The sequence below is a fragment of the Antechinus flavipes genome, chromosome 2 (genome assembly GCF_016432865.1).
Source record: "Antechinus flavipes isolate AdamAnt ecotype Samford, QLD, Australia chromosome 2, AdamAnt_v2, whole genome shotgun sequence".
Taxonomy (NCBI): domain Eukaryota; kingdom Metazoa; phylum Chordata; class Mammalia; order Dasyuromorphia; family Dasyuridae; genus Antechinus; species Antechinus flavipes.
This window is the reverse complement of record NC_067399.1, coordinates 44395141-44533612: the sequence shown is the minus strand read 5'-3', so window position 1 is coordinate 44533612 and position 138472 is coordinate 44395141. Positions and strand designations below refer to the sequence as shown.

Genomic DNA, 138472 nt, shown 5'->3' with positions numbered 1-138472 from the left:
TCATCCTTATTCCCATCTTTATTTCACTTCTTCTCTGAGAAACCACCCAGGTTATAATCCTCTTATAAAAGATACACTTATGATGAAGACCTTTGCTAAGTCCTTTTTAGGACTAAGCATACTATGAAGTACTCTCTCCCTCCCTCCTCATTGCATCTTCTCTTTAATGGCATCTTTCTCCTTAGTACAGCTAACTCGAGTTAGTCTGCTAAATTCCTTTATGGATTTAATCTGCCATTCAATGGCATACTCACACCTCATGGCATATTCCTTGAATGGCTTCTTCCAAATCCCTTTCCTTATTAACTATTGCTCTCCCAAATACTCCTGATGCCTATTTTACTTCTACATTTTGTCTGTAATGTCTTTTGTTTTTTTTCTTTTTGCTGAGGCAATTGGGGTTAAGTGACTTGCCCAGGGTCACACAGATAGGAAGTGTTAAGTGTCTGACATCAAATTTGAACTCAGATCCTCCTGACTTCAGGGCTCTATTCACTGTACCACCTAGCTGCCCCCTGTAATTTCTTCTCTTAAATAAAGTTATTTGTTGGTAAAGAGAGAGCCTTAGTAAATTTGTCACATGTGCCTTGTGCCTTGAATTTCAAACTAAGAATTGCTTCTCTAACCTCATCACATAAAAAGAGTGGATTCAAATTAAGAGTACAATAATAAAGAAGGAAATGAGTAAAGTACACATAAGTAAAAAGGAACTGATAAATTTATGCTTCCTCTTCACAGTCCTACTTTAAATTATCAAGAACTATAATTTTCGAAGCCGCTTCTTCCCTCTAGTGACTATTTTTCTGTACTTGGGTCCATTTGTAGCATGTGTCTCTGCTCTTCCTGAATATAGTTTTTTGTTATTCTTCTCACTCTGAGGACATAATGAATAGGGAAGGAAAAGAGAAAAAAAAATCTCCCTGTAACTTTTGCCTTCTATAATAGTCTCATAAGCTTAAATTTCTCCTTCACAACTGCTTCCAATTCTCAAATTCTTGACTATTGGTTCTTACTTTGTAAAATGTAATACATTGTTAACATATTAGCAACACATTGTGGTTATTACCTAGTCAAAGTGTTCATTGAATGGTCGGTCAATAATAGCCCTCAGCCTAGGCCTTCCTATCTCAATGTTTAGGTTCTGATGGCATAGGATAAATGTAAATAGCATTTGCTTTCTATTGTGGCCTGAAACTCTTAGAGTCTCCTCCCCCCATTGTCATTTTTTGTGATGGTAAAGTAGACAATTTTTTTAATCTCAATTCTTAGTCATTTACTGGGTGTTGCCTTAGACAAGGTACCTGGGAAAGACCTTAATTTATAAAGGTAGACATCACCCACTGCAACCTGGACCACTGACAGTACTGTTGACTATGTCTTGCCACTGGACTTTGATGACTGGAGGAAAGAGGATGAGGCTGGGACATGGAGCAGTTGAGTCTCATTTAAATCCAATTCAGTATAAAGTCAACATATCATCCCTGTGATGTCATTTATCCCAAGAAATAAGGACAAACAACAATAATAGCTGAGGAAGGAAACAAAAATTTCCTACGTATGCACATACACATACATGCACACATAAGATATATTTATTAGGAGAATATGTTGTATCCTTTCAGCAGTACATAAATTCTTCAAGGGTAGGATATGTTTTATTTTAGTATTTGTATGCCCAACAATAAGCACAGTACCTGGAGTATAGTTGGTGCTTAATAATTATTTAAGAATTTGGTTAATATGTTCTTTTTATAATTTTCCCTTTTATTCAAGCATTATGTAATTTTGGTTTTAGTTTCCAAGTATTGTTGATTGCATTTTTATTTACAACAAAATGTATTGCATTATGATCTGTAAGTATAGATGATACAATGACCTTTTTTCCTCTATATTTATTACCAAACAACAAAAAAATCAATTGACAAGTATTTATTGAGTATCTGCTACATTCTAGGTTTTGATTGGTGCTGAATTTATATTTGATCCTAAAGATAACTGGGGACACTGGAGCTTGTTGAGTAGAAGTAGGCTTTAGACTGCTTTGGCAGCAGTGTGAAAGATGGATTAGAGATTGGAGATAAGAAAACCAATTAGGATATAACTGACATAGGGATAAGAGAAAGAGGTGATGTGTGGCTGAATTAGGATGGTGGCTGTATGAATAGAAAGAAAAGAAAGATGTTATAGAAACAGAATTTTTAAAAAGTTGGCACTGATTGGGCCCATGGGTAATGTCATTTTTGTGTCCAAGGATAAGAAAAATTTTCATAAAAGTTTTGTCAAGAAAAAAGAAATATTAATTATTTGCTTTTTCCATTGAATCTCACTTTACAGTTATTAGATATAATTTTAAAAATGTATTCATATATTTAATTTATTTAATTTTTTGCTTAATTTTATCATCTTCTGACAGTGTAGTATTTAAATCTCCCACTGTTCTGAATTTTGCTATTTTTTTCATACAAGATTATGAAGTTAAGAATGTTACTATAAATGGATGCCCATCAATTGGAGAATGGCTGAATAAGTTATGGTATATGAATGTTATGGAATATTATTGTTCTATAAGAAACAACCAGCAGGATGATTTCAGAGAGACCTGGAGAGACTAACATGAATTAATGCTAAGTGAAATGAGCAGAACCAGGAGATCATTATACATAGCAACAAGAAGATTATATGATAATCAGTTCTGATGGACATGGCTCTCTTCAACAATGGAGTGATTCAAACCATTTACAATTGTTTAGTGATAAAGAGAGCCATGTACACCCAGAGAGAGGACTGTGGGAACTGAGTATGTTTCACAACATAGTATTTTCACTCTTTTAGTTGTTGTTTGCTTGCATTTTATTTTGCTTCTCATTTTTTTCCTAATTTGATTTGATTTTTCTTGTGTGGCAAGATAATTGCATAAATATGTATGCATATATTGGATTTAACATATATTTCTACTATGTTTAACATATATTGGACTACTTGCCATCTAGACAAAGGGGTGGGGGAAGAAGGGGATTGGAACACAAGGTTTTGCGAGGGCTAATGATGAAGAACTGTCCACTCTTAAGTTTTGAAAAACAGAAAGCTTTAATAAAGAAAAAAAAGGATGTCACTGTTACTATAAAATAACTATATATACACACACATACATATACACATTTTATATATAAAAGTTGATTTAATCTAATTTTGGGCAAAATATTTTGCATAATATGATTTATTTCTCATTCCTTTCTTGATTTTAATTCAATTTTGACATCATTGGTGGTATTCTGGCTTTTCATGATTTTGCAGGGGCATGGGAAGTACTGGACTTTTTATTTTGAATCTATTAAAATTTTCTAGGTTTGATTCTCTCCTCCCTCTTTTAAACAACATATTTTTGGATTCTAGTTTTTAATTTATTCCATAGCTCATCTCCTTTTTCTTGAAGTATTTAATCCAATTATGTTTATTGTTGTAATTGTAGGGTTTTCCCTCCTCTTTAATCATTATATTAGAAGGGACCATGCACTTTAAAATTTATTTCAGTTATTAATTCAAATTTAACAAACACCTTCTAAATTAAATTTTTCTATCATGTCAATACTATATAGGCTTAATTAATTTGGTTTGCTCTTTCTCAAAGGAAGAAGCTTCACTTTGTGGTTGATTTTTCCCTAATCCTTTCCCCCTTTTTATCCTTTCTCTCTATGCCATGTTCTTTTGTTTATTGAGACTACCTTCTGAAATATTTAGTGATTTAGCTAACTTTTGAGAATTCTTTATTTTTGTTATCAACTAATTTATTTTATTTTGAAGTAAAACTTCTTTTAATTACTTAATCCTGGGATGGAAGATTTGGCTAGTCTTCAAAGATTTCCTTGAATTTTATTTACCTCTATCAAGAGCTGAAAGATTCACAAATGACCATTTTTTGCCTTCATATACCATACTATGTTTTGAAGAGTAGATAAAATGTAACTCAAGGTGCGTGCTTTTTCATTTTGTATATATTGTATTTCTATTTCTGTGGTCATACCTTGATTTCTCAGAACTGTTGATTGTGATTTTGATTGGTCTTACTTGACATTTAATTTCAGTTTTACCTTCAACTATTTTAAAAATATTGTTATTGTGCTTATTGAAATGTATTGAAAGCAGATAGGTAGTGCAATGGTTTAGAGTCATTAGGCCCTGAGTTCAAATCGGCTTCAGACACTTTGTAATTGTGTGCCCTGGGCAAGTCACTTATCCCTGTTTGCCTCAGTTTCCTTACCTGTAAAATGAACCGGGGAAGTAAACACCAAACTACTCTAATATCTTTGCCAAGAAAACCCCAAATGGAATTATGAAGATTCAGACATAATCGAAATGACCAAACAACAACTAAGTATATTGTGTTCAAAAGTGTTGAATGTTGGGTTCTTTCTGGTCAGATTTCTATAGATCTTTTTATTTGAAAATTACCATTTGTTTTAGCTAAATCTGGGAAGTTTTCCTTAACAATTTCTTATACTGTATATTTTGACTTTTGTTGTTGTTTTTCTTCATTTTCTACAATGTCAGTAATCATGAGGTTGCTATATTTGACCTATCTCCCAAATCTATGTCTTGAATAGGTTTCCAATTCCTTGAATATTTCAGGGATTTTTTCAGTCTGCTTTTCTACTTGGTCAACTCTGCATGAAATTCTGTTTCCTCTGTGATCAATCTGTGGCTCATTAATTATTTCAGATTTCTAAGCTACTTTATAGGTAGTTATTTTAAAATGAATTTCTTTTATTTTTAAATTTCTAGATTTAGTTTTTCTCATATTTTTGTTTGATTTCATTTCAATGAAGCTCTTTTGCTTTATTATCTATTGAGATATGTGTTATAGGTAGGGGGTATTAAATAGCAATAACTCCTTCTTGCCTAATTAGATGTTTTTGCCAAGGTTGATTAATTCTTGCTTACTTTCTTTAAATATATCATTTGAGGGTATCTTGAACTGTTTCTGTTTTTCCTTTTTTGTTTTTGGTATTCTAACTGTTTCTGCTGCTTTGTAGCATTTTTTAAAAGTCATATTAGCATTTTGCTTTGGATTTTTGGTCATGATTTTTAATTTTTTTATTCTTGTGATTTTTAAACTGATTTTCTTCTCCTTTATATTAAAGCATTTCTTTTTGGAGGGAAAAAGGGAGAGGTCATGTGAAGAACCTGCTGTTCTTTGAATTTTTACTCACTTCCATCTTACTGGAAATCCTGATTTTGGGTTAGAATTAACTCCTCCTTAATTTCTCTTTTTCTCTTCCTCTCCAACAAGGGAAAAGCAGTGTGCTGATGTGTTGCTTTTACTATAATAGCTTGTAGACTTCACCCTTATTGATATCTGTGGGATAAAGAGAAAGTGCATTCTGGGAGTGAAGGGACAGCTTGACCAGAGCCAAGAAATGAGAAATGGAATGTCATGTTTAAGAATAAGTAGATCAATTTGGTAAACCCTATATGCTATATATTCTTTAGTGGGTGGTGGTGGTAGCAGAAAAGTAGCTTAGTAGAGGCATCCAACATGAGAACTATGGTTCCCATGGGAACTTTGAATAAGAATAAAGATGAGAATATCAACTTCTATATTTAGAGTAAGATTATTAAGGGTGGGAGCAAAAATTACAGAGACTATAAGACTAAAGGTGAAATTTAGGATTTCAGGACAAAGGAGAAAAAGTGGGAATGAGAATTATAGCCTCTAGTCTGGGGCTGGGGGAAGCTACTGAGGAAGGAGTTACGTGGTCTTCTCCATCAGGCCAAATATAGGATCTTTTGAGGTGAGGGACAATGATTAATCAACTAATCATCAAGCATTAAAAAGGCTACTATATTAGCACTAGAGATACAAAGATAAAATGAAACAGTTTCTGCCCTCAAATAGTTCACATTCTATCAAGGGAGACAACATGTAAATGTAACATCTTCTCCTAGGAGTAGCAGATTGGATTCTCAGAGGGTGGTTGGTTTCTTCATCCCTCAGGATTCTAGGCATAATCTTAAAAGGTTGGAGTATTCTAGTACTGCTGTTCATGAGCTCCCATCTAGTGTACTTCCCAATGATTATTAACCAGCTCTATTAAGTTACCCTTTTAGAAAAAGTATTTACCAATTTGACATAGTAAAAACAGTGAATACAAAAACAGCACCCCATATTAGAGGCATACTTTCCCCCTTTCCCCCTTCCCACACAAAGTTCCTAAGGAGAATAGACATAGAAAGGATCCATCCAAAGTGTACTTACAACTCTTGATTATTAAACATCTTCTTCCATTGTATAGTCTTCATGAAGTTCCCCTTCAATACAACTCTGCTGGGATACAAGGATCAGAACATTGCAGAGTTCTGAGGTTGCTTTTCTTTGAAAGCAATGTGTTGGGTGGAATAGAGAGGAAAAAGATTAAAAGGAAACCAATTAGTAGCTTGTTGCAAAAGTATAGTTGAGAAGCGAAGAGAACCTAAATCAAGATGGTGGCTCAATGAATAGATTAAAATGGGTGAATGCGAGAGATGTCATGGAACTAGGATCAAAAAGACTATAGTTGAGTATGTATTTTAGGGGAGGAAGAGAGATTAGAGGACAGAACAAGGTAATACACTGGATAGAGGGCTGGACCTGGAGTTAAGAAAATGAAATCAAAGACGGCAAGGCAAGCCTCAGTCACTTAACCTCTGTTTGCTTTAATTTCTTCATCTGTAAAATGGGCGATAATAATAGCATCTATCTTCCAAATTGCTATAAGGATAAAGTTAGATATCTTTATAACATACTTTACAAAGCTTAAAACTCTTTTCTTCCTCCTCTTCCTTTTCCTTCTTGGTTTAACTTCTATATGAAATTGGTATGGTTGGTGTCATTATAATTTCTATTGTCCATTTTCCATTTTCAATAATTTGTTTGAATTAGTTAGGATTAAATCTTCTCCATTATATACCATATCTTTTTTTTTCACTCTTCTTGTTTATTATAAATTTCACTTTCAGTTCTGATGAGTTGCTGATCTAACCACTCCTACATCAATAAGAAGTCTGCTATAATAAATATTACATTGTTTTCCTTATCAATGGGTGGGAGAAGGACAGGAGGGCAGAAGAGAATTTGAAATTCAAAAAACATTTTGCAAAAAAATGAATGTTAAAAGACATAACGAATAAACTTAAAAAATGAATAAGATACTCATACTCATCACCTACTAATTCTTTTTTTGGAAATATTTATGATATAGAAGTATGAGACTTCTATGAAATCTATAGGATTTTGCCTCTCTTGTTTATCCTGAGACATGCTTTCCCATATATTTCTCCCCACCCTCACCTTTTCCCCTATTTTCATCAATATCACCTTATATCAGACTATTATTTGATTTGGAGCATCTTATTTCTCTGCCACTTTGTTCTCAGCAATTGACAATAATGTGAGAGCTGCAATTATTTTCATGGTAGTCTTTTTGCACCATTAGTTGGTTGGTTGGTTGTTGTCCTTTGTTCTTGAAAAAGACCAAAATGACATCATTATATTATATTATATTAATATTATTACATTAGAGTTATGTTACAGTGTGTCTGACTGTGGCTGTTTATATCAATATAAGCTGGAAATGCTCTACCCCAAATTGGGTACAAATAGTCCGTGTGAATATTTGGGGTGGATCCTCTAACTCTGTGCATGTCATATTTCTTTTGAGCTACTTCAATTTTGTTTTGCTTATAAGGGAAATGCTGTGTGGTCCTGTACCAGTGTCTCGCATATCATGCAATCAATTCCAAAGTTCTTAAGAGAGACGCTGAGAGAGTTCTTGTATTGGTTTTTCTGACCACCAAGTGAGCACTTGCCCTGTATGAGTTGTCCAAAGAAGTCTTTCTGACAAGCATACATTTGTTATTTGATCAGTGTGACCACTCCAATAGATTTGTAATCTCTGCAGTAGATTTGTATGCTTAACAGTTTAGTTCAAGAAAGGACCTAATTTGCCAGGTGATTGTCAGAATCTTTCTAAGACAATTCAAATGGAAGTAAAACTTTGCAAAAGTTTTTGTGCAATATATACTAATATTGTATTTAATTTCTACTTTAACATATTTAACATGTATTGGTCAACCTGCCATCTCGGGGAGGGGATGGGGGGAAGGAGGGGAAAAATTGGAACAAAAGGTTTGGCAATTGTCAATGCTGTAAAATTACCCATGCATATAACTTGTAAATAAAAAGCTATTAAAAAAAAAGTTTTTTTTTTTTTTTTTTTTTTTTGTTTTGTGTGTGTGTGTGTGTGTGTGTGTTTGTATTGAATGCAGGGTGGGATCTCTTCTTGCCAAAGTAAGCAGGGGCTTGGGTAAACAGACAATTTTTAGGGCACTTTTCTTTATTTTTTTGTTGGGAGTTTTATTTATTGTTTTATTAAAGCTTTTTATTTTCAAAACATGTGCATGAATAATTTTTCAACATTAACCCTTGTCAATTAACCTCGTGCTCCAAATTTCCTCCCTCTTTCCCCTCCCCCCTCCCCTAGATGGCAAGTAATCCAATATATGTTATGTTAAATCCAATATATGTAAACCTATTTTTACAATTATCTTGCTGCACAAGAAAAATCAGAACAAAAAGGGAAAAAATGAGAAAGAAAACAAATGCAAATGAACAACAAAAAGTGAAAATGCTATGTTGTGATCCACCCTCAGTTCTTAGGGCACTTTTCTAGTCCCTTCCTTATGATGTAATATAGCTTCTAGGGGAGACAGCAATAATAATTTAATAATTTGTGTGGGGAGCCCACACAGCTTTGCCCAAATACCTTCCCAGCCGGGCTTGGGGGAATGGGGATGGAGTGGAGGTCATGTCCCATGGTCAACATTCCCTGAGCCCTGGCACCTGAAACTATCATCAAAGGGATATCCTGGCACTAGTCACCCCCGCTTTCAACATGTTCTGTCTAGGAACTGCCTGGGAAGAATCTGGGTGCCCCTGATACCATCCATCATGGCAGTGTGAGGTGAGAAAGCCAGTCAGCCTTTACTTTTGGTAAGACAACGATTCTCTATTTAAATTATGGATATGTATTAATATACTGATAGTATTAACATGAGAGTTTGGGAACTTTAGGAAAACAGAAATGCAGTTTGCTACTACTTTAAAAACTCTGACAACAAACAACCTACTTTTGAGTTATCTAGAGTCAGACTTTTGAAGGCCCTGTCAGTAAAAACTGGCCCTTAGCCCTTTTCCTGACTTACAAAAGAAAAATGATCTGTGTGAATTGGAAAATAACCAAATGGCATTTCAATTCATCTAGAACATTTAATCAGAATCTAGGGAATCTCAGTAACTAAAGTTGAGTCAATTTTAAAGTCTGTTCTATCTCAATTTAAAAAATGGTCTTGTTTTTTTTTCCTCTAAAACAAAAGGGAAACATTTAAAGGAATAGAAATTATAGCTAAGACTATTTGACTCTTAGGAAAATTCTAAAATTGTTAACTAAGTTATTTGGAGTTATTGTCATCATGCTAAATCTAAAATTGGTAATTACTGTGTGTAGAACAAGAGGGATGAGATGAAAAAGCCTTATCAGTTTACCTCCAAGTATGAGGTGTGCAACATCTTTTCCCCCTTCACAGAGTGAGGGAAGTATCAAACAGCACAGCTCCTCCCCCCCACCAAACACTAACAATAGTTGGGTGGGCAACAGCAAATTCAGCTTCTTCCCTAGGATCTCTATAAACTCCCTTTAATTTGAAAGCTTGACAGTTTTCTTGAAGCCATCAAGGTAAGCAAGGTCATCAGCCTGAGAAATGAGCCTGTTTAGGATTTATACTTTCTAAACAAGGAAGTGTTTACTAAGAATCTAGAAGCCTGTATGATGAGTGATCCTTTACCAGGATAAGTTTAAACATAAAACATGTTAAACAAAATTTCCTATGGGTTTAAATTCTGGGAACTTTTAAAATAATGTATCTAGCTCTAAGCTGTGATTAGAAGAATTTGCTATTAGATATAAAATCTCTTGGGACTGTAAGTGATATTCTTTTGAGTTTTGAATTTGATTGCCTGATCATTAAGTTAATAACCCACCATTCCAGAGGAATGCCATAAGTTACTCAGAGGGATGCCTTCCCAGCTGTCTTATATGGGCAAGAGTTGGGAGGACAACCTTGGCTTCTGCTTAAAGTAGGATCCTTCTGACTCAGTTTCCCAGTTCTGTTTCTGTTTCCCACCTGATTATTCCTGCATGATCACTTGTCAAACAGAGTTAAGGATGCTTTATCCTGTCATGTGTATCTCTCAAGCTGAAGCCTGAAGGACCTGTTTTGATGCTATTATAATCATGTCCCTGTTATTTCCTCTTATAGAAAATTTCTATAATCAGAGCAAATGGTCAGTTAAAACCATGAGCCCAATACATGTATCCCAGGGAACACAATGGTTTTCTACTTTAGATCTTAAAGATGCTTTCTTTTGCATACCATTGTATAAAGATTCATAATTTCTTTTTGAAATCAAGGGAACATAACCCCCCACCAGTGAACATGGACAGTCATGTCCATAACATGGAGATACCTCGGGGCTTCCATGACAGCCCCCACATATTTGGACAAGCCTTGGCTATCCAGTATGTATCAGGGGTCCTCAAACTTTTTAAATAGAGGGCCAGTTCACTGTCCCTCAGACTGTTGGAGGGCCGGACTATAGTAAAAACAAAAACTTTGTTTTGTGGGCCTTTAAATAAAGAAACTTCATAGCCCTGGGTGAGGGGGATAAAGTCCTCAGCTGCTGCATCTGGCCTGCGGGCCATAGTTTGAGGACCTCATTGTAGATGGTATCTTGACCTGCAGCCCCACCTGAAAGGCTTTTCTGGCTGCAGCCATACAAATTCCTAACTTTCAGCCCCTCTCCCCCCATGCAGAGCTATAAAGTTTCTTTGTCTAAAGGCCCAACATTGTCTATCAGTTTGTTAATCATTCCCTGAACCATTGTGTAAATGAGGAAAGGAAGGCAGGTTATTCTGTGGTGACCCTCAATAGCACTTTGGAGGCTAAGCCCCCTCCCTCTCCCAACCTTGGGACTTCTGCCCAGAAAGCTGAACCCATTGTCCTTACTCTTGGACTTTGGAACTGAAGAAAGGAATGACAGTGAACATCTACACAGATTCCAAATAGGCTTTTCATATTTTGCTCACTCATGGAGCTATATGGAAAGATAGGAGACTTTTGATGTTTTTTAAAGAACACCAGAAGGGAGATTCATTTCAGCTCAAGGGAAATATGCCTGCAGATTCAGCTGCCTGTGGTGCTGTCCATTTGCCCCTGACCATGGCACTTTTAATTCCCCAGTTCCCTGCCTCCCTTCATATATCTCATTGTGTAAGAAAGGGGACATACTCTTTCTCCTTCTTGGTGGTTTCAAACATCCTCAGGCCAGTTTCTAATCCTAGAGGCAAGTCATTGGGAACTTTTTTTTGCCCTACACTCAGCTACCCACTTGAGGAAAAATGCTTTCCAATCCCTTGTGAAACCTATCTTCATTGTTCACAAGCTAGGAGAAACAATAACACATATACCCACTTGGGGTATCGTTGGGTGTGCCCTCAGCATCCTCAAGGCAGCTCACATATGGCATTATTTGCAACGGCCTCATTCTCAAATGTCACCATCTCCACCCTGGATGCCACCCCATTTGTACTAGCTATCTTCCCAGGGGATTTAACTTTAATCTGACTATTCCGTTTTCTTGCTGGAAAGGCTCTCTTACCCACATAATAATTGTAGGATATGCCTTCCAAAATTATTCTGGCAAACTCATAATGCTTCTACACCACCCTTCCTTGAAGCTTCCTCATAAGTTTCTGAGAACATTGCTATTTGTAGATTTGTATCCTCCAGACTCCAAGCTATGAACTTCCAACTATTTGTTCACCATGAATCCCATCAACTAATTCTGACTATCAGCACTCATCTGAATGCTGAATGCATCTTCAAGTCTCATGCCTCCTCCTCCTCCTCCTCAGTCTAGACCCCACTAGGTAGTACATCCCTTATCAACATGAAAGAGCTTCAGAAGATGAGATCTCTGTCCCTTTGTCCCAAATGAATTTGGGGTGCAATTGCTTGAGAGGGGGAAATGATGTAACATAGCTTCTAGGGGAGACAGCAATAATTTTAAGGTCCCTGACCTAGGGGGCTTTTATTCTAACAATCTGTCAGTGATTCTAAAGTCCTCTGGATTTGGAATCTGTGACCAAAGGCCCCTCCTCCCCCCTCAACCAGCCTGAGAATACTATTATTCTAACAATCTATCTGATTCTAAAGTCTTCTGGCCTCGGGAGAGTCCCATAAATCAAACTCCTGAGACAAAAGTGAATAAACGACTCCTCAGTTCATTGCTGACTGCCAAATGGATAATCTGTTGGTCAGTAACAAACAAATTCCAGAGACCCCTCCTTGGTTCTACTTCTGGGCCATAAAATTAACCTATCTGTAACATGAAGGATTAGATAAATGTGTCTTTTTGCTTCTGTTTCTTTGCTAAATTTGCTTGGAATTTAGACCACTTCAAATAGTGTTACAATTACAATAAACTTTACTCCCTTGACTTGGACATGGGTTCAAGCCTGCAAATTCTTTTGAGACACCTTGTAACACCAGTCTATGACCCCAACCTTTTGGGGTCCCTTCTCAATCTCAACACTTACACCAAGAGGTGAGTGATGTAATATTTAAAAGACTACACAGATACCCAGAGAGCTGTCAAATCCCATGGGCTACTTCCAGTAAGAAGATGACCCTGTGACTTGCATTGTGTGTGTGTAAGGTTGTGACTTCAGTTCTCAGAGTATCCATACCTGCTGTTTCATCAGTCCCCAGTCATCAGAGGACTTTGAGATAGGTAGAAATGATAAAATGGTATATGGTATATGATAAAATTCATTCCACCAGCTCCTCTTTTGTCTCTTCAAGCAGTACCTGTTGATGTGACTTTCTGTTCCTTCCCTCCCCCCAATCCACACTTACACCCCCTTAGGAAGTACCCTAAGTCCTGTCTATATAGAATAATATGAAGTCAAGGTCTATTGTTAATTCATCCATCCTATTTCCAATCCAGTTAGCATCTTTAAAGATGTTCGCAACAACCTTTGGGACATCTTTGATAAAACTTAGTTTTCCCAGACTGACTTATTACCATAATTGTAAACTCTATCAACCATAATTGCATGCAAAAAGGAAATTAGTTTTCCCAAGCTATCTTGATTGCCATATCTTTTTTTAAAATAACTTTTTATTGACAGAACCCATGCCAGGGTAATTTTTTACAACATTATTCCTTGCACTCACTCTTGTTCCAACTTTTCCCCTGCCTCCACCCCCTCCCCCAGATGGCAAGCAGTCCTATACATGTTAAATAGGTTACAGTATATCCTAGATACAATACATGTGTGCAGAATCGAACAGTTCTCTTGTTGCACAGGAAAAATTGGATTCAGAAGGTAGAAATAACCCAGGAAGAAAAACAAAAATGCAAACAGTTTACAGTCATTTCCCATTGTTCTTTCTTTGGGTGTAGCTGCTTCTGTCCATCATTGATCAATTGAAATTGAGTTAGATCTTCTCTTTATCAAAGAGATCCACTTCCATCAGAATACATCCTTATACAGTATCGTTGTTGAAGTACCTAATGATCTCCTGGTTCTGCTTATTTCTCTCAGCATCAGTTCATGTAAGACTCTCCAAGTCTCTCTGTATTCATCCTGCTGGTCATTTCTATTTTTTTTTTAGTTGGACAAGGATTAAATATTTTAATAATATTTTTAGATAATTGTGGATAGTCTTTTTTTTTTGTTCTCTAAATAACTTTTTATTAACAGAACCCATGCCAGGGTAATTTTTTTTACAGCATTATCCCTTGCACTCACTTCTGTTCCAATTTTTCCCCTCCCTCCCTCCACCCCCATCCCCAGATGGCAAGCAGTCCTTTACATGTTGAATAGGTTATAGTATATCCTAGATACAATATATGTGTGCAGAACTGAACAGTTTTCTTGTTGCACAGGGAGAATGGGATTCAGAAGGTATAAATAATCCGGGAAGAAAAACAAAAATGCAAGCAGTTTACATTCATTTCCCAGTGTTCTTTCTTTGGGTGTAGCTGCTTCTGTCCATCCTTGATCAATTAAAACTGAATTAGCTCTCTTTTTCGAAGAGATCCACTTCCATCAGAATACATCCTCAAACAGTATCGTTGTTGAGGTATATAATGATTTCCTGGTTCTGCTCATTTCACTTAGCATCAGTTCATGTAAGTCTCTCCAGTCCTCTCTGTATTCATCCTGCTGGTCATTCCTTACAGAACAATAATATTCCATAACATTCATATACCACAATTTACTCAACCATTCTCCAATTGATGGGCATTCATTCATTTTCCAGCTTCCAGCCACTAAAAACAGGGCTGCCACAAACATTTTGTTGATTGCCATATCTTAAAACAGGTCTGGGACCTGGTTTGCCAGGTGCATTCCATCTAGCTCTCTGCCCCTTCTTCTTGATTTCCAGCCTTTGCACCTGAGAGGCTGCTTTATAAGGGAAGTAGAATGTTCTACTTCCCTTATAAAGCATCTGATTATGATGAAGATCTTTTCAGGACTAAGCTTACTTCAAGGTTACTCTTCCCCATCCCTCTACCCCCCATAGTGCCTTCCCTCTAATGTGTCTTTCTCTTTACTCTGGCTAACTGGTTAGTTTAACTTGTCAGTCAATGGCTTTTTCCCATCTCATGGAGTACTTCCTTTCTCCTGGTTAATTGTAAATTCCCCGAGGTAACTTGTCTTTTCCCTTTCTAACTATATGCTTTCCTAATTGAATGGGATAAGTAAAGATTTCTCTGGGACAATAAGGTAGAGTAGATCAGAACCTAGGCCTAGGTTTCAGGAATTCACATGATCCCTATGAAGCAGAAAGCATTGTTGTCCATTGGTCAATAGCTATTTCCTTGTTCCTGAAGAATTCAGTTCCATTCAATGAATTTAAAAATCAACAGGATAAGGGGTGCACCCGTGGTTTTGGGGCTGTATAACCCAGCTTCTTCTTCTGCATTGGGCTACACCATGCTGGACTGCCTAGTGAGTGTATGCTGGCCACATTGAAAGAACAGAATAAAGTCTTTCTGTTTATATCTGGAGATGCTTCCAAAAAGTCAATTTGGGTAAGTGCATCTGGTACTCTGTCTCACATACAATTCTATTTCATATTTACCATTCCTGGTGTCTATTTTACTTTTCATTTTTATCTGTAAACTCTTCTCCTAAATAAACTTTTCTTTTGGCAAAAAGAATGACCATTGTGAATTTGTCACATGTTTACTTTGAATTAGATATATTGCTACCTCAACCTCATCATCTGTGAATTATTCTTCCAGTTTCTTTCTTTTAATTTCATCCAAAGCAAGAATACCAAGGTTAATATGATTCTACTCCTCCCTTAATATGTGTCTACTCATTGGACATTGGATTGGATTTCACATTTAAATACCAATTGTCAAAATAAAGTTTGCCAATTATCTAAAAACTGTGTTCCTTAGGACTTTGTATTGTGCTACAATTCTCTTCTAATTGTCCTCCCTCAATTTCCCTTAATTGTTCTGCCTCAACCCCCCAGGTTGCAACACCACCCTTCCCTCCTAATCATTACAACTGATATAATTTAGGGCTGGCTACACTAAGATTATAAATTATAAATGTTTAATCCAGATAAGGAGAAAGACCTTCTATCTTAGACATCATGACCTCAGACTTTCCCTATTTATCAGAATGTCTGGTGCCTCTCCTCATTCTGTCATTGTTCTTCTTGATCCTAACTTATCAGAATGTCCCATGCCTCCCCCCACCCTGCCAGAACCAGATTGATAGTCCTTTCCCATTCTCAATGCTCTGACTCTGCCCCTGCCTTGGTTTACCCCGGTAGTTTGGAGCCATGTGTGTATATATATTTCATGGGAACCTTACATTCGCTGCTGGATGCTTTGAGACATCAGCCCCCGGGAGCAACATTCACTCAGCACAATCTCTCCCTCTCAAATATAATATTAAAAATTCTCTAATCTCTATCTTGCTTTAGTTTCTCTGGCATTACATTTGGGCCCCTTTCCCATCCACTTGACTTTCATTTATGCAGAACCATTTGCTCATCCTCATTAGCTATATATATTTTTTTAAAAAGCAAGAAAAAGAAAGAGAAAAAATATGCTTCAGTCTGCACTCTGAATCTATCAGCTCTCTATCTGGAAGTTTTTTCAAAGTAAAACAACCCCAAAGGTTTAATATAAAAGTTCTAGTTTTCCAGTAATTACTATCCTCATGTCAATCAACACAAATTAGAAGTCAGCTTTTGCAAACTGATGAGAAAAATAAAAATTCTGTTTTTTTCTTCTTTACTCATGTTTCTCTCTTGACGCTCTGGAACAATGCACAATGAATTTTACTGTTTGAGCCAGTCAAACACTTTTTTTTTTTTCCCACTGCTTAGGAATAGTTATTCCTTAGGGCCACCCTTAAGGCATATTTAGCTATCATTCCAGGAAAGCTTCCCAGCTGGAAAGATCGCTTGTGAGAATGTATGATGGAGGTACCTTTGCTTTCCTCCCATCCCAACACTCATTGAAAAATATGTTCATCTATTTTCTGACTGGTTTCTCTCTGCAACGATGACTCAGAGGTTTAAATTGTATGGAGGCAAAAAGTCATTTAATGGACTACTAATTAGGAATTCTGTGGATATACTTAACAGGCAATCCCTGCTTCCTGAGACCTCCTCTTTCATCTGGTATCAAAGTGTGAGGAGGGATGAAAAAGTTTTGAAAAACCACTGGGGAGAGTGGGATGATGAATTGATAAGGGTGATATAGAAGGATTGCCCAGCAGCAATAAGGGCTCAGCAGGTTATATAGCATAAATTTGTAGTGGATCGAAACAGAATAGTTGTATGATTTTCTCCACCTTTATTCAGCAGCATGTGTATAGGAGTGATGACTAGAAGCAAAATCAGTTGTTCTTAAAGCATCCTGGTTGGAGTCCTGAATTGACAACTGTGAAAATGGGGCATCTACTTCTCCTATTGACAAACCAAGATCCCTAAGTTGAATCTAAACAAAAAGTCAAGACTGATGGAGAACACAGATAGGCACAAATCACCATCTACTGTGGCCTTAGCTGAGTGATATGTGGTTTACCAGTGAGCTAGATTAAGCTACTCAGTTCCTCTCTTTTTAACCCTCTGCTATCTGACTTTTGATCTCATCATTCAATTCAAATTGCTTTTTCCAAAGCTACCAATGATCTATTAATTGTTGAATCTAATAGCCTTTTGATCTCGTTCTGAGTTCTTTTTTTTTTTTTTTTAGAATTTCAAGTTTAGTGTTTGACTGGGGGTTTTTAATTTGTTCCTTTTCTAGCATTTTTAGTTGCAAGCCCAATTCATTGACCTTCTCTTTCTCTATTTTGTACAAATAGGCCTCTAGAGATATGAAATTTCCCCTTATTACCACTTTGGCTGCATCCCATACATTTTGGTATGATGTCTCATTATTATCGTTTTCTTGGGTGAAGTTATTAATTATGTCTATGATTTGCTGTTTCACCCAATCATTCTTTAGTATGAGATTATTTAGTTTCCAATTATTTTTTGGTCTACTTTCCCCTGGCTTTTTGTTGAATGTAATTTTCATTGCATCGTGGTCTGAAAAGGATGCATTTACTATTTCTGCCTTACTGCATTTGAGTTTGAGGTTTTTATGTCCTAATATGTGGTCAGTTTTTGTATAGGTTCCATGAACTGCTGAAAAGAAAGTGTACTCCTTTCTGTCTCCATTACATTTTCTCCAGAGATCTATCATATCTAATTTTTCTAGTATTCTATTTACCTCTTTGACTTCTTTCTTATTTATTTTGTGGTTTGATTTATTTAATTCTGAGAGTGCAAGGTTGAGATCTCCCACTATTATAGTTTTGCTGTCTATTTCTTCTTGCAGCTCTCTTAATTTCTCTTTTAAGAATTTAGATGCTACACCACTTGGTGCATATATGTTTAATATAGATATTGCTTCATTATCCATGCTACCCTTTAGCAAGATATAGTGCCCTTCCTTATCTCTTTTAATTAGATCAATTTTTGCTTTAGCTTGATCTGAGATCAGGATGGCTACCCCTGCTTTTTTGACTTCACCTGAAGCATAATAGATTTTGCTCCAACCTTTTACCTTTAACCTGCATGTATCTCCCCGCTTCAGGTGTGTTTCCTGTAAACAACATATTGTAGGATTCTGGCTTTTAATCCATTCTGCTAACCGCTTCCTCTTTATGGGGGAGTTTACCCCGTTCACATTTATGGTTAAAATGACCAATTCTGTATTACTTGCCATCTTGTTAACCCCGGTTTATGCTTTTCTCCCTTCTTTCCCCCTTACCCCCCTTTCCAGTATTAAGCTTGTGAGCACCACTTGCTTCTCATAGCCCTCCCTTTTTAGTATCCCTCCCCTGGCCTTAGAGTTCCTCCCCCTATCTTACCCCTTTCCCTCCCAGTTTCCATATTCCCTTCCACTTAGCTTATTCCTTCCCTTTTCACTTTTCCCTTCTCACTTTTCAATGAGGTGGGAGAAGTTTCACCATAGATTGAATATGTCTAAAATTTTTCTCTTAAAGCCAATTCTGAAGGCAGTAAGATACCCACTATATTCATCCCCCTCCATTCTTTCTCTCAGATATAATAGGTTTCCTTTGCCTCTTCATGAGATATAGTACCCCCACTTTACCTTTTTCTGGTACAATGTCCTTTCCACATCTAGTTTCTAGAACAAGGTATACATGTATTCTTTATACATCTTTATAGCCGAAATATAGTTCCCAAGATTAATCTTTACCTTTTTAGATTCCTCTTGAGTTCTATATTTGTAGATCAAACTTTTTGTTAAGTTCTGATTTTTCACCAAAAATAGGTGAAATTCGCTTACTTCATCGAATGTCCATCTTCTTCCCTGGAAAAAGATGCTCATTCTCGCTGGGTAAGTTATTTTTGGTTGCATACCAAGTTCCTTAGCCTTTCGGAATATCATATTCCAGGCCCTTCGCTCCTTTAATGTGGATGCTGCTAGATCCTGGGTGATCCTTATTGTGGCTCCTCGATACTTGAATTGGGTTTTTCTAGCAGCTTGCAGTGTTTTTTCCTTCATCTGAGGGTTCTGGCATTTGGCCACTATATTCCTTGGTGTTTTGATTTTAGGATCCCTTTCAGTAGGGGATCGATGAATTCTTTCAATGTCTATTTACCCTCTGTTTCTATGACTTCTGGGCAGTTCTCTTTGATAATTTCCTGGAAAATAGTGTCCAGGCTCTTTTTTTCATCATACTTTTCTGGGAGTCCGATGATTCTCAGATTGTCTCTCCTGGATCTGTTTTCCAGGTCTGTTGTTTTCCCCAGAAGGTATTTCACATTCTTTTCCATTGTTTGATTTTTTTGGATTTGCTTGACTGATTCTTCTTGTCTCCTCGAGTCATTCAATTCCATTTGTTCGAACCTGATTTTCAATGAAGTATTTTCTTCACTCACTTTTTAAAAATCTTTTTCTAATTGTCCCATTGAGTTCTTTTTTTCTATGGAATTTTTTTCCATTTTGCCAATTTTGTTTTTTAGAGAGCTATTTTCTGTTTCCAGTTCACCAATCCTATTTTTCAAGGATTTTATTTCTTTATCCAGTCTCTCTTTAAATGAATGAGATGACTTCTCCAGGCTCTTTTGCCATGCCTCCCTCTCCTTTTCCCAAGTCTCCCTCTCCTTTTCCCATTTTTCTTCTAGCTCTCTTGTGAGAGCCTTTTTAATTTCCTCCATGAGATTCATCTGTGCTGAGGAACAGATGATCTCCTCCTTTGGGGATTCACCTGGAGATAGTCTGTCAACAGTCTCCCCAGGATTTAGAGTCTGCTCTCTATCTGTATAAAAGCTGTCAAGGGTTAAAGTCCTCTTCAATTTTTTGCTCATTTTGTTAAAGAATCAAAGACAAACTAGCAAAGAAAAAAAAAGAAAAAAACCCTAAATAGAGACTGCTTTCTTTGGGGGGAGGGGCTGGGTGGTGTTACCGATCTTTTTCTACAGACTGCGGGGGGCAGTAGTGAGGCCCTAACAGGACAGCGATGGCTGTGCTGCGTCTGTGCTCTGAGATCCCAGAGTGTGCTGAGACACTGTGGGGGAGGGTTGGCCAGGTCCCGAGAGACTCCAGGTGTTTGGGGTTGTATTCTTCAGCCCCAATGTTTTTAGCTTCTCTGCTGGGCTGCTGACTTGCTGCCGGAGCAAAGTATCCAGTCCTGTAGCAAAGCTCTCCCCTCAGAGACGGCTGCAATCACTCCCCACCCCCTCTCCAGTCTGCTCCCGTGCTCTCACTGCCGCTGCCCTCAGCCTGCGCCCGATCTAAAACCGTCCCCACCCTCGAGCAAAAACAGACCTTTCCTGGTGAATCTCAAGGATGGCTTCTCTTGGTAACTATTTGTGGGGTTTTTTTCAGTCAAGCTTTAATTCAGAGGTTTGTAATGGAATGGATTCTGAGAGAAAAACGCGGAGCTTACACAGCTATGTGTCTCCTCTCCGCCATCTTGGCCAGAAGTCTAGTTCTGAGTTCTTGAGTCAGAAAGACCTGAGATGAAATCCAGCCTCAGATATTTACTAGCTGTGTGAGTCTGGGCAAGTCATTTAATTTCTGCCTCCCTTGGGTTTCTTGAGTTCTAAAATGAGGAGACTAGCACCCACCTCATAGAGCTGTTGTGAGGATCCAATATTTGTTAAACACTTAGTGGTGCCTGATACATAGTAGCCACTAATGTTTCTTTCTTTCCTTCCCTCCCATCAGAAATTGGGATATCTAAATTCTAATATCTATAGTTGTGTTTAATTTGAATTGTGTGGGATTAACTGAATGAAGACACTCTCATGGGATTATAGCCTTAAAGTATACATTAATTGTGACTTGAGACTTTATAATAACAAATAGCTATAGCTATAAAAAAAAAAAAAGTTGTAATTGTTTGTCCCCTCCAGTTTCCCATCACTTCTTAATTAGCATTTAAGTAATTTAAACGTGATGATAGCTTTGGATTCTCTTATCTGAGGATATCTGAGGATATAGCAGTTCTCTAGGGAAATTTAAATTGAGTTTATTATTATTGCCTATTCTTTTGTTTCTGGGATAAATTTCTGAGTTCAGGGAAGCCTGGACTCCCCCAAACAATGGGGGAAAAAAGTCAAGGGGAGGGGCTTCTGTTCTATGTTTTGCAGTTTATGCTTTGTGCTCCTTTTAGTGATACTTTTGTCAAATGGAAGATGCCCTTTCTCACAAGATTGTAATAAATCCCTTTTTGCTTTTTCTTACTCTGAGAGTCTCTGATTGTTTTTATGGTTGCTACTGTCCCACACAGCTTGTTTTTACAAGTCAGTTATCTGAATTCATGTTCTTACCTCAAAAAAAAGATAAGCTTTTTGAGGGCCAAGATTTTCATTTCGGGCCTTGTAACCTGTACTTAGCATAGTACCTGATCCAGAACACATGCTTAATGAATGAATGAATGAATTATCAAGCTAGTAGTAATAAGAACAGGACATTGTACTTTCAGCTAGTATACTGTTTAGTGATTGGGGGGCGAGGGGGGGACATAAGATGCACCTAAGAGAGTATAGCAAAAGGTGTCATAGATGGTATTTCAATAGTACTCTGCATAGAAGAGGGAGAACACCAGTGCTCAGACTAACATTGCCAATAGCAGCATCCTCAGAGAATGAGATAAGATAAATAATAATATTCTTATATGTTCACCTTTCAAATAAGTGCATTTCCAAATTAAGACAACACTACATACCTATCAGATTGGCTAGAATGACAGGGAAAGATAATGGGGAATGTTGGAGGGGATGTGGGAAAACAGGGACACTGATACATTGTTGGTGGAATTGTGAACACATCCAGCCATTCTGGAGAGCAATTTGGAACTATACTCAAAAAGTTATCAAACTGTGCATACCCTTTGATCCAGCAGTGTTTCTACTGGGCTTATACCCCAAAGAGATACTAAAGAAAGGAAAGGGACCTGTATGTGCCAAAATGTTTGTGGCAGCCCTGTTTGTAGTGGCTAGGAGCTGGAAAATGAAAGGATGTCCATCAATTGGAGAATGGCTGGGTAAATTGTGGTATATGAATGTTATGGAATATTATTGTTCTGTAAGAAATGACCAGCAGGATGAATACAGAGAGGCTTGGAGAGACTTAAATGAACTGATGCTGAGTGAAATGAGCAGAACCAGGAAATCATTATATACCTCAACAACGATACTGTTTGAGGATGTATTCTGATGGAAGTGGATCTCTTCGATAAAGAGAGCCTTAATTGATCAAAGATGGACAGAAGCAGCTATACCCAGAGAAAGAACGCTGGGAAATGAATATAAACTGCTTGCATTTTTGTTTTTCTTCCCGGGTTATTTATACCTTCTGGATTCAATTCTCCCTGTGCAACAAGAAAACTGTTCGGTTCTGCACAAATATATTGTATCCAGGATATACTGTAACCTATTCAACATGTAAAGGACTGCTTGCCATCTGGGGGAAGGGGTGGAGGGAGGGAGGGGAAAAATCAGAACAGAAATGAATGCAAGGGATAATGCTGTAAAAAATTACCCTGGCATGCATTCTATCAATAAAAAGATATTAAAATTTAAAAAAAAATCAAATAAGTTCATTTCAAGGCTAAGCATCCATGATTCTGGAAAATGGAATTATCTTTAGATCGTTTATTCCTCACCACCATTGCAGAATAGGTGATTGAGTTGATTATTTAAAATTTGAATATATATCAATCGACTGCTTGAGGCCTCGGGCATGGGCATAAGACCCAAGAGCAGAGTGGATCCTAGAATCCTCAGCCCAAAAAAAGAGACAGTAGTGGGAGGAGAAGTAAATTCGGGGTAGCATTTCAGCTTAGCAGATGATACCAAACAACAAGCAATGGATCAATAGCCTCTCAGACATCAGCTCTCTGAGTCAAAGTTACAGCCTTCCCAAGTCAGTTATGGTTCTGGGTCTATGCCTACTCACATCCACAAAAGATAAGAGAAACATTTGTTCATTTTAATTTAATGAGATTTGTATTTAACTATTTAAACATATTGATGCAATATCAAGTAATAATTAATTTTTGTTGCAAGTTCTTTGTTTTTTATAAACTCTTGCTCCATGTACCAAATATTCTTTTTTTTTTTTTTTAATAGCTTTTTATTTACAAGATATATGCATGGGTAATTTTTCAGCACTGACAATTGCAAAACCTTTTGTTCCAATTTTCCCCCTCCTTCTCCCCACCCCCACCCCCAGATGGCAGGTAGACCAATACATGTTAAATATGTTAAAGTATATGTTAAATACAATATATGTATACATGTCCATTATTTTGCTGCATAAGAAGAATCGGACTTTGAAATAACATAAAATTAACCTGTGAAGGAAATAAAAAATGCAGGTGGACAAAAATGGAGGGATTGGAAATGCTGTGTCCTGCATGTACCAAATATTCTTGCTATGGATACTTGTAATAACTTCAGATCAGAAAGCAGCAAGGGGAATGTAGGAAACAAAATAGCCTACCAAGAACTTCACTGATGAAACCTGTGTTTTATCTTACATTCTTTCGAGAACCAATGTCTAAGTTAGAAGGCATTTTAGAAGCCCATTAAGGCAGTCTTTTATTTCCTATCCTCAAGTGCAAATCCATTCCCAAATTCCCCATTAACTGGGTGTTACAAAAATTACAAGAATGTGAATCTCCATCCCTCATTACAACTCATTAATATTTCTTATTTTAATTCTCCACCTTTGATTATATCCTTTTATTATGTGCCAAACAAACTCTAGGAATACAAATAATAAACAAGAAGAAAATCAAAGTCTGCCCTCAAGGAGCTTACTCTCTTAAGGGGATAGATAATACCTGAAAGAACCAGAGTAGGGGAAGAGGACAAAGTATAGAGGGTTTTTTCAAATCTAAACCCCCCATTCTTTGTTCTGGGTCTCAGTTTCCCATTTCTTTGTTTTCAATTTCCTAATTTAAGTTTTCTCTGTAGTAATTTTCCATAACTATGTAAACTAAATACCCCTCCAATTCTCACAGGGAATAAGTTGAATTCCTTTTTAAAAAAGTGTTTGTAAGATTAATTTGATGGAATATGGCTTCTAGGGGAGACAGCAATAGGGAGGTCCCCCTGACCTTAGAGTGCTTCTGTTCTAACAATCTGTTCTCAATGATTATAAAAATCTTCTGGCTTAGGAATATAATAATATTTCTTCCTTTAGACTTTAGGGAAGATATATTAGTGTTCCTGAAACTCTCTAACTTTAGAGTGCTATTGTTTTGACAATCTGTTTGTCCATGATTCCAAAGTATTCTAGACTTAGGATAATTCTAGATCTTCTGGTCAACAATAACCAAATAACCACTCCTCAATTTTACCTCTAGGCCATGAAATTAGCTTATCAGTGACATGAAGAACTGGATAAATGTGCCTTCTTGCTCCTGTTTTTTTTTCTAAATTCTTTTGGAATTTAGGCTGTTTCAATTACAATAAACTTTGCCCCTTGACTTGGATATGGGTCCAAGCCTGCAGATTCTTTTGAGACACCTCACAGTCCTGGAATGTGATCCCCAACCTTTTAAGGTCCTTTCTGAACCTCAACAAATTGACACCAAATTAAATTAGGGTGCTTAAATCAGTCAATGGGAATTTACTAACAAATTTGCAAGATGTTGCATAGAGGCTAGAAATATAAAAACAAAATTAAGACATTTGCTGTTATTTACTAGATATTGCATAGAGGTTAGAAATACAAAAACAAAAAATAAGACATTTCCTAGCCTGAAGGCACTTATATTTTAGAGGTAATAAGAACATGTTTATGAAAGTCTCTAGGTGGCTTGGCAAGGAGAGCCAGAAGTACTGAAAAAAATTACTCCCTAAGGCAAACAAAGAAGAACACTGATGGAGATCAGTTTAACCTTATAGTTCCACCTTCCATGTAGGTCAAGGGTAGCCCCACCCTGTTGTGTCTAGTTAGAAAACCAATTTATGTCAAAACTCCTCTCCCCCCGGATAAATTTCTTCTATAACATATTATTTTCTAGTTTTCCCAGCAATTTTTGTGAAATAGTGAGTTCTTCTCTCAGAAACTAGAGTTTGGGGATTTATCAAATACAAAATTACTATAGTCTTTGGTTACTATGTTTTGTGTATCTAACCTATTCCACTGATATTCCATTCTATTTCTTAGCCAGTACATATGGTTTTGATGCCTGCTGCTTTATAATATAGTTTTAGGACCCCTGCGAGTCTACCTGATATATAGTCTTAGTTGCCTGGAACACTGCAAGATTAAGTGACTTGCATAATCACAAATCAGGGTGATCCTAGGTTTTCCTGATTTGGGGGGGCCATTCCTTTCTGTCAAGTATACTCATCTCTTTCAGAAGATTTACTTAATAATAATGCTAGGACACCATCCTTTATATTTTTTCATTAATTCCCTTAGTATTCTTGACCTTTTGTCCTTGCAAATGAATTTGTTATTATTTTTATTTAAGAGCTTTTCTTTCTTTCTTTCTTTTAGTTTTTATTTTATCTATAATAAAAAGACATGAAATCTCATGGAGAAAAATGAAGAAAGACTATTTATTCTTTAAGCCATGGGATGTCTGGTGGATGTTTAAATGTCTCAATAGGACTTGGACAAATAAGAAGCAACTGGTTTTGCATGCAGAAATTGGGATACTTATCAGAAAGAGCTCTGCTTAGATTTTGAAGCTTTTCTCCGGATATAATATCTCTTGTCTCAGTTTTGGATAGAGTATTGACTTTGAAATTAGGCAGAGAGGAAAAGAGAGAGAATCAACAACCAGTCTTGTATTTCTCCAGGATCATAGAAATCTGCCATTTCCTAAAGAAATTGCTGCCTTTGGAACAATTTATGCAGCTGCAGAAATTTCCAGGGGAAGAGAGGTTGTTTTTTTCCTTAGGCTCCAACTCATCACCATCCTCCATCTTGCTGGCACTGCCATCTGGAGCTCAGCCTTTTTTCTGGATACTAACATCAGTGTCCTGGCCTTACCATCCAACACTCAGGTGACTGTCAATTCTCACTTTCCCTTCTGTTTGAGAAGGCCTGTAACTCTTCCTGTAGAAAGGAAGATTTGACTGGAGAAAGTTTATGCTTTCTGAGTAATTTCTATGAAGGCTCAGGGTTTGCCATCTAAGTAACTTTGCTCTTTTAACACCACAGGATACAGGTGAACTCCAAGAGTTCAAGCTTGCAAAAACATGTGAAAATAAGTCTTAATGACTATGCTATGTTGTTTTTTCTCTATTCCACCCCAGAATCATCATGAATAGAATCGTCTATGTCCTCTGTAGACAGAGTTAGAAGAGATGATGAGCCCTTGTCAGAAGTGGAAGGTGCAGGAAGGAAGAAATAGCATCACTCTTGGATGATGTTTGGAATTCTTTCTCTAGAAGGTCCTTTAGGTCCACAAAAGGCCCAGTTGCCAACATACTGCAACTATTCCTACTACCACAAACCCAGTAACCACTGAGTCTAATGTTGGACAAGGCATTAATCAAATTTAAGTAATAGATTTTGGGCAAGTTTGATTATAATTTTCTTTGAAAGTTTTCATATTATTCTGAAAAGGCTTTCTATTGCTGGGCAGAGAAGTGGCTATTGCTAAGATGTCATCAAGATTCACTGACAGCGACAGAGTTTATCTTCATGATGAGAGTGAGACAAATAAAATACTCTTATCCTTGAAACATTCTGATATAGGAGTCAGATCAAAACAGAATCCTTTCAAGGAAAGTTGGATTCTCCTTCCAATAAAGTGCAATATCATTGTCTAGCTCTCCAATTGATAGGGAAAGGGGCCAGTGTTTTAGATTTAATAAACCCTAAAGTGCCCAGTTTCTTCCTTAAAAATGGCCTGTCTACATAGAGGTATTTAGGTAAAATAACAATATGGAAACAGCATGAGCAATATCAATCTGCATAAAGGGTAAGTCATTGAGAGAGGAAGGGTAAGAAACCCTAAAATTATATCTCTAGTCATAATCAGGTAACAAGGAATATTCAGACCAGGGAACACAATAAAATACAAATCTCACCTTTAAAAATATCAGTCACTCCAGATGCATCTGTTCACCTACATACTTCTGATCTGGCAGAAAAAAAAAAAAGAACTAGGTCTCATGGAAATCAGAACCTACTCTTATTTTAAAGACATTTCTTGCTCTGTCATGGCTATTTAGCTCCCTAGAAGAATAGCACTTTTGTACTTTTATCCTAGAAAAAAGACTAGGTTTCCTGAAAGACTGAGTATTAGGAGTATAAATGTTAGAATTCCCTTCCATAGCATGTCTTGATGTTGGTTGTCCTTGTTAAGACTCATCTCTGCTTTTTCCCATTGGACAAGGCCAGGAATCTCCACTGTCCATAAAATGAGAGCTGAGAAGGCATAGGAGAGGTGGAAGGGTTAACCACAAAAGAGAGGTAGCTCCATTTTTTGGGTTCTATCTGGCTTTCACTGAGCGCCTGAATCTAATTTTGCTGATGTTTGAACATAAATATATATGTGAGTGTATATGTGCATGTATGTGTGTGTAACTACATTTAAGCATATGTAATCACATACAACAGCAAGCTCACATGGATGTCCATTCAGAAACATAATTAGATCTAAAAGCATTCAGCTGGCCAAAGTCATTGTACAAAACCAGATCTTCATTCAACTCATTTGGTTACCTAGCTTTAGGAGATCTCAGTAGTAGATAAAAGATCCATTGATAAATTTCTCTGGTCTTCCTCAGACAGTACAGGAAGGTAGCCCATGAGGTCCATGGTATCTTTACAAATTTTCTGTAATTTGACTACCCTGTCATGTGGTAAGGACCAGCGCCAGGCCTGAGAAATGTTTCGGGCATTCCTGGAGTCTGTGTCGAAGGGATGCTTTCCCATGCCCTTGCCCTGTGTGACGTTATGCACCCAGATTTGGAGATGAGGCAGGAAGAGTAACCCTGCAAATTCATACAATTTGGCGGTTTGGGTCAGTGGGTCCTGAACCAAGTCTTCATAGCGTATCAGCAGGTAGCGTCTCCGGAGGGAGTCTGGTAACAACTGAGCTGCCTCGTAGATCTCCTTGTGGCTTTGGCAGATGGTTTTCATCATGTGATAGGGATGGTCCTCTTTCTTTATTGTTTTCCATTGCTTCCCCATGACAATATGGCTGTCACGCAGCAGCTCCTGTTCAATGTTTTGTCGAGAGCGAAACATAGCCCTGGGGTCTCGTATAAGGTGAATGATCTGCAGATTGAGGGAGGGGTCAGTCAGCAGTGGGTGGAGGGGCTTCAGGCTGAAGAAGCGCACCTCCTTGACTACCACATGACTGTAGGATCTACAGGCTTCTTGTACGGTGCTGAAGGGCTGCTTGCCACATAGGGTCTTGCAGTCAGCCTGGGGGATGATGGCTTCCCTATTAAAGAGATGGCACGCAGGTGGGGAACACAGAGCCCTGCTAGTCTGCCATTGGAAGAGGCTGGACTGTTTCCTTGGACCCCAGGCCATGTAAGCATCAAAGACACTCATGTCACAGAGGAAGACTGAGCGAACCAGGTCTCTCACGGCCATCTGCAGCTGCCCAGCACTCTCAGAAGAGAGGTTCGTCCACACGTGCCAGGCCGGCTCCATCAGGTAAAAGACGTCCGGGTGCTGGCTGAAGAGCTGGCCCACAAAGGAGGAGCCCGAGCGCCAGGAAGACAAGATCAATACATGCTTAGGGCTTGACTTCTCTGTTGGAACAGGACAAGGCTGGGGACTATAAAACTGCTGGAAGAGGAAGAGGAAAACTAAAGATTGGAATACCAGAAGTAATAACAGACTTATTTTTTTAATCCAGAACATTGTGCAGGAAACAAAAAGGCAACCTGTTGGGGACAAGAAAAATGGATTGTATGAGACTGGTGGTAATCCATCTGCTTGCACATCCTCATTTTAATTAACCAATTTTAACCTACCAACTCCTACTTTGCCATAGCTCAGACCAACAAAGCTTGAATACAGTTCCACTTCACCACTTCTCCCCTTCCCCAGTTACCTCCTGAATTCTACAAATGTGAATAGATCCTGGAGCTCAATCTCGTTGACCATATCATTTAGAGTAGGAATTCTTAACTTGGGGTCCATATGCCCTCAAATGGTTTAGAAATAGATTTCAGGAAATCCATGAACTTAGATGGTAAAGACAAAACAAAACAAAAAACCCACAAAACCCCCAAACTAATATCTTTATTTCAATAGAATTGGTTTTCTTTGTGTAATCTTGAGTAATTTTCATGTATTTAAAAATACTATTCTAAGAAAGGGTCTATAAGCTTCCCCAGCCCACCAGAGGGCTGGTCCAAGATACCAAAAAAAAAAAAAAAAAAAAAAAAAAGGTCAAGAATCTCTAAGTTAGAATTTTATAGAGAAAAGGCAATTGTGGCCCCATTTTTTTTCCCCATTCAAACACTCCCTTAGGTCATCAGAGAATTTGATATCTCCTCACTATTTCTTTCACAATGTGAAAAAACAAAGAGAAGAAACTCAACCAAAAAATTCTCTACCACAAGCTCGGTTTTAAGAGAGAAGAAAGATTGGTCTTCTTGGAATCTGCTGGAATTGGTGAAATCCAAAGGCCATTGCTTGATGACTACTATCTTAAAATCGAGTTTTCCTTTCATTTCTTTTTCTTTTAAGAATTTAAAAAACAATAATGAAACTAGATATGGTATAAATCTTTAAGGAGAATTTTAAAATTCAACTTGTTTGTATTTTGATGAAGAAAAATATGAAATATAAAAAGTCAAAATTTGAGCAATAACACTACATATATTTTTATTCCTTTTTGAATCCTGCTGTATAACTAAAGACCTATTCCCTTTCTTTCTCTTGATTAAAATATTGTAGTAAATATGTAAGCTGTACTCATTCTGCTGTTCTCACTTTGTAAGCACTTCACATGAGTCTTTCCATTGTTCTTCACGTTCTCTATATTTTTCTTTTTAAAATTTATGTGCTTTTATTTCTTTCATGCTGTCAACTTTTTTAATGAAGCTGACTAACCATCCCTCTAAAGTCAGGGAACAGAAATACAGCAATATGAAAGAAAGAATATATTTTAAAAGAGCAAATAAGAAGCCATAGACAAAGAAAAATCTAATAACTGGGAGATTCAGGGATACAAAATAAGGCAGCCACGAGAATTTGACTTTGGTTATGACATGGGAAGTTGCAGGCTGATTTATGTTCAATTTCTTCACAGACTTCCTTTGGAAAGCCCCTTGTTCACTCCCATCCTGAAGAAATGATAAAGTTGCCATTTTATCCAGGACAAAAGAAAATTCTACATCCCATTAATTCTATCATTTCTCATCTATCTGCTTCAGAAAAATGGAGTGAAGCCAATCAATATATCACTTTTTTAAAAGTGTGTGTGTGTGTGTGTGTGTGTGTGTGTGTGTGTATGTTATTAAAAGTAATCAGCTGTGTAGGAGATATAAGGATATATTTAGGAGCAGGATTATTGGAGAGATGAAGAGCAAGGAAGATAGGCAAGTTTCTGGTTGTCCCCATTTGAGTTAATTCCAGCTAGGTGTTTGAGGAAAGGAGAGATTAGAGAGACTATGTGATTGTTCAGTTATCTCAGTCCTGTCTGACTCTTTGTGAGTCCATCTGAGTTTTTCTTGGCAAAGATACTGCAGTGGTTTGCTGTGTCCTTCTCTAACTCATTTTACAGATGAGGAAACTGAGACAAACAGGGTTAAGTGACTTGCTCAGTCACATGCTACTAAGCATCTGAGACTATATTTGAACTCAGGAAGAAAAGTTTTCCTGACTCCAGATCCAGCACTCTATCCATTGTATCAACTAACTGACCATAGAATGACTGTCAGTGTCTAAATAACCACTAAGTTTGCAAAACAGTCTTTCCCCGAAGCAGAAAAATTTTCCTTTTCTATTCACAGTTCTCCATCAAATTAAATTAATGAAAATGCATTTATTAATCCCTTGGTGTATATCAGGCATTGTACTAGGCATTGGGGATAATCTAAAAATGAATCAGGAATAATAATATTTATAGGGAATTTATAAGGGAATGGTAACCTGGGCAGTCATAGAGATTTTTAGTGGAGGGGAAGAGGAGACAAAGGAAGAGGAGGAGGCAAAAATCATCTCTGGATTTTCAAAATATTACACTCAAACTCCAACCTGCAGCCTCCTCTATTTTGTTCCTTGCTCTTTGCAATCTTATTGCATGTTTTCCTTGGATTTTAAAAAGCCAAATGGATACAGAAAAATAGAAAATTGCTCTTGTTTCTGCCATATAGTGTGTGAACCAGAAAGATGACTCTTTTCTGGCAAGAAAGGAAGGAAATAGGCATTTATCAAGCACTTTCCAATTAATTTACTTTTCAATTAATTTTTGTCTGTTTTTCCATGATCCTTTATTACATGTACTTATATTTGCATTATGATCTGAAAAGGATGCATTTACTACTTCTACTCTTCTGCATTTGATTGTGAGGTTTTTATGCCCTAATACTTGGTCGACTTTTGTGTAGACAGCAGAGATGTTTTGAGGAAACAAAATTGTTTTATATAAGAGAAAAACCATGACCATCTTCTTTCTATCTCAAACCCATTTTCATTCATATTATTGGAAATAGCTTTATGCTGCTGTATTCTGCAAAGTTTATAGCTTTTACCAGACCATATTGAGGCAAGAAAAAGAAAAGCATTTCTTTAATTTTTTCAATTAAGGAAAAAGAAATATACCTGAACACTGAAGTTCACAATTGTAGATTTGGTGTCTTTTGTGTTATTACTTTGAGAGGTTACAAATCAATTTGTTTTTCTGCTTGTATTTTTATACAAAGTACATTCTCTATATGGCTACTAAATAAAAGCTATTTAAAACACTACTTTGTAACATTTTTCCTTTGAATAAGGATAAATAAAAAAGGAATACATTGCAATAATTATTAGGAGAAAAAACCTGATCCCTGCCTATGAATTTCTAGTTTGCTTTATCAACATAAAACTAAGAAATTTTATATCATGGGGGAGGTGGGGAGAGAAAGGGGAAAAAAAGAATAAAGTAAAAGAGAACAAAAGAAAACCCACAAGGAAGGAAAGAAAAGGACAGTTATGAAAACATGTCTTTGATATTATATATGCATTCTTGAAATGGAAATTTATTATTATGTATTTTTAGTCCTCCCTGATGTTCTTTTAGGCACATAATAATTTTTTTTCTTTTTCTATTTTGTTTTTTCTTCATGACTCTAGGTCCATCTCTCTATCAATGGACATATTATGAAATATACATATATTATGATATATACACATATCATATATATATAAATCTATCTACCTCTTATCAATCTCTCTCTCTCTCTTTCTCTCTCTCTCTCTCTCACTCCTCTTCCTTCTCTCTCTTTCTATTTACCAGTGTACCACCTAGTTCCCCAATACAGATACATTGGGTCTATCCCATATTGATAAGTGCTTGCAAAAAGAAAAAACAACAACAACAACGTAGTTTCTCTATCATCATTGTTTGCTTGAATGAAGTGGAAGAAAAATTCCATGAAGAACTTGATGTTCCATTTTCCTCCAAATCAAGTATTATACTCTGACCCATGGGAACATCAATTCAAATGTGGGGGAAAAGAGAGGATGGGGAAACTAAATAAAAGTGAATGGTTAAGGAGAAAAATGAGAGGTCAAAAATTTTATGAGGTATGAGGTTGCTGTATAATCTCTATTAAAAGCTTCTTAAACAGTAGGGTGCAACCTCACATCAAGCATCACATAACTGAATGAGGTAGTCCTGAAAAATTTAGCAGCAGTAAAAGGTATCAAATATCCCACCAAGATTCAATTCTTCATGTAAAAATAAATAAGCACATCCAAATCATTAGTATGCAATTTGCTTTAATCTTTAATAAGTGGTAAAATTATATGTATACCAAAAATTGTTTTAAAATAAATTTCTTCATGGTTTATTATCAGGGAATGTTTGATTTGCTTACCTATTTTATATACTTATATACCAGAGTCATGTAAAAATTTCTTGGGGGAAAAGAGTTTGTGAATGGAAAAAGAATGGAAAGAATTGATGGATGCTAGCCATGGTGGGCATCTAAGAAATTATCCCAAAGAATGAAAATGAACAGTTACAGCCAGACAAGAAATGAAAAGATTCCCCCTCTCCCCACACAAAATAATGCCTAACATTTCAACACTGTTTCTCTATTCAGGATAGTAGAATTGCCACATTTAGATCCTAACTTTAGAGATAGAAAGAAAGAGAGAGAAGGAAGAGGGGAAAGAGAGAGAGAGAGAGAGAGGAAGAGAGAGAGAGATTGATAAGAGGTAGATAGATTTATATATATATATGATATGTGTATATATCATAATATATGGAAGAAATGAATGATGGGACAAAGATTTTAAAAAAGAGAAAGATGGAAGAGAATAAGGATGGGGAAATGGCCATAGTAGATCAAGTACATGTAAAGAGGAGATACCTGGCTGGAGGAAATTTAATTGCAAGGGCATAAGGTATCAGTATCCTGAAGGAAGTGAAGACACAAAAGATATTGGGGGAAAATCTACAACCATCTTAATATTCAGAAAAGGTACTGAAGAGAACATCAGTAACAACCAATTTAAATGCCTTCTTTCTTATCTAAACAAAAGTTTTATAAGGATCATCCACACACAAATTGACTGCAATACAAAATGAGTATTTTAGTAGGTGATTCCAGAAGGCTTTTGCAAACACTGCTCAACAATAGGCCTCATCTTTATCATCTCACAATTGACTGAAAGATGTAGAGAATATAAGATCCCATCATGCTTTTCATTTATCAATTATTGCTTCTTCTCCTCCCCCCCAAAAAAAAATTCAGCTTGGGAAAACACAAAACACTGCCCCATAGGGTATTAAAAGTTATGAGCTATTTGCCACTCATATATTAAGATCACTCAGGACTTCTTGAAAGTGTAACTTGCCCTTTTCTAAAATCTCTTCTATTGGCTAGGATTGCTTCTGATTGATGCTGTAAGCAGATAACAAGGTCAAAGGTAATTCCTGTATGAGTCAGGTAGCTTCATAACAAGGGAAACTCTACTGTTGAATCACAGACTACACCCTTAATTTAAGCTATCCAACTTAGTAAATAGTTAATAATGGCTCCTTTTGCTAACTGGATCAAGTCTGTCCACTTTCATTTGGAATTCAAGATACTCCATAATTCGATCCCAAGTTTCCAACTTTTTCTTTTATGACTTCCCTTGACAAATGGGAATATTTGCCATTATTTGAATATAGCCAGATTTTGTTACTTCCTTTCTTTTATTCATATCACCCCATATATCTGGGATGATCTCCCTTCCCCAACATATCTCTTCTCCCCCACCCTTCCAAAAAGGATATCTAACTACTGTTAGGACCTACTTCTTCCAGAAAGTCTTTCCTGATTTTCTAGATCAGAAATGATTATTTTTTCTCTCTGGAGAAGAAAACAATGATATTCACTGATATTTATGTAACACATTCACTTGAGAAAAACACTTTATAGTATATTTCATGCAGTCCTGTGAGATAGCTGCTATTATTACACATTTTATAGATGGAAAAACTGAGCCTAAGAAGTGTTAAGTGACTTGTCTGGCAACCCACAGCTAGCCAATAAGCGTTTGAGACAAAATATCTATATATCATAATGCTTCAATGTAGAACTGTCCTAATATGTAGATAATAATAATAAGACACATCTTCCCAAGTTCAGATTTGGCCTCAGACTTGTCCTAGCTGGATGACTGTAAGTCACTTCAATCTATGTGCCTCAGTTTCCACATATGTAAAATGAGCTGGAGAAGGAAATGTGAAACTGCTCCAGTATCTTTGCCAAGAAAACTCCAAATGAGGTCACACACAGTCATATGTGAATGAAACAGCTCAACAACAACAATAACAAAATATGTCTTTTTATTTTCCAATTTGTATAGGTCTTTATATTTTGGTTTATTTAACTATTATTGTTTTATTTTACTAGCCCATGTTGGAAGTGGAAACTAATTATGACTATGGAATTTAAAATTAAATTGAATTAAGAAATGAATGGGAAATTCTACAAAAAGCTTAAAACCAATTTAAGAATTTTAGATCCCAGGACCCACAGCATTGCCTCAGTTCACTATTGCCAGAATTTCTGGATTTTCCAACAGAATTGCCATCAAACTAAGAAATTCAACAAGAGGGACATGGTGGGAAGCATGTAAGGAAGATGAGCAATAATAGAACTTTATACTCAAACTATTGCAATGATTGGAAGAAGGGACAGACATGGTACCACAATGACAGTCACTAGGAATCTATTAGAGAGATAAGTATCTCTAATATGGAATGCCATACAGCAATCTCTGATGTTCATATGATCCTGTTAGATATAGTTCATTTCATTTTCACAGCATCTCTCTAAGGTGGACAGGGTAAATACCATTCTGTTTTGTAAATATAAAATTTAATGTATACATATATTGGATTTAACATATTTTTTAACATACTTAACATGTATTGGACTACTCGCCATCTAGGGAAGGGGAAGAAGGGAAGGAGGGGAAAATTTGGAATAGAAGGTTTTGTAAGGGTAAATGTTGAAAAATTAGCCATGCATATGTTTTGTAAATAAAAGGCTATAATAAAATAAAATTTAAAAATATTTTATAAATAAAAATATATGTATATAAAATTTACTTAGTGATTAATTGGTGATTGATATATAAAGAAGCCCAAGGATTTAGAGCTTATACTCACAGAACTTTAGAAACTAGAAAGCATTTTAGAATTCACATTTTACAACATAAGGAAACTGAGGCTCAGAGTGGCTCCAAAGTAGACCCTGACAATTTCTCCCACTGTGACTTTGACCAGGCTTCTTCCTTTTTCTGGGTCTCAATTTTTTCATCTACAAAGACTCTGAAATGCTCTTATTCTATGATCCCAAGAACTCTTCTGGCTGAGTTAGGAAAGAGCTTCCTGAACCCAATCAACACTCCCCACCTCACCCTGTGCCTCATGCCCTGCCCCTGGGCACAAGGGAAGCTCTAGCAGCCCAAGGGCAGGAGATGCACACAGAAGAGCTGTGTTCTTACCCTCTTGCCCTGTCTGGCGCCTTTCCCTGCTTGGCAATGCTGGCAGCTTCCTTCTGTTGCCTCAGGATCTCCTCTCCTCCAACTGTCAGCCTCCCACTATATTTTGCATAACTGTTTCTAAGCCAGCTTTTTTTCTGGGAGCGGTTTTAGTGTCTTCTTGCAGCCAGGAAATGACCCCACCTTCCAAGACTGGTACGAGATGGAGAGACAGATGGCAGAGCCTGTCAGGGAGCGGTGTTAGGGACAGCTCTGAAAGCCACCTGCCACAGGAGAAAGTGACCACAAGAGCTAGAGTCCGGGGAAGTTTCCCTCCTACTGGGCAGGGAGGGGCAGGGGAGGAGGAAGCAGGATGACTCTGGAATGTGCACTCCTCCTGGGTCAGGAGGTTGCTGACTGCCTCAGGAATGGGTAAGAAGCGAAGGAAAAAAGGCCCCAAAGCCCCAGATCCTCCATGCATCATTAGGATGCCCCCGCCTCCACCCTCCTCTGATAATAGAAAGCTTGCATCTCCTAGATCTTCCCAGAAGAGCAGAAAAGGTGAAAGCTGGGCTTCTCTCTTGTGAGTCACTGATATCCAAGGAAGAGGGCAAAAATAGATTAAATATCTCCTGCCCTCTACTCAGTGGGGAGCAGAGCTTCTGCCCTCCTCTTACAAGAGAAGAACACTAACCTGCCTGGGGAGGAAGTATAATGGAGTATGTTTGGGGAAAGGGTGGAAGAAACAATCTTTTCTCCAGCTGTTGGCTAATGTCATCAGACCTAATAAATTTTATTACATTTCCATCCCTTTATGTATCTCCTAAACAACTCTTGGGACCTGGGAAAGCTAGCTTTGGGCTCATCCTTTTCTTTGATCTGTTTCAATGCATATTTTAATTTGCTTATCAACCTGCAGAAGTGCTTAAACCTCATCACTGCTACAAATCCCCAGAAGCTATGGCTATACTCCTAGTTGTTTTAATTTGTTTTTCTCTCAGTAATTCTTGCTGGTTTTATCTCCTTAAAGATGGGAGAGGCTTGGGAACACTCTTTGTCCTTCAAGCCAATAAATATTTGTTAAACATCTTGTACCTATTTCTGATTTTACCTAAAGAGAAATCATTTTTTAAAGAGTCTTAGTCCTGTTCAAGTTAACAATTCAAAGGGATGATTGTCTACAACTCAAATAACTATATAATGCAAAAGAGAACATGAGGAACATAAAACAGACACTAGTCAAAAGTCATTCAAGGTCTGAGGAAGATAAGATCATTTCTGACTCATCCTTTTCCAAACAATTTACTTCAAAATGGTTTATAAAGAGTAACTTCAATGTTCTGTGACACCAGAAATTTGTCAGTTTCCTCTAGTCCTTTTAGTAATCATATCAGCTTCATACCAGGGATTCAAGAATGATTTAACAATAGAAAAACAATTTTTAAAATTTTGACATTTTTTGAAAGGTACTAATCTTTCTTAATTCTATGTTTTCTGGTGTTTAAAATAAGAATGGGTGCTGAATTTTGCAAAAAGTCTTTTCAGCATTTATTGATATAATTTTGTTTTTAAATATCATTTTGTTATTAAAATGGTGAATTATATGTGTAGTTTTCCTAATATTGAACCAGCCCTATATTCCTGGTATAAATCCAACATAGTCATATTATGTAATCTTTGTGATAAGTTGCTATGGTCTCCCTGCTAATATTTTATTTAAAAAGTGAGTGCCAACATTCATTAGTGATATTAGTCTGTAATTTTTTGTCTGTTTTGACTCTCTCTGATTTAGGTATGAAGAACGTACTTGTGTTATAGGAGGAATTTGGTAAGACCTCTTCTTTTCCTACTTTTCCAAACAGTTTATTTAGTATTGAAATCAATTTTTTTAAATGTTTGATAGAATTCACCCATAAGTCCATCTCATCCAGTATTCTCTCTTCTACCCCTTTGGGAATTCAGTTATTATTTTTTCATTTTCTTTTCTTTCTTGTTTCCTTTCTCTCTCTCTTTCTTTCTCTCTTTTTATATTTTTGAGATAGAATTATTTAGCTAATCTATTTTTAGTTCTGTTTATCTGGGCATTTTATATTTTTTATAATATCCATCCATTTTATTTAAATTGTCAGTTTTATTACCATTTTTTTTTTTGCTTCAGAGACCAATTTATTGAATATAATTTTATAGCAATTGTGTCTACTAAATGTGCATTTAATAGTTCTGCTTTTTTGCATTTGTTTATCAGGTTTTTATGCTTATTTGTAAAGATATCATGTACAGCTAAAAAAGAGACGCATTCAGTATACTCTAGAGGTCTAGCATATGCATTCTGATGCCTCTTTTTTGTTGTTGTTGTTTATTTTATAATTAGATTTACTTAGATCTGAGGGGGGTGAATTGAGATCCCCAATATTATAGTTTTATTGCCTATCTCTTCCTGTAATTTTTCATTTCCTTTAAGATGCTCTATTTGGTGCATATATGTTTAAGAATAATATTAATTCATAGTCTTTAGTAGTTTTCAGCAAGATGTTATTTTTATATTATATCTCTTTTAATTAGGTCTATTTTTGCTGTTGCTTTGTCGGAGATCATGGTTGTTACTCCTGCCATTTGTTGTCAGCCAAAACATAATGGATTTTTCTCTGTTTCCTTTTTAACTCTATGTATAACTTTTTGTTTCAAGTTTGTTTCTTGTTTTCTTGGGGTCTGGTTTCTAATCAGTTCTATCTTCTCTCTGTTTTATGGGTTTCTGAGACCCACTCATCATTTTTTATAGAACAATAATATTCCATTACATTCATATACAATCATTTATTCAGCCATTTCGTTTTCATATTATTAACTGTGCATTTTTCCCCCATTTTATTCACATATACTTTTTCTTCTCATTGTTTCCCATTCTCTCTTTAAAAGTTTGTGTTGTCTCAAACTAATCCCTTCCTTTAAGCTTCCCTCTTTAGTCAGCCTTTCCCTTAAAATACTTTTTCTTCTGTTTCCCTATTGGATGAAATTTGTTTCTGTAAGGAACATAGTTGGAATGTTAGAATGATTCCAAGGGCTTAAGACTGGGGAGGATTAGTTTCAGAAATTCTTGTGAAGAGGATTTTAAAGAGAATTTTGAAGGATAAAAAGGGTAGGTTTTAGTGTCTAGATAAAAAAGAAAGGCCTTTCAGGTAAAAGGAATTGTGAAAGTAAAGAAATGACAAAGCAAGACTTTTTGGGGGGATATGCTGAAGATGTTGGGATACCCAGGTGTAGGTTATAGTATTGTCTCTGAAAGAATTCAGGCTCAAACCATCTTCAAATCAAGCATGAGCATCCTGTGGGCCTCCTCCTTAAGGGAGACAGGCAACCCAGCAAAGTGAAGCAAGGGTTTATATAAAGAAAGGAAAGGAATCAAAGCAGGGAAATTGGATGACCTCAGAGAAGATTTTGTATATATTTGGGTAATCTCAGAAAAGTCCCTGTGCATGCAAAAAGTAAAATACTCTTTTGTTCTAATGAAGCTCATGAGAAAGTGACAGGATTTTTGGTTCTGGGGCAGCAACTAAGATTTTATCCAGAGTACATAAAAAGAACTTAATGATAGAAAATAAACTTCCTATGGACACTGATGTATTGTTAATGGAGTGTGAACTGATCCAGCCCTTCCTGAGAGCAATTTGGAATGCCAAAGGGTTATAAAACTGGGCATACTCTTTGATCCAGCACTGTCTCTACTGGGTCTGTATTCCAAAGAGATCATAAAAGAAGGGAAGAGGAGAAAGAACCCACATGTACAAAAATATTTGTATAAGGTCTTTTTATAGTGGCAGAAATTGGAAATTGAGTGGATGGTCATCAGTGGGGAAATGGCTGAATAAATTATTGTATCTGAATGTAATGAAATATTATTGTTCTATAAAAAATGATGAGTGGGTCTCAGAAAAACCTGGAAAGACTTACATGAACTGATGCTGAGTGAAGTGAGCAGAACCAGGAGAACGGTATATACAGTAACAGCAAGATTATATGATGATTAACTACGATAGACTTAATTCTTCTTAGCAATTCAGCAATCCAAGATAATTCCAATAGACTTGGGAAAGAAAGTACTATGTTTCCAGAGAGAGAACTATGGAAAGTGAATATAGATTAAAGTATACATTTTCACCTTTTTGTTGTTTGTTTTTCTCATTTTTTTCCCTTTTGTTCTTTTTTTTCACAATATGATTAATATGGAAATATGTTTAAAATTATTGTACATATATAACCTATATTAGATTGCTTGCTGTCTTGGGGAAGGGAAAAAATTTGGAACTCAAAATCTTTTAAATAACCCCATTTTAGAAATACTTAAAAGTATACTATTTCCTCTTCTGTTAATCTGATCAATTGATATTTTTGGAAATATTCACTCAGTTCATTTAGATTGTTGGTTTATCAGCATATAATTGGGCAAAATAACATCTAATAATTAATTTCATCTTCACTGGTAATGCAATCATCCTTTTCATTTTTGATATTAATAATTTGGTTTTTTTTCTTTTTCTCTTTAAAATAACATTAATGGTTTATCTTAATCCCCCCTCAAAACCAATTTTTAGTTTTTATTACATCAATTTTTTTTTTTAATTTTCAACTTTTTAAACCTCTCTTTTGATTTTCAGGATTTTGTTTTTGGTGTTTAATTGGAGATTTTTAATCTGTTTTTTCCTAATATTTTTATTTTTATTTTCATTTAATTTTACTTATTTATTTCATTTTAATTTAATTTTTAATTATGTGCCCAATTTATTGAATGGTTCTTTCTCTCTTTTATTAATACATTTGTGTGTATGTATGTGTGTGCACATATATATTTTCCCTCTACGTACTGTAAGTGGCATGACACAGATTTTGTGTAATGGGCTGAGGCTTGAATTGTTGCTCTGAGGTCCCAAGCACATGAGGCTAAATAGTAATTGGACCATACTCTATTAATATATAAGTTTGGAGAAAGAATGGCCCCCGCCCACTCTTTGTGCAAGTCCTGATGTGTTGTATAGGAAATGACGATTTTGGTGGGTGGAGGCAGGGGAGTGGAAAAGGAAGGGGAAGGAGAGACTGCTTGCATTGCCATTGTGACGGCTTTTCAGCTCAGATCCCCCTCTGTTAGCTGGCTTCCTGTCGCAGCTGCCCATATTGCTATCGCAATCTTTCTTGCCCACATTGCTATCGCAATCCTTATTCACCTCTTCACTTCAATAAAGATGGAAGATTTTTCCCTTAACCTGAATTCCTGACTCCGGCTGATTTTAAATATGCGGTCATTACAATTTTGGAATGTTTTCTCATTGTTGTTATTCTCTTTAATGAAATTATTGATTGTTTCTATGATTTGTTTTTGGTTCACCCATTCCTTAGGATTAGATTATTTAATTTCCAATTAATTTTTAACATCATTTATGTTTTGTTATATTTTATTTTATTATCTCCCAATTATGTTTTTCTTTTTAAAAATATTTTTACTTTATTATTTATTTTCAACCATCTTTTCTTTTTAAATTTGAGTCCCAAATTTTCTTCTTTCCTTCCATACCTACCCCCTAAGAAAGCAAGTAATATGACATCAATTATACATGTAAAATTGTGTAAAAAAAATTCCATATTAGCCACATTTTTAAAAGCAAGAAAAATAAAGAAAAAAATTACATTTCAATTTGCACTCAGAGTTTATCAATTCTCTTTCTGGAGGTTGATAATATTTTTTCATTGTGATTGCTTTGGAATTGTCTTGGATCATTGTAATGGACAGAGTAGCAAAATTTTTCACAACTGATCATCATCCCAATATTGCAATTACTGTGCATATTAATCTCCTGGTGCTTCTTACTTCCTTTGCCTTCTTCCTATTGATCTTGCCATGTTTTTTTTTTTTTCTGAAATCATACTCTTCATCATTTTCCATATTACAATATCACAGTCATATGCCACAATTTATCCAGCTATTCCCCAACTGATGAGCATCTCTTCAATTTCCAATTCTTTGCCACCACAAAAAAAGAGTTGCTATAAATATTTTTGTACATAATGATCCCTTTCCTTTTCCTTTGATCTCTTTGGGACACAGAACTAGTAGTGCCATTGCTGGATCATAGTTTTTATAGCTCTTTAGTCCGAGTTCTTAATTGCTTAATTGCCCCAGAATAGTTGGGGCAGTTCATATTCAACCAACAATTCATTGGTGTACCTATTTTCTCTCATCTTCTCCAACATTTGTCATTCCTCATAAGTATGAGGTGGTATCCCAGAGTTGTTTTAATATGTCTTTCCCTCATTGATAGTGACTTAGAGAATATTTCATGTAGTTAAAGATAGCTTTAATATCTTCTGAAAACTGTGTTTATATCCTTTGACCATTAATCAACTGGAGAATAGCTCTTATTTCTATAAAATTAACTCAGTTCTATGCTCAGTAGATATTTGAGAAATAAACACTTTATCAGAGAAACTTGCTATGACATTTAAAAAAAAATATCACTTCATCGTATGACAAAACTTTTTAAACCATGAGACACAACTCCATTTGGAATTGTGTAACTGAATATGGGGGGGGAGGGGGGTGTCACTAAATTATTATTTATTATCAGTAAACATTGATTTGTATGCCTACTTTATATACCTATATACTTATTTGTCACATAAAAATTTCCTTGGTGAAAAGGTATCATGTGTGGAAAAGGTTTAGGAAACCTTGATCCATGGTACCTTTTAGCAAAATGTAGTTTCCCAGCTTATTCCTTTTAATTAGGTCTGTTTTTTGCTTTTACTTTGTCCAAGATCATGATTGCTATCCCTGCCTTTTTTTTTTTTTTTTTTTTAGTTCAGTTGAAGTATATTAGAATCTGGTCCAGCCCTTTATTTAATTTTTAATAGTATTTTCCAAATACATGTAAAGATAATTTTCAACTTTTTGTTGTTGTTGTTTTTGCTGAGGCAATTGGGGTCTTGCCCAGGGTCACACAGCTAGGAAGTGTTAAGTGTCTGAAGTCAGAGTTGAACTCAGGTTCTCCTGACTCAGGGATGGTGCTCTACCCACTGTGCCACCTAGCTACCCCTCAGCATTCATTTTTGTAAAACTTTGTGTTCTAAATTCTTGACCTTCCCTTCTTTCCCTCCCTCCCTTCCAAGAGTGCAAGGTTAAATATGTGCAATCCTTTTAAACATATTTCCATATTTGTCATGTTGTAGAAGAAAAATCAGACCAAAAGGGGAAAAAAAAATACAAGAAACAAACAACCAAACAAGTGAAAATACTTTGCTTCAATCCACATTCAGTCTCCATAGTTTTCTCTTTCTCTGGATGCAATTGGCATTTCCATCTTATCTATTGGAACTGCTTTGAATCACTGCATTTCTAGCCTTTTATTTTAACACTGTCTTTTTCTTTCAAGTGTGTCTCTTGTAAAGAGCAAATTGTTGAGTTCTGGTTTCTAATCCATTTTATGATTTACTTCTTTTATTGGAAGGATTCATCTCATTCACATTCTCAGTTACAATTACTATGTATTTCCTTCCACCCTATTTTCTTGTTTTTCTCTCTATTCTTCTGTAATTTTTTATCCTTTCCCTCTTCAAAAGCATATTATGCTTCCAAACACCATTTTCCTTAATCTGCCCGCTATAACACTTTCCCTTTTTTCTTATCCCATTCTCCTTCTATTTCCCTATTGGGTAAGTTACATTTATACATAAATGAGTGAATATATTCTTCCCTTTTTGAAACATCAAGTCCAATGAAAGTGAGATTGAAACACACTGTTCACTATCCCTTTTTATATTTTCTTGTGCATCTCTTTTATGGGAGAAGATTTTTCCTATTCTACCTCTTCCCCCCCTCTCCCCATCTTCCACTGCAACCCTCTTTCAACTTATTCCTTCCTTCCTCCTTCCCTTCCTTCCTTTCTTTTTTTTCTTCCTTCCTTTCTTTCTCCATCCTTTTTTCCTTCTTTCTTTCTTTCCTTCCTTCCTTCCTTCCTTCCTTCCTTCCTTCCTTCCTTCCTTCCTTTTATTTGGAGATCATTCCAAAATAATCAACTCACATCCATGCCCTCTGTCTATGTAGACCCCCCTATGTTATGAAAAAAAAGTTTATGGAAGGAAAAGTCATGGCAAATTTGGACAGTGCACTAAAAACACAGATATCACCTTATTAACAAAGGTCGGTGGAGTCAAAGCTATGGATTTTCTAGTAGCAATGCATGGCTGTAAGAGTTGGAATATAAGGAAAGCTGAGTGCTATAGAATTGACACTTTCAAATTATGGTTCTAGAAAAGACTTTTAAGAGTCCCTTGGATAGGAAGGGACTGATTTGAAGATCAAATCAGTCAATGCTTAGAGAAAATTATTGAGGATATTTACTGGACCAAGAACTTTGGTCACATAATGAGAAAATGGGGGTCATTGGAAAATACTCTGATGCTGTGAGAAATTGATGGCAAAAGGAAAAGGAGATAGCAGAGGATGTGATGGATGGTCATGGAAACAACGAACATGAACTTGTACAGACTTTGAGAGATAGTAGAGGATAGAAGGGGCTGGCATGCTATGGTCGATGGGATCATGAAAAATCAGAACAACTGAATAACTGAACAACAATGACGACTTCAAACTCATTTTCTGCTTCTAATTTCTCCTACTTCTTTTGCTAAAGGTCCTTGACCAGTGGAATCCAAATGTTTCCGGAACTAAAGATTAGCCCAAATTGTTTATCTAAATCCCTTGGAAACATCAAGGATTAGAATATTTTTCAAGTTTTAAATTGTTTCCTGAAAGATGTTTGTTCACTAAGAATTTCCTCCTTAGTCAGTCAACCTTCATTGTCATGGCAGGAATAATTTGTAGGGTGTGTAACTTGGGGAGATGTGTCCTAGACTACCAAATAAAGGAGGATGATTATCTAGCTTAGTTCAGATATTGACCTTGGGTTTTTTTTTTAAAGTTCTGTTTCAAATTAGGATCATACCATCTCATTTACACAGTACCATTTAGGGAACACTTCTTCTCTGGATTTTGCTGTTCATAGGGAAAGAACTTCAGAGATCATCTAGTCCATCATCTTTAATTTATATATGAAAAAGCTGAAGTTCATTGTAAGATTTAAACTCAACTCCAAATCTAGTATTCTTTTTGCTATAATAACATCTCCTACTTAGTATGCTTTAGAATTGTTTGCTTTGGGAGTTTATTTTTAATAATGAATTTCTTTGTATTTGAAAAATTTTTGTTGGTGTGGGTAGAGTTTTGAACATAGTAGTCTTGTGACCAGCAAGTGGTTAATATAAATCTTTGTCTTAATATAAATCTTTATTGAGTCTAATCAATAGTCAAGAGTTCTTGGTTCAAATCCCAACTCTGATCATTATTGTGTAAACATGAGCATATACCTTTACTTTTCTGAGGCTGAGTTTTTCTAATTAATGAAATATGAAAAAATTCTTCATCTTACATCACCTTTTCTTTTTAAAAATAGTATTTTAATTTTTCCAATTATATGCAAAAATAATTTTCAACATTCACTTTCATAAGATTTTTGAGCTCCATGTTTTCCCCTTCCTCCCTTCCTCAAGATGGCAAGCAATCTGATATAAGTTATAGGTGTACAATCATATTAAATATATTTCCACATTAGTCGTGTTTACATCATTTTTCTTACTATAATCATGTAAGACATGGTATGTAAAGTTGTTGTAAGTAAAGTAATTTATACTATCATTCTCCAAAAGATATATTCTCATTAATGTGGGTATTTCCTATAGTGATGCAGATTGTGATCCATTCATGGTCTCCCTCTTGTGTGACTTTCATTCTTGTCTTCCCATAATTCTAATGAAGAGGTATACTCAACATACCAGAGATTTTACTCAAGTTCTTGTGATATCAAAAGGATGCTGAGGCAGCTAGGTGGCACAGTGAATAGAGCACCAGCTCTGAAATCTGGAGGTCCAGAGTTCAAATCTAACCTCAGATACTTAATACTTCCTAGCTGTGTGACCTTGGCAAGTCACTTAACCCCAATTGCCTCAGGAAAATAATAATTAATAATAATAATAATGTCAACAGAATGATCTATCCTTCATTTATCCCTCATTCTCACAACAAAATTAACTTATCTTCTCTTAACAACACCATTTACATTGTTGCTATTTTATCATTTCTTATAATCTACATAGGCAGAAATCAAGAGAAGAAAACCAAGCAATATTGGTGGAGCTGTGAACTGGTGCAGTCTCTCTAGAAAGAAATTTGGATTTACACCCAAAAGTTACCAAATTGTGTTAGCAATGCCAATACTAAGCATAGGAAAGAAAAAAATAAACCAAAAAGTCCCATAAATAGAAAAATATCCATGTAGCACTTTTTGCAAAGATAAAGAACTGGAAACTAAGGGAAGGAAATATCCATCAATTGAAAAATGGCTAAACAAACTATAATTGAGAAACTGACAGAGGGAGGAATAGGAAGAAGGATGGTAGCCCAGCTCTCTCCCCAAATGACTCCAACAAAGATCAAAGAATACATGACAAAATGGTACTGAAAAATCCAAGGAGCAACCATGGTGGGATGATGGGGGTCTAACCAGGAAGGCACACATAGAATTGTCCAGCTTGCAAAATGTGACTATGTATGGGCAGGGACCAGGAAGAGGAGTGAAAAGACAGAGTAATATAGCTCTGATCCCAGTAGCTGCATGCTCAATATGGACTGAAGCTGGAGCCTGAAGCCAAGGAAGTGTGGACAAGGGGCCTTCAGGGATCTCAGAGCAAAATTGTTAATTCACCCCAGAGACCTAGGCTGCTGCTGGAAGATGACTGACCAAATCAAGTTCATTTGTGAATTCTTGAAATATAGCACTGAAAAATCAGACTTTGATAAAGTCCTAGGATTCGAATGGAGTTACTTGACCAACCCTTAAATCCAAATCATCCTGCCTCTCATTGATTGGCCAACAATAGGACCCAGCCTAATTTTGCTGGCTCAGAGTAATTGTAAATAGTATTTGTTCTGTTTTGGTCAGAAACCATGAGGGTTTTCTCTTCCCAGATTGATTTTTTTTTTTTTTTGAGTAGATATAAGGAGCTATTTTTTTTTTTTTTGCTTTATTTATTAATCTTAATCACTGATTGGGCTTTGCCTCAGTCAAACTGAGATCTACTTTAAAAAAAAATTAGTTTAAAAAGGCAAAGGTCTCCAACTGCATCTTATATCCTGATCTTTATCTTGCCATTGGACCCAGATGGCTCTGGAGGAGAAAGTGAGACTGGTGACTTTGCATAGCCCATCCTCACTTAAATCCAGTTCATAAACAAGCCAAAATATCAACTTCCTGATGTCATTGGGCTTTTTAAGGAATGAAGAACAAATAACAAGAAGTACAGTAACAACAATCAAGACAAGAATTGTAGATAAGCATGAGCCTATATTTCTATTGCTTTGAGTCTGCAGAGCGTTCCAAAATGTGGTTTGGAGTTGGAGCCAGCAATTATCTACTGGCACTCTAAGCAGAGTGAAACTTGCAATCATATTGCCTAGATATAACCTGATATTGAGAATCTTAAAAAGCTTGGACTAAGAAGACAGCAATCAGACTATGCCTTAGTTTAGATTACATAAAGCACTATAAAACCTTGTAGCTTCCTGACCTGACCATTCCCCTGAGATCCATGAAAAAGGCAGCACACAATACTTAGAAAAACTAGTTGCAGAAATTCAGATAATATAGCTTAAAACCATACATAGACCCAACATTTCCTCCAGAAGTTCCCTTAAAGCCCTAACACAAAATTCCAATCAAAAAATAAAGAGCTATTATGAAGGCAGGAAACACAAAACGCAAAACCAGAAGAAAGGAATAACCCCACAGTGTGTATCTACAAGCAATAAAACCCAGTAGGCATTTAATAAATGCTTATTTGCTGTCCTAATTGATGAGGTCCCCAGTAACTGGGTGCAGTTGACAGAAAGGACTGGAGCATTGATGGAATTGCTCCCTGGGGCAGGCAGGAGAATCCCTTTTAGTGCCTCCCTCTGTGGAGTTTGTGGGAGCCCTTCTTGCTATGTCTGATCAGAAATTTGAGTTATGTTAGCCCTCTGAGGTTGAATTTCCCATACCATCTTTGCTGAATCCCTCTTGGGATTATAGCTCAGCACAGAACTCTGCCTCATGATATCTTTCCCCTTACCCCTCCCTCCATGCCACAGGGTGTCTCTCCTTTGATCCCCCCACCAAGCTTCACAGTGTCTCTCACCTCCCAACCATGGCTGTTGATGTCTTTCTCCTGATACGCAACTAACTCTTTCAGGATGCTAAACTCTATGAATTCAGCCTGCCAGCTAAGGGCATGGTCCAACCACAAGGACATCCCCTTTTTTCTGATTCATTGTGAGTTCCACCAGGAAACTTGTCTTTTCTGTTGTTAATTGTCAAAAGCCCTTTCTTTACACTGTGATCTCCCAACTTTATTTCATATTTACTATTCTCGGTGTCTATTGGATCTTTTCATTTTGATTGTAACCTTTTCTTCTAAATAAACCTACTTTTTGCCAAAGAGAATGGCCACTGCGAATTCTTCACATGATTGAACCCCAACATTGGGGGCACATCAATCTCAACATTCGGTGCTGAAGCTCAAACACAATATTTGGAACCAGCAATTGCTCTCTTAAAGCACATCCCTAACTTTGCTCTTGAAGTCCAGTGAGACTTCTATCAAGTCTGCTGGATATCTACTCATCAGACGCTGGCCAGATTTGTAGAGGACACAAAACTGGGAAGAACAGCTATCACTGGGCATCAAGCTTCAGGATACTAAAGGATCTTTGCAGGCTGGAGCATTGGGAGAAAGAAATTAAGAAGAAATTCAATAGGGATAAATATGAAGTCTGGTGTTGGGTCCAACCTAATGTGGAGCACTATGTTCAGGTCTGGGGACTACCATTAAAGATGATAAAGGGAGAAAATGGAGGAAGGGGAAGAAAGGAATGAGCATTTTAAAGCACCTACTATGTTCGGGGCACTGCGCTAAGTGCCTTACAAATATTATCTCATTTGTTCCTCAAAATTACTCTATGGGGTAGATGCTTTTGTCATCTCCATCATATAACTGAGGAATATAGGACAGACAGGTAAATGACTTATCTAAGGTCACACAGCTAGCAAGATTCTGTAGTTGAATTTGAATTCAGGTCTTCCAGCTAAGTGGTCCAGAGGATAAAATGTTGTTCCTATAGTCAAGAAGATTCCTCTTTCTGAATTCAAATCTGGTCTCAGAAGATTCCTCTTTCTGAATTCAAATCTGGTCTCAGACACTTTCTAGCTGTGTGACCCTGTTCCTCAGTTTTCTCACCTGTAAAATGTAATGGAGAAGGAAATGGCAAATCCCTCCAGTATCTCTAGCTAAGAAAACCCTAAATGGGATCAGGAAGAATTGCACACAACTGAAAATGACTCAACAACTTCCTGACTCCAAATCCAGCTCCAGAATTTTATTCTTTGAACCATCTAGCTGGAATTACTTATTTGAAGTCCCCCAGGAAATGGGGGACAAAGAAACTCTCCCAGGAGTCCAGATGTCGATCCCAGGCCCGTGGGGCATCTGCGCCCAGAGCAGAGGAGCCAAGGGGAATGGCTTGGCTGCAAAGGCAGAGGGTCGGGCAAGGCTGGTTTCTCTCTTTCTCCCTTCCCTCCTCTGCCGATGAACAGTTTGAGGACTTTGTTTTCCATTCCCCTGGCTTCTGTCAGGGAGCTGCTGATAGATCTCACCTTTCCTATTCCAGAAATCCACAGAATTGCTCATCAACAACTTCTCTTTTGGAAACAATCTCTTGCAAGTGTCTGCAATCTTTCAGGGAAGTACTACAAGTGTAGGCAGTGGTATAAGTAATATCACTGTAGCCATGTTTGACCATTGAAGAAAATGGGCCAGTCCAGATTGTGGGAGTGTAATAGGAGTATAGTAGGACTGAAAATCCTGAATTCAAGTGAATCTCAGACCTTCCACATCACGAACATCAGAAGGGAAGATTACTGACTCTCTCAAAACAACTTCTCTTACCCAAAAAGAATTATGAACCCAGATATGAAGTAATTACAGATAAATCCCCAGAAGAAGAAGGCAGAATCCCTGGCAAGGCTTTTTACCTTTCTTAAAATTCCAAAATCCTTTATGAACAAATACCAGTGAATTGTAATACTTAAACTGCTCACTTGGCACCCCTCTCCCATGCCAGCTAGAGTAGCATAAACGTATTAGCAGCTCACCCAGGGCCCAAATCTGGAGTAGGAAGATTCTGGGACTTTGACACTGAATAATCCTTTTGCTCCCCTAAGAAATGGCAACATTTACTCGGTTCAAGCACCGAGTAAGTGCAAGCATATGAAGAAAAAGCGAGCGGAGCAAGAATTGGACAAGCTTAAAACAGCCTTGCCTGATCTGAACACATGGTCTAGTTTAGGGGCACAAGCCTCCTTTTCCCCACCAAGGTGGATATGGGGCTCAGTGACAGTCTAAGAAACAGCCCAAGTTCAGAGAGGTTCAAGAGCAGGCTTAGCTTCAGGGGATTGGAATTTTGGGCCAGAGTACTCCTGGAGACCATCTCAATTTCAGAATGGTTGTGACCTCTGTGGTGGAAGAAGTGACCACTCCAATAAAAAACCAATACCCCAAAGAATGAAGTATAGCAATGGTTTAAAATACTTACCAATTTTACCCACGGGCCAAAGAGATATCTGTCCTTTCAGTCATAAGTCAAGGTTGGGAGAAGAGTCTTAGAGCCACAGCACTCATCAGAATGAAAGTTAGCAATGAGTAAATCCTTCGTGTGGCAATTTTTAAGAAGACAGACATATATTTGAAGAAGGATGACATCGCCCTTTTGTTTTGTACAAGGAAGGGAATTAGAGCTGTCATCTTAATAAATCTACTTCCTGATAACCAACTTTTCTTTCAGACGAGAGCTTTTGAACATGGCACAAGTCTCTGAGCTTTTAATAATCGCTTCCTCACTTATGTGAAGATTTCAGAGAGCTGATATCATGACTTTGAAATTATTTTCCTTGGAGGCTTCCCTTCTAAGTGCAACAGGTCTTTATTACTTACCCAGAGATCTCAATTAGAAGACTCGGTTGCTGTGGAATTCAATTGCTCCCATCACCTTAAAGTGGGCTTTTTTTGGTATGTGCAAGATTCCCAAGCATCATCAGTTTCCAAACAAAAATGAATCTGATCTTAAATAATTTTTTGTGAGATCTCATTGGATCTCTGACTCAGTGTCTATTGGAAGAAAATGGAAAACTTGGTTTTACCAGAAGAGTCTTTTGGGACCTTTTTCTATTTCATGTCATCCATATTAACCATTCATTTAATTCAACAATCTCACTAATGAGAACACACACACACACACACACACATACACACACTACACACACACACACACACACACACACACACACACACTACACACACATCCATTGATCTGTTGTCCTTTGTACTCAAAGACCAAAATGACATCATGATGTTGGGGTTAACATATAGTGTATTCAGTTGTGGTTGGTCAGTCCAAAACAAGCTTGGAAGGTCCTATCCTAGGTTGTGCACAAAGAGTCTGCATAAATACTTGGGATGGAGATGTTTCTAAATTCATGCATTGCACATTTTTTTCGAGCTATCACGATTTTGTTTTGCTCTTGGAACCTTCTTTCATGTGGAGTTCTGTACCACTGTAGCCCATATCTCATGATTAATACCAAAGTTCTTCGGAGAGACCTTGAGAGAATCCTTTTTCTGACCTCCATCTGAGCACTTGCTTTTTGGGAGGTTCTCTGTAAAATAGTCATTTGACATTTGAACAATGTGGCCAGCCCATTGAAGTTGTGTTCTCTGCAGTAGAGTTTGAATGGCTGGCAGTTTGGCTCAAAAAGTACCTCAGCGTCTAGTATTTTATCTTGCTAGGTGATTTTCAGAACCTTGCTACAAATTTAAATGGAAGTTCAGTTTTCTGGCACAGTGCTAGTATAGCATCTCGATTTCACATATAAAAATGATGTCAGAACAAAGGATGTGTAAACCTTCAGTTTGGTAAAGCTAATAATTCTTCTCTCCCACACTTTCCTTCAGAGCCTCCCAAACGTAAGCTAATTCTGACAATGTGAGGATCATCTATGTGTACCTCCCTAGAAAATACATTGCCAAAGTAAGTGAATTTATCCACAATATTCAGAATTTCTCCATTTGCTGTAATCATTGAGTTTACATATAAATGGAGTGGTGCTTGCCTGTAGATGACCTCTGTTTTCTTGGTATCGTCCAAAATTAATACAAATGGCAGAGAACTGATCCATGCTCTATGACTTCTCAGCCTCAGAGGCTGCATCGAGTATACAATTACCCTCAAACAAAAAGGGGCACACTTACTCTGCCCCATTTTACTTTTGGCTGGTAGCTTTTTCTTTTCTTTTTTGCTGAGGCAATTGGGGTTAAGTGACTTGCCCAGGGTCACACAACTAGGATGTGTTAAGTGTCTAGGGCCACATTTGAACTCAAGTCCTCCTGACTTCGAGGCTGGTGCTCTATCCACTGCACCACTTTCACTGTAATTACTGTAAATAATTTACCACCATTACAGTAGATAACCTTGATACATGCTCATTGAAGGTACTGCCCAACATTGCTGGAAACATCATGTTAAAAACTATGGGAAATCAAACACACAACCATGGTTCACTCCACTAGTGGGAAAGACAAGAGCATTATCCGTCCCCCAGCTCTGATTTTGGCAAGCTGATCTTCATTTGCCAGTCTTGTTTCACTCAGGATTACTTATTTGGATTCTATACTTGCTGCGTTTTCTCAGAAGAAGAGCTGTTGTTTGTTTTTTTTTTTTTTTTTCCAATTCTACTAGATTTACTGTGCACTTAGACGTACATAAAATCAACTTCACAAATGTTTTCGTAAAATTTTTTGTGTATTTCAACTGCAGGGTAGATCCCTGCCTGCCACAGTAAGCAGGCTAGGGTTGGATGATGCACACTTTTGGGAGGGCAACTTTTCTAGCCCCTTCCTCACACCAGGAAGTGAGCAGTGTGGTCCTTAAAAACGGTATTCAGACATGTTGGGGGCTGCCAAGTCCCACTGCTGCTTCAGTCTCGTGGGACGACAACCCTATGGTCTGAGTTACCTCTGTGAAGGATTATGACTATAGCTATTGCTTCTTCACTAGCCCACCACAAGTCTTTGAAATAGATAAAATATTAATTTAGTAAAATACTTGTTTTACATTTTAGACAAGGAAACTGAGGCAAGCAGAGGTCAAATGATTTGTCAGGGCCACAAAAAATCTGAAGCTGGATTTCAGTTGGGGTCTTCCTGACTCCAAATGCAGGCTTTTATCTATTTTATCTCCTACTTAGCTGCTTTGGATATTCTAGATCTACAGGCCAGGAAATACAAGAAGTAATATTACTCTCTTGATAGTGATCTGCAGGTACTGATAGAAATGCTTACATGATCAAAAGATGCAATGCAAGGACATACTCAAGGTCTATCCAAAAAACTTTGAAATCGATTGTAACATGGGAGACTGTCAAAAGGACCTCCCAACAAAGCATGACCTCATCAAAGAAGGTGCTGTGTTCTATGAACAAAGCAGAATTCTAGTGGACTCAAAAGATATGTGAGATGTGCACATTTATAGATATAGCCATTCAAATATTCCCATTATTTGTGCTGGACCTGTGCTGCAGCCTTCCAAGCTCATATCACTCTGATGAGTGATGAGAGTCAAACACACTAACTTGACTCTAACATCTCCCCAGAATATTTTAATGAAGGGGCAGCATCTCCAAAGATACACATTAAGTTGAACAACAGAAACAATATCCAATCCTCAGTCATCAAATTCTTTCACTTCATGATGCCCAGAGGCTCATCTCCTGGCTGTATTTATGGTCTGGCCATCTCTTTGTGGTGCATAGCATCAGCCTAGATACTCAACTGCTGTCCTAAAACCAGTAAATCTTGCCTTTGCTATATTCATACACCATCCTCTCACACCACCAAACCACTTGATTTGTATCAAGGTATGAGGCTTTCATAAAAAACTGCCATTATAACCTCCAGTTTTATATTTGTGTGATTTAAAAACAACAGAATGAATAAAGTATAAGAATGAGAATTAGATACAAAGCTGTTTATTTCAAATAAAGGTCAAAGTATGAAATTAAATTTCTGTATGATTTTTACGTCTCAGCTAGTCTTCAGCATAAATCTATTAGCAAATAACAAGGGAAATTCAAATAAGTCTTGAATTCTCTTTTTTATTTAGATTATGTCTCATGTTATAAATGTCAGAGTAAGATATAAATAAGAAACATGGTCCCTACAGAGAAAAAAAAGCAAAAGGGATGGGAAATTTTTTAAACCAATTTTAATTTTTGTTTTTATGTCACATTTTTCAATATATACCAGTATCCCTTAGAATGAGGGTGAAAAACTGCAAACTTATCAACACAAAAGTCTGACATTATATACAGTGTTCCCCATCCATAACTCCCCATCTCTACAAAGAAGTGGGAAGACAACTTCTTCTAACATTTTTCTTCTTTTAGGCCAAGCTTAGTCATTATTATTTTGAAGTCAGTTCAGTTTCAGTAGTTTTGTTCCTATTGATCGTTCAGTTTATATTACTGTAATCTTTGTGTATATTAATTTCTTTCTTCTGCTTTTTTGTCAGTCTTACCATGTTTTTCTGCATTCATTTCTTATATCACAGTGATGTTACTTAGAAACCACAACTTGTTTTATCATTCCTGAAACAATGGACATTTTCTGCTCCTTACTGCTACAAAAATCGCTTTTCTACATTTTGGGAAATATGGCATCTTTATCTTTCTCAACATAAGCTACTTGAGAGTGAGGACGGTCCTCTATTTTGTGTCTCCACAGCATAGCACAAGACCTAGCACACAGTAGGCACTTAATGCTACTGAATTTGTGAATAAATGCTACTGGGTAAGAAAATGAATGTTTGGGCTATTTTCTTCAATTTACTCTAAAAATGCTTTTAAAAATGGTTGGATCAAGCCATAGCTTAGTGGTTGATTTTCAAAGTCAGGTAATCAAAATTTAATTGCTGTTTTCTTTGGTAGTTAGCAAGCTGTATTTAGTCAATTGGATGAGATCTGTGAAATTTCAGGAATCTGTGAACTTGGGTGGGAAAAAAATTACATCCTTATTTTCATTAACTTCTAAGTGAATCTTAGCATTTCCATCAATTATTTGAAAACATTATCCTGAGAAATGTTTTAAAGATTTCACCAGACTTCCAAAGAAGTTCACACCACAAAAAAGGGTTAAAAACCTCTGATCTTTCACTTTGTTAGGTCATGTAAAAACAAAGTGATTTTCTTGTTTCTAAATTTCAGTAGTATTTCATTTTTTCCATAAACATGTATTTTTCCACATTCATTTTTGTTTTGTGTTCCAAATTTTTCTCCTTTCCTCCCTTGCCTCCCCCTTCCCCGAGACAGCAAGTAATATGATATAGTTAAATATGTGCAGTCCTTTTAAACATATTTCCATATTTGCCATGTTGTGCAAGAAAAATCAGACCAAAAGGGAAAAAAAATCATGAGAAAAAAAAGTAAATACAAGTAAGAATACTATGCTTTGACCATATTCAGTCTCTATAGTTCTCTTTTTGAATGCAGATGGCATTTTCCAACCTAAGTCTATAGAAATTGTCTTGAATCCTCATTGTTGAAGAGCCAAGTCCATCACACGTGACCATCACATAATCTTGTCGTTACTGTATATAATGTTCTCTTGGATTAGCTCACTTGACTCAGCATCAGCTCACGTCTTTCCTGGCTTTTCTGAAATCAGCCTGTTCATCATTTGTTACAGAATCCTATTCCATAACATTTGTATACTATAATTTATTTAGCATTCCCCAAATGATGGGCATCCACTCAGTTTCAGTTCCTTGCCACTACAAAAAGGACTGCCACAAACATTTTTGCACATGTGGGTTCTTTCCCATCTTTTATGATTTCTTTGGAATATAGATCTAATAGTAGCACTGCTGGATCAGAGTATGCAGTTTTACAGCCCTTTGGGCATAGCTCCAAATTGCTCTCCAGAATGGTTAGCTCTTTTCAAATTCACTAATAAAGAAGTAGTGTCTCAATTTTCCTTCATGACTCCAATATTTATTATCTTTTCCTGTCATCTAGGCCAATCTGAGATAGTCTGAAATGATACCTCAGAGTTGTCTTAATCTGTATTTCTTTAATCAAGTCATTTAAATCATTTTTTCATATGACTAGAAATGGCTTTAATGTCTTCATCCGAAAACTATCTGTTCATATGTTTTGACCACACTGGGGAATAACTTGATTTCTTAAACGTTTGAGTAAATTCTCTATATATTTTAGAAATGAAGTCTTTATCAGAAATACTGGATGTAAAATTTTTTTCCCCATCTTTTTGCATCCCTCCTAATCTTGGCTGCATTGAAAACCAAGCAATTTTCAAAGGACCCATAACTAGCTTTTAATATTACTAGGTTTTCACAGGTTCAACCAATTTACATCGCTCTTTGCCAAGGGACCCTGTAATAGCAGTGGAAGGATACTGCTTCTGGTGTCAAAGAGTACAAATTCCCATCTATGAGCTTTATTAAATCTGTAACTGACCTTACTTCTTAATTTCCCTAGACCTATTTCCTCATCTTAAGAATGAGATCATTGAAACAGATGACCTCCAAGATCCCAAATCCCCTCTACATCCAATGAGAACAATAGGAATCACATAGTAGAATTTTTACCTTCCTCTGCAGCCTATTACTTTTTTTTTTTTTTTTAAAGTGAGTATTACTGCAGAATGAATAATGTACCAGACTTGGGCATTAGGAAGACATGCATTCAAATCTTTCCTCAGACATTTAATAGGTGTGGGATCCCAGGTAAATCACTTAACTAACCTCTTTGTTTTGGTTTCTTCTATAAAATGAAGGGACTGGAATTGATGGACCCTAAGGTCCCTTCCAGCTTTAAATCTTTGTTACTATGACTAGGCATTCAGACAGCTTTAAGGTCCTGATTATTATTTTTTAATGCACAACATAAATTTATATTTTATCTTGCAGAAATAGCACTAGCTTAATGCCAAAGGAGCAATACTTATAGGTTAAAATAAACTAGCATGCTCTGGCTTAAAAATTTACAATAATAAATATTTCAAACAATTCCTGGAAGACAGCATGCTACAGCAGATACCTGGACATAGGAACCAAGTAAGAGCATGAAAGAAACTCCACCTTCAATATATCTAATTCTGAATATCGATGACTGGGTGGATAAAACATTTGAGGGAATATGAAAAGCACTTTGGGATCTTGAAGTATTATATGACTATCTAGTGTTACCATATTTTCCAAATTTGTCTGCTTTTAAATTTTCTTACATAGTCACATTTGTTAACAGATCAATAATAATACTGGTTACTAATCAAGCATCAGTCTTTTCAACTCCCCCACCTTTTACAACTGCTCATTCTATGAAACTTAGTCTGATCTTTTCTCCTGACATCTTGCACTAATTCTTTCTGAATTCAATCCTCCTTGCTACATTCTTAGCACCAAATTTTTTTATCAATTTGTTTCTAGTATTCTCATCATCTTTCTGCAAATCCACATCATCTTGTCGGGTCCAGATTGGATAACCATCAGATCGCTGGCCTGTCTGCAAAAAGGAACAAGTGGCTTCCAGTTCTCCACTGTTTTTCAAGAAAGCTTGTGTAACTGTTGCTAGATCCACACTAAATTCCTCCATTAAATGTTTGATGACTTTGATGGCAGCTCCCACCTCAGGTGAAGGGCTTGAACTGCTTTCTTCTGCTTCAGGCTGTGTTTCCAATACAACAGAGTCTTCAACGACCTCACTGTCTTTTGGAGCCTCTTTCAAATTAGAGTTATTTTTTTCAGGACTGGTCAGCTCTCCATTTTTAGTAACAGTTAATTCAAGGTCAGGGGTCTGATCATGAACCTAAAAGTAATGAAATCAGAAAACTGAAGAAGTTCATATTCTCTAAGCAATTGTTACAGAATTGCATAACTGTAATTCCCTGATTTTACAGACAAAAGAGACCCACGGTAGCAAAGTGATTTTCTACTCGACATCACCAGTTACTAGCAGAATAAGTGAAAAAAAGACTCTCCTTATTCTAGTTCATATTGTGAACTGTACTGCCACTTCTACTCTTTAAATTCCCATCCACTCTACATGGTAGAAAGATTAATATAAATCATAGTAATATTAAGAGTTTCTACAGTAGAAATATAAAGTCAAATGCAAATCACTGGCTAGCAAGAAGTAGCTATTTCCTATAGATTTAACTTATTATTAAAATTAATTTAAGATTTTTTTTTTTTTTTGTTTCCAAAACAGACTAATATGATCATTTTACTGGCTAATCTTCAGTGTGGAATAGTAGAAATACAGCTAACTCAAAGATGGAGTAGTCCTAGGTTCAAGCCTCATTTCTGACACATGCTGGCTATGTGGCCTGGGCCACACCAAATGCCTAAGTACCCAAGGCAACTCAAGAAAGTGATGATCTATGTAGTAGAGAACCCTATGCCACTCTGGTCCAATTCCTATCCCTGTTCCCGATTGGCTTTACTTTCTGGTTCTTCCACTTTGGAATGTCAGTACATGCTAGATATTGTATTAACCATGGTAGAGAATATATAGACACAAAGTCACACTTGATAAAAAGACAGAAAGTTGACATATTTTCTTTTTTTTTGTTTAAAATTAGGCTTATATTCCTGAGAACTGTTAAAGTTGCTTTTCTAAAACCATAAACCACAATTTAAATAAAGAAGAAAAAATGAGTTTGGGACCAATGCCCAAAGGAAATGTATTTTCTAAATGAACATACCTATAGTATTGTTCTCCCTCCTTGAATGGAACAAGTTTCTAGTTCTAATAAATCCTTTGCCCAGGACTATCTTGAGGACCCCTTACCTTCACAATTACATTCTAAACTGCTCATGTGTCTATGCCTACATTTCTGGTTTGTGCTGAGCAGTAGATCAAAGGAGATGAACAGGAGGTGGAAAAATGTATTTAAGAAAATGCTTTCTACAAACCTCACTTTCTTCAACCTCCTGATTTGCAGGGCACAAAACCTCTTCTTCTGTTGTTTCACTTTCCTGCACTGGCTTCTCTGCATTTTCTTCCTCAGGCAGATCAGGGGCTTTTTTCTTCTGTGGTTCTAAAAAAGACAAAAAAATAAAAACAAACATACCCCCCCAAAATTGTCAAGTATTAGCTATTCTTGCCCATGTACTTTGATCCAAGGATGGATCTCAGGAATATATCTTTTGATTCAACTGATACCTGAGGAAGAAACAATATATAATAGCAAAGAACTTCTACTTTCACTTCTGAAAAACAATTGCCCAAATAACATCAGTATTTCTGGATCATGAAATGCAAAATAAACCCATTTTTCTATTTAAATAAAAAGGCTAAAAATGTTTCTCAATGTCAATTTTCTCAAGCAAATCAATAATTTTAAAAGCTTATCTCATTTTAAAATCAAGGTTTTTTTCAAGAACAAAGGACCTCAAATTTTTTTCTTAAAACTATTGAGAAATATACATACTGGAAATTCTTTTTTTTTTTTAATTTAAAATCCTTGTAGTTTTTTTTTTAATCAATCAAGTGCTATGCTATCATCACTAGGCAATGAGGATCCAAATATTTTTGATAACACGAGTTTATAAAGAACTATATGTATGTTCCTTTGAGTCTAATAGTTTCTTCTAGATACAGCAATTGCCAAAGCAACCTTTTAGGTCTTGGAGCTAAAAGCTCCCCCTTCAGGAATTTGCCACAGGTTATTTCTAGTGAAAGAAAAGGAAAGAGAAGGTTGATTTGGTGATCTTCTACTTAGAAAATTTAACGTTAAAACACTAATGCTTGTTACTATGTGTCTTGGATGACGAGTTAAAACAGAAAAAGTAAGATCTTATACTTGCACTAAATCATACCATTTAAAAGGCCTTTCACATGTTACCTAATTTGATGTTCACAAGCCTCTCAAGTAAGCAAAATAAAAAAACGTATTAGTGTTTTTTTCTCATGAAGAAATGAAGGCTCAGAGAGGCTAAGTGATTTAGCCCATGTCACACAACTCACAGGTGAAGAAACAACCCATTCTAAAAACAATGCTCTTTCTACTATATTTTATGTTAAGTGGATATATATATATATGTATGTATGTATGTATGTATATATATGTATGTATGTATATATGTATACATATATACATACATACATATATATGTATGTATATATATATATATGGATAGGGTCAAAAGAGCAGCTGCTGCACAATTCCATAAACTCCACCAGTGAGTTAATGGCTTATAAAGGGCTAAGACACTTGGTTCTAAAGCACTAAACAAAATCAACAAAGGCAGCAAAGTTGAATTGTTCAAGTGTTTAAAAAAAAAAAAACACCTATAATTGACTCTATTCTTGCTGTTATTTTAAATGGCTTCCTTTGGGTAGTTATTGTCTAAGCTGCCCCTTTAGTGCTTAAAGACAGATGAGTGCTGCATGGGGGCTGGGGGGGGGGGGTGTCATTTCTGGGGACCAGCAAAAATTAGCTAAAAGGCAGTTTAAGAGAGCTAAAGAGTTCTTTGGCAAAGCTGGTCATTGGGTTTGTCTGAGGTCACCAAAGGCGGCAGGTCCAGGGCTCTGGGTTCCTTAACAATTACTATTTGCTTGGAATCATATATACTTGTGTGTAAACATGTCTCATAGTCCCTTCACATCACTCAACACCCTGCTCTGTACAGTGGTTACTGAGGGAGCTTTTGTTTTGGGTTTTGGAGAGGGAACTGTTCTCAGTAAGTGCAAAGGCCCACAAGTAACTTGGGAAAACTTGGCCTCCGAACAATGCCAGACCAAAAAAGGTCTCCTGGATGCCAAGGGAAAAAAGGTGTCCAGGAGGCAGGTGCTTGTGGGGGCGGGGCAGTGTCCAGTAAAAGTGGTCTTTACCACTGTCGTCAGGTTCTGTTTCTTCCGCTTTTCTCTTGGGCTTCTGGGCCGGGCTGACCGCTTCCTCGGCCTCCAGGTACTTCTGCTCCAAACCCTTCAGGTGCTTCAAGTAGCGGTCCTTCATGGACTGCCAGGGCCGCTGGGTGAGGGCTGCTTTCTCCAGCCCCTTCCACAGCGCGGTGCCCGAGAGGGCGTTGGGGGAGCGGGCATTGTCCTTCACGTAGCGGACTATGGCCGCGTCCTCGGCTTCAGTGTAGGCCTCCTCGGGCTCTCTCGAGGTTGCCTCAGGGCTCTCGGGCTCCCGGCGGCCCAGGCGGTAGTCCTCCAAGGCAAGTCGCTCATTGCGCTCTACGCAGTCAGTGATGTACTGCGTGGAGATGAAGTCCCCCAAGGCCTCAGCCTGGGCCTCCCCAGGCTGGGCCAGCAGCACTGCCTCGGGTTCCTGCACCCGGCACAGCGTGCCTCCTCCGTGCAGAATGAGTGTGGAGAGGCGCCGCTTGGCGGGACCCGGCCGCACATAGAACGAGATCGAGCTGCCGTCCTCACGGACAAAGAGCGTCCGCGAGTGGGTCGGGTCATTGGGATCCTTACCCATCTCTAGGCCTTCAGCCATGACGTGCAGGGACCTCCGAGAAAAGTGGAAATGCGGGTGCAAGTACGTCAGAGGCCGGAAGGTGCCTTTATGTACCTGCGTTCACCCAGGAACTCAACCAGCACCAAGACCTCACACTCTTAGAAGAGGGTCAAAAAATCCGCCAATTCCCCAAGCCTTTTCTGCGCATGCGTTCGCCCACAAATGAGTCGCTAAGAAGTCTTCGCGCATGCGAGTTTATTCCACAACAGGAAAAAGCAGCTCCACTCTGAGGCTCACCCCAACCGCGTCCACTCCTAGACCGCGAGGAAACAGCCTGGGTGCTGCCCTCTCCCTCTCAGTACGGACAGGAAAGGGAAGCTGAGGCACTGACTGGGATGGGGACAACCTGACTTGCAGAGCAGGTCGACTCTCTTGGCGTGGTCCAGCCGGCCTCGAAACTGGGAGGGAACAAGAGCAAGCGGGTATAACTTGGAAACTTCCACCCGGAAGTGGCAGACTTCATGGGAGTGACCCGGAAGTAGTTTCCTGACGCTCCCTTCTCTCTTTCCGGTTGGATTCTGGGAGAAAGATGGCGATACTGTAAAGAGCTGCTGTAGCTGAAGATAGAAACAGGACGAAACTGAGAACGAATTTAGGGAATAATCGCTGCTGACTGAGATTTTAGGGCCTGTGGGATCCTTAGGGACTGAGACTTGAGGCCACTTGGGCTTGACGTGCTTTGAAGACACCTCCTTCCGCCTCCAGAAACTACAAGTCCCGTGATGCACCGGGCTCGACTGTTCTGTTTGAGTTCGCTCTAGGGGATTCCGCTGTCCGGGGGCAACCCCTCCTGAAACCTGGTCTCTTAATCTGTTTTCCTTCGCATTTTGGTGGGAGGGAAGAAAAGAGCTTGGGAAAAGTGAAATACTGTATTTTCTTATTGAATTCTGGTCGTTTAACAAGTTTAAAGGCGACCCCAAGTGAGTCGTAGACTCAACTAAAACAGGCGTTTGGATCTTCATGGATGGAATCATTTCTCTTCCGAGGATCCAGTTAGGATTTCCCATAAAAGTAAACGGGTTCTTCATGATAGATTTTGACAATAGGTTAAATTCCATTTTTCTCGAAACAGTCCTCAGAAAAGTACTTCTAGAATCTTAAGCCATTTATAATTTATTATAAATTTATTATTGCATGTAATTGCACATAATGTGGGTATTTCTGAGGTCTAAATGAAAGAGAGTCTTTTACTCAGCAGTAACTTTTAATTTTTCTTTTGAGTATTAATGTGATAAATAGGTATCAGAAGGAGGAAAACTATTTGTTATTCTCAAACAAATATTTCAGCTTAGGCATATCCTTTGAGTTTGTATGCAGACTGAATACTAAATTAGAAAACTTCTGTATGAATTGGGATGACAAAATCTTCCTGATATATTCTACTGCCTTTCATCACCAAACGGATTGGGTAGAGGCAGTAATTACCTACTAGAAAGAAATAAGGTCTGGGAGTCAAAAGATAGTTGATTTTATCCTGCCTCCATAGACATCAAAAAAAAAAAAGTTCCATGATATATTTACTTGATCATCTCATTGTAGTATTCATTATAAACATTTGCAAAAACTTGCTTGCTACTTTGAAGATTGGGGGTGGGGAAAGAAGGGGGGGAGAGAGTACTGCTTGTGCACCTTCATCTATTGATGAGGATAAGGATGTAGAGAAACTTCAATGAGAGATAGGCCTAGGGTGAACAAACATTGCAAATGTACTACAAGCTAGAATTGAAAAGGAAGAAGAGGATGGGCTGGATTGCCTTTGGGGATTGTGCAGTGCTTTTAATAAACTTGTTCTTTAGAAACTTATTCTTAATTATGTCAAGATCAAAAAAATAAAAAGCATTACTCATTAAAGAAAAATGAGAATGGAAAATTCTCTCACTATATAACATTCAGCAAGCACCAGCTGTGTGTTAGGTATCATACAGAATACTAAAGATTCGTGTTTATTTGGCTCATGGGCAAACCCAGACTCCTCTTGTTACCTCTTTTTATGAGAACTTTTTTTTCCATGTAAATAGTATTAAGCCAAACCATTCTTAGGTGTTTTCTAAAATCTTCTTTTCCTCCTTTTTCATGGGAGAGGGAGACTTCATTGGTAGTTTCTAAGACTTGGTTTTTGCCTTGGTTGTGATTCATGGAGTTAAATTCATAGTGAAGTTTTCAATTTCTTTTCTCTCTCCCAGAGATTTGATATCAAGAAAAAACATGGCAGAATTTAGACTTCTTCAACTACCATCATATCCCAAGTGGGTTTTTGTTCTCAATATACTGGAGGAAGATAGTTTCCAAAATTTTCTCATCTTCAATTTGTTAATGAAATATAACTTTATTGAAACTTGGCCACAAATGGACCTCCCTCAAAAGTCTAGGACTGAAAACTCCTTTGCCAGTTATAGACTTGTAGTGCGGGGGTCAACAAGAATCTCCTCAGACCAGAAAGGGACTTTTTGTTTGTGTGTTGACCAGGTACCTCTTCTGATCCAGTATGTCTTTGTTTTCCATTTAGGTGGCAATAATCGGTAGTTCTGGGGTGTCTTGCCATGTTGAAGCAAGCTGCAGTTAAGCTCATTTGGGGGCCTTTGCGCCAAACCTGCTGGACAAAGTGGGGTCAGAGGGAACTTTGTTTAGATCATCTTGTACCTATCTCTTCACTTCACAAGGACAGTGCCCTTTCTGATAAAAGGAGGTTGGTGTGGCTATTATTCTCTTGTCATATCAACAAAATTGATCTTTCTTTCTGAATCGATCTAAGCTGTTTGTAGACCCTTCGCTGTTGAAAAAAAATCTTGTTAGCAACACCAGCAGCTAGTTCTCATCTATTCTTAAGAAATTAAGATACCCTTTCCTCCCAAGCCCCAAATTAGGTTTTGTTTTGGGAATAGCCTTGAGGTCATTATTGTCCCCAGAAGCTGCAGTGTTTGCAGTGATTGTGACTTTTTCTTTTCTGAGCAACTACTTAGGAACTTGTTATTCTTATGCTTAGACATTTTGTTTCTAATTCTAGTGCTAAACTATTAGGGAAATCTTTAGAAGTATCTTGCTGTAGTTTTAAAGAGAACTATCTAGAAAGAAAAATTTTTTCATAACCCAGGAAAAAATAGTAAATTTCCAAAATGCAGTTATCTGAAATGGAGTATTATAGAACTGTACAACTAATTTTGGGAAAATTTGCAATGTGGTAGGGCCAGTAATTAATGGATTTGGATTCAGAATACTCAGAAACCCTGAAATAACTGACTTAATCTGCCATTTATTTATTAGTGATATAACATCAAGCAAATCACTTTATTGCCCTTAGTTTCCTTATCTGTAAAATGAAAGGATTATACTGGATCATTTTTAACATTATTTCTAGCTTTTATGATTCTAGGAATTAGGCTCCTTCACTTAAAAGATTTCATTTTCCTTAATTAATCTTGTTTGGTAAATTAGGTTAGCATGATATGATGTTTATAGCTTCAATCACTGGGCCTAAAGTTTAACAGTCTATGCCTGAATTAATTTTTTTTACTATAGCTAAAGGCTAAAATTGTCTTCTAAATAAGGACCTAATTTTCTGATTTTGAAAGGAAGACAAATTCTATCCTATATTCCCTGCAGACAATATAGAACTAAGGGTGATACCATCCTCTTTAGAAATTGTCTAATTTTTTTGTAGAAATAATTTCTCTTAGGGGATAGAACATCCTTTCTGGAGGGAAAGGACTCACAGAGACAATCTTGTCTTGAAACAATTTGAAGACTGATCACTAGAGAATTAATTAATTTTTTTTAATTTTTGGATCTCAAACCTAGCCCTAGGATTGCCTTTACTTTGTGGGTTTTATTTTTTGTTTGCTTGTTTGATTTGGTCTGGGTTTTTTTGATAGCTTTGGCTAGGTACTGAGAATTAAGTAGTATTTTTAGTGTTTTTTCCAAATCTTTTTTTTTTTTTTTAAACTACTTGTTTGACCTATACTTTCTGTGGCTAAGTTACTGCATTAACTAATATCTTTTTTGATGGAAAATTGCGAGGGATAGAGTACCTTGGGAAATAAATGTATGATAAGACATAGTTAGCGCCTGCTTCTCCCAGGTAATTACCACAGTGAATTTTGTTTTCACCTTTATGTAGTAAGCTGAAGAGACATTTGAAGAATGAAAAGGAGTTCAGTGAGAAGCAGCTAAACCAAGCCTCTGCTACCAATCACTCTGTTGACCATGGTTTGCCCATTGATGAGGAGAATCTTGATCCACATGTGAGTTTCTTTTTACCTCAATTCACCGGTGTTAGAGTTGGCCACCTCTCTGACTCGACTCAGCCATACAAGTTAGGATAGAAGATAGGATAGTATTTATTTAATCTGTTCTGAGAAATTCTAAAGAAGTAATCAAGGCAAGAACTTTTTAACTTGTCACTGGTCTCTTGAGATATTTTTAAGATTGAGACCTTTTTTGGAGATTGAATGAATGAATGAACATTTATTTAGCATTATGTGTCAAACATTGTGCTAAAATAAAATGTGGAAAATGATAATGTCATTTATTTTATTGGAAAGAAGAGGTTAATTGGTGTGTGTGTGTGTGTGTGTGTGTGTGTGTGTGTCTGTCTGTCTGTCTGTATGTATCCTGTAGAAATTAACTGACAGAAAGGATGTTCCAGAATATTTTTAATTCACAAAAACCAAGCTTTATATGAATAAACTTAACTCCAGTGTAGGCAGTTTTTCTTTTATCATATATATATATATTGAGAAATAAGGTCTATAAATAAACCAAAGCACAAGAATTTTTCAGAATGGGAGCCAGTAAAATTTTTTATATGATTGGTAGGAGATCTTAAGACCAAAAAATGAAAGGGATTAGCATTGTACCAGACAGAGAGTAGATAGAAAGGGAATAACACAAGTAGAAAAATAGGGTAAAGTTGTATGTGTTATTGAATTGAAACAGTGACTGTGACATCTGAAAGGATTCCCAAAGCAATCTATTGGAAAACAAAATTGTTAATCTTAATAATGTATTCTTTGTGGGGACTAAGAATCAGAAATTGAGGGGATGCCCATTAGTTAAGGAAGGAATGAATGAACAAGTTGTGGTATGTGATTATGATGAAGTATTATTGTGCTATGAGGAATGACAAGCAAGATGATTTCAGAAAAACCTGGAAAGGCTTACATGAACTGATGCAAAGTGAAGTGAGCAGAACCAGGTAAACATTGTACACAGTAAGAGCAACATTATGTGATGAAGAATTATAAATGACTTAGGTATTTTCAACAATAGAACAATCCTAGATAATCTCAATGGACTCATGATGAAGCATGCTATTTGCTTCCAGAGAATTCTCCTCCTTCCCTCCCTCCCTTTCTCTTTCTCTTCCTTCTTTCCTTTTCTAGTCTTCTTGTACAAAATAACTAGTATAGGATTGTATAGTTAACCTATATTAATTAAGAGGGGAAGGAGAAGGAGAAATAGAATTGTGAACTTAAAACTTTTTTTTTAAAATTTGTTTTTAACATGTATTTGTGGAAGAAGAAAGTACTATTTAAAAATATATATATGTTATTTGATGGACCCATGAATAGACCTCAGGGAAGTGGCTGGTGGAGAAGGGAGAGCCTATGACCTCCTGCTAGAATAGAAGCAACTTTGGGGTGTGGGTGGGCTAACTTTGGTATTCATTGTCCCCAGAACTTGGTATGTAATAGAAACATAGGTAGTGCTTGTTGATTTATCATTCACAATATGAACTTTATTTGAATAACTTTAACTCTGAGTTAGGTTCTCTTCAATGGGGACAATTTTTGTCCTTTTGTCATCCTGCTTGTCATTTCTTATAGCACAATAATATTTCATCATAATCACATATCACAACTTGTTCATTCATTCCTTTCCTAACTGAGGGGCATCCCCTCAATTTCTGATTCTTAGTCCCCACAAAAAAATGCTGTTACATTTTTGTACAAATAGGTCCTTTCTTCTTTTTCTTTGATCTCTTTGGGACACAGACCCAGCAGTGGTATTACTTTGGGCATAGTTCCAAATTGCTCCAAAGAATATATTATTAAAATTAGCAATTTTCTTTTCCAATAGATTGCTTTGGGGATCCTTTCAGATTTTATAGTCAATGTTTCAATTCAATTGTCCTTGCAGACCTTTCATCTGAACTTTTGTGATGACTTGATTGATCTCAAGCCAGTCCATTATCCCATCTGCCACATTATTCCTAACACAATATTCCATAGCATTATTATGTGCTAGTTAATGGGGATAGAGATTCAAAAATAAAACAGTATCTGTGTTCAAGCCTTCTGTTTTCTAGGAATATGTAACATGTTCACAGGGGAGTAAATCATGGATAAATAGGAAACATTTATGTATTTTGTAAAATTTCAGAGCACTAACATTAAAGGAATCAGGGAAGGCCTTTTGGGAGAGATGGCATTTTAACAGAGGCTCAAAGGGAGCTTAGAGTTCCATGAGGAAGAGAGAAGGAAAAGAACTACAAGGATCCTCTGCAAGAATATGGTAGTTGGAGATAGAATGTCTTGAGCAGTCCAGGCTAGCTGGAAAGTCGGGTGTGTGGACAGGGGTAGAGGGAGTGTGCAGCTTCCTGGAAAGGGGGGGGCGGGGAGGGAACCTAACTGTGAAAGGCTTCTGGTGCCAAAAAAAGCAGGTGATGTTTTCTCCTAAGGCAGTACCTTGTCATCCCCTTTACTCAAATATCTTTGATTGTCCTCTTACCTCTAGAATAAAATGCAGAATCCTCAGACTGGCATTTAAAGCCCTTTGCAACCTGGCTACTACTGACCTTTCCAGTCTTATACCATATCACACCCCTTTGTGTTCTGTTACCTGTAGATGACATTTTGTAGTCTACCTCTGGTGTGTTTTATCACAGCAATATTACAAGATCCGCAGTCAGGCGATCCAACAGCTGAAGCTCAATGGAGACAGTCCCTACCCCCACAAATTCCATGTAGACACCTCACTCACCCACTTTATCAAGCAGTACGGTTATTTGCAACCAGGGGACCACCTGACTGATGTCACTTTGAGTGTGGCAGGTAGGTAATCCTCTCCTGTCAGGTAATAGTATACACTAAATTCCCATTGTGGAGGCAGCTTGTTGCAGAATACAAAGAGTGTAGAGTCAGGAAGATCTGAATTCGAATCCAGCCTTGGACACTTACTAACAGTGTGATCATGGGCAAGTTTTCTGCTTGCCTTAGTTTCCTTAGCTATAAAATGGGGATAACAGTAATAGCTATCTCACAATCAAATGAGATGATATTTTTAAAAAGCCTTTAGCTTGGGGTCTGGGCACATAATAGGCTCCATATAAAGGTTTATTCCTTCCTTCCCATTATATAGTCTGCTGTGACCCAAAACAGTGTACACAATAGAGAATGTCCTTCCTTTAAAGAGTCCCTTACAATCTAAAGCAAATTTGGGGAAAGGAAGAGGTCTATCTACTGGAAACATCCCTCCTTTTCCTCTTCATAGATGAAGGTAAGGTCATCCTAAACTATCAGATGATGGTAAGAGGGGAAATAAAAAGCAGTCTATGAAAGAAAAGTCTTGATTCAGGGAAAATAGTGTCATCTGCAGCAGTCTCATTGCCGCGTATGTGCTGCTGGTCCTTCCCCTTGTTTGAAGAGTTATGTGTCATTTGCACCCTTGGGACTAGGGCAGCTCTCTACCTACTAGAAGCGGGACGGTGACCTCTGACTGAGACTGGTATCTCTGCTTCTGGGGAAGAGCACAAGGGAGAGTGTTTCTCTGGGACCTCGGATAGGGAAGATATTCTCCCTTTCCCCCCATGCCGTATTCTACCCAGGAAGGGAATCCTTTGGCATCCATGGGAAGGCAGTCATGAGATAATGGGACTTTTGTTACTTACAGGTCGTGTCCATGCCAAACGGTCTGCAGGAAAGAAGCTCGTCTTTTATGATATTCGGGGAGAGGGGGTCAAACTGCAGGTCAAGGCCACATCCAGGTACATCAGGCTGCCAGCCCAGCACATGGAGGATTGATTTTCCCAATCCTGCTCTTTAAAATTATGGTAAAGTAGAGTGGGATTGAGTGGAAGTGACCAAAATGCAGGTCATTCGTTTAACTAGAATTAATTGCATGCATGGATGGAGAGATCAGTAAAAAGTAGAGGGGAAAATTCTGCCCTCAGGTTGTAATAATAGTAATGGTTACTATTTATATAGCCTTTTAAGTTTTATAAAGCACTTTGCAAAAGATGCTACAAAGGACAATGTTTGTTTAGGATTTAAGTGAGGGACCTAGAGTAAGAACACATATCATTTTGAAATTGGGTTACTGTGTACCGAATTGAATGTCCCTTCCTCTCAGGAATTATAAATCAGAAGAAGAATTTTTTCATATAAATAACAAACTTCGACGGGGAGACATCATTGGAGTTCAGGGGAATCCAGGGAAGACTAAGACAGGAGAGCTGAGCATCATACCCAATGAGATTACACTCCTGTCGCCATGTCTTCATATGTTGCCTCACCTTCACTTTGGTCTCAGAGACAAGGTGAGCTCCTGTGCCTCTTTCTTCTGAATTCAGCCCCTTCTGGGCCTTCTTTTTTACTACGTTCTTAGTGTTCACCTTCTTAGCCTTTGGTCTTGCATCCATATTTTATGTATCAGAATATGATGGCTTGCTAGTGATAGCTTGTTAACTTCTGTGTTTGTTCCTTAAAGGAAACTCGTTATCGTCATCGATATTTAGACTTGATCCTGAATGACTTTGTGAGACAAAAGTTCATCACCCGCTCCAAGATAATTACCTATATCAGGAGCTTCCTGGACGAGTTGGGCTTCCTGGAGGTGAGGAAGGAATCTTTATTTTTGTTGTTGTTTTTTACTAAAACTTTGATTTTAAAAACATATTATTTTTAAAATACGCATAGATAAATTTTCAACATTCACTCTTACAAAACTTTTGTGTTCTACCTTTTTCTCCCTCCCTTCTCCCCATCCTCTCCCCTAGAGAGAAGTAATCCATGTACAATTCTTCTATACATATTTCCACAGTTATCATGCTGTAGAAGAAAAATCACATCAAAAAGAAAAAATATAGAAAGAAAACAAAATGCAAACAAAGTGCAACAACAACAAAAAAGAAAATACTATGTTGTATTCCACACTCAGTCACCCCTAGTCGTCTTTCTGGGTACTGATGGTCCTCTCCATCACAGATCCATTGAAATTGGTGTGAATGACCTCATTGTTGAAAAGAGCCACATTCATCAGAATCAGTCATCATATAATCTTGTTGTTGCTGTGTACAGTGTTCAGGGAAGAATCTTTGTAATGTTCATTCAGGCTTTCCTAATGTGTATATTCCCTACTATTCCCTACTCCCTTCTGAAGATTGTTCTAAGTCTATAGCCTAAAAAAGCTAAAAGGGTCTGGCCTGACTGCTTCATGGATCAAGCAATCTTATGTAACAAGTTTGGTGGAATTTTTAGCTCTTTAGTAGGAAGAAAGAGCCAATATTTTATGAGAAACATTTCTATATGATTCGTGTTGCCTATTTCCTAAGTCAGGAAATGATATGCTTAAAATTAATAACATTCCTATGTTATCCTTTATGATAAATTTTTCTTTCTAGATCGAAACTCCTATGATGAACTTCATCCCGGGGGGAGCTGTTGCCAAGCCCTTCGTCACCTACCACAATGAGCTGGACATGAATTTATTTATGAGAATTGCCCCAGAGCTGTATCACAAGGTCTGAAAAACATAACCTCTTTTCCTTTGTGAAAGGACAGGCAAGTCCTGGGTAGGTTGTTGCAGAAATTAGCTTGACCAGAGTGGGAGATGCTCCCATCCCCACAGATGGCTCCCAGAGCTATAGTGCCCCATCATTCATCTCCTGAACTTAATCTCCAATCACTAATTGCTTCATGGACATTTCGGATAGATATCGCTCATGCATCTCAGTGTAACCTAAGAAAATACTAATTCTCTTTCATCTTAAGCCCACCCCTCTTCCTAGATCTCTATTTCTGATGAGGGTTTCACCATCCTGACAGTGAAGCAAGTTTGTTATTTTAAAGATATCTTTAGCTCTTCCTCCTCTCTCACCTCATTAACTGATTTTCAAGACTTGTCAATTCTTCCTCCAAATCTCCCTCATATCCATGCATCTCTGTCCACTTACACAGCCTCTGCCCTGGTTTGAGCCTTGCTGATTTCTCATAGTCTTTCTTTCTGCCTCAAGTCTCTTCTTCCTAATCCATCTTCCATCTATTGTTTTAAAAAGTGAAAATCAAGTTTATTACAAGAGAAATGGACATGCATGTGAAACCCAAAGAGTTCACAGTCCTTAACAAAAGTTTGCAGGCTTGTTACACATGACTCCCCTTCACTCATTCTTCAATTCTAGATCACCTGGCTGACTTAATGCTCATTGCCCTGTACATTCCATCTTTTGCCTTTGCATAAACTCAAAATTGCTTCCTTCTCCTCTGCCTCCTGCCTCTCTTGACTGCTATTTTCCCCCCTCACAATGAGACCTTTTCTGATTCCTTCAGATCCTATTGCCTTGCCCCTCCACCCCAATTACTTGGCATATATTTACATTTAAATGTATTCATTGTGTTTTCCTGACAAAATATATGTCCTTTGAAGAAGGGGTATGCTGAGTTTTTGTTTTGGTGTCCTCAGCACCTAGTATTGTGTTTGCCACATAAGACACATTGGTAAATCCTTGTTGATTGTTCACTGAATGAATAGAAAATAAGAGGACAAGAGAGTTATGTCAAGAAGAAGGAAGAAATAGATCTCCTTTTAGGATTTTTTCTTAAGATCTGGTTATTGCTTTTTTTTCTCGAAAACCTAGTTCTTACTCCTGTTGAGTCTACATGGGACACCAAGTGAGCTATTATGCATATTTGCTACTATGTCTTTTTCGTTATGTTAGAGCTTATTTGGGTTTTTTGGTATGGGGAGGATTTGAGTACACATGTGTAGTTTATCTTCAAATCACTCTGCATTTTTAGGAAAAAGGATGATATATCAGTCAGTAAATACTGATTCAGTGTCCATGATATGTATAGTAGTCTATTAGGTATTTTAAGTACAGAGATGTCTCTGTATAAACTGTTTTCCTAGCCTCTAAAAAAACTTAGTTATCCTGAGTTTTGTTAGCAAATGTGGGCTTGTAACAAAGCAAGGAAGATTTTTTTAAAAATTTTATTTTTTAAATAACTTTTTATTGACAGAACCCATCCCAGGGTAATTTTTTGCAACATTATCCCTTGCACTCACTTCTGTTCTGACTTTTCCCTCCCTCCCTCCACCCCCTCCCCAAGATGGTAAGCAGTCCTATACATGTTAAATAGGTTACAGTATATCCTAGATACAATATATGTGTGCAGAACCGAACAGTTCTCTTGTTGCACAGGGAGAATTGGATTCAGAAGGTATAAATAAACCAGGAAGAAAAACAAAAGTGCAAGCAGTTTATATTCATTTCCCAGTGTTCTTTCTTTGGGTGTAGCTGCTTCTTTCCATCCTTGATCCATTGAAACTGAATTAGATCTCTTTATTGAAGAGATCCACTTCCATCAGAATACATCCTCATACAGTATCGTTGTTGAGGTATATAATGATCTCCTAGTTCTGCTCATTTCACTCAGCATTGGTTCATGTAAGTCTTGCCAGTCCTCTCTATATTCATCCTGCTGGTCATTTCTTACATAACAATAATATTCTGTAACATTCATATACCACAATTTACCCAGCCATTCTCCAATTAATGGGATTCATTCATTTTCCAGCTTCTACCCACTACAAACAGGGCTGCCACAAACATTTTGGCACATACAGGTCCCTTTGCAAGGAAGATTTTTAATAGTTATTTCAAATCAGTTTTATTTCAATTTTCATTGACAGGATTTCACATATTTAAAGAAAAAATAAGAAAGCTCCATATGACAAAAACCACAAGGGATTGTATATTTAGCCATAAACTTTTGTGAATTACCATTTTTTAAAGATGTCCATTGACTTTAATACAATAAATCTATTCCTTATGAATTTCTCTCTTTTCTTTTTTGCTGCTGTTTTTCTTTACATACTTTCTGTATATATTTTTATTTTTTATTTTTTTCACATATCTTTTCACAAAAATCTTGCCATTAAAAAAAATTTGTTCATCGTTATAATTTTATATGGTCCAGTACCCTAGCAACATTCCATTGCATTCATACATCAAGAGGTGATGAGGACCCAAAAAAGCTGACTATGTGGTTAGACTTTGGTAGATATGAAGTATATATTGGAGGTAAAACTGACAAGACATGGCAACTAACGAAATAGGGTGATTGAGGAAGGGCAAACAATAGGACAAATCATTTTGGTTTTGTTTTTTGTATTTTTTCCATTCTTAGCTCTTACAAATAACAAGATATTTTTGTATATTATAGATCCTGTTATTAACCTCCTGGGGATACAATTCCAGGAGTGGGATAACTGGATGAATAGGCGTACTATTTTTATAACTTAATTATATAATTCCATGTATATTCCAGTCAAAAGGTTGACCAAGTCATGGTTTCACCAGAATCATATAACTACACAAGTATCGTGTCTTTTTTTTTTTTTTTTTTTTAATTTATTTATTTTTTTATTTTTAAGTTTTTTATTTAATAATTACTTTATATTGACACTCGTTTCTGTTCCGATTTTTTTTTCCCCCCTCCCTTCCTCCACCCCCTCCCCTAGATGGCAAGCAGTCCTTTATATGTTGGATATGTTGCAGTATATCCTAGATACAATATATGTTTGCAGAACTGATCAGTTCTCTTGTTGCTTAGGGAGAATTGGATTCAGAAGGTATAAATAACCCGGGAAGAAAAACAAAAATGCAGATAGTTTACATTCGTTTCCCAGTGTTCTTTCTTTGGGTGTAGCTGCTTTTGTCCGTCATTTATCAATTGAAACTCAGGTCTCTTTGTCAAAGAAATCCACTTCCATCAAAATATGTCCTCATACAATATCGTTGTCGAAGTGTATAATGATCTCCTGGTTCTGCTCATTTCACTTAGCATCAGTTCATGTAAGTCTCGCCAGTCCTCTCTGTATTCATCCTGCTGGTCATTTCTTACAGAACAATAATATTCCATAACATTCATATACCACAATTTACCCAGCCATTCTCCAATTGATGGGCATCCATTCATTTTCCAGTTTCTAGCCACTACAAACAGGGCTGCTACAAACATTTTGGCACATACAGGTCCCTTTCCCTTCTTTAGTATTTCTTTGGGATATAAGCCCAATAGAAACACTGCTGGATCAAAGGGTATGCACAATTTGATAATTTTTTGGGCATAATTCCAGATTGCTCTCCAGAATGGTTGGATTCGTTCACAACTCCACCAACAATGCATTAGTGTCCCAGTTTTCCCGCATCCCCTCCAACATTCATCATTATTTTTTCCCGTCATCTTAGCCAATCTGACAGGTGTGCAGTGGTATCTCAGAGTTGTCTTAATTTGCATTTCTCTGATCAATAATGATTTGGAACACTCTTTCATATGAGTGGTAATAGTTTCAATCTCATCCTCTGAAAATTGTCTGTTCATATCCTTTGACCATTTATCAATTGGAGAATGGCTTGATTTCTTATAAATTTGAGTCAGTTCTCTATATATTTTGGAAATGAGGCCTTTATCAGAACCTTTAACTGTGAAAATGTTTTCCCAGTTTGTTGCTTCCCTTCTAATCTTGTTTGCATTAGTTTTATTTGTACAAAGGCTTTTTAATTTGATGTAATCGAAATTTTCTATTTTGTGATCAGTAATGGTCTCTAGTTCATCTTTGGTCACAAATTTCTTTCTCCTCCACAAGTCTGAGAGATAAACTATTCTATGTTCCTCTAATTTATTTATAATCTCGTTCTTTATGCCTAGGTCATGGACCCATTTTGATCTTATCTTGGTATATGGTGTTAAGTGTGGGTCCATGCCTAATTTCTGCCATACTAATTTCCAATTATCCCAGCAGTTTTTATCAAATAATGAATTCTTTTCCCAGAAGTTAGGGGCTTTGGGTTTGTCAAACACTAGATTGCTATAATTGACTATTCTGTCTTGTGAGCCTAGCCTTTTCCACTGATCCACTAATCTATTTCTTAGCCAATACCAAATGGTTTTGGTGACTGCTGCTTTATAATATAATTTTAGATCAGGTACAGCTAGGCCACCTTCATTTGATTTTTTTTTCATTAATTCCCTTGAGATTCTCGACTTTTTATTGTTCCATATGAATTTTGTTGTTATTTTTTCTAGATCAATAAAATATTTTCTTGGAAGTCTGATTGGTATAGCACTAAATAAATAGATTAGTTTAGGGAGTATTGTCATCTTTATTATGTTCGCTCGGCCGATCCAAGAGCACTTAATATTTTTCCAATTATTTAAGTCTGACTTTATTTGTGTGGAGACTTTTTTATAATTTTGCTCATATAGTTCCTGACTTTCCTTTGGTAGATAGATTCCCAAATATTTTATGGTATCAACAGTTATTCTGAATGGAATTTCTCTTTGTATCTCTTGCTGTTGGGTTTTGTTGGTGATGTATAAAAATGCTGAGGATTTATGGGGATTTATTTTGTAGCCAGCTACTTTGCTAAAATTATGAATTATTTCCAATAGCCTTTTGGTAGAATCTCTGGGGTTCTCTAGGTATACCATCATATCATCTGCAAAGAGTGATAGTTTGGTTTCCTCATTGCCTACTCTAATTCCTTTAATATCTTTCTCGACTCTTATTGCCGAGGCTAGTGTTTCTAATACGATATTAAATAATAATGGTGATAGTGGGCAACCTTGCTTCACTCCAGATCTTACTGGGAAAGGTTCCAGTTTTTCCCCATTGCATATGAACAAGCATCGTGTCTTAGCATTGCTTTATTATAATCATCCCCAACTTGAAGAATATAAGGTACTCAATTAGAGTTGTTTTAATTCTTATTTTTTAAACAATTACAAATTTTGAATGTTTTTTTTTCATATTGCCAATGATAATTTGTTTCTTCTTGAAAATTCCCTGAAGAATTTTTACAGAGCCATTTAACTAAGTCTTGCTGTGACTTGTTTTCTCTGTGTTTAGATGCTGGTAGTTGGTGGCATTGACCGGGTGTATGAAATTGGGCGCCAGTTCAGGAACGAAGGCATCGATTTGACTCACAATCCTGAATTCACGACTTGTGAGTTCTACATGGCTTATGCAGACTACCATGATCTCATGGAGATCACCGAGAAGATGGTTTCAGGTGATCTATCCAGCATGCCTTTGACATTTGCCCTCAAGGACTTGTGCTCTCCCGGGGCATGGTAGATTTGGTAGATCCCTCTTTAAGCAGCAGCTTTCTCTCGTAGGAATGGTGAAGAATATTACAGGAAGCTACAAGGTCACCTATCACCCCGATGGCCCTGAGGGCCAGGCCCACGAGATTGACTTCACACCGCCCTTCCGGAGAATCAGCATGGTGGAAGAGCTTGAGAAAGCTCTTGGCACGAAGCTACCTAATACCAGTCTTTTTGAAACAGAAGGTAAAGACATTTTCTCAGTTTATGTTTCTCCTTGACCTTAACTGTAGAGTCAGAAACTGAGATGATGTCCCTACTCGTAACTCACTTTTACAAAGCGCTGTCGTTCTGCTATAGTTCTTTACCCGATTCCTCCCCTGGTGGCTTGGGAGCTCTCCCCTAATTCTGTGTGTTTGGATAACAGAAACTCGTAAGGTTCTTGATGACCTCTGTGTGGCGAGAGGCGTGGAGTGCCCTCCTCCCCGAACCACAGCCAGGCTTCTGGACAAGGTGAGCGCCCGTGACCTTGGGGTTCTGGGTCCCCTCGTTCTAGGATGGAGGGCTGCTTCTGCTTCCCGTGAAAATGGCAGCCCGTGGCTCCAAGGTCCTCAGAGAAGTTGGGCTAGATAAATGGGAAGAGCTGGGGCAGAGACCCAGAGTGTATTGTGGCCTTCCTTGGGTGGGGACTTAGGATTGGGAGTGGGGAAGTGAGATTCCAGCTTGTTCTCCAGGGTGTCCTTCACTATTCAGCTTGTAGGTGAGTTCCTGGAAGTGACCTGCATCAACCCCACCTTCATCTGTGACCACCCCCAGATAATGAGCCCACTGGCCAAGTGGTAAGATAGAGCCCAGCTCTAAGATCAACAAATAGTTGTTATAAGTGCTTCCAATGTATCAGTTCTGTGCTAGACACTGAGCTACAGAGACAAAAAACAAATGGCTCTTGCCTTTTAAGGGGCTTATGTTATACAGGAAAGATGTAGAGGCAGAGGCAAAGGGAGAAAGGATTACTCCATTCTAGGTACTGTGCTAAATTCTTCACAAATGTCATCTCATCTGATCCTTACAACAGCCCAATACTACATATATACAGATATGTAAATATAAAGGAAATTTGGGGTTTGATTGTGAAAGGAAAAAAAAGGTATTGGGTGATGGGGTCAAATGAAGGATTTTTGATAATGGAGAAGATCCGGAGCTTGTTTATAGGAAGTAGGGAAAGAACCAGAGGATAAGGAGAGATTGGAGATGAGAAGAGAGAATGATGGAGGAGCAAACTCCTGGGTAGTTGGAAAGAGAGAGGATCAGAAGCACAAAAAGAGAGGTTACTCTGGTCAAGGAAAATGCCGGTCCCTTTATTAGCAACTGAACAAAGAAAAGGAGAGTTTTGAAATATGAACTAGAAGAGAACAGGTTGCTTGGAGCTAGATTTTCTCCTCAAGTAGCAGACCAGGTCTTATGCTGAGAGAGGGCTAGTAGGAGGGAGGCTAAGAGGCCTGGGGAGAAGACATTTGGAATAGCCAGCCAGTTGGATTGTGAGAGTCAGTAAGAATAAAAGCCTTGGTATACAATGGTGGGTACCCAGCTGGGACTGGGGATCCTGAGTTTGTGATGAGGCCCCAGAGGCGCACACCCATTGGTACCTGAGAGGCACTGAGGCTCTGGGTTTGAAAGAATGTGGGTGTCCCCCTCCTAACAGGCTATCTCTTGTTCCCAGAGGCAAGTGAAAGGTTCTTAACGTAGGGCTATAGGGACCATGAATTTGTATTTTAGATATTCTGATAACGTTGTTTCCACATAACTGATTTCCTTGGGAAATCCTTTCTCTTGATGCATTTAAAAACATGGTTCTGAGAAAGAGAAAGAATGAGCACCATCTTCCCTACACTGCCTCTGGCAGCTCTGAGGCCCTGAAAGCCCCGTTTCTAAGCCAGGCTCTGGGCTTTGGTTTCCACTGCCCAGGCACCGCTCCAAGGAAGGCCTGACCGAGCGCTTCGAGCTTTTCGTCATGAAGAAGGAAATCTGCAACGCCTACACAGAGCTCAACGACCCCATGCGGCAGCGGCAGCTGTTTGAAGAGCAGGCCAAGGTAGGGGGAAGGCGCAGGAGCTCCTTCATATGACCTAGAACCCAAAGCTTTTCAGATAATTGCCTTTTTCCTTTTGTAACTTGGAAGAAGCTGCTATTCTAAGGGAAAACACACGTGGAAATAAAGACTTAGACCATGAGGAAGTGCAGGAGCAACATGGGGTACTGCTCAATCCCACCCTCTCTAAATTACAGGCATGGTCTGTTTCAGAGAAATCTATGTTTATGCAGAAATGGATTTCTTCCATTGGCTAAAAATTATAGGAAAACATTGTCCTCCTAATAAGATCTGGTTGTTTCTAGTTCCCTACAATAGTAGCGCATTACTTTGTACAGATGGAGACTTAAGTATATATCCAGTTCAACATTGATAGGCTCACCTTTTTTTCCTCTCATCTAGGCCAAAGCTGCAGGTGATGATGAAGCCATGATTATGGATGACAGTTTCTGTACTGCCCTAGAGTATGGGCTCCCACCAACTGCTGGCTGGGGAATGGGTATTGACAGACTCACTATGCTTCTTACAGACTCCAATAATATTAAGGTAAATAGCTTAACTCTTCCCATCTCATGCTTAAAGAACTTGTATTCCTGAAAAGGAAAAATTTTCTGAAATTTTTTCTTCCTCATTTGAGGCTTAAGAAACTCAAGTTCTCTACTTCAACAGTTATAAAGAAGCAGAATACAAGGGGAAAAAAAGTCTGTACTTTCCATCTATTTTGTGATAATGCTAGCCTCCTAGAGTAACAACTAGAGGCAAACCGAAACTGGGTTGTTTCTGTTCTCTGTCTAGATCTGTCCGGATCCCTCCCTGGGAAGTCTTTAATTTGTGATATTTGTTCAGGAAGAAAAACTGTTTAAGTGGGCTGGTGGCAAAAGAGTACACACAGCTTCCTAAGCAAAGTACCTTATTTCTCCCTTCTAGGAGGTTCTTCTCTTTCCTGCCATGAAACCAGAAAACAAGAAGGAGAATCCATCAAACTCTGGTTTACCAGAAGGCCCATCGATTGTCCCCATCAGCTAGAGGACAACCTTTGTGATTTGACCATACTTTCTGTTCTTGGAAAGAAAATCCAAGGCTAGAAGGGACTGCATATGGTCCACTTACCACATATACATTAAGCACATAGGATGTGCCAGGCCTTGTGCTGGGTGTAGGGGATACAAGAACAAGAATGAAGCAGACCCTTTCCTCAGGGAGAAACTCCAGGGTCCCACTTTACAGTTTGATTTGTTACAGAAGTAAGGAGGTGCCCTGAGGACAGCTTTTTGTACCTCATCCCCCAATAAATCCGATCAGTCTTGTGCTGCTCTACTTCATTTTCCCCTAACCATGGAATCCCTCCATTCCAGCCAGATCAATGCTTTAATAAGTATAGCTGCTTTTGCAGACGCGTGTAGGACTCAGTGCTGAGCGTGATCACAAAGTGGTCGCCTTTTCTACAAAGAGCCACAGTTGGGTGTGAAAAGCTGCCTTTTCAAGATTCAAGGAAGATTCAGAGAACCCCCAGCGGGAGGTGCAGCATGGCAGAGCCATGATGGTACCTGGATCCTGGCTGTAGATATCTGATCTGCTCCCTACAGGGGGGCGGCCTCAGGTAAGTGCCTCCACTCTGGTCTTTGTGGCCCTCGGAAGAGAAATGGGATTGTCCTCCTGCATCCACTTCCATCCAGTCCAGATCATTTCAATGAGAAGTTCCTGAGCACCCCTTCCATGTTCTATGCTAGGTGCTGGAGTGGTGCAGAGGCCAAGCCCCGGGGGAGGAAGTATATTCTCCTAAGGGACAGAATGCTTTCTGGTAGAGATGGCACCCAGGATGAATGTGGAAGGAGCCTTGTGACTTAGGAGGCAGGGGTCAGAGGGAATCCATCCTACAGTTGGGCAAAGACCTAGAGGTCGAATGCCAAGGCAGCAGACAAATTTGATCAGCGAGGGTTAGATACCTAGAGCAGTAACAAAGAATCCAGTTTAAAGTATTTTGGTGTGTTTAAAACTTTTCTACCAGCAATGACATATTTTTTTCCCTCATTTGTGTATCTTAGCAAGTTAGCAGGTATCATTTTACATTTTAATAGGCTATAATATGTAGGTTTCATGATAGGATATAGTTTTATTAAACTTTAAAGATAAAAAAATTATCTGAAATCCAAAATCCCAGTACTCAGAATTAGGAGGGACTTCAGGGATCATGTAGTCCAACAGACTTGAAATAAGTGCTTATCAGTTCCTGAGAAAGCCTGTCCCACTTTGGGCAGCCTGAACTCGTAAGAAGTTTTTGTCACTAAATTTTGTCACTTCCTGGTTCTGCTCCCTAGAGCCATTCAGAATAAATTAAAGGCTACTTTCACGGGACAGAACTTCAAATACTTGGCATTGTGTGCCCTCTTGAAATCCTGTCCAACTCCCTTCATTGTCCTAGTTGTGTTTCTCTGGTTAACTCTTACAGTTTATCAATTTCTGTCTTTTATTGAGGCACTGAGATGGAGCATATAGGGTTTGATTGGCAGGAGATAGGACCTTCCTCCCTGTTAACTGGATGCTTCTCATCGCAGCCCCAGATTGATGGAGCCTTTTAGCTGCCATAGCTAAAATGAGGATTCCTTGAATTTGCAGTCCATTGAATCTCACTTTTCCAGCCAAACTGCTTTCTATCGAGCTTCTCCCATTTTCTACCTGTGAAGCTGGGGGATTTGTGCCCTTTACAGGTGTAGGCCCTGACATTTGTCCCCACTGAATTTTATCTCAATATTCTGGCCTGTCCCCATCTTTTTGGATTCTGTGAGTTGTCCCTTCTGACTGAACTAGCACAGTGGCCGACTTTGAATTGGGCCCTTAGCCAAAGCTCAGGGCATTTGGAGTGGTGAATAATAAGAATGTCTAAAACCTTTTCCAGGATGTGCTTAATCTCAAGAATGAGCAGTAGGAGTTACTTATAGCGCACAGAAATGAGGGCCAGTAAGGGAGTCTGAAAGAAGCCAAGACAAGAATTGGAGGAAGATTCCAGCCCGACTCTCACAAGTCCACTCTCATCCTCTGCTCTGAGATAGTCTGGGGGCCTGCAGGCCTGATAGCACCCAGACTGTTTGGAGAGCCCAGGTTTTGTCTGAATCCTTCCCTGGAGCCGCTCCCTTCCCTTTCCTTCCCTGCTTGCATCAGTGCATAGTGGAGAATGCTGACTTTTGTACATCCAAGAAGTGATGCTGTGAAGCAGATAGCAACGAAAGAAGGAAGCTAATGAGCATATATTAAGTGTCTGTTGTGTGTCAGGCACAGGGCTAAGCACTTTGCAAGTTTTATCTGTTATGCTCACAACAGCTTGGGGGGGCGCTATTAGTATGCCTATTTTGCCGTTGAGGAAACTGAGGCAAATAAAGGTGTCAAGCAGCTTCCCTGGGCACACACAGCCAGAATCCCATATGATAATAAAGTGCTTTGCAAACTTTGAAATGCCATATACATGTTAACTTGTTATTTATAGAAAGAATATGTAATTCTTAAATACATACATGAATTCTTGGTATAAAGGAGATTATGAAAACACTTGTGTTTTCTAGAGTGAAGGATATTTCCCTAAATATACATGGGTAATAGACATCGAAGAAAGCTACAGTTTTGGAATGAAGAATATATTACTCACTAAATGGGAATTAAAGAAAAAAGACAACCGGGAATCCCTACAGGAGGAGAACGTACCCCAAGTAAATTAAAAAGATTAAAAAATTAGAAACTCACAGTAAATGTTGCATGAAATGGGAATCACCAGATTATGCAATCTGGAAGCCAAGCCAATCATTAAAATTACTGAATAGGAAGCACCTCAGTCTCAAACCCAATTTGGGGATGAACTTTAGAGACTGAAAGTGCTCCAGAAAATTGCTTTGCTGGTGCTTTCCTAGCTGCTAGGGCACAACTTGGGCCTGGATGATATTCTTATCTATGAGGCCAGACCAACCGTCATAAACAAGTGTAATTTTTTTTTGCTCCTTGGGACACAGGCCAAGGAGAGTATTGCGTTCCAAGGTTCTCAATTTCATGTTCTGACAAATAAGTCAGCCTAAGGCTGCTTTGCCCAGAATGTCTGCCCTGTCAAGAAGGCATTAGAACATTAGTGGCCCAGGATTAGATTGTCAGTGAACCAAAGTACCTAGGTAAATAGTGGACACTACAGGTTAAGAGGGTGTTCAGTGAGAAGTGTTGGGCCAATGGGAACTCCACATCTGCTCCTCTTTAGGGCCCAGCCTATAGAAGCTCAATTTTTGTTATTTTTCTCAGAGTTCTGATGGGGCAGAAGGGGGTATAAAAGGGAGGAAAGGGACAAGGCACCTTCTGGCTTTGTTATCACCATGGCTCACAGTTGGAATCATCCACATAGTAGATAAATAACCAGCCTCAAATCCAAGTTCTCTAGATCGAGATAACATTTTCCAGAGTATGGTCAGTCAGGAATACAGAGCAAGAGGGATTTTCTAGAGCCTACTTCATCCTCTCAGCTCTCAGTAATCTCTGATATGTCTCCTCAGCCATAAGCCCAGCTTCTGATCTCCAGCAATTAGCCTCTGTTGATCAGCAACGGATGAGCTTGCATATGAGGTGCCCTTGAGTTGCTCACTTGCCCAGTTACTAGTTACACCCTGACAAACATCATCCCTAACTTACCTTTATTCTTTGCCTTATCCTGTGTTTATGCTGTTGAACCCTTCTGGAGAAAGTTTTATAACCTTGCTGAATGAATTCATTACATTCATGTTACCGTGTCACAGTTAGGTGCTCACTGCTGTACAAAAGCACTTTTACAGAGTGAACTTATATGGGTGGATAGACCACCAGACCTGAATCACAAAGACCTGAGTTCAGATCTGGCCTTGGATACTTCCTAACTCTGTGATCCTGTACAAGTCACTTCTTTTTGCCAAGAGCATCTGCCTCCCAGGCGGAATCAAAGGACAGAATAGTTGTAAAAGAGCCATATAAATGTTACCCATTATCATTCTGAACCTCCTTCTCTCTGTCCCACAGTCTGCCTTAGCCATAAAGTCTCCACTCTCCTAAGCCATTGAGAACTGAAAACACTTGAAGTGGGGAACTCCATAGCTGTGTGGCTTCCTCTGTCCTCATGACATCCGGAGGTGAAGGTTACAGGATATGAATACAACCTGAGATGGTATTGAGTCATTAACAAGCTTCTTTTTTTTTTTTTTTTAAAGAAACACATTAGTTCATAAAGTGAAGCCTACCTGAATTTTGTTTATTTTGGGGATTTCTTGTAAAAAGATTTTAACGAGAAAACGCTTGGTGCATATGGCTGGAAGTTGTCTGCATCCGTGGTGCTTCCTCTCGGGGAAGAGCTCCGTCTATCTAACTCGTTTTGATGGATGTCGTTCCCTGCTAGGAGATCTGTAACACTTATCCACAGGCTCTAGCAGGCTGCGAAGCCTCCAGGCAGCTGCAGCTCAGGGGGCTGTTATGTGGAAAGCTGGGGCTGAGCCCTTGGATCTCAGCGGGGAGAGCAGGTCCAGCGACAGAGTCCTGAGCTCCTGCTCAGAGCGAGCTGGCCGGTAGCCCATCAGCCGCATGAAGTCGCCGCAGACGGCCTGCAGCCGGCTCACCTTTGTGTAGGGCAGCGACCAGCGCCAAGCCCGGGAAACGTTGAGGCCGTCCCGGGAATCTGGGTAGAAGGAGTCGTTTCCCACTCCCTGCCCGTGAGTAACGAACTGCACCCAGGCCTGGAGCGGGGGCCAGAACTGTAACCGGGAGAACTCGTACAGCCGGGAGGCCTGGGCCAGCGGCTCCCGGACCAGGTCCTCGTAGCGCACTAGCAGGTAGCGCCCCCGCAGCGGAGCCGCTAGCCGCCGTGCCGCCTCGAAGATCTCCCGCTGGCTTTGGCAGATCACCCTCATCAGGGAGTAGGGCCGCTCCCGGGCCTTCAGGCCGCCCCAACGCCGCCAGCCCAGCAAAGTGCGGTCGTCCAGCCTCAGTCTGTCGCCCGCGCGCTCTCGGGAGTAGAACACAGCCCGGGGGTCACGCACCAGGTGGACCACGCGCAGGTCGAGCGCAGGGTCGGTCAGCAGGAGGCCCGGGAGGCTGAAGACGCGAACCTCCTTGAGCACCACGTGACTGTGGGAGCGGCAGGCCTCCTCCACGCCGCGGAAGGGCTGCCGCCTGCACAGAGGCCGGCATTCCGAGGCCGACACGAGGGCCCCGCGCCGGAAGGCGCCACAGGCGGGGGGCGAGCACAAGGCCCTGCTGGTCTCCCACATGAAGACGTCCGCTTGTCCTCTGGGGCCAGGGCCCAGATAGCTCGCCAGGACGCTCAGGTCGCAGAGGAAGACGGAGCGGAGCAAGTCCAGCACGGGCCGCCGCAGCGTGGCCGCGCTGCTCCCGGGGAAGGCCAGCCACACGTGCCAGCAGGGTTCCATCAGGTAGAAGACGTCTGGGTGCTGGCTGAAGAGCTGGCCCGCGAGGGAGGAGCCCGAGCGCCACGAGGACAGGAGCAGCACCCGCACCCCTCGGGCTTTCTCGGGGCTTGGGCTGCTGCTGGAGAGTCGGAGGAGCAGGATGATGACGGCCGAGTGCAAGGCCAGAAGGAATAGCAGCCTGGGCTTGTTTTCCGCAAGAACTCTACAGCATGAAGAAAGCCTGTCGGGTCCAAAATAGATGCTCTTTCAAATGCCAGGGTCAGTATCCTTGCCCTCGCCCGTTCCCTGTCCCTTCCTGGAGGTTCCGAGAGGAGCAAGCCGAGTGTCTGAACCCCTCCCCCTTCTCTCCCCCCCCCCCCCCTTCCCCATCCTCCCCGTCTCCCTCCCCTCCCCTCCCCCCACGTCTGATCCCAGCTTCCCAGATCCCCGCCTCCCGCTTGGCCACGGCGCTCCTGCCTCATTCCCAGGCCCTTCGAATCCCTCCCTGATTCTGCGTGCTCCTTAATTCTGCCGTTCTACAGAGAGAAGCGCGCCCGAGCCCAGGTATGACCGCCCCTTTTATCCCCTTTTCACCTCCTCCTCCATGCAGCGGGTGAATAAGTCCTGACCCTCAGGTCAAACGGCCTCATGGTCAAGGTGTTTTGTTTAATGACTCGTGGCCCCACTTTCCCCTCAAAACTTGTTTCATTCTGGTTTGCTTTCTTATGACATGAGCAACTCGAAAGAGCCACGTCACAGAGGAAGCCGGCGCTTACCCCGCTGTCAGGCCGCAGTGTGAGGCAGCCACTCACAGACGGCAGGTGGGATTGGGGGCATCTCCACTGGGGTTTGTGGAGAAGATGCCCCACAATCTTGGGTGATGAGTGCTGGGCTTCTGGCTTATTTTCTGCCTCGAATCACCAAAGCCTTCCAGAACTAAGGTGGGGCCACCAGAGCTTTGTCCCAGGATGCCAGAATTGACAGGAGGATTTTCTCTATCCTCGCCCCTTCCAGTGGTCCCTCATTGAGGGGAAGAAGACTCCAGGTGCTCTGCAGGTCTGTTCCAGAATAAGGAAGGTCCAGGGGACTGGTATTGCACTTAGACCAGTTGTGGCACCCAGGACCCAGCCAGTAAATTCTGGATTATTCAGGGATAAGTGTTGGGAGGGGACATGATTTCTAAATGTTCTTTCAGCTCAAAGAGTCTGTGAGCTTATGATTTAAAGCTATGCCAGCCCCAGAAACAAGACCCTTAGTCCAACATATTATCCCCTTCCCCCTTCTGCATCCTTAAGTTCCTGGTAAGAAAAGAATACATAAGTAAAGAAGCTTTAAAAACCTGAGAGGATCTAATGCACTAGTTCCATTTCCCCAGAAATTGTAGTTCTTGTGTCAAGTTTCCCGAGTTGGAAAGAAACCAACTTATTTTGTTGTAGAAGAAAAGAAATTCTGCTATTTGCTTTTTTAATGTATTTGTGTTCCACTTCATTAGGCCAATGCACCAGCATTTGGTAATAAACAGCTCCCACCTTTCTTCTCCTCATCAAATGTGTTGGATGTCTTCTGTGTTCAGTCACCGCTGTGCACACAAATGGGCACAAAACATTCCTTGTCTTTAATCATCTGTCTAATTGAGGAGAAATAAATAGATGTAATAAGATGAAAATAGTAGATATATACTGTATACCAATTAACAAATGCGTAGTATAACAGCAAATTATACTTGGCTCTTCTGCTATTACTTTGCATAATGGTGGATGGTAAGACTCAAAAATAATTTCTAAGTAAACATAAAGGAAAAAATGTCAAAATCATTTTTCTAAATCATCTTCAAGCTAACAACTTCATAAAAAGAAATTATGTGTGATATGTATAGAATGCCAAAGCTAATTTCACAAGATAAGAAGGCAGGAATACTGTGGCCAAATAAAATACAAATATTATATTGTGGTGAGCTTTTTCTTCTCAAAACACAGCCAGGTGATAAAAGTTCAGATCTTTTATTATCTCTACTATAGCCCGGTTAGCTTAGAGGTCTATCTCTCTGCTTGGTTCCAAGAGCTCCCTCCGAATGTCACCAAATCCAAAGGTTTTGTCCTCCAGCCTCTGCCTCTGCTTTCTTCAGCCTCCAGCCAGCTCCACTCTTCATGTCATTCCGGTGAAATCTCTCAAAGTGCTCTCTGTCTGCACCAGAGTTGCTCCTCTCCAGTCCAGCTGAACTCTCTTCTGCGACCAGCCAGCCAAGTGGAAAATATATTCTGGAATAGCTCTCTCTTCACTGGCCTTATATGTGAATCTTCTGAGAGAATGGGATTATGGGTTTTCTCCCATAGTGCTCTCTGGCCCAAAGAGCTTCAAGGGAGGTGTGAACTCACAAAGTTACAAAGTTTACTTTGTGAAGCTGGCATACTTGTGAACTCCAATGAGTAAAGGTGCAAACACAAGCATTGTACTAATTAGTTCTACTTAGTACCTTGTTTCAGGTTCTGCCCAAAACATCATCTTGTAAGATTAGATCAACTCTAATTAGTTAGCAGTTAGTAAGGATTCCAACATTATATCACAAGATATCATAATGATACATTATATTATATCTTATTACACCATTGAAGGAGCTTCCATTTAGTGTTCTCACCCTTGAAACACAGTGAACACAAGCAGCCACCAAGAATTTTGCTTCATGGTCTGGTAGTGAGTGACTCAACTTAAAGCCTTCCTCACTCCACTGATTTTCCCAAGCTTGGAGAATGAAAGGAAAACAATTGAAGTGTGTGAGAGTTGAAAAGAAAAATAAGAGGCAGTGAGAGAACTACCAGTGCCTGAGAACAAAAGAACCAAAAACAAGACCCTTTCTGCAGGTTAATCAGAGCAGGAGCCCAGGTCAAGCTGACTTCTCCCTGCTTGCACCTGAGGACATCCTGCCTAAGATGTGAGGCATTTTAAATTTAACATGTCTGAAACCAAAGTCATTATATTATGCCCTAGAATAGCCTCTCTTCCAAACTTCCCTACTGCTTTTGAAGATATCACTATTCCAGTTTTCCAGGTTTGTAATGCATGGAGCAGCTAGATGGTGAGATGGATAAAGCACTGGGCCTGAAGTCAAGAAGAGTCATCTTTTTAGTTCAAATTCAACTTCAGACAGCTATTGTGACCCCGTTTGCTTCAATTTCCTTCTCTGTCAAATAAGTTGGGTTAGGAAATGACAACTCAAAAAAGGTCACAAAGAACTGGACACCACTGAAAAAACAATGGAACAATAACCTCAGTATTATCTTGCACTCTGTACTCTCCCTTACCCCACAGATCTGATCATTTTTATATCTTGCTCTTTCCAGTTTCCCAATCTCTGCTATTTGACCCTTTCTCTTCATTTGCACAGCTAATTCTGGCTCTCACTATTTCTATCTTAGTTTATTAGAGAGGTATCTAATTGATTTGTCTCTGTCTTGATGGTTTAACTTAAGAATTCTTCAGGATCTGGTCCACCTTATCTTTACAGCATCATTAGACATTATCCCCCATCCTGCACTCCAGTCCAGCCAAACCTCTCTGTTTCTCAAACATAATATTACCTCTCTAGCTTTTTGCACTAGGTGTCTTTGTCCTCTGTAACTCCTTAGCCCTTCTTCTCTTTAAGATGCAAATCAAATATCTTCATTATCTACATAGAAGAACATTTCTTGATTCACCCAACTGTTAATTCCCTCCCTCCTGTATTGCCTTCTGTTTAATGACATTGTACATATCTGTATTTATTTTATTTATACTGTATATAATTTTATTTGTATTTGTTTCTTCCCCATGAGGATGTAAACTCTGAGTTGAAATTGTTTTCATTCCTCATACTTTTTTCCTTGCAGCATAATAAGTTCTTAATAAATGTGATTGGTTTGTGTAGTAAAACAAGTAGGAAAGGGGCTGAAAAGTGAGGAGCATAATCAGAGTAAGAAGAAAAAGAGATGGGCTGAGGTGGAGTCATAACTGGTCAGGAGGAGATTACAGGGGTCCCTTTTCTGACATCAGTGGTAGGATTCTTGCTTTGCCTATACTTGGATCTTAGTCTCGGTCCTGGGTCTCAAGGCTAAGATCAGGAGGAACACAGAGTCTGAGAGGAATGAGGACCAAGGACACCCATTTCCAGGGTAGAATAAGTACTTCTTGAAGACCAGAGCACAAGCCAGGAGAGTAAACCCACCTCTTCCTTAGATCATACCATCTCAGAAGAACCAAAAACTTACAAGTCCCCAGAATTAGCTCTGAAAACAGCTGCACAAAAAAAAAAAAAAAAAGAAGTTTGGGACAATGCCGTTGCACCCATTCTGGAAGCAGAGCTCAACTAACATAGTTAAAAGTCAAGAAGTAGGCTGGAAAAATGAGAAAATAATTAATATTCATCTCTCTCTTGGTTTGACTCTATTTAGCTGACTTCTTCCTGCCAGACAGCATTCAGTTCTATAAGAAGGGAAGCCTGTGGTCTCATGAAAGTAGGAGTCAGCTCCTTAGGTGAGAGAAATTGGAGACTATGGACTTGTAAGTAGTCTCAAGAAAGCAGGAGTTGACTCCTTAACTGAAATAAATTGTATACTAGGAGATTATAAGTTTTAAAAGGTCAGAAGAACAAGCTATCCAAGAATTTGAGTCCAGGGTGTAGGAGTTGTTTATGGTTTTTCAGAAAGTCCAATGGTATCTAAAATAAAGATTTAATCTGGAAGCAATGCCACATGTGAACATGAATTTGGTATGACTATTACTATGTAGAAAGTGTTAGATCTATTAAGCCCACTCTCCTCAGGGTGGTACAGAGTAGTGCATGTCCTCAAGATGCTGGGGCAAAAAGTTTGTATTTTTGTTCCTGCTGTAACTTTGAAGTGAATATCTAAGTGATTAAATGAAACGAGGGTTCAGTTTTCTATCACCTAACATGAACAATTTGGGTCTTGGGCTGATAGCCATTTAGAAAGATACTTCAGACCCAGAAAGACCCTAGAATCTTGAGAAAGGAGCTAAAGCTAGTCTAGCTGTAAGGTAGTGAGCCCAAAGAGCAAACTCAGTATTGTAAAATGAGTAAATATTTCAAGTCAGGCCAGAACATTAAAAACCTGTCGTATGCAAGTTCATTGTCTTAAGACAATTCTCTAGATTCTTTAAAGATGACAAAACAAGAGCTAGAAACTTCAAAATGATTCAAAATAAAGTAGATATTAGGGGGACAAAAAAGATGGTAAGCTTGGCATTTTTTTCTGATCCTCATGATCCAAATATACTTACTTCTCCAAAATAGAACTATGTGCCAGAGATAAGGTAATTTCAACTGTCCTCACAATCTGGGACATCAACCCAAAAGAGGCAAAAACGCCATAAATTAAAGAGGTCCTTATCTCCTAATTCCTCATGAGTGCATTCCCTCCCTATTAGACTTTCAGGCTTCTAAACTGCCCGACTTGACCCACATGTTTGAAACAATACAACTCTCCAACCTGACCTCTTTCCCTCAGTGACTCAAAGATCTAAGCTCCAGATGATGGGGAAAATCCACTTAGCTAGTGGATTCTATGGCACAGAGGAGCTTGGCCTGAGTGGAGACAAACAGGGACATTCTGTTCTCCAAGAGCCCTATAAAAATGAGACTTCAAGCTCCTGCCTCTCCTCTCCGCCTCCCTCCCCCCCGCCAAGCACTTTTCATCTCCCCAGGTCCATGCTGCCATATGCTTCCAACTCTAACCCAGCATCATGTGAATAACACTCTTGCTCCATCCTCTCCAAAGGCTTCCAACCTTACTTCACCATCCCATGCCCATCCACATACCCATTGCCCCTATACCCCCCCTCGCCACTTATCTCTGTATTTTCTGGGTCTGTTCCCCTCTACACCCTCTGTGCTTTTTAAAGGTATGATTGCCATCTTATTTCCCACTGCCATCATGTTGTGGTCTTTCCCAACAAGTATCCAAAAAAGAGTAGTGTGCCTGCCTCATTTAATAGCTTCATAAAATAATTATTAATTCATTCTCCCCCTGTTTATCTATCCATACTTTATATAATTATAATGATCATTTACAAAGACTTTTATCTGTTTAAAGATGTTTTTAGTACATAGTGGCACAATTGTTGACATTTGATAAGTGATCTTCATTCTTGTGAATTATTCCAAATACCATCTGCTCCTGCTATCACTCAGTTCCTATCATAAACCTCAGACCAGAAAAATAAGGGAAGCAAGTTGTTTCTCAGTGCTCTTAAAAAATTTCTTAGGAAGCTGGAGTCAAGCTGAATTATGGTGGATTTAATTAGAAAATCGTGATCAGTGACTGATAACAATATATGATTATGCCCCCCAAATGATTAAACTTTGACTCAGCAGTTTCACTATCAGACCCATAGGGTAAGAAATCTTAGCATTTCCCTACTCAACCAATTACAGGTGCTCCTTTTCTTCTACAGAATCAAATATAAAATGTTCTCTTTGGCTTTTCAAAGCCATCCCACAGCTTTCCGGTCTTACACCTTTATTCCTTCTGTGGACTCTGCTCTCCAGAGGCACTGGCCTCCTTGCTGATCCTCCTTGGCCTCCATCTCCCATCTGAACATTCTCCCTGGCTGTCTCCTAATGCCTAGAATTCTCTTCCTCTGCAGCTCAAACTCCTAGCTTGCTTGACTTTCTTTAAGTCTTGGCTAAAGTCCCAACTTCTGCAAGAGACCTTCCCTATTCCTCCTTCAAATACCTAGTAGCAAACTCACCATGTGCTAGGCACAAATAGGCAAATATTTTTACAATTATTAACTCATTCAAGTTTCACAACAAAAGCCTAGGAGGCAGGTGCTAATATTGCCTCCAGTTTACAAAAGAAAAACTGAGACAAGCAGATGTTAAATGGCTTGTCCAGGATCACACAGCTAGTAAAATGCTATAAAATGGGTATAGCACCTCCCTAAACCTCTGCATGAGTGGTCAAGAATGTCGACTTTTGTACACACAAGGTCTGCTATCAGGAAGAAGGAAGTAAGCATTTGTAAAATGTCTCCTTTGTGCTTCTACTATTATGTTATCCCATTTGATCCTCTAAACAATCCTGCCTCAGTTTCTCTTCTGTAAAATGGGAGTAATAGCACTTACCTAACCCTCTGCATACCTGTTTGGATGAGAATGTTAACTTTAGTACACACACAAAAGGTCTGCTATCTGGAAAAAAGGAAACAACATAGGAAACATTTATTGTTCACCATGTGCCAGGCACTATGCTGACAAATTACTGCTGTTCATTGACCCTTCCATTCCCATCTTCAATCTCTAAGCCTTTGTCCAGCCTCCTTCCCTGCCTGAAAGGCTCCCCTCTAACTCTAAGCTTCTTTCTGTGGTTTTCTTCTAGAATCCACTCAAATTCCACTTTCACAGCCTCATTCTACCCTCTATTGTTACCTCTCTGAGATTTACCTTCTATTTATTTTATCTAGATCTTGTGTGCAGATATTTACTTATGTTATCTCCCACATTAGAAGGTGAATTCTTTGAATGAATGAAACAGATTTTTGCCTTTTTTTTTTCCCCTGAGGCAATTAGGATTAAATGACTTGTCCAGATTCATACAGCTGGGGAGTGTCAAGTATCTGAGGTCAAATTTGAATAAAGATCCTCCTGACTTCAGAGGTGCTCTATCCACTGGGCCACCTCACTGCCCCAGATTTTTGCCTTTCTTTCAAGAAAACTCAAAATACCAATCTGGCCTCAGACACTCATTAGCTCAGTGACTCTGAGCAAGTAACTTTAATTTCGGTCTGCCTTAGTTTCCTCAACTGTAAAATTAGTAGAATTAAAGCACGCACCTCCCAGGATTGTTGTGAGGGTTCAAGGAGGTAAGATTTGTAAAGTGCTTAGCCTAGGGCCTGACACTGTAATAAATACTAGAAAAATGCTTATTTTCTTCCTTCCAAATAATAAATGCTTTTTCACGGAATTATCTGTGAAAGCAATTTGATTCAGCAATGATTGTATAATTCAGTGTAATGTTTTTTATTAAAGCTAGATGGTAGATTAATATAACACAAAATATTTCACAAGCCCAACAGTCTGAGCACTTAACATGTTTACTTTTATTGAAAAATATATTATAAATACATAATAAACAGATTTTACACCAAATTGTTTTAGAATCAGTAGTCAATTCATTGTAAGTATACTTATGATGGATGATTTTCACCAATGAAAGAACAACATTTTTAGGGGAAGATTTACTTAACAAATAAGTTCAGTGATTATCATCATGGAATTAAATAGCAGCCATAACTTCATATGACAATTATATACAAGTAACATTACAGATACAGACACTTTTTTATTAAAATAAAAAAATCTCTTTTCCCAGAAAAAAAATTGTTGCATCCTAAAATATAGAGTTCTGAGCAGATAGCCAGTTTAGTTAGATATGAATCAGCCAAATATTATATTTGATCCTATCCTTAGGTCCTCTTCAGAGGAATGGGAGAAGTAAAAAATTGTTTCTATAACTTTTCATCATGTCAGTTTTGTCAGTTGGTCCAATTATGAAAGTATCAGCTAGATACCAATATTTTCTTCATTTCCTTATTTCATTTCATTTCCAAATTCTACAATCTTGCCTGAGAGGTCCATTAAAAATGAGTTTACCTGAGCTTATAAACAGCTATTATAATCATACTCTAAACATCACAGTCCAGTAACTAGCAACATCATTGGGAAGCTAAGTCCAATGCTGAACAGAAACAGTAAAATTTAGGATGGTGATTCTTTGCAAGCTTCTTATACAAAATGATTTTACATTATATAGGTGAGGGTAAAGTTAAAACCTCCCCATTTTGGCTCTGAAATCTTAAGTAGGTAAGAACATTTTTTGATAGAATATGATCATCAGAACTTGAGTGTGGATAGTTCCCACATCCTGGCTTGAATTAACTAAAGAGACATGTTACAGCCAAAGCAATTTATTTAAATTCTTTGGACAGCTAAGTGGCCCTGGTGGATAGAGTGCTAAGTCTGGAGTTACGAAGACCTAAGTTCAAATGGAGCCTCCTGTATTTGCCTCAGTTGCCTTGGTCTGCAAAATGGGGAAATAATACCAACAAACTTCCAGGCTGTGAATATCAAATTAGATAATAATTGCAAAACACTTAGCATAGTGCCTGGAAAATGGTAAATACTATATAAAAATTAGTTGCTACCATGATAAGACCTATCCCGAAAATAAGCCCTCCCCTTACTGTGCAAGATTCCTCTAAAATAAGCCCTCCCCTGAAAATAAGCCCTATTGAGATTGCTACTGTAGTGAAGGTGATCCCCTGCGCCACACGCTACATTATGGTACCCTCTGTATGCACCGTTCTCCCCCTCCTTCCCCCCCCCCCCCACGGGTGAAACACATGCCACGCTCCGAGCTGCATCCAATCAGAGCTGCAGCAGTGAGCGCGTCATCCTGTTCTTCCCCAGTGATTTGCTTGCTGGCACCATTGAGAGCAGTGCCGTGGAGGAGAGCTGAGGCAGGACATAAAAACCCGGTATGTAAATGGGAGTGAGGGGGCATGATGGAGGATAGAAGGGGCATGATGGAGGATAAAAGAAGAACTCAGCCAGCACTCACCGCACTAAAGAAATGAAGAACTTCCTTGCAGAGAGAAGAATAGATCAAGTAATGATTCCTGCAGGAATGACTGCCTATCTCCAGACCCTTGATATTGCAATAAACAAGCCATTCAAGGACCATTTGCGCATGGAAGTCAATGACTACATTGAAAATAGAGTGGAAAGAAATCAGTGTGGAAACTTTGTGAAGCTCTGTCTGCAAGAAGTCGTGACTTGGGTGAAGAAGTCATGGGATAAAATTACTGACAGCTGTGTCGCCAAGGCACTACGAGCAGGTTACCTGGACAAGACATGTTCATTTAAAGAGAGCTATATTGCTGGACATGACAGATTGGGTCCCCTTCTTCTGAAGGAAATAGAGGCGCAAGACATCCAGGACGGAATTCAGGGTATGGACACTTATGACGATGTTGTCGAAGAAGATGACATGATCATTATTGAATAAAAGTACTTTTTTTTGTTCACATTTACCTGTTTATTAAAATTGCTGTCAATGTTCATTAAAATAAGCCCTCCCCTGAAAATAAGCCTTCTGGGGTTTTTCTGTCCAAAAAATTTTAATAAGACAGTGTCTTATTATCGGGGAAACACAGTATTATTTTTATCAAAGGAAGAAGCTGTCTCAGAATTGAGAATTTCTCAAGTAAGTAGGGAAGTAGGAGCAAGCATGATACTTCTGCAACCCTTTAAGGAACAAAAGGACTGAGCTATGCCTGAGAAGGGACATACTGGAGAGTTTTGAAGAGTCTTTTACTTTTAGAGGCATTTAGAAGTGGAAGTCCCAGAATGAAGGAAAACCCAAGACCAGGACTTTCCTCCTGGCTCTTTCCCCAGCTTCCCCTCCCCAGGCCTCTCTATCCAAAGATACTGTAATATAACCTGCTATTTTGTTACCCAGATGTTTCTAGGAAAAGAAAATTTCCCTGAGATACAAGGAAGCCAGAGAATAAACCAAAGTTGGTATTGATGTGAGTTTAGGCAGAGAACCCAACCTCTACTTGGGTGCTCCAACAAAATGTCCCATCAATTGGTTTCAATCATAGGTTTTAGACTAAGGACTAAAACCTCTGGGGACTAGAGTGACTCACACAGGAATCCCATTCAGAATTGATCATGCCCCAGTGCTTATCTGGGAATTATCGGACTAGTTTAGAAGCAGAGTTATTGGAGAGATTCCATAAAGTCCCTGAGGAAGAACTGAAGTGGGGAAGGAAGGGAAAAGAGGTTTTGGCTTGCACCAATCCCACCCCAATGCTTTGGCTGCAGGAAGGCCTTTGTAAGCAAGCTAGAAGGACCCAGAGCATGTGGGCCATTCACTGGGGCCCAGCCTAATCCCTGGATCAACTGCTAGTAGTGTCTACACTGGAGCTAAGGACAGAATGCATGCAGATTTTTGGCTTCACAAAGAACTAGCAAAGAAACTACACCATACCTAAGGGGAACCTAAGTGGAATACCCCACAAACACAGGGAAAAAAATTCTAGCATTCAGGAGCCTTGTCACCCCTTCTCCACATATGCTTCCTAAGCTTGAGTCCACTTTCCCGTGTGTTCTAAATATACAGGTAAAGAAAGGAGCATCCCAAGTCAGGGGGACAATCTGTGCCAAGGTCTTGAGTCAGAAAGTAGAGAGTAGCCTTTGGCCAAGTGTAGTCACCTACAACAGCATATTCATTGAAAAACACATTTTGACCCCAAACCATTCAGCTGACCATAGCCATTGTACAAAACCAGACCATCTCTCAAATCATGTGTTTGCCCAGTTTTAGGGGAGCTCAAGGGTAGAAAGAACAACCATTGATAAATTTCTCTGGTCTTCCTCAGACAGTACAGGAAGATAGCCCATGAGGTCCATGGTATCTTTACAAATTTTCTGTAATTTGACTACCCTGTCATGTGGTAAGGACCAGCGCCAGGCCTGAGAAATGTTTCGGGCATTCCTGGAGTCTGTGTAGAAGGGATGCTTTCCCATGCCCTTGCCCTGTGTGACGTTATGCACCCAGATTTGGAGATGAGGCAGGAAGAGTAACCCTGCAAATTCATACAATTTGGCGGTTTGGATCAGTGGGTCCTGAACCAAGTCTTCATAGCGTATCAGCAGGTAGCGTCTCCGGAGGGAGTCTGGTAATAGCTGAGCTGCCTCGTAGATCTCCTTGTGGCTTTGGCAGATGGTTTTCATCATGTGATAGGGATGGTCCTCTTTCTTTATTGTTTTCCATTGCTTCCCCATGACAATATGGCTGTCACGCAGCAGATCCTGTTCGGTGTTTTGTCGAGAGCGAAACACAGCTCTGGGGTCTCGTATAAGGTGAATGATCTGCAGATTGAGGGAGGGGTCAGTCAGCAGTGGGTGGAGGGGCTTCAGGCTGAAGAAGCGCACCTCCTTGACTACCACATGACTGTAGGATCTACAGGCTTCTTGTACAGTGCTGAAGGGCTGCTTGCCACATAGGGTCTTGCAGTCAGCCTGGGGGATGATGGCTTCCCTATTAAAGAGATGGCACGCAGGTGGGGAACACAGAGCCCTGCTAGTCTCCCATTGGAAGAGGCTGGACTGTTTCCTTGGACCCCAGGCCATGTAAGCATCAAAGACACTCATGTCACAGAGGAAGACTGAGCGAACCAGGTCTCTCACGGCCATCTGCAGCTGCCCAGCACTCTCAGAAGAGAGGTTCGTCCACACGTGCCAGGCCGGCTCCATCAGGTAAAAGACGTCCGGGTGCTGGCTGAAGAGCTGGCCCACAAAGGAGGAGCCCGAGCGCCAGGAAGACAAGATCAATACATGCTTAGGGCTTGACTTTCTTATTAGACCAGGTGAGTGACTGGGGTGGTAAAATGGCTGAAACAAAAGGAAAGCCAGAAATGGGAGCACCAGGAGGGCTAACAGCTTTGTTTTGTTTGCCCAGAACATTGTGCAGGAAGCAAAACAGGCAGCCTGTTGGGGACAAGAAAAATTAGATTGTAAAAGACTGTTGAGTATCCATATATTTTCACATCCCCCTTATTGCTAACCAATCCTAACAGAATCCTCCAGAGGGACTTCTTCAGTTATCCTGATCCATATCTGACCACTGGACTCAGATGACTCTGAAGGGAAAATTGAGGCAGATGACCTTATGCAACCCTCCCTCACTGAAATCCAATTCACTCATGTGTCATGCATTACCTTCCTGAAGTCATGATCCTCTTCAAGAATGAAGGACAAACAATGATTTCTGTGAATATAGCTGCCCCACAAACTGGAACTAGTCAGAGAATCATTTAACTTCTGTTTGCCTCAGTTTCCCCAATTTTCAAATGGGAATACATTCCTGGAGGCTTGTGAAGATTAAATAAGTTAATCTTTATTCCTCTCTTCCTTTTCCCCACTTCCTCTTTTCTTCCTTCCTTCTGTCTCTCCTTCCCTTCTTTCTTCCTCCCTTTCCTTCTTTCATTCACTCCCTTTCTCCCTGCTATTTCTGCTTTCCTTTCCCTTCCCTTCCCTCCCTCTGTCCACATAGGGTATCATACTCTCACCTACAGATGCTCTTAAAAGCTTTTTTTCCCCTATTTGAATCTCTGAACCTTCCCAAGATATTTTGGGATTTACTGACTAGATTTCTTTATTAAGGACCAAGCTTTAAACCAAAACTACTCAGATTCTCATGGATTGCCCATCAATAGGAACCAGGCCAAACCCCATTTGGTTATTGTTTGATTACAACTGACTCACTTTGAATGAAAATAGCAATCATCTCTCTATCTGTTAGAAATCCTGAGGGTCTTCTCTCCCAGATTCAATTAGTCACTCATTTATTTATATTTGGATTGTGACTCCCCCTCCCCCCTTTTTTTGACTAGGTGAAAAAGGAGATTCTTTGCTTCAATTTCTTATCCTTAAACACTGAATGGGTGTTGCCTCAGTCAAACTGAGACCTATAGAAGAATGTAGGTTAAAAAGTCCAGGGTCTCTCAATTCATTCAGGGTCTTCTCCAGTCTTATTGATCTATATTTGGCCACTGAAACCAGATCACTCTGGAGAGAGTGAGGCAGGTGACCTTGCACAACTCTTCCCTTATTTAAATCCAATTCACGTGCATGTCAAAAGCATCACCTTCCTGAAGTCATGGTCCTCTTCAAAAATGAACAAACAATAATCTCTGTGAGTAGAGCTGCCCCACATGGGATAAAATTACTGACAGCTGTGTCGCCAAGGCACTATGAGCAGGTTACCTGGACAAGATATGTTCATTTAAAGAGAGCTATATTGCTGGAGATGACAAATTGGGTCCACTTCTTCTGAAGGAAATAGAGGCGCAAGACATCCAGGACGGAATTCAGGGTATGGACACTTATGACGATGTTGTTAAAGAAGATGACATGATCATTATTGAATAAAAGTACTTTTTTTTGTTCACATTTACCTGTTTATTAAATTGCTGTCAATGTTCATTAAAATAAGCCCTCCCCTGAAAATAAGCCCTCTGGGGTTTTTCTGTCCAAAAAATTAATAAGACAGTGTCTTATTATCGGGGAAACACGGTATTGTTTTTATCAAAGGAAGAAGCTGTCTCAGAATTGAGAATTTCTGAGAGTCTGGACTTGGGAAGTAGGAGCAAGCATGATACTTCTGCAACCCTTTAAGGAACAAAAGGACTGAGCTATGCCTGAGAAGGGACATACTGGAGAGTTTTGAAGAGTCTTTTACTTTTAGAGGCATTTAGAAGTGGAAGTCCCAGAATGAAGGAAAACCCAAGACCAGGACTTTCCCCCTGGCTCTTTCCCCAGCTTCCCCTCCCCAGGCCTCTCTATCCAAAGATCAGGGATGAAACAAGAATGGCCATTAGCACCACCATAAAACAGTATTGTGCCGGAGGAGTAGCTAGGTAAATTAGTGAAGCACCAGGCCTGAAGTCAGGAGGACCTGAGTTCAAATTTGGTCTCATACACTTAACATTTCCTAGCTGTGTGACCCTGGGCAAGTTACCTGACCCCAGTTGCCTCAGGAAAAAAAAAAAAAAAATATATATATATATATACACACACACACACACACACACACACACACACACATACACACACATACACACACATATTGCACTAGAAATGTTGGCCTTAGCAATAAAAGAAAAAGAAATTGAAGGAATTAGAGTAGTCAATAAGGAGATAAAACTAACACTCTTTGCAAATTATATATGCTTAAAAAATCCTGGAGAATCAATCAAAAAGCTATTTGAAATGATTAACGACTTTAGCAAAGCTATAGAATATAAAATAAACCCACATAAATCATCAGCATTTCTGTTACCAATAAAGGCTGATAGTAAGAGATAATATAGAAATTTCATTTAAAATAACTGTAGACAAAACATTTGGAAGTCTACCTGCCAAGACAAAGCCAGAAATACAATTATTACAAAATATTTTTCACACAAATAGATCTAAACAATTGGAAAAATATTAGTTGCTCATGAATAGGCCAAGTTAATGTAATGAAGATGACAATTCTATCTAGTCTACTTATTCAGTAACATACCAACCAGACTGCCAAAAACTTATTTTATAGAGCTAGAAAAAAATTAAAAATTCATGAAAAAGAAAAAGTCAAAAATATCAAGAGAATCAATGGGAAAAAATGCAAATGATGGTGGCCTGGCAGTACTGGACCTAAAATTCTATTATAAAGCATCAGTCATCTAAATCATCTGTTTCTAGCTGAGAAATAGAGACACAGTAATCAATGACTATAGTAATCCACTATTTGATAAACCCAAAGACTCCAGCTTCTGGGATTAGAACTCACTATTTGAAAAGAATTGCTGGGAAAATGGAAAAATAATATGTTACAAACTTGGCATGGGCCTATATTTCACACCCCATACTAAAATAAGGTCAAAATGGGTACTCAATTTAGATGTAGGGAATGATACTCTAAGCAAGTTAGGAGAACAAGGGATAGTTTTACCTATCAGATCTTTGGAGAAAGGAATTTATGGCCAAAGAAGAACTAAAGAACATTAAGAAATGTGAAATGGATAATTTTGATTACATTAAACTGAAAAGTTTTTGCACAAACAAAATCCATGTAGCCAAGATAAAAAGAAAGCAGAAAACTGGGGGGGGGGGGGGAGAATTTTTGAACCAGTGTCTCTGATAAAGCCCTCATTTCTAAAATACATAGAGAACTGAGTCTCAGCCATTCACCAACTGATAAATGGTCAAAGGATATGAACAATTTTCAGAAAAAGAAATTAAAGCCATCTATAGTTAAATGAAAACATGCTTTAAATCACTATTAGGTTAGAGAAATGCAAATTAAAACAACTCTGGGGGACCACCTCACACCTTTTGGAAGAGTTAAGATGACAAGAAAAGATAATGATAAATGTTGGAGAAGATGTGGGAAAACTGGGATATTAATACATTGTTGGTGGAGTTGTGAACTGATCCAACCATTCCAGAAAGCAATTTCAGAATTTTGAGTTCAACTATGCCCAAAGAGTTATCAAACTTCATACCCTTTGATCTAGGAGTTCCATTGCTGGATCTGTATCCCAAAAGTGATTATAAAAGAGACAAAAGGACCCACTTGTGCAAAAATATTTGTAGAAGCTGTTTGTGATGGCGAAGAACTGACAAATGAATAGATACCCATTGACTGGGGAATGGCTAAATAATGGTATAGGGTATATGAATAGGGTAATAGAAGATAATTGTTGTATAAAAAAATGATAAAACAGACTGATTTTAGAAAAGCCTGGAAAGATTTACATGCAAACTTATGAATGAAGCAAGCAGAACTAGGAAAATATCATACACAGCAACAAGATTATATGATAATCAACGATGATATATTTGGTTCTTCTCAGCAGTTCAATGATCCAAGACAATCCCAAAAAACTTTGGAAGGAAAATGCCATCAGCGTCTATGGAGACCGTGGATCAATGAATACTATTTTCACTTTTTTTTTTCCTTCCTCTTGGTTTTTCCCTTTTGTTCTGATTGTTCTCTCCCAACCTGACTTATTAAAATATATAAAAATTGATTGTATATGTATAACCTAAAAAAAAAAAAAAAGAAGAGAGATTAAGGGGAAATTAGGGAAAAAATAAAAACAAGAAAATTATGAAAAGAGAGTCAACCAATTGAAAAAGATATACAAGAACTTAAGGGAGAAAATATCTCCTTAAAAACTAGAATTGAACAAGGGGAGGCAAATGATGTTGTAAGTCATCAAGAAATAATAAAGGAAAATCTAAAGAGAATGAATAAATAAAAGAGTGTAAAGGGCTGAAACTCGAGTTCATGCACTGAGATCGGACAACCAAACACTTAAGGCTAACTACTGACTGGACAATAATATTCTATTAACATATGCTTGGAAAATGGCCCACCCCACTATTCTGTGCTGGCTCGATCTGTTGGGGTATACAGAGATCTGGAGGGGGGATTAGAGGGATGGAGTAAGACAAGCCAGAGTGAAATCTGGCCAGGAGACAAAGAAGAGAGGTATGGAAATTCCTGTGTCCATTCCTCTCACTTCGACCAAGCATTAAGACCAAGGCCTTTTGCTTATCCTGACTCCGGCTGATTCTAAAGTATCCAGGATGTTAACTCAGTCCTCACAAAAGAGAATGTGAAACATCTCATTAGAAAAACAAATAACCTGGAAAACAGATTAGAGAGAATATGAGAATTGTTAGACTACCTGAAAGTTATAATTAAAAAAAAAAAAAAAAGAATCTTTATTGCTTTATTATTCTTAAAGAGGACCAAAATTACATCACTACAACTCTATTATCTATGACTTCTGTGTGTAGGGTTGTTTCCATAATTCTCAGTGTATACACGTCTGCAGCTTTGTTACTTTTCTGTCATCACAGGACTTTGAAATAGTAGAAATGATAAAATACTATAGCTGATATCTTTTGATTTTTGCATAAACTGGCAGAGTTGCACAAATGTCATTCTCCCAGAATTATCACAATGACAGAACAGAGTCAAGATAATTGGTGTTATCTCAAGATGCATTGGATGACCTTGGCAAGTTCAAAGCATTCCACAGCTCCTGTTTCAGTTGCCTTGGCTGTCACTGGAACAAATTGTTCTTATCTGCCCATTTTACCAGGGAAAGTCTTCACAAGGTTGGGGTACACACCTCTCTAATTCACTGACAGGTATGAGGCTCCTCAGTTACTCTTAACTTGGATTAGTCCTGTCATACTGTCTGTTATAATGATTTGCTGGGATGTGGCCACTGTATATGCTACAGCTTCTTGGTGCCATAGGTGAGAGTTAGATGAATCCAACTGGACACCAAAAGTGGAAAGCAGCCCTGAAAAAGGCTCATCAGCCAGCAGAACAGGGTACTAATCTTTCCTAAATGCATTCTACACATAATCCTATTGATAACAGTAGTACAAGAAATTGTTAAAGAAAATTGTCCTGAAATTCTAGAACAAGAAGGTAATATAGAAATAGATAAAATTCACTGATCACTACCTCAAAGCGATCCCAGACTAAAACTTACAATAATATCATAACCAGGGCAACTAGGTGGCACAGTGGATAGAGCACTAGCCCTGAAGTCAGGAGGATCTGAGTTCAAATCTAGCCTCAGGACATTTAATACTTCTTAGCTGTATGACTTGGCAACTTATTTTTAACCCCAAATGCCTCAGCAAGAAGAAGAAGAGAGAAAGAATATTATAACCAAATTTCAAAATTCTCAAGTTAAGAAAAAAACATTACAATCACCAAATGACACCCTCCCCCCCCAAACAATTTTAATGCTTCAGAAGTACAATCAGGATTACAGAAAATCTAGCAGCTTCTATACTAAAAGATCATAAGTCTTGGAACATTATATTTTGAAGAGCAACAGATCTAGGTTTGGAACCAATAATAACTTATCCAATAAAATTGAATATAATCCTGAATGAAATAAAAAGGACATCAAACAAACTGAAAGACTTTCAGATATTTCTGACAAAAAAGATCAGAACTCAATGGAAAATTTAATATATAAAGTCCAGGAGAAATATAAGACAAACACTAAAGACCAAATATAGGAGACTCAATAAAGTAAACTATTTTATATGTGAAAATTTTATCAGTATTCTTAAGACTGTCATTATTACTTAGGTAGTTTGAAAGAAAGATTGGAACTGACCTGAGTATGAAGTGATGATTCTAAAAAACAGAATTGGGTAGGGAAAGGGTTTAAAAAAAAAGTAATTTTTTTTCATATAAATTTGGCATGAAAAGAACTGATACAAATGAAACAGAAAGGGTTGGAGGGCTGGAACCTTACTCATCACATTTGGATTAAAGAAGGAACATTATATACATCTAGAAGAATATAAAAATCATCTAAATTTATAAAGAAATAAGAGTTGGGAGAAAAGATAAAGGAGAGGATTCTTAAAGGGACGGCTAGAATTACAAAGAGGAGGGTAGAATAAGGAATAGAAGATAAGAAAGGGAATTCTTTTAAAAGGGGTGAATTAGGGAGGTAGTGATTAGAAGTAAATTAGATAGGAAAGATAGAGCAAAAAGAAAGGGTGAGCAGCACAATAGTAAGGAAACGAGATGGAGAGAAATACATTAAAAATAATTATGACTTCTATGATAATATGAAATCATAGCAAAACGAAACAGCAGAATGGATTTTAAAAATCACAATTCTACAATATGTTGTTTACAAGAAACACTTAAAAATGGAAAGTTACAGAAAGCGTTTAAATGAAGGACCGGAAAAGAATTGTGCTTCAGCTGCTGTAGAAAAAACAAAAGTAGCAATCATGATCTCAGATAAAATTAAAGCTAAAATAGACTTAATGAAAAAAAATAATAAACAGGGAAACTACGTTATAATAAAAAGTACCTTAAACATTGAAGCAACATCAATACTAAGCCTCTTTGTATCAAAATAATATAGCATCTACATTTTTTTAAAAAAGTTAAATGAATTACATGTGGAATACTACTATAATAGTGAGAGACTTTATTCTTCCCCTCTCAGAACTAAATGAATCTAACCAAAAAAAAAAATAAATAAATAAAGAAGAGAGAAATCAAGGAAATGAATAAAATTTTAGATAAACTACATATGATACTATCTAGAGAGAACTGAATAGCAATAAAAAGAAATACACCTTTTTCTCAGAGGTATGTATTACCTTTGCAAAGATTAAGCATATATTAGAGCATAAAATTTTTATAGTTAAAAACAAAAATATTAAATGAATTCTTTTGACATCACAATGCAATAAAAATTATTTTTTAATAAGAAACCATAGAAACATGGAATAAAAACTAATTGGAGACTAAACCACCTAATCTTAAAGACTGGCTGAGATAAAGAACAAATCAGAGAAATAATCAGTAACTTCATTTAAAAGAGTGATGATAAACAACATATCAAAACCTATGGGATGCAGCAAAAGCTATAATTTTAAAATTTTATATCTCTAAATGCTTATATCAATAAAATAGAGAAAAAAACAGATCAGTGAACTAAATATGCAATTTAAAAAACTATGAAATGAACAAATTAAAAATTCCCAATTAAATAATTTGGAAATTAAAAGGTAAGATTAATAAAATTAAATATAATAAAACCATTGAATTAATAAATAAGAAGTTAGCTTTTAAAAACCAAAATAAATTAGGCATGTCAAAAATGAAAAGACTGAGCTTACCACTAATGAAGATGAAATCAAAGCAATTATTAAGAGTTATGTTTTTATAATAGTTTTTTATTTTTCCAAATACATGCAAAGATAATTTCTAACATTCATCTTTTGCAAAACCTTGTGTTCCAAATTCCAGCGCCCTCCCCTCCCCCGCTTCTAAACAGTAAGAAATCCAATATAGGTTAAATATGTGCGATTCTTTTTTTTTTTTTAATTAAAGCTTTTTATTTTTCAAAACATATGCATGGGTAATTTTTCAACACTGACCCTCATAAAACTTTTTCCCTCCTTCCCTCCACCCCCTCCTCTAGATGGCAGACAGTCCAATACATGTAAATACGTTAAAATATATGTTAAATTGCTGTATAAGAAAAATTGGATCTAGAAAGAAAAAAAAAACCTAAGAAGGAAAACAAAATGCAAGCAAACATTAACAGAAAGTAAAAATGCTATGTTGTGATCCACATTCAGTTCCCAGAGGCCTCTCTCGGGTGTATATGACTTTCTTCATCATTGAACAATTGGAACTGATTTGAATCACATCATTGTTGAAGAGAGCCATGTCCATCAGAATTGATCATCCTATAGTCTTGTTCTTGCCATGTATAATGATCTCCTGGTTCTGTTCATTTCACTTAGCATCAGTTTATGTCAGTCTCTCCAAGCTTCTCTGAAATCACACGACCTTATCTTGATATAATATGTTAGGTGCTGGTATATAGACCTTTGGAGAAAATTGAATAGGGATAGAAAGGATAGTGATACATGGCACCTACACAAAAATTGACCATTTATTAGGGTATAAAACTCTACAATCAAATGCATAAAAATAGAAATAATAAATGTAACCTTTTCAGGTCATGATGCAATAAAAATTTCATTCAATAAGAGACCAGGAAAAGATAGATGAAACACCAATTGGAAATTTTCCCTAAGAACTGCTTCGGCTATATCCCATAAGTTTTGGTATGTTGTCTCATTATTATCATTCTCTTGGATGAAATTATCAATTGTTTCTATGATTAGTTTTATCACCTGATTATTCTGTAGGATTAAATTAATTTCCAATTGGTATTTCATCTATCTTTAACTTATATACTTATATTATACCACTATCCTTTCTATCCCCAATTTTTTTCAAAGATCTATGATATTTAATTTTTCTAAAATTCTTTTCACCTCTTTAATGTCTTTCTTATTTATTTTGTAGCTAGATTTTTTTAGTTGTGATAGAGAGGTTGAAATTATCCACTAGTATAGTTTTGCTGTCTGTTTCTTCTTGCAATTCACTTTACTTCTCCTCTAAGAATATGAATTCTATACCACTTGGTGCATATATGCTTAGTATTGATATTATTTCATTATCTACAGTACTCTTTAGCAAGATGTAATTTCCTTTCTTATCTCTTTTAATGAGATCTATTTTTGCTTTTTCTTGATCTGAGATCAGGATTGCTACCCCTGTTTTGTTTTGTTTTTTTAATTTCAATTGAAGCATAATAGATTCTGATCTTTTACCTTTTCTCTGTATGTATCTCTCTGCTTCAAATTTACCTTTACTCTGTATGTATCTCTCTGCTTCAAATATATTTCTTGTTAATAACTTATTGTAGGATTCTGGTTTTTAATCTACTCTGCTATCCACTCCATTTTATGGGAGAATTTGTCCCATTCATATTTACAGTTAAAATTACTAATTTTGTATTTCCTGCCATCCTATTTTTTCTAAGTTATACTTCTTACTCTCCTTTCACTCTTTCCCTTCTCACCAGTGTTTTGCTTCTGACCACCACTTCTCTCAATCTGTCCTCCCTTTCTTTGGCCTCTCCCTTTCTCATCCTTTTTCCCTTCTACTTCTATCTTCCTTTCTATCAGCCTCTCCTTTTTTTTTATCCTTTCCCCTCCTACTTCCCTAAAGAGTGATAAAAAATTTCTATGCCAAACTAAATATATCTGCTAATTCCTCATTGAGCCAAATCTGATGAGATTAAGGTTCAATTGATGCTCATCCCCCTCCCTTATTTCCCTCAGCTGTAACAGGGATTTTGTGACTCTTCATCTGATGCAGTTTATACCATTTTACCTCCCCTTTCCTCTTCCTCCAGTACAATCCCGTTTCCACCTCTAATTTCTTTTTTATATCATCTCATTAAAATGAACTTATACCTACACCCTCTAAGTATGCCCTTTTAAACTGCCCTGACAAAGATTCAATTCTTAAGAATTACACATATCATCTTCCCATGTAGGAATGTCATATTTTCTGTTCATCTCTGGTCTTTTTTTCAAAAATCATTGAAAATCTCTATTTCATTAACTATTCATTCATCTTTTCATATGAAAGGCAATGCTTAGTTTTGATGAGTAGTTGATTAAAAAGTTAAAGCCCAAGCTCCTTTGCCTTCCAGAATATCATATTTTAGACTCTTCCATACTTTAAAGTGGAAGCTGCTAGGTCCTGGGTAATCCTAATTGTGGCTCCTTGATATTTGAATTGTTTCTTTCTGACTACTTGTTTTTCCAGTGAGATATTTTATATTTTCTTCTATTTTCCCCCCATTTTTTTGGTTTTGTTTTACTGATTCTTGATGTCTCATTGAATCATTCATTTCCATTTGTTCAATTCTATTTTTTAGTGAGTAATTTTCTTCAGTTAGCTTTTTAAATCTCCTTTTGCATTTGGCTAATTATACTTTTAAAAGAGTTGAAATCATGGGAAAACATAAGGTCCTGGCACAATTAATTGCAGCATTGTGAACTTTAAATAAGATTGAGACCCTAAAAACTAACAACATGCTTCAGGCAGTTAAGTCATAGAAAACGGAAACTAAGTTTGATTACAGAACAGTGCTTTTTATAGTAACATATGGTTTTAAAATATATAAGTAACAAGATTTCTCTCAATAAACAGCTCTGTTGAATTATCAGAAACCCTGTCTCCTTATTTTCAACCATTACTAACAAATTTGTATTGTGCTGATCCCAACACACTGGAAGTTTCAAATGCTGGTCCTTCTCATTCATCAGGACAGAGTAATCAACGTTGTATTTTGGTTAAGAGCCTTCAGCTAGATGCTCTGCTCTCAGCCTCCCCACACTGGGCCTCCCTACACTGGACCTCTCTCCACACTGTACCTGCACTGAGCCCTGATCCCACTGCCCAATGAGACAGACTTTTCCTAAAGTCCTTCCAAGATATCTTAAGCTGGAAAACTATGACACAAATATTTATGACATTTGGAAATCCATTCAGAGACTTGATCTAGCACTGATTTTGAGGGAAGCTGGGAATAGCTTAGGCAATGTCCTGTCTACTTTCTGCTATCTTGTCTCTGACCCCTGTTAAGAATTATTTTGCCCAGTTGTATGACAATAAATTTAAGAATAGAAGTGAAATTGGAAAATATGTACAAAATATATATGCCATCCAGATTAGCAGAAGAGAAAATAGAATATCTAAATAAATCTATTTTAGAAAAGAAAATTAAACAGGTCATAAATGAGTTTCTTAAGAAAAAAAGCATGAGGATTAAATGGATTGATTTACAAGTGAATTCTATAAATATTTACACATCAATTAATCCCAATTTTAAATAATTATTTAGAATAATAGGCAAAAAAGGGGCCCTCCCAATCTCCTTTTATAAAACAAATATGATGCAAATACATAAAGCAGGAAGAGTAAAAACTGAAAAAGAAAATTATATACTAATTTCATTAATGAATATTGATGCAAAAATTCCAAATAAAATTCTAGATAGGAGATTACAACAATATATTTAAAAGGTTATACATGATGGCCAAATAGAATTTATACCAGGAATTCAGGGAAAAATACATGACCTGAATATAAAGGGTGATATTACAAGAAAATCTGAAGAACATGGAATATATAATTTATCAAGTTTATGGATTTAGTGAAAATTTACAAATAAGCAAGAGATAGCATTTTGAGACATAAAATAAATAATTTTGATTATGTTAAAACATTTCTGTACAAATAAAATTAGCAAATGCAAGATCAGAAGGAAAACAGAAAATGGATGAAGACAGGAGAATTTGCAGTTTCTTGGATAAAGATCCCATGTCACAACTGTTCAAAGAGCTTTGTCAAATCTACAAGAATATGAGTTATTCTCCAATTTATAAATGGTCAAAGAATATGAACAGGCAGTTTTCCAATGAAGAAATCAAAATGATTTATTGTGATATAAAAAAATGCTCTAATCATTGATTGAAGAAATGCAAATTAAAAGAACTTTCAGATATTTTACATATTTCATTTATTCATATCAGATTGGTTAAAATGATAGAAAAGGAAAATGAAAAATGTTGGAGAAGATATGGAAAAAATGGGACACAATTCATCCTTGTTGCATCCTGTGAACAAATGCAACCATTTTGGAGAACACTCTGGAATTGTGACCAAAGAGTTATCAAACTGCCTCTACACTTTGACCTAAAATACCACTAAGAGGTCTGTGTTTCCAAAGATAATTAGGGGAAAAAGAAAGGAACCTAAATGTTCTAAAATATTTATGGCATTTCTCTGTGATGACAACAAACTGGAAACTGAGGGGATGCCAATCAATTGGGGAATGGCTAAACAAGTTTATAATCATGAAGCTTTACTATTGTGCTATAAGAAATGATGAACTCCATGCAAAATAAAATGCACTATGTAAATCTATGTTGTGGGATGATCAGTTGTGAATGACTTTATTATTCTCAGCAAACATTTTTGTAAAAGATAGAATAGAAAAAGAGACCTCTCTGAAAGACTTATAATGAAAAATGTTATTCATACCCAGAGCAAAAACTGGTGTCTGAATACAGATTGAAGTATACTTAAAAAAAAAAAAATGAGCTTGATGATTTTAGAAAAAGATGACAAGATTTGCTTGAAATAATGAATAATGAAATGAGCACAACCAAAACCAAATTAACTAGAAAGAACCTATGAAAGAAGATGCTATCATCTACATCCAGAAAAACAACTGATAAATGGAAATATGTGTAATTGGTTTTACTTATATATATTTGTGTCTAATAGTAGCCATCTGTGGGGAAGGGGGGGAGAGAAGAAAAAAGAAATTTACATGACAACTATTATATATTTAAAAAGAAAATTGAGCTGTACATAATCAATTTGCACTTTCATATATAATCTTTTTTTTCTATTCTACTTTGTTATAGAAATGCATGTTTTATTTCTTAAATTCAGAATTTTGAATAAATAAGTTGGAGATAATCTTGGGAAAGACACTAAGATTAAGGAGAATTTCCATGGATAATAGTTTCAGAGAATTTTCAGGATCATGTCTTCACTAGCTATTTCTTATGGAGTAAAGAAAGCAAGGTCTCTTTTCTCACTGCATTAAGTACCCAGTCTAGGCAGACAGTAAACATTTTTTAAGTACCTAATATGTGCTAGGCAGGATATTAAGTTCTAGATCCCAGGAGAAAATCATTTACAATTTAACTTTGTCTCAAGTCTAGTTATATAAGATACTCCTATGGACACCTGGCGCTGATTAAGGAGACCCAGGAACTCTGGTGGGATCAATTTCCCAAGTCTCTTTAGATTTCTGCTCAGACATTTCACCTCTATTTACCTATTTTCTCATCTGTAAAACTAAATGTGGCATAAAATTCCAAATAAAATTTTTGAATTCAAACCATCTACATTGTGACTTAAAAGATAATAATAATGTAAATTGTGACATAAAAGTAGTAATGATATATGTACTGTGTCTTCTTTCAAATTTTTTTTGTATAATTTTCTGTTATTTTTAAAAATTGTGCTTGAGTCAATTATATTGAGTCAATTATTTAACTCAATTATTTTGGCCTCTTTTTGTATTTCCTTCACTTAGCACAGTGTGTCACATGAAAAGCGCTTAAAAAACATTTATTGTTTGAGTTCTGAAATTCAGGGGGAGGGAAAGAGTAATGGTCAATGGAGGTCCAGTCATCTATGCATGTGCAGGAGGCTTGGGGCAGAAGGGAGTTTGGTTATCCCAGATTCTTGACCTGATGATGCTGTGTAACAAAGAGGCCCAGTCCCTGCTTCAAAAAATAGTCAGGTATTCCTTGGCTAAGTTCTTTTGGCTTACTGCATTGTGAATAAAAACATTTTAAGTGGCTACTGAGCTAGGTCTAAAAGGGACCACAAAAAGCTCCACAGAAAAGCTTAGTCTCTGTTTTTGGTAAATTTTGAGGAGAAAACTGCTATAAATTTCCTGGTGGAAGTGCCAATAGCCTATTCAGCCCATTTGGAATGCAACTTTGAACACATGATTCCTGTAATCCATGCTGGGCTTCTTTTCTGTTCTTTGATCAATGAGTATTGGAGACAAAACAAATATGTAAGCTTTAAAAGGGTAAAGGTTGGAAAATCCATCAGAGGTTTATCTTCCAAGGCTAGGAAGATGCCCGTTCTAGGAAGCAACCTCTGTGACTGATCCTCCACCTTGTCCTGCCAGCAACGGAGTGACTTGTCCATTGACTGTGATGTGTTGGGAAGTCAACTTTGTAGGAATAATGTCAGAGTTTAGGACCTTAAGTTTGAGCCCACTCTGCTCATGGACTGAAGAGTAGAATGCAGAGTATGTAAAGTTCAGTTTTGTACTTCAGTTCTTTATCTGGTTTTGACAACACTAATTGGCATTGACTAATTGATTGATAATGAGAAAAAGAAAATCAGAATCCAAGATGGCAGAGCAAAAGAAACCCTGCATCTAAGGTTTCCCAACATTCCCCTCCCAACAATTATAAAATGATGCCTCAAGGAAAAGAACCTATTTGTACAAAAATATTTAGGAACTCATTTCATGGTAACAAAGAATTTTTCTAGGTGGGGAATCTTGGTGGTCTTTTTTCTCTTGGTGCTTTTCTTGCTTAGGAGAATTGAAGGACTCAGTAAAACGTTATAATCTAGTCCTCAAGATACTTAAAGGAATATGGAAATTATAGAGCAAGTTTGGAGTGTCCTTTCCTCCTTTTCCACTCTGATCTAGAGGCCATCATTTGATGGAGATTTTTAAATACGGGTCAAATATTGTGGGTACTTCTATTTATTGATTCTTCCTCTGGAGGTGGATAACATCTTCCTTCATACTTCATAGTTGATTTAAGTATTTATACCACTCAAAATAACTTGATAATTGCTGTCTTGTAATATAGCTTAAGAACTGATATTGCTAAGTCTTCTCTTACATTTTCTTCATTAATTCCTTTGATATTCTTGACCTTTTGTTCTTGCAAACAAACTTTATCATTTTTTTCAATTATGATAGAATAATTTTTGGTAGTTTAATTCGGATGGTATTGAATTAAGTAGAGTAGTTTAGGTAGAATTATTATTTTTATTATATAGTTCTTCCCTCCCACAGACAATATTTCCCCAATTATTTAAATCTGACTTTATTTGTTTAAAGACTGGTTTGTAATTATGTTCATATAGTTCCTGGCAAGGAACTTTTTGTAAAACATATTCCCAAGTATTTTATGCAATCTACAGTTTTTTAAATAGAATATCTCTTCCTATCTCTTCTTGAAGGATTTGGGGATTCTGATAATTATTTATAGTTATAAAAGACAAATTTACATTATTTAGTTTATGTTCTACTACTCTGGAATTTTCCAAATATATTATCATATTGTTTTTCAAATAAAGATCATTTGGTTAACTCATTGCTCATTCTGATTCCTTCCATTTCTATTTTCTTCTTTTATTGCTATGCTTATCTTAGCATTTGTAATACAATATTGAATAATATTGGTGAAAATGGATATCCTTGTTTGACATTTGATCTCATCAGAAATGCTTCTAGTTTATCCCCATTACAAATAATGCTTGCTGGAACAGCTAGGTGGCACAGTAAGTAGACCACCAGCCCCGAAGTCAGGTGTACTTAAATTCTAATCTGACCTCAGATACATAACATTTCCTAGCTGTATGACTCTGGGCAAGTCACTTAACCCCAATTGCCTCAAAGGGAAAAAAAAAAGCTTTTTTTCTCCATCTATTGACATAATCATTTGTTTTTGTCATTTTTATTATTTAAATAATCAATTATGTTTATAGTTTTCCATATGTTAAACTACCTCTGCATATTCCTGTTATAAATCCCACTTAGTCACCATATATAATCTTTGTAATATATTATTGTATTCTCCTGACTAACATTTTCTAAAAGAATTTTTGAATCCTACAAAAAAGTTTCCACACAAATAAAGTCAAACTTAAATAATTGGAAAAGTATTAAGTGCTCTTGGATAAGCTGAGCGAATATAATAAAGATGACAATACTCCCTAAACTAATCTATTTATTTAGTGCTATACCAATCAGACTTCCAAGAAAATATTTTAATGATCTAGAAAAAATAACAACAAAATTCATATGGAACAATAAAAAGTCGAGAATCTCAAGGGAATTAATGAAAAAAAATCAAATGAAGGTGGCCTAGCTGTACCTGATCTAAAATTATATTATAAAGCAGCAGTCACCAAAACCATTTGGTATTGGCTAAGAAATAGATTAGTTGATCAGTGGAAAAGGTTAGGTTCACAAGACAGAATAGTCAACTATAGCAATCTAGTGTTTGACAAACCCAAAGATCCTAACTTTTGGGATAAGAATTCATTATTTGATAAAAATTGCTGGGATAACTGGAAATTAGTATGGCAGAAATTAGGCATGGACCCACACTTAACACCATATACCAAGATAAGATCAAAATGGGTCCATGACCTAGGCATAAAGAATGAGATTATAAATAAATTAGAGGAACATAGGATAGTTTATCTCTCAGACTTGTGGAGGAGAAAGAAATTTGTGACCAAAGATGAACTAGAGACTATTACCGATCACAAAATAGAAAATTTTGATTATATCAAATTAAAAAGCCTTTGTACAAACAAAACTAATGCAAACAACATTAGAAGGGAAGCAACAAAATGGGAAAACATCTTCACAGTTAAAGGTTCTGATAAAGGCCTCATTTCCAAAATATATAGAGAACTGACTCAATTTTATAAGAAATCAAGCCATTCTCCAATTGATAAATGATCAAAGGATATGAACAGACAATTTTCAGATGATGAAATTGAAACTATTACTACTCATATGAAAGAGTGTTCCAAATCATTATTGATCAGAGAAATGCAAATTAAGACAACTCTGAGATACCAGTACACACCTGTCAGATTGGCTAAGATGACAGGAAAAAATAATGATGAATGTTGGAAGGGATGCGGGAAAACTGGGACACTGATGCATTGTTGGTGGAACTGTGAACGAATCCAACCATTCTGGAGAGCAATCTGGAATTATGCCCAAAAAATTATCAAAATGTGCATATCCTTTGATCCAGCAGTGTTTCTATTGGGCTTATATCCCAAAGAAATACTAAAGAAGGGAAAGGGACCTGTATGTGCCAAAATGTTTGTAGCAGCCCTGTTTGTAGTGGCTAGAAACTGGAAATTGAATGGATGCCCATCAATTGGAGAATGGCTGAGTAAATTGTGGTATATGAATGTTATGGAATATTATTGTTCTGTAAGAAATGACCAGCAGGATGAATACAGAGAGGACTGGTGAGATTTACATGAACTGATGCTAAGTGAAATGAGCAGAACCAGGAGTTCACTTGACACTTCGACAACGATACTGTATGAGGATGTATTCTGATGGAAGTGGATTTCTTTGACAAAGACTCAGTTTCAATTGATAAATGATGGACAGAAGCAGCTACACCCAAAGAAAGAACACTGGGAAACGAATGTGAACTATTTGCATTTTTGTTTTTCTTCCCGAGTTGTTTTTACTTTCTGAATCCAATTCTCCCTGTGCAACAAGAGAACTGCTCGGTTTTGCAAACATATATTGTATCCAGGATATACTGCAACATAACTAACATATATAGGACTGCTTGCCATCTAGGGGAGGGGGTGGAGGGAGGGAGGGGAAAAAAAATCGGAACAGAAATGAGTGTCAATATAATGTAATTATTAAATAAAAAAAAAAAAAAAACAACAACAAAGAAATGACCAGCAGGATGAATACAGAGAGGACTGGTGAGATTTACATGAACTGATGCTAAGTGAAATGAGCAGAACCAGGAGTTCACTTTACACTTCGACAACGATATTGTATGAGGATGTATTCTGATGGAAGTGGATTTCTTTGACAAAGACTCAGTTTCAATTGATAAATGATGGACAGAAGCAGCTATACCCAAAGAAAGAACACTGGGAAACGAATGTGAACTATTTGCATTTTTGTTTTTCTTCCCGAGTTGTTTTTACTTTCTGAATCCAATTCTCCCTGTGCAACAAGAGAACTGCTCGGTTTTGCAAACATATATTGTATCCAGGATACACTGCAACATAACTAACATATATAGGACTGCTTGCCATCTAGGGGAGGGGGTGGAGGGAGGGAGAGGAAAAATTGGAACAGAAGCGAGTGCAAGGGATAATGTTGTAAAAAAAAATTACCCTGGCATGGATTCTGTCAATATAAAGTTATTATAAAATAAAATAAAATATTAAAAAAAAGAATTTTTGAATCCATATTCATTAATGAAATTGGTCTATAATTTCCTTCTCTCTCTGTTTTTGCTCTTCCTGGACTAGATATCAGCAACATACCTGTTTCATAAAAGGAGCTTGACAGAGCTCCTTCTTTGCCTAGTATTCTCAAAAAAATTATTTAATATTGGAATTAGTTGGTAGAATTAACTTGTAAATTCATCTGATTCTGATGCGTTTTTTTTTTCCCCTTAAGAAGCTCATTTATGGACTGTCCAATTTCTTTGTCTAGAATGGGCTTATTTAGATATTCTATTTCCCCTTCTGTTAATCTAGGCAGTTTATATTTTTGTAAATTTTCTTTTATTTCACTTTAATTGTTGAACTTATTGACATGCAATTGGGCACAATAACTGCTCATAATTGCTTTGATTTCATCTGCATTGCCTTTTCATTTTTAATACTAGTGAGTTTTCTTCTCTTCCTTTGATCATATTAACCTATGGTTTGTCAATATTTTCATAAAAACAACATCTAGTTTTATAGATTCAATGATTTACTTATACTTAATTGTATTAATCTCACTTTTAATTTTTAGGATTTTCAATTTGTTCTTTTTCTAAGTTTTTTTTTTGTTATTGTGTACACTGTTCATTGGTCTGCTTTTTTTCTAGTTTATTGGTATAAACATTTAGAGATAAAAATTTTCTAGAGGAAAATGCTGGTTTCAATAGGAATAGAAAGGATTGTACTTTTTTCTCAGCTGTTCTTAGCACCTTCACAAAAACTACCCATAGATTAGGTATGAAAATCTCACAAACAAATGCAGAAAAGCAGAAATATTAAATATGCCATTTTCAAACAATAGTCCAATAAAAATTATATTCCATAAAGAACTGTAGAAACATAGATTTAAAATTCATCAGAAATTAAGTACTCTAGTCCTAAAGAATGAAGGGGTCAAGGCACAAATCACAGAAACAATAATTTTATTAGAGATGATGACAACAATGAGACAACATGCCAAAATTTGTGGGATGCAGCAAAAACAGTACTAAGGGGAAGTGTATATCTCTAAATACATACACCAGTAAGAAAAAGAAAGAACAGATCAAAGAACTGGACATGGAACTAATAAAATTCAGAAAAGGATAAATTATAAATTCCCAAATTAGGAACCAAAATAGAAATCCTGAAAATCAAAGGGGAGAATAATAAAATTAAAAGTCAGAAAAAATATTGAACTAGTAAATAAAACTAAGAGCTAGTTTTATGAAAAAGGCAATAAAAATATATAAACCATTATTTTATTTTTATAAAAAGAAAAAACAAATTGTCAATATTAAAAATGAAAAGGATGAATATAGCACCAATAAAGAGAAAATTAAAGTAATTATTAGAAGTTATTTTGCAGTTATATGCCAGCAAAACTGATAATCCAAGTGAAATAAATGAATATATATTTATAAATATTATTCAAATTAACAGAAGAGGAAATAAAATAGTTAAATAGTCCAATCTTAGAAAAGAAAATTGAGCAAGCCATAAACAAACTGCCCAAACAGGAGTGGGAGAGGTGGGGAGGTGAAGGGGAAGGAATCCAGGACAAGGTAGATTTACAAATGATTTCTACCAAACCTTTGAAAATAAAATAAAATAAAATAACTATCTTCTCCAGTGCCTATTTTGGGCAGATATTTTCCATATAATTTTCTTTATTTGTTTAAGCTGTTTCTATTTCCTGATTTTTTTTTTTTGTTGTTGGTGGTGGTGGTGGTAACTTATAACCTATCATAAACTATATCTGATTCACACTTGTAATAATAAGTATAGAGAAGGAGGTTAATGCAGAATGCAAGTTACTAGTTTGGGGCTGAGCTGGTAGAAATGGGAATTATATAATTTTGAATGAACAAATTGAATAAGACATAAGTGAACTCCTAAGAAAACTTCCTTTTTCACCCAAGACCAGATAGATTTACAAGTGAATTCAATCAATATTACCTCTAGTCTCTTCTGTATTGATACAATGAAATTGATTATATGTGGTATTAATTTTATAATTGAGTCTGCATCATGTCCTTGAGTTAAGTTTGGGAACTCAACTTTTCCCCTGAGTTAATTTAAAGTTATGATTATAAAAATTATAAAGCTATAAATTAGTGGGAAAAATGTTTATCTGCCATACTTTTAGCTTCTGGAAAAATAGTAAAACTTCTGTTATTATCTTTGTTTGGAAGCCAACTCTAAAAGATATATGTCCTTGCACCATAAAATAAAACCTTATCTCCCTACTAAATCTTTCTAGGGGCCAGAGAGTCTGTTAACTCAGGTGTACTAACAAGGCTTACAACATTCAAGTGGGTCAATCAAGCAGTTCTCTATGATAGAGAAGAGTGATTACTATCTCCATGCAAGTGCTGACCAATCATGTTGTCTTCACTCCCATGATGCTTCTTCCATTTCTAGAATCAATTGCATTGTTTTCCCCACCCACCTGACTGTTCTTGACTCTCCTGTATTTCCCCAAACTATATGATGGCCAGTAAGCGCTACTTTTGTCTTTGGTCATTAAGATTGATCACTGTCCCAATTTATTAGTTATGACTTGCCTAAGTGATAAATTGATAATGCTCAGATCATTGTCAGTTTGCCTTAGTTTTCAAACATAACACATTTAATAAACAATGCCAGTACTATTTGAGCTATTTGGAAACAAAGGAAGAGTCCTTTTAAAACACAACTATGGGGTTTGAGTTTTTTTTCCCTGCTTTATATACTTAAAACCTGAGCATCTCAATATAAAACTAAACACTATGAACTCTCATTTTCCTTATTAAGCCCCAAATTTACAATTTGTACAAGTAGGTTTCCACTAGCAGTTCAACATTTAAATAGATTGAATTTTCTCTGACATCCTTGGTAGATTTCATATAATGAGAATAACTAAAAGAATTAATATAATATGTGAAACATTCAAGTAAAATGAACTTTGGAAAAAAAACCAGATTTTATTATTGATGTTCAGCAGGACTCATGTCATTGACATGGTAGCGTCATTTTATTACTGTTCTAATCACAGAGGAATAACTGGAATCTCCCTCAAATCCAAGGGAGGAAGGAAGGGAAACAATGAAGAGGAAATAATTAGCTGTTTTATTAACTGTGCATTTTGCATACTTTTAAGCAACTCAAATATTATAGAATATATTAAATATAAATGGAGACTACAATGCAGTACTATTTACTGTACATTTGAAGATCCAAGTTTAAAACAATCAAGTTGAATATACATAATTGTTAGTGCATTCAGTAGTCCAGGATCTGCATTTGTTCTTACATTCATTTCTCCATATGCTCCTTCTAACTCCTTCCTAATTTCTAGCCTTCCTTTGTTTAAAAAAAAAAGGTTTGGTTTTTAAAATTTTCTTTTTTTTATTAAAGCTATTTTCAAAACATATGCATGGATAATTTTTCAACATGAACCCTTGAAAAATCTCGTGTTCTAATTTCCCCCCCTTCCTCCACCCTCTCCCCTAGATGGCAAGTAATCCAATATATGTTAAACATGGTAGAAACATATATTAAATCCAATATGTGCAAACATAACAATTATCTTGCTGCACAAGAAAAAATAAAATCAAAAAGGAAAAAAAATGAGAAAGAAAATAACATGCACGCAAACCACAACAAAAAGAGTGAAAGTGCTATGTTGTGATTCACACTCAATCCCGAAATCTTCTCTTGGGTGTAGACCTTTATTAAAAAAAAAAAAAAAGAAAAATTTATCCTATGCTCTCAAACAGATCTTCCCCACTCTTCTCCAAATTTTTATCCCTCCTTTAAATGGAAAGCGACAAAGACTTGAAAATCATTGGGATAACAACACATTTTTTAGAATCTGAAGGCAAGCCATGCTCCTATAATCCCACAACTAGTTCAGTAGAAAGAAGGCAGGAATGGCTTAGGTTCACATGCTCACTCTGCTTCCCTATCCTTGGTTTCCTCATCTGTAATCTAAAGGGAATAAGCATTTATTTACCTCAAGTGTGTGCCAGGCACTATACCTCATTTGAACAACCCTGGGAGGTAGATGTTATTATTATCCCCATTTTATAGTTGAGCAAGCTGAGGCAGACAGGATTAAATGACTTTCTCAGGATCACATGGCAAGAAAGTTTTGAGGTAGGAGGCCAGGTTTTTCTGACTCCAGACATGAGGAAATATCCATTCTCTGCTACTGCCTCCACTGTATTGGTTCTGGCTTAGTTATCTCTAACTTCCCTTTTAAATCTACAATCCTATGAAATGATCTGTTTGACTGGATTTGAAAGCTAGAGACTGGAGAAGGCAGGGTTCCAATAAGAATGTGCCGAAGGAAACCAGAGCTACCACAAAAGCAGAGCTTATCCTCTTCTGAAATCTCCCTGGTACAAGTTTGCTCAGTTGCCGTTTGAGTGGATAAGTTTCGTGCCAAAAAAAACTACATTGTCAGAATAATCCAGGCTTAATGTCAAATTTAATTTGGACCAGCCTAAACTGACAAACATGTGCCCTTGGTCACAGAAGGGCAGCCCAACCCACCACCCTCCTAGAAAAACAATCAGGGGCGGGCCAGACCGTTATTAAGCTCTCTTTTGTACCCTGGATTTTAGAGGAAACTACTTATGCAATTCACCTGAAGAATACTGGAAGACGCAATACCCTGCTCATTTCTCTTTGTAGCTCTTTCTTTCCAACAATCCCCCAACTTTACCATCCCTAAATTTCTCTGGTGATACCTATAGTAAAAAAGTGACAGCTTCCTCCTTTAAATTCCCAATAAGGTTCATAACTGGTTCTGTTCTGCAATCTGCTTTATATCATTATATCTGAGGCAACCAAGAGAACACCTGAGAACACATTTCTCAACTCAAGACCAGCTCTCTTCTGATTCTCTTTTACAAATATGAAATTATTTTTAATTGCTGATTGGTATATAAAGAAACCCAAGCCCTTAGAACTTGTAATCAGAGAGTTTTAAGAAATAGAAAGCATTTTAGAATTCACATTTTACAGCATAAGGAAACTGAGGCTCAGAGTGGCTCCAAAGTAGACCCTGACAATTTCTCCCACTGTGACTTTGACCAGGCTTCTTCCTTTTTCTGGGTCTCAATTTTCTCATCTACAAAGACTCTGAAATGCTCTTATTCTATGATCCCAAGAACTCTTCTTGCTGAGTTAGGAAAGAGCTTCCTGAACCCAATCAACACTCCCCACCTCACCCTATGCCTCATGCCCTGCCCCTGGGCACAAGGGAAGCTCTAGCAGCCCAAGGGCAGGAGATGCACACAAAAGAGCTGTGTTCTTACCCTCTTGTCCTGTCTGGCTCCTTTCCCTGCTTGGCAATCCTGGCAGCTTCCTTCTGTTGCCTCAGGATCTCCTCTCCTTCAACTGTCAGCCTCCCACTATATTTTGCATAACTGTTCCTAAGCCAGCTTCTTTTCTGGGAGCAGTTTTAGTGTCTTCTTGCAGCCAGGAAATGACCCCACCTTCCAAGACTGGTATGGGATGGAGAGACAGATGGCAGAGCCTGTCAGGGAGCGGTGTTAGGGACAGCTCTGAGAGCCACATGCCACAGGAAAGGGTGACCACAAGAGCTAGAGTCCGGGGAAGTTTCCCTCCTACTGGGCAGGGAGGGGCAGGGGAGGAGGAAGCAGGGTGACTCTGGAATGTGGACTCTTTCTGGGTTAGGAGGTTGCTGGCTGCCTCAGGAATGGGTAAGAAGCGAAGGGAAAAGGGCCCCAAAGCCCCAGATCCTCCATGCACCATTAGGATGCCCCAGCCTCCACCCTCCTCTGATAATAGAAAGCTTGCATCTCTTAGATCTTCCCAGAAGAGCAGAAAAGGTGAAAGCTGGTCTTCCCTCTTGTGAGTCACTGATATCCAAGGAAGAAGGCAAAAAGATTAAATATCTCCTGCCCTCTGCTCAGTGGGGAGCAGAGCTTCTGCCCTCCTCCTTCAGCGAAGAACACTAACCTCCCTGGGGAAAAAGCATAATGGGTGTGTTTGGGGAAAGAATGGAAGAAACATGATATTTTCACTCTTTTCTGCAGCTGTTAACTAATATTATCAGACTTAGTGAATTCAGTCAATCTGGGGATACCAAAAGAGGCAAAACTTAGTCCCTGCCCTCAAGGAGTTCATAATTCATATTTAGTATCTTCTTTTACCTAGTTCCTAGGAGATTTCCTGAGTTGGGGGTAGTTAGATTGAGCAGAAAAAGGACTGTTTCTGTTTGTATCTGTGAAGAGTTCACTCAAACAACATGGTCACCTAAACATGAACGATAATGTGCTCATCTCTACCACCCATCACTAGAAGCCGGGCATTTGTCTCAGTTGCTTTGATTGCTGCTCCCTCCTTCAAATGTCATATACATTTAATTCAACAAATATTTTACTGAGTGTTTGTCAAGTGTAAAGTCTGTATTTTATTGTAGGGGTAGCAGTTGTTGGTCACTGAGGCATCAGAACACAATAGCTCTGTCTAGACATAATAATGCCAGTACAAGATAATTCCACAGTTTTTATTTGCTCCTAGCTGGAGCTCACTCGGATATTGCTTACAGCCAAGGACATAATATTTTATTGGGGTCCATTCCCTTCAACAAATGGAGTCCACATCCTTTTGGGTGTGTGGCAATCATCTTAATCATCCTGCTTCCTGCCAGGGTGGCCATAGAGCTGAGCCTGCCTTACAATGTCCCACTTGGAGAGGTGACAAGCTTAAGGCCTGAAATTGATTGAAGTAGCGTCCAGTGGGTATTTCTTCTCAGGATCAGTGTCCAGTGTTGGCCATCATTTGAAGGTGAACCCCTTGGAGCCTAAAGGAAACAAACCTAGCAAGCAAAGTCAGCTTCATATAACTAAATTCATTTGTGCAACTATTGCACCTAGGGACAGAAAGCCTCTATTTGCAAGAGTATTATGTTTCCAGGCCAACTGGAAACATCTTCAGCATGTATCCTTGGCAACCCAAGAGACCCCTTTACTGTTTCCAATGCTACTGCACTTTTCTCCAGTGGTGGATTACAGATCTGATGCTCAATCAATCATAACTGAATTCAAAACTCAAAACAATATTAGTTATCATCCCAAGAGATTTCATCTCAGATAGCAAGTGTCACTAATCACAGCTTAGGACTAGATACAGTTATTTTTACTTTCATGGAACTGCAATAAGCAATAAAAGTTTACCAGGATTCATACACATAAGAGATTTCACTTAACATCTTTCACATGTTTTTCTTCTCTTCTTCTAGTTTTTACCTAGTGGTAAGAAAGCAATCATTAGAAATCACTTCTATGTAACAAACTTGTAGATTTTCAGTAAACCCATTCCTTGTTTGGGAACTTTATAATCCAAACAAGTTCTTTTCACAGGGTTGATGACCTCTCTTGTTAACAAGATCATTTCAAGACACTTGGCAAATTTATAAATTAAAGAGAGTTAACAGGGACCCCAGAGAAAGAGCTGAACTAGCTGCTCTTTCCTTTCTACCTCCTCTACCTTCAGACCTGCTGTGGGCTGTGCTCTCTGACATTTTTTGACACCTTCCCCACTCAACAAAGGGGAAAGGGGGACAAATAAACCCTGCTGCACACTCCAAGGCAGATGGCTCTAAAAAGCAAAAAACAATCCAGATAAGGTTTTCACTTCATCCCCCCTTTCCACACACAGTAATTACCAATTTTAGGTTTTAACATTATGACGACTTCAAATAACTTAGTTATCTATCTTACAACTTTCATAAATGATAGCTAAATTATCTTAGCTGTACCTTCTTAACTTTGAGAAAAGGTGAAAATATCCAATTCCTGTGGTGTTTTCTTCTTTTCTATAATATGATCGTTCTCTTTCTAGGAGCAGGTTTCTTGGGTAGGTTTCTGGAGACAGCCTTAGTTTCAATTGAGTGTAATAATCACCTCAAATACAGCTAGGAGTTAAAAATCCAATCTTTTATTGTCTTTTCCAAAATAGCCCGGTTAGTTTTCTTAGAGGCCTATCTTCTTCCTTGGTTCCAAGAGCTTTTGCAGCTTGTCCTTTGTCACTTCCAGCTCCCTCTGAATCTTGATTCTACTCCTCAGAATCCTTCTTTCTGCCTGACTGCAGTCTCTAGCTTGTCAATCTCCCGAACTCACTGACTTCTGGCTTTCAGTCTTTTTCAACTGACCCTCACTGAGACTGAGAGCTTCTTATATATGATCTCTTAAAGGTGTGAGCCCAAAGGTTGACTCCTCCTCTGAGAGAGTGGGATTATGGGAGGTGTAAACTTGGATATCTCCCGATTTATGAACTAATGTATGAGCTAAGGTGTGAGCTAAACTCTCAAAGGTGTAAGCATTGTTTCTATCAATTCCATTGAGTTAACACTAGGATTCTAACAAATTCCCTAAATGGTGTTTACAAAAAACATTATGAAATTCAGGCAAATTCTCTAAATGGTGTTTACAAAATATGAAATTCAGACTGATTTACTGCCAGAGTTTTTAAAGTAGAGCAAACTGCTTTTCTGTTTCCAAAAGTTCCCAAACCCTTAAATGCTCTGTTCACATTGTTCAATATAAACAGATTACAACTTCCTTGTTCTTTTCTGCTCCTCTCATTTCTACATGCTTAAACTTTCTCATTTTCTGTATCTACATATCTACATATACATTACATATATATTTAGTGAACTTTGGCTAAAATCCTTTTAAAATTGCATGTCTTATTTCTTATTCTGATCTGATACTTCTCTTAATTTCTTCTACTTGCTTTTGATGAGATTAGATTCAGGAAACCAAAATAATGAGATTAGGGTTCCTGGTGGTCAGGGAGTTAAATGATGAGGTTAGTGGAAGGTTCAGGATTCAGGGAATCAAATGAAGAGGTTTTGCTCCCCTAAATTCCCTTTAGGATCAGCACAAGGTAGGAAGTTTTAGGAACTCCCTCCTGATGGCTCAGAGGTCCTTCGTAAAGGAATTTACAAACCCAAAAAGCTAAACTGATAAAAAGAAGTTTATTATTGGTATTGGTATAGCCTTTGCTATGCATGAATAGAAAGACTGAATTCCTTAGTAGGCAAGGTCCTAGCAGAGAAGTAAAGTTTCAAGTAGAGAAATCCCAACAGAGAGATATAAAATCTCTTTAGGGAAATAGGTGAGGGAGATAAAGAGAGGGTAATGTTGAAAGAGGATATTCCAGTGGGCAGACCTTGCTACTATACAGGAAGAGAGAGAATTTCCTTGACATGGCATATTAGGTCCTCTACAAGGATTGAGCCCCCAATTTGCCATTTTTATAAGGAAATTTGAGACAAAAGTTTGGATCGAATGAAATCCCCTCAATGTTGTCACTGCCTCCAGGCCTAGATGAGACCACTTATTGGGAGTGGTTTTGAGCCAACAATAGGGGTAGAAAATCTTGGTAGAAAATTCAACTAGTCCCACCAAGATAAACCACTTTATCTTGGTTCCTTGGGGTGGATCTCACAGAGGAGGATTCAAGGAGAATTTCTTCTTGAAGGAGTTTTCAGAGAGTTTCAGAGTCCTTTTGTCCTTTTTGCCATTATATCTCAAACAATTTTTGTTGCTCTGAGTATATTCTCCCTCTCTCTCTCTCTTAGTGTGTGTGTGTGTGTGTGTGTGTGTGTGTGTGTGTGTGTGTGTATGTGTGTATGTCTCTGTTTCTCTGTCTCTGTATGTCTTTTTCTCTCTGTCTCTCATCTACCTATCCCTGCTGCAGTCAGGAGTGGGGGAAGGGAAAAAGAGACTATCTTTTCTTTATAAAACTGTTAATCTTGTCAGTCGTTTTTCAAACCTTTTAAAATTTTTATAAGATTTAATCTTATTTTTCCTTAAAATAAATTCTACAGAGTGATACCTCAAAAATATACTGAGAAGTTTCATAAGGGAGTGAATTCCTGGAATTAGTCCTTTCTAGCAATGTTAAAATGATTAATTGCCAAACGCGTAATCTCAATACCTCTAGAATCTGCTAAGATGCTTTTAGTGGTTCTGCAATTTAATTAGTCTACTTTATTTCTATAGTCCCAAATTGGCCAGTGTTGGAACCATAGAAGAAAGTCTAAGGTGGAGGTTAAGAATGAATTCTAATAATTTTTTCCCAGTGTTCTTTCCACTTAGAAATTTTTCTTTCTGGCTACATTTTGAATCTTTCAAGGTAACAGAATTTAGATCATAGCACAAACATGACAGACATTCTGCTTACACAGCTATGCAGACAGGCAAAATGGCAAGACAAATACAAACAACAAAACTTATAATTAAAATACTTAATTGAGAGACCCATCCTAATCCTCCAAGATGTACTGATCCAATGTTCCTGAACTTCTGTCATTGGCTTAGAAGGCACCCAAGAGGAGACTCTTTGGGATTTTATCCCCACATTATCTTATCATCCCTCACCTCTACTCTCAGCATCCTGAAGGAGAGGGAGAAAAAGAGAAGGAAAGTGGCTAGATGAAAAAAGTCCCCCTCAAAAAAGTCCAAACCAGGCTGCACTCAGTTGCCTAAAAGCAGCAAGGATTTCAGATCCAGCCCCCAAGGAAAAATTCCCTCCTGAATGGCTATGGGAGAGAATTGAAGCCACAAGGGGATCCTGGATTTCAGCACCAAAATGATGTGGTATGAAGTTGACACAGAAAGACTTCTGAGAGATTTTCTCTTAGACATCAGAGGTTTGCTTTATGTAAAAGCATACAGATTAATCCTAGGGGAATCTAAAAGGAGAGTCTAATGAGGGGGGAGAAAAGGGAGTAGTTTATGCAGGAAAATGTTGGCACTTTCCCAGGACTTTTGTTGCAGCAAAACTTACACATAGAAACAGGATATGAATCAAGAATGGAGAAAGGATGTATGGCTCTGTGAGCTCTAAAATAGTCACATTATGGGTCTTATCTGGGAAAGGAATGTTCTTTTCACTACTGGTACTAGCTTATTTCTGGGACAAAATTCAGGAATACCCATTTCTCAGGGTTGTTATGAGGATAAAGTGAGATATAATGTTTGTAAAGCATTTGACACATAGTAGGTTCTTAATAAATGCTTGTTCCCAATCCACCTCCAAAAATTGAAGGAAAGGTTAGTACATTAAAAAACTATAATGAAATGAGAACACAAAAGTCTATAAGACATGCAAATTTGTATGGTAAAAATACCATACAAAACCTGAAGGAACAATCATTTCTGGTTAATTCTTTTCCAAATAGCTTTTCCAAAGCTATAAAATGAATTATAGTTTTAAAAGATGGATCTTGATGCTCTGGGACACCAGGGCCTCCTCTTGTAGCTGATTCAGAAATCAGATAAAGACATGAATAGTCACTGGGGGGTCCAAGTTTGCCTCTGGCAATCAGGCAGCCAATGGTACTAAATTTCCACTGTGTGCATGGATCTCTTTGTTCTTCCCTGTTCAGTAGTAATGAAGAAGAAGATGATGATTTCACTTCAATTCTACTAACATTCATTAAGTGGCTACTTAGGATTTATTAAATGGCTACTACCTCAGTCCCTGGGGACACAAAAAGATCTAAATATAGTCCCTGCCCTGAAGGAGCTTACAATTTAGTGGTGATGAGGATAGCTAACATTTATATAGAACTTTAAAGTTTACAAAATGATCCCAGGTTTAAGAAGTTGAGCATTTTGCCCAGGGCCATATACAGAGGGGTGTGTGCCATGTTAAATATGGTGTGTGTTGGGGGGGGAGGTGTGTACAACACACTTTTAAGTTTAACTTTGATTATTAATACTTTCTCCATCACTTTCTTAATATGCCAAAATCTTAAATAAAAGCAACATATATCCGTATGTCCAATTATTTAGAGTATGTTGGATAAAAAGCCAGCCTTGGAGTCAGAAAGACTGCATTCAAATCCTGCTCCTAATAGATGCTGTTCCTGTGCCCCTATGAAATTTATCTCTCAGGTAGATTATTATTATTATTATTATTATTATTATTATTATTATTATTATTATTATTAAGGCAATTGGCGTTAAGTAACTTACCCAGAGTTACAGATAATATCTAAGAGCAAATTTGAACTAGGGTCCTTCTCATGCCAGCAATGGTGTTCTATGCACTATGGTGCCACCTTCAGGCAAAGCTCTTAAAATGAATGCTTCAGATTATTTAGAAGTACTGAACTGGTGAAAGTACTTTCTTTGCTGAAAATTCTCTATAAAAATAAAACCACAGATCTAGACCCCTATTGCCCCACAAAAAAAGGCACAAAAACTAGCATTCTGATTATTAGATAGAAGAAATCTAGCATGATGGAGAGCAGCTGGTTTTAGAATCAGGAAGACTTGGATTCAAATCCTATCTCTGATACATCCCAGCTGTATGATCCTGGGCTAGTCAGACTCTTAATGCCCTCTGAGAGTTTTCTGAGAGGTGGAGAGGCATTACATATTTGCTTTGATAGAAGGAATTTTCTCACGGAGTTTTTTTGTTTTGTTTTGTTTTTTACTTTTTAATTGTATTTATTTATTTTTGCTTAGGCAGTTTGGGTTAAGTGACTTGCCCAGGGTCACATAGCTAGAAAGTGTCTGAGGTTGGATTTGAACTTAGGTCCTCTTGACTTCAGGGCCAGCACTCTATCCACTGTGCCATCTAGCTACCCTTCACAGAGTGCTTTTTATTAAACCAGCAATATAGGTTTTAAATATATATTTATATATATATATGAAATATTCACACAAAATTAAAAATCCACATAGACACGATTTCTAAAAAACCTTATATCTTTGGTTTGTCTATATGTTTATGTCCCTATGTTAGATAACAATCAGAGACATACTTAGGACTTCTAATGCCAGTGACAAATTGGGAGAGTGGAGGGCGGGGCACAGCATTTTGCAGAAGACAGATTGGTGCATTGTGGCTGAGTTGGAAAATGGGACAGCCCAGATACCCATGAGTCTAGCTCCAGTCTCCATTATATGGTCAACCTCTGATCTCTTCCCAAATTATACAGGAGGAGGGGTGGCCAGTGGGAGGATATAGCAATGGGCTTAAGGAAAGATGTGAGAATCTCGTGGTCACTTTCTAGGCATGAAACTCATAGGAAAGGAAGGAGCAAGATGTCAGTACTCTGGGGCAAAGTCCTAGCTATATTGCTGGTAAGTTCATACTTTCAACCTCTGTGTTAAACTTGTAACTTGTTTTGGTTGCCCTGACCATCCCCACCTTTTTTAATCACTATAGTAAATTTGTGAGTGGCCAATATAAAGAAACAGTACCAGGAAATAATTGCAAAGGAGAATCTGGAAGTCACATATAACTCATCTCAAAAATCAAAGGAAAATAATTTACAAATCATAGCATACTTTAACCAAAATTCTTATCCTGGGAATAGACACTGAATCAGGGGGAGCCATCTTGATGCTGGTGCAAGAATTCTTGGTCCTATCATTTGTAATTCACAAATTTCAGAGCTGCAGATTAAAGACTAGCAGATCACCAAATGGTGTTGATCATTATATATATATATACTAAAGTTTTACCAACTTTGAAATGATTTGGCTGTTAGTGAACTAATCCCAAGGTGGCACAGATAATAATTAGTCTGTTCTCCAAGAGCCCTATAAAAATGAGACTTTAAGCTCCTGCCTCTCCTCCCTGCTCCTCAGCACTTTTCATCTCCCCAGGTCCATGCTACCATATGCTTCCAACTCTAATCTAGTATCATGTGAGCTATAATACTCTCTGCTTCTTCCTTGCTCCATCCTTTCCACGAGCTTCCTGCCTTACTTCACCATCCCATGCCCATCCTCACACCAACTGTCCCTATATTACCTCCCTTACCACTCATCTCTGTATTTCCTGAGTCTGTTCCCCTTTATATCCTCTATGCCTTATTGTGATTGCCACCGTATTTCTCACTGCTGTCATGTTGTGGTCTTTCCTGACAAGTAATCAAAAAACTGGAGTGCTTGCCCCATTTCATAGCTTCATATGATAATGACATATTATATATATGTGTGTATATATATATATATATATATACATATATATATAGCTTCATAAAAAAATTGTCAATTCATTCTCCCACACATTTATATATAGACTACATATGTGTGATGATTATTTACAATGATTTTGTTTATTTAAAGATGTCTAATGACAAATATGGAAATTTAAAAGAATTGCACATATTTAACCTATATCAATCAGATTACTTGCTGTCTTGAGGAGGAAGGAGAAAAATTTGGAACACTAAGTCTTTCAAAAACAAATGTTGAAAATTATGTGTGATGTAGTTCGAGCAAAATGATGTGGATTATGTAGAGACCATGTGACAGTATGTGCCAAAATTTAGTGTTCGGTTATGTGAAAAATTCACAATGGCCATTCTCTTTGGCAAAAGGTAGAAGGGAAGAGGTTATGGACAAAACGAAGGAATACAATAGACACTGGGAATGGGAACTAGGAAATAGAGTGGGAGAGTTTACGAAAGACAAGTTCCCCAGTGGAATTCACAATTTCCCAGTAGAAAGGGAGCACCCCATGAGTTTGGAGCATGCCTTTAGCTGGCAGGCTAAATTCTGAAAGGAACTCAGCACCCTAAAAGAATTAGTTAACTGTAAGGAGGAGAAGTGGGGTTGGGAAACAGTGGAGTTAGGAGAGATACCAAATGGCATGAGGGAAGGGAGAAGGAAAAGACATCACGAGGCAGACTGACCCAGAGGAAGGCAGCTAACATGGATGGGATGGCCCATAAATATGTTTTATAGGGAAAATTTAATCCAAGGGACATAACTAGAATTTCTGACAGGGCATGGCAAGGTGACACTGCTCAAGTCCTCCACAAGAGGTAGATCTCAGAGATTTGACCTAACTTGGATTTCGGAATGGACAACCTTCCCAAAGGGTGGAACCATGGAACCAAACTGATCTCCATCAGAGCCTTCTTTCTTTCTGCCTTGGGGATTAATTTTTGTCAGTTCTGCTAACCATATCTGACATTGAAGACCTCATCATAAATAACTGAAATAGTATTTGTTGTTCATGGAAAAGTAAAGCGCATATATTTTTTTAAATTGACGATTTTACCTAACTAACCTATTTATGTAATGCGATCCCATAAGATTACTAAAAAATTTTCTTAATAACAAAATTCATTTAGAAGAACAAAAGATCAAGAATTTCAAAAAAAGCAAGGGAAAAATATGTAAAGGAAGCAAATTTAGTAGTATCAGACCTTAAACTTTATTATAAGGTGAGAACACTATTAAAATATAAAATGAATAACTCTGATTTCTTTAACTTAAAGTTTTTGTGTATAAATAAAATCTATGCAGTCTAGAATAGAAGGAATGCAGAAAACAGAGGGAAAACTTTCACAGAAAAGCTCCCAGAATGAGACTGGGTTGGAATATTAGTATGGTATAGGCAATGATGAGCTGATTGGTTTAGGAAAAAACCATGAAGGGCAGCTAGTTGGTGCAGTGGATAGAGGACCAGCCCTAAAGTCAAAAGGACCTGAGTTCAAATCTGGCCTTAGACCCTTAACACTTCCTAGTTAGGTGATCCTGAGCAAGTCACTTAACCCCAATTGCCTCAGCAAAAAAAAAAAAGAAAAAACATGAAAAGACTTGAATTTATGAAAGATACTATCCACCTTCAGAGAAACATGATGAGAAATAAGCATAATGTGTCTTGTGTATATGTCTGTTTATAGATATCTAAATATAGATATAGCTATAGATATGTATGTAGATAGATTTAATTATAAGTCCATCTCTCCACAATTAACTATCCTTATGAGAGAGGACCAGAGAAGTAAAAATTGCACAGTAGAGAACAAAAGAAAACCTACAAGGCAGCAAAACCGAACAGTTTTGAAAACAATGTATAGCATTTATTATATAGGTTTTCTTGAAATGGAAATTTATTGCTTTATATTGAATCCTCTTATGTTCTGCTGTATCAGTTTTTTTTTTTCTTTTCATATTTTGTAGTTAGGTTTACAATAAATTTAAAAACTTAAAAAAAACCAACAACATGGGAGCACAATTGTTTACATTTGATAAATAGCCTCCATTCTTTTGAACCATTCTAAATACCATCTGCTCCTGCTATCACTCAGTTCCTGTCATAACCCTTGGACCAGAAAAAACAGGGAAGCGAGTTGAGTTCCTCATTGTTCTTTCAAAGTTTCATAAGAAGCTGGAGTCAAGCCAAATTAAAATGGATTTAACCAGAAAACCACAATAATGGACAGCAACTTATTATTATGTCCTAAAAGTTATTAAACTTTGATCCAGCTGTATCCCTACTCATAGGACAACTGAGACAAGAAGATGTTAAATGACGTGCCTAGGATCACACAGCTAGTAAATGCTATAAAATGGGGTATAGCACCTCCCTATACTCTGTAAGAGTGTTTGGACGCAAGAAGGTCTGCCATCAGGAAGAAAGAAAGGAAACAAACATTTATTAAATTTCTTCTATGTGCCTTTACTATATTTCACCTCCTTTGACCCTTTCAACAATCTGCCTCAGTTTCTCTTCTGTAAAATGGGGATAATAATAGCACCTGCCTAACTCCTTGCATAAGGGTTTGATTGAGAATGTTGACTTTAGTACACACAAGAAAGGTCTGCTATCAGGAAGGAAGAAAGAAAACAAGCATTTGTTAAGTTCCTACCATGTGCCAGGCACTCTGCTGAACAAATATCAAATGAGTTAATAATTGTAAAGCACTTACGCCAGTGCCTAGTACATGGTTAGATCTCTATATACATCTTAGCTAATAGCCAATTTAAGAAAGACTGCTGGAGGTCTCTTGCAGAAACTGATACTTTAGCTAAGACTTGAAGAAAGATAAACAATCTAGGAGGCAGGGATGAAGAGGGAGAAAATTCTAGGCATTCATCTATCTGGGAGGTAGGTACTATTATTATCCCCATTTTACAAAAAAGAAACTGAGGCAAATGTTAAGTGATTGGCCAGGGTACCACAGTTAATAAGTGCTTCAGGTCTTCCTCACTCTAAGTCCAGTATTCTACCTCTAAATCTAAGCCTCCTCATTGCCTAAATAAAAAGTAAGAAAATAAATACCTGAGTGAAAAAAAATGAAAAGAAAAAATAAAATGTAATAAAATAAAATAAGAGTCAGAAGCTACCAGATAGCATGAATATATGGTGGTAGTCAATCACTGCCACTCCAAACAGGAACATTAAGAGGCATATCAGCAGTTGTAAGCAAGGAACCTTCAGACTTTTCACTTTGAATAAGCCAGTCAGGTATTTTTAGTTTCTTTTCCCCTTATATTATTTTTGCTCTCATAATTACGAAATCTAATAATCTTTTCTTAATCCTCAATCTTCTTGAATACTCTACAACCTCACTTCTTCTTACTTACCTTCTTTAAATATCTCTTCCTCCTCACAAGTTCTCTTCCCACAGAGAAGAAAATTAGCTCCTGGAGTCCATGCCAGGTCATCAATTTTCTCATGCAACCAACAATTTCCAGAGGGGTTCCAGCCATGCTCACTTCATTCATGGACTCTACCCCTTCTCTGGTCTTTTCTGTCTCTTCAATAGCCAGTCTGCTCCAGTCTTTCCCTCAGCTTTCTAGAGGCCCTTTATAAGCATTTTCCTCAGGTAGTAAGCTCCTTGTAGGTAGGAATCATTTCGTTTACTTATATTTATGACCTTAGCACTTAATGTAAGCACTTAGTAAAACTTCTCTCTGTCTCTATATCTGCCTCTGTCTCTGTCTCTCTCTGTCTCTGTTTCTCTCTGTGTGTCTCTGTCTCTCTGTGTCTGTCTCTGTCTCTTTGTCTATCTCTGTCTCTCTGTCTGTCTGTCTTTCTGTCTCTCTCTCTCTTCATCCATCTGTTGGTTACCATCCCCTCCTGGATACTCACTTCTTTATAGGTTTTAGGGACATTGTTCTCTTGTGTTTCTACTCCTGCTTGTCCCTATACCTTTCCAGTGGCACTCGCGACTCATCTTCCTTCAACGGACTTTGCCTACCATGGTCCCATTCCAGATAACTCCTACCCTCTTTTCAGCTTCTTTTTATCTTCCTTCTTTAGAATGTAAATTCCTGGAAAGTGAAGGCTGTCTTTACTTTTGCTTCTATTGGTATCTACTGATTAGCAAAGCTCAGCCTAGTAAAGGCTTAATAAATACTTGTTGGCTGACTGACCAGGATGAATTCTCCTCAGGCCCCTTTGCTGGATCTTCCTAAAGACCATACCTCCTCACCTTGGGTAATCCTGCCTCCCCAGGCTCTGTCCTGGGCCCTCCTATAGTATGTCATTTGGTGATCTCATCAGTTTCCATGTGTTTAATGATCATCTCCATGATATTTGGTGATTGCTGGATAGATACATCCATCTCCTACATTAGAATGGGAATTCTTTGAAAGAATGGAACAGATTTTTGCTTTTCTTTAAAGAAAGCTCAAGTTCCAATTTGACCTCAGACACTTACTAGCTCAGTGATCCTGGGCAAGTGATTTTAATCTCTGTCTGCCTTAGTTTCCTCAAATGTAAAATGGGGAGAATTAAAACACTTGCCTCTCAGAATTGTGAAGGTTCAATGATATAAGATTTGTAAAGTATTTAGCACTATACCTGATACATAATAAGTACTAGAAAAATGCTTGTTTTCTTCCTTCCTAGTAATAAATGCCTTGTCACTGAATTACCTGTGAAAGCAGTTTGTTGTAGTAATGATTCTATAATTCAGTTTGATTATTTTTTATTGAAGCTATATGGTAGATTAATATAACACGCAAAATATTTCATCAATCCAACATTCTGATAAATTAACATGTTTATTTTTACTGAGCTATATTACAAATACATAGTGACAGTTTTTTATATCAAAACAATTTAGAATTAAGAATTCATTATTACTAAACCTATCAAGGATGACTTCCACCAATGAAAGAACAACACTTTCAGGAAAAAAATTCATTTAAAAAACAAATCTAGTAATTTTCATTCTGGAGCCACATAGTTATAATTTCATATGACTACTATATATTAACTGGTATAACTGCAATTATATTGCAGATACAGACACTTCTTTACAAAAAAGCTATCCATTTCTCCCCCCTCCAAAAAATTGTGGCATCCTAAAATACAGAGTTCTGAACAGATAGCCAGTTTGGTTAGCGCTGAAATAGTCTCTGTTCACATTTGATTCTATCCTCAGATACTCTTGAGAAATTTCTATAATTTTCCATTATGAGTTGAGGGTAAAAGTAGTAATTCAATCAGTCCAATATGAAAATTTGAGCTATATAACAATCTTTATTTCATTGCTGAATTTCAGATTCCATAATCTTGACTGAGATGTCCATTAAACATGAGCTTACCTGAGTTTATGAAGAGCTGTTATTACTGTAACAGTAACTAGCTACATCAATGGGATGTGAAGTCCACTACTGAGCAGAATCAGTAAAATTTAGGATTGGGGATTCTTTGTAAGATTCTTATACCAGGTTAGGGTGAAGTTGAAACTTCCCCATTTAGGCTCTGAAATCTTAAGTAGTTAAGAACATTTTTTGATAGAATCTGACCATCAGAACTTGAGTGTGGATAGCTCCCACATCCTGGCTTGAATTAACCAAAGCCAAAAGACACAGCCAAATTAATTTGTTTAAATTCTTTGGGAAGCTAGGTGGCCCACAGTGGATAGAGTGCTGGAAGTCAGGAAGACATGAATTCAAATGAAGCCTCCAACACTCATTTGCTGTGTTTGCCTCAATTGCCTTGGTCTGCAAAATGGGGAAATAATACCAACAAACTTCCAGGCTGTGAATATCAAATTAGATAATAATTGCAAAACACTTATCACAGTGCCTAGAAAATGACAAATACTACATTTAAAAAATGCTATTATTTTTATCAAAGGAAGAAGCTGTCTCAGAACTGAGAGTTTCTGAGAGAACTGAGAGTCTGGACTTGGGAAGTAGAAGCAAGCATGGTATTTCTGCAACCCTTTAAGGAACAAAAGGACTGAGCTATGCCTGAAAAGGGACATACTGGAGAATTTTGAAGAGTCTTTTACTTTTACTGGAGGTCCCAGAATGAAGGAAAACCCAAGACCAGACTTTCCCCAGCTTCCCCTCCCCAGGCCTCGCTATCCAAAGATACTGTAATATAACCTGCTATTTTGTTACCCAGATGTTTCTAGGAAAAGAAAATTTCCCTGAGATACAAGGAAGCCAGAGAATAAACCAAAGTCGGTACTGATGTGAGTTTAGGCAGAGAACCCACCTCTGCCTGGGTGCTCCAACAAAATGTCCCATCAATTGGTTTCAATCATAGGTTTTAGACTAAGGACTAAAACCTCTGGGGACTAGAGTGACTCACACAGGAATCCCATTCAGAATTGATCATGCCCCAGTGCTTATCTGGGAATTATTGTGTTAGTTTAGAAGCAGAGTTATTGGAGAAATTCCATAACGTCCCTGAGGAAGAACTGAAGTGGGGAAGGAAGGGAAAAGAGGTTTGGGCTTGCACCAATCCCACCCCAATGCTTTGGCTGCAGGAAGGCCTTTGTAAGCAAGCTAGAAGGACTCAGAGCATGTGGGCCATTCACTGGGGCCCAGCCTAATCCCTGGATCAACTGCTAGTAGTGTCTACACTGGAGCTAAGGACAGAATGCATGCAGATTTTTGGTTTCACAAGGAACTAGCAAAGAAACTACACCATACCTAAGGGGAACTTTTTAAATACCCCACAAACACAGGGGAAAAATTCTGGCATTCAGGAGCCTTGTCACCCCTTCTCCACACATGCTTTCTAAGCTTGAGTCCACTTTCCCGTGTATTCTAAATATACTGGTAAAGAAAGGAGCATCCCAAGTCAGGGGGACATTCTGTGCCAAGGTCTTGAGTCAGAAAGTAGAGAGTAGCCTTTGGCCAAGTGTAGTCACCCACAACAGCATATTCATTGAAAAACACATTCATTCAACCCCAAACCATTCAGCTGACCATAGCCATTGTACAAAACCAGACCATTGTTAGGAGTTCAAATGTTGTGATCTTTTTCTTCTCAAAACGCAGCCAGGTGATAAGAGTTCAGATCTTTTATTATCTCCAATATAGCCCGGTTAGCTTAGAGGCCTATCTCTCTGCTTGGTTCCAAGAGCTCTTGCCGCTTTGTCCTTTGCTTCTGCCTTTGCTTTCTTCAGCCTCCAGAGCCAGCACCACTCTTCATGTCATTCCGGTGAAATCTCTCTTTGTAGCTTCTTCACTCTGAAGAACTTCCTCGACTGGCCCATTGAAGCTCTATTTATGCTCAAGAGAGGGATTGTGGGTTTTCTCCCATAGTGCTCTCTGGCCCAAAGAGTTTCAAGGGAGGTGTGAACTCATTGAACTCCAATGAGTAAAGGTGTGGACACAAGCCTTGTATTAATTAGTTCTACTTAGTACCTTGTTTCAGGTTCTGCCCAAAACATCTTCTTGTAAGATTAGATCAACTCTAATTAGTTAGCAGTTAGTAAGGATTCCAACATCTCCCCCTTTCTTTTGTTTTAAAACATAGGGGGTTTCTGACACATAACACATAAATCCATCAATATGGGCCAGAACTTTGTAACCGATATACATGGTATACATAAATCCATCAATATGAGAGGCATTATACATAATTTACAAAAGCACATAGCAATATAACACAGGCTAGTAGTAATGTAACAACATGAATCAACCTGAAAATTTACACATGTCCATAAGTCCTAGAAACAGTCCAATAGGATTCCATTGTCCATTAGTTCATGTGCCAGGAATCTAATA

The 138472-nt window shown here is 37.7% G+C and overlaps 4 protein-coding genes, 1 long non-coding RNA gene and 1 pseudogene across 6 annotated transcripts; 1 reads left to right on the top strand and 5 right to left on the bottom strand.

The window, feature by feature from the left end:
- Positions 1-25715: 25715 nt before the first annotated feature.
- On the bottom strand, positions 25716-29082 carry LOC127547707 (carbohydrate sulfotransferase 4-like; annotated as a pseudogene).
- A 25403-nt stretch (positions 29083-54485) lies between these two features.
- TERF2IP (TERF2 interacting protein) lies at positions 54486-62584 on the bottom strand. The gene is made up of 3 exons (XM_051974669.1): positions 61387-62584; positions 59466-59590; positions 54486-58356 (listed from the first exon to the last, which is right to left on the bottom strand). Exons 1-3 carry the CDS (start codon positions 61997-61999, stop codon positions 57907-57909), a joined length of 1188 nt encoding a protein of 395 aa, XP_051830629.1. The 5' UTR covers positions 62000-62584; the 3' UTR covers positions 54486-57906.
- Positions 62585-62720: 136 nt separating this feature from the next.
- On the top strand, positions 62721-80749 carry LOC127547694 (lysine--tRNA ligase-like). Its single transcript, XM_051974663.1, has 15 exons — positions 62721-62820; positions 64527-64706; positions 66135-66258; positions 68904-69069; positions 69908-70001; positions 70367-70553; positions 70724-70849; positions 71637-71756; positions 77147-77309; positions 77416-77589; positions 77771-77856; positions 78097-78182; positions 79309-79435; positions 79835-79978; positions 80360-80749. Exons 2-15 carry the CDS (start codon positions 64561-64563, stop codon positions 80456-80458), a joined length of 1842 nt encoding a protein of 613 aa, XP_051830623.1. The 5' UTR covers positions 62721-62820; positions 64527-64560; the 3' UTR covers positions 80459-80749.
- Positions 80750-80855: 106 nt separating this feature from the next.
- Positions 80856-91643, bottom strand: LOC127546403 (carbohydrate sulfotransferase 4-like). The gene is made up of 5 exons (XM_051973531.1): positions 91640-91643; positions 88466-88569; positions 86425-86741; positions 84670-86071; positions 80856-81378 (listed from the first exon to the last, which is right to left on the bottom strand). Exons 1-4 carry the CDS (start codon positions 91641-91643, stop codon positions 84886-84888), a joined length of 1611 nt encoding a protein of 536 aa, XP_051829491.1. The 3' UTR covers positions 80856-81378; positions 84670-84885.
- Positions 91644-93897: 2254 nt separating this feature from the next.
- On the bottom strand, positions 93898-122531 carry LOC127547699 (carbohydrate sulfotransferase 4-like). 2 transcript variants are annotated; one of them, XM_051974670.1, is made up of 2 exons: positions 122009-122531; positions 93898-98377 (listed from the first exon to the last, which is right to left on the bottom strand). In XM_051974670.1, exon 2 carries the CDS (start codon positions 98351-98353, stop codon positions 97208-97210), a length of 1146 nt encoding a protein of 381 aa, XP_051830630.1. In that variant the 5' UTR covers positions 98354-98377; positions 122009-122531; the 3' UTR covers positions 93898-97207. The 2 variants fall into 2 exon arrangements, 1 of the variants encoding a protein (XP_051830630.1); XR_007950252.1 differs by lacking the exon at positions 93898-98377 and adding an exon at positions 106102-106844.
- Positions 122532-123105: 574 nt separating this feature from the next.
- Positions 123106-124882, bottom strand: LOC127547706 (uncharacterized). Its single transcript, XR_007950253.1, has 2 exons — positions 124480-124882; positions 123106-123522 (listed from the first exon to the last, which is right to left on the bottom strand). It is a non-coding gene; the product is annotated as an uncharacterized LOC127547706 (long non-coding RNA).
- Positions 124883-138472: the final 13590 nt, after the last annotated feature.

What these genes read in the sequence shown, in the direction of transcription:
- TERF2IP (XM_051974669.1), bottom strand. Translation starts at nt 61,999, where the DNA reads ATGGCTGAAGGCCTAGAGATGGGTAAGGATCCCAATGACCCGACCCAC. An exon ending in AACAGAACCTGACGACAGTG is followed by an intron (nt 59,591 to 61,386) that starts GTAAAGACCACT and finishes TGTCTTTTTTAG; the next exon opens with AACCACAGAAGAAAAAAGCC. An exon ending in AGGAGGTTGAAGAAAGTGAG is followed by an intron (nt 58,357 to 59,465) that starts GTTTGTAGAAAG and finishes CATTACTTTTAG; the next exon opens with GTTCATGATCAGACCCCTGA.
- LOC127546403 (XM_051973531.1), bottom strand. An exon ending in GTGTTCACTGTGTTTCAAGG is followed by an intron (nt 86,742 to 88,465) that starts GTGAGAACACTA and finishes TGGTGATTCGAG; the next exon opens with GCAGAAAATAAGCCAGAAGC. An exon ending in CCCGCTGCATGGAGGAGGAG is followed by an intron (nt 86,072 to 86,424) that starts GTGAAAAGGGGA and finishes TGGACCCGACAG; the next exon opens with GCTTTCTTCATGCTGTAGAG.
- LOC127547699 (XM_051974670.1), bottom strand. Translation starts at nt 98,353, where the DNA reads ATGTTCTGGGCAAACAAAACAAAGCTGTTAGCCCTCCTGGTGCTCCCA.
- LOC127547694 (XM_051974663.1), top strand. Translation starts at nt 64,561, where the DNA reads ATGTTGAAGCAAGCTGCAGTTAAGCTCATTTGGGGGCCTTTGCGCCAA. An exon ending in ATGAGCCCACTGGCCAAGTG is followed by an intron (nt 78,183 to 79,308) that starts GTAAGATAGAGC and finishes TCCACTGCCCAG; the next exon opens with GCACCGCTCCAAGGAAGGCC. An exon ending in TGTTTGAAGAGCAGGCCAAG is followed by an intron (nt 79,436 to 79,834) that starts GTAGGGGGAAGG and finishes CCTCTCATCTAG; the next exon opens with GCCAAAGCTGCAGGTGATGA.